At 37.9% G+C, this 144179-nt stretch overlaps 3 protein-coding genes across 9 annotated transcripts; 1 reads left to right on the top strand and 2 right to left on the bottom strand.

Annotated features, from left to right (window-relative positions):
• Positions 1–24735: 24735 nt before the first annotated feature.
• Positions 24736–57988, bottom strand: TUBD1 (tubulin delta 1). Of its 5 annotated transcripts, none has more exons than XM_027870584.1 (10): positions 57901–57986; positions 55155–55307; positions 52748–52936; positions 51692–51839; positions 49927–50143; positions 48303–48534; positions 41145–41309; positions 27620–27760; positions 26732–26915; positions 24736–25211 (listed from the first exon to the last, which is right to left on the bottom strand). In XM_027870584.1, exons 2-10 carry the CDS (start codon positions 55264–55266, stop codon positions 25109–25111), a joined length of 1491 nt encoding a protein of 496 aa, XP_027726385.1. In that variant the 5' UTR covers positions 55267–55307; positions 57901–57986; the 3' UTR covers positions 24736–25108. The 5 variants fall into 5 exon arrangements, with proteins under 5 accessions (XP_027726385.1, XP_027726383.1, XP_027726387.1 ...); XM_027870582.1 differs by having other exon boundaries at positions 55155–55279; positions 57901–57969; XM_027870586.1 differs by lacking the exon at positions 55155–55307 and having other exon boundaries at positions 57901–57988.
• Positions 57989–58813: 825 nt separating this feature from the next.
• RPS6KB1 (ribosomal protein S6 kinase B1) lies at positions 58814–90122 on the top strand. 3 transcript variants are annotated; one of them, XM_027870384.1, is made up of 15 exons: positions 58814–58975; positions 66524–66573; positions 68704–68824; positions 70296–70364; positions 72071–72110; positions 75784–75841; positions 77301–77401; positions 79823–79913; positions 80102–80192; positions 80765–80872; positions 81222–81284; positions 81459–81536; positions 83395–83502; positions 85591–85703; positions 86113–90122. In XM_027870384.1, the coding sequence occupies exons 1-15, from the start codon at positions 58835–58837 to the stop codon at positions 86348–86350; spliced, it is 1470 nt and encodes a 489-aa protein (XP_027726185.1). In that variant the 5' UTR covers positions 58814–58834; the 3' UTR covers positions 86351–90122. The 3 variants fall into 3 exon arrangements, with proteins under 3 accessions (XP_027726185.1, XP_027726184.1, XP_027726187.1); XM_027870383.1 differs by having other exon boundaries at positions 71963–72110; XM_027870386.1 differs by lacking the exon at positions 58814–58975 and adding an exon at positions 65356–65503 and having other exon boundaries at positions 71963–72110.
• A 4493-nt stretch (positions 90123–94615) lies between these two features.
• Positions 94616–106225, bottom strand: RNFT1 (ring finger protein, transmembrane 1). Its single transcript, XM_027870509.1, has 9 exons — positions 106157–106225; positions 103664–104124; positions 103331–103407; positions 101992–102092; positions 101333–101486; positions 98980–99141; positions 98202–98267; positions 95567–95668; positions 94616–94975 (listed from the first exon to the last, which is right to left on the bottom strand). The coding sequence occupies exons 2-9, from the start codon at positions 104067–104069 to the stop codon at positions 94841–94843; spliced, it is 1203 nt and encodes a 400-aa protein (XP_027726310.1). The 5' UTR covers positions 104070–104124; positions 106157–106225; the 3' UTR covers positions 94616–94840.
• Positions 106226–144179: the final 37954 nt, after the last annotated feature.

Raw genomic sequence — 144179 nt, 5'->3', positions numbered from 1 at the left:
GGTCCTTTCATATCAACTTTGAGAGAAATGATCATTCTTTTTTCCTTTAGGAAAAATAATCTGGGGTATTTGTTTAGAATAGAATTTGGATTTTAACCAAGCAGACAGATTACATTTTCCCTCAGGCTCATTTCAAGTGAATTTGGTTTATGTATGTTCCATCAAATCCTGCTTGAATATCCACTTTGTACCTATCTTCGTCCGTGACATCTCCATGGCTGTACCATCCTGTCGGATAGCTTATCAGACTGATGTTGACTGTTGGATCTCATGGCAACAGCAGTCGATGGGCTGTCTGACATTTTGGTATCTTTCATCAGACCATCCACATCAAACTTTGTTTCCATTCAAACATCAACCAGCATGATGATTTAAATCCAGAACTTGAGTACATGGCAACATTTTGGTGTCACAGTGGAGCAGCATAAAGGGGGACAGATTCGGAAGATTTTTGATATTATCTTCCATGACCCAAGTCAGTAAATCAGTTAAAAGGTTTGTAATGCAAGAAAATGGCTTCCTTTTTGAATATCCAAAGTCGTTTGTGGTTTTAGAAGGGCTATTGCTTTCTTATTGTGCATGTTTCCCTCCCCCTCTCCCCCCAAGGAATTTTTAAAAAGTGTAATTTTGCTTTGGGTCTTAAATATATCTAAAAGAGATCTTCTGGTGCACTAAAGAACTCCATCCAAAGGGATATCATGACTCCATATGGGAACCAGCAAGAGCAGTTGAGCAGAACTGTAATGTCTGATCACTGAGGGCCAGAGAGAGGTTAAAGACCTTTCCAAAGTCACACAATAATAGGGATTCAACTCTTATCTATAAAAGTGAAGTTTGGATTTTTGTTGTTACTTTCCAGGTGATGATCCATTGTTTAATTTACATTCAGAGTTTGGTCACTCTGTTAATAAGCCTGTTCTTCAGAGTGACTTGGGTTTTCTGGTGGTTTTTTTCTTTACTAAAACATTTTCTAGTCCTTGAAGGTCTCATTCATCTGAATTTTGAGTGTGCTTTCAGAAGGGAAGAAATCATGCCTTCTGCATTTATACACATCAGTGGGGGATTTGAAGTGAATTCTGTAGTGACAACTTTCTATTTTCCAGACCTGCATGGAAACCGTTAGATGATTCAGCTTATGGATAATCCAAATGAATCAATCTTGAATGCCGTAGCTGCTCCCTTCATAATCATCTGTAAATAATCAGATGTCCCAGCTCTAAATCACTTAATTTCCCTTGCTGGTTGTTATCAGAAGCTATGATGTCCCTGTGTCCACTAAAGTAGACAAATTAAAAGTGGTCCCTGGATTTTCTTTCTTAGCAAGCAGTGGAGGATATCTGTATATGAGTGGTGCCTAACTTAGCGGGAAGAAGGGGTTTACAAATGGATATCTTTATGTCTGTACAAATTAAAATAAGAACTTGTCAGTATCTGTGGGAATTTGTTTGTGGCTCATTCACATCAAGTCTGTTCCATTCCTGTTCTTTTCCATGCATTGAATTTCTCTTCATGCCCCAAGTGTCTGAGTCATGTCATGTTAAGACATGTTAAGTGTTAAGACGACACATCAGAGAAATATCCTCACAGAATAACATCCCATCTTCCAATGCAGCAAAAGTCACTTTTAAAAAATATTGTTAGTCAACAAGCATTTATTAAAAACACTGTGCTAAGCCCTTAAGGTTCATAGAAAGACAAAAACAGCTCACATTATAATGGGGGAGACACCATGTAAATAAATGGGGACAGACAAAAGGCATAGAGTAGATGAATAATGCAGGGAGCGTTGTAAGAAAGACTTCCTGAGGAATTGGAGTTTTGTGGGGATTCAGCTTTTTGGGTACATGTCAGTCACAAAAACTGCCATGAAGACACTTTTTGAGGTAAATTCCTATACTGTACTCTTACTGGTTCCCAATGTGAGAGTTGAACTCTCCTTTATTTTGCCTTCCACTGGACTGGTCCAAAGGGTGCCAAATGTAAACCAGGTCATTTGGATACATTCCTAAAACTTTGAAAGACAACAGAATAGCAACCTTTGTAGACTTTTGAACTCAGCACATAAAATGGTGTGATTTTTCAAGCATATCTCTGGAAGATGAGATTGGGCCAGAGGCTGTGTATTGTATACAAGGAAGTGATAGGCCAAGAAGAAAAGTGTTGATTCTTGAGGGACCAGGAACCCAAATTATGATATTTAAGAGCCAGTGGGTCCTGCTTATGCACATAGGCTAGAGACTTCCTAGGCAGCTAGGTGGATGCAGTGGATAGAGCACCAGGCCTAGAGTCAGGAAGACTTCCTGAGTTCAAATCTGGCCTCAGACGCTTACTAACTACGTAACCCTGGGCAAATCACTTAACCCTGTTGGCCAAAGTTTCTTCAACTATAAAATGAGCCTGAGAAGGAAATGGCAAATCATTCCGATATCTTTGCCAAGAAGATCCCACACGGGGTCACGAAGAGTTGGACATCACCGTACAACAACAGAGATTTAACATCCTCCTCCGCTCCCTAGGGCAGGTAGACCCAGTTCTTCTTCACGGCCTCCTTTTAGGATAGTTCTACTGAATTTCCAATGGTAAGTATTCCTTATTGAGCTCCCTAGAAGCAATTAAAGAGAAAACATTGTGAGATGGTCAGATAAGGTCCTTTCTCCTGCATCTCCACAAAAATAAATAAATAAAAATTCTAGTTAAGGTGGCTGGTTTGCCTTGTTTGGTAAAACGTTGGATTTAAACAAATAACCTGCGTGTATTTGCATATTCTTACAATGTTCCTAAGAGGGATTAGAGGAAAAAACCTTTCCTGGGCGGCTGCTTACTCATCTCTTTAGAAACGCTTTGTGCTTTGTGGCAGTTATGTGCCAACCATTTTCTCATTCCTTTTGACCCAGTAGCCTTGGACAGTTTGTTTTGTGGTTGTTGACACGTGATGAGTCAAAATTTTTTTAAATTGCCCCCACCCTCCAACCAGACATACTTGAATCCTTAAGAACTGTTGGATTGGAGGGATGACGAGGATGCTATCCTGAGCCTCAGCTCAGAGAAAGGGAAGTCGATAGGAATGGGAAGCAGCCGGATCCACAGGTTATCCACCACTTTTGAAATGTTGGACATCTGTTCCTCATAATTTAAAATGAACTTCAAAAGTCATGAGGTTGCTTGGTTCTGTGGTTATTATTGTGCAAGTCAGTGGTAGTACTTTTGCTTCTCTTAGGTTTAGGAAGCTTCAAGTCAGATTCGAGGAAGATGACTTTGGTGCGTGTTTGAGATAGAGTAGGAACAGTGCTGCTTTGATTGGCTTAAGGGTGGAGAACTAGAAGGGGAATAACTTTATACACTGTAAGGGTGTACAAGGAAATTCCCTTGATAAATAACCAGCCCAGGTGTTCCACTGAGCTACTTCCTGAGCAACCCATTTGTTAAAAACATTTTCCAAGTGAGTCAAAGGACAGGGAAAGACTGTCTGTGTGTGTGTGTGTGTGTGTGATGATGTTGGGAGTGAAAAAGTATTCCCAATTTCTTGGGAGTGGCTCTGGTTGAATCATGATTCCTTTAGTATTCTCTTCCCTTCTGAAATCACCTTGTGTTTTGCTATCTGTAAATGTGTTTGTTCCCTTAGTGGAGGGTAAGCTCTTTGAGGGTAGGGACTCAGGTTCACTGGATTCCCCTCCCCTAATCTTGCAAATGACCACACAAGAGTAGGCATCTAATAACTTGATGAATTGAATTGAGCTTTGAAAATTGAATGTTCAAAGTAGATGATGGACTCACTGGTCAGAAAGTGATGACTGATACTAGGAGGCTCCCAAGAAACTGAGGAGACTATGAATGAATGGCTCTTATGAATTTTGGGGTTACAGCCTGGCCAACTGAAAGAGTCCACACTGAGCAGCCTACCTGCCCTCTCCTTCAATGTGGCAGGGCACCTTCAGCCTTTCCCCTGAAGTGAGGGAAGCTTTCTCTTTCCTTGCTTCAAGCAGCTTTTGACCCAGCTGGACACCATTTCTTAATGCTGGGGGGGGGGGGAGCGGGGGACCACTTTGGCCTGTCCCAGATGGGCAGGTCTTTCCCTGGAGTTTCAGGAATGACTGGTTCAGACTCTTGTCAGCTTTACTTGGCTTCACTACCCCTTTGGAAACAAGCAGTTCAGGTTCGCAGCTCTTGGCTGAGCTCCTGGAGTTCAGCCCACATATCCCAGGGAGAATTGTGTTTTTCACAGCCCTGCCTCTTGTTATTTAAAACAAACAAAAAAGACCTTCTCCATGGAATTCTGAGGGGCCTTTCACCTCTCCTTTAGCTGCATTTTGCTGCCTTTTGACTACTCATCTGATGTTTATCAATATTTATTAGAATCTTTTTTTTAACAACCAATTAAACCTCTCCTTAAACTCATGATCCGACTCTCCTTTTATTCTCTACTCAAGCCACCTTGGCTCTGTTTTCCCTCAGTGCTGATCTTTATGCTATCCTAAACGCTGAAACTGTGGTCCCCTGCCATTACTAATAGGGGAGAAGAGGACTGACTGGCTTAGTGATAAGGTCATCTGAGGCTCTTCTTGTCAGATGGATGCCAGGATTTTGTGCTTTCCTTATTTAGAATCTCAGAGTTGGGAAAACCCTGCTACGATCTATGCCATTCCTACAGGATATCCCAAAAGTCTTATGGTACTAAAGCTTCATAGAAGAGCAGACAAGCGGATTCTCAGTACTGTTTGCAATAATTATGTTGTTCCCCTTCTCTTTCTCCTCCTCCCACCACATACAAACATACATCTGTTATTTTATCCTTTCAATAACCTAGTAAAATATTAAGGGAAGATTTATTTAAAAAATCAATCATTCTTACTGGAAAGACTGAAGTACACACTAAGGACTACTACAAAATGCCCTTTACAGAAATAAAAGATATTGGGTCATCCTGATTCCAATGAAAATACTACCTAAATTAATTTACAGACTTAGTACCATACTGATCAAACTACCAAGGGGTCACTTTATAGAACTAGACACAATAAATTAATCTAGAGAAGGGCAAGAATCTCAAGGGAGATAATGAAAAATGTAGGATTGAAGGGGTATAGCATTAGCAGAATGCAGACTCTACTATAAAGCAGTATATTCATCAAAACTATTTGGTGCCCATTTAAAACAAGAAAATTTGATCAATGTAACAATAGGTTAGATCCAGAAGCAACTGAATGTATTAGCTAAGGTTATTGACAACTGGTAATTGACAAAAAAAATACTGGAAAAACAGGAAAGCAATCTAGCAGAAATTAGGTCTAAACTAATATAAGATAGACCCTGTTTTTCAGTCATTTGGATCCTTTGTGACCCCATTTGGGGTTTTGTGGTAAAAATACTGGAGTGGCTTGCCATTTCCTTCTCCAGTGGATCCATTTCATCAGGCAATCAGAGATTAAGTGACTTCCCCAGGGTCATACAGCTAGGAAGTATCTGAGGCTGCCTTTGAACTCAGGTCATCCAGACTTCAGGCCCAGTGTTCTATCCACTGAACCACCAGCTACATCTATCTGGTATCTATTTGGAGCTTAACATATAATAAGCTCCAAATGAATAGATGACCTAAACCTAAAATATCACATCATAAAACAAATTAGAGGAGAATAGGGGAAAGCTTGTACAAAATGGCTAGGAAAATTTTTAAAGGATAGAAGCGATCACCAAACACCCTGGGAAGTGAAGATTAGTGCAGGAACCCAGGTGACCCGGGAGAGGCCAAGAAAGTCCAACCATTCTATCTACTGGCACTAGGACAAAGCCTCAATTTAGACACTACTACTAGAGAGATGAGTATGCCAACCCCTATAAGTATAAAAAATTATTATAGATCTAAAAGATCTCTAAAAAGCAGAGAAAGAGAGTAATAACTACAAAGACAGAATTCTCCACAAGGACTGCATGAATATCTAGAATAAATGAAGCAAGAGGTTAAAAAAAATTAAAATGACGAAAAAGAATAAGGAGAACAAATCACATCAAAAAGAAGGTGAAAAATCTAACAAAGGAATCTCTGAAAACTAGACAAAACAGAAATCTCTGATTCCATGAGAAAAGAAATATTAAGACATAATCAGAAGATTGAAAATTGGAAGAAAATAATATATCTGATATCAAAAGAAACTGACTTGTAAAATAGGTCAAGGAGAGCTAATTTTAAAATTATTAGACTCTTTGAAAACCATGACTTAAAACCTGGACGCTATATTTTTAAAAATCACAAATGAAAACTTTACAGATCCATTAGAACCAGGATGCAGAATAAAGATAGAATCTACCACTAATTACCTTCTGGAAAAAGAAAGAAAAATCTCAAGAATGACATAGCCAAAATTTAGAACTCCCATGTCAAAGAAAAAATACAACATCCAGAAAGAAACAATTCAAGTACCAAAGGACCACAGTCAGGATCACACAAAACCTGGCAGTTTCTGCTATAAATAAGAGGAAATCTTGTAATGAAATATTCCAAAAGGCAAAAGATACTGGTTTACTAGGTGTGACTTATCCTGCAAAATGGACTGAGTATAATACTACAGGGGGAAAACAATGAATCTTTAATGGAATAAAGGACTTTGAAGCTTTTCTGATGAAAAGACCAGAGCTGAGGAGGAATTTGGAAATAGAAATACATGAGTCTACAGAAACATAGATGAATTTACTCAAGCAGTTGGAAGAAGCTGTATCATGATGTAGTGCTATCATTTTAATAGGGAGAGAAGAAACAAGTATCCCTTCAAAACCTTAATGTGTTCAAAGGGTATTGAGGGAGTTAAATAAGGAAAACAGACAACCTGGGGGTCTACTGGTGATGTTCTACAGATCTGAAAAGGGGAAAGAGAAGGAAGAATAAAAAGAATACAATACTGTACAAAGGAGGAGAAGGGAATAAATACTGCTAATTCTCATAAATATGTAAGAGGAGAGGTATACAAATATGGAGAAAGAGGCAAGGGGGAGTTGGACATCCCATGTACTCCATCTGAAATGGACAAAGAAATGCTGAACGCACATGTGAACATAATTTGGTGCAGAAATGCATCAGACGCGATCGGGAAATAAGCAGGAAAAAAAGACCCCTGGGCATGGGTTAAGAAGGAGGGTGGTATTGAGGAGTGAATAAACAGTTGCTAGCAAAATGAACTTACTGATCCTGAAGGAGGATTAAAAAGGTATGTGGGGGTACCTTTGCCTCTTAGACAATTGAGGAATGGCTGTACAAATTATGGTATGTGAATATAATAGAGTATTACTATGTGATAAGAAATGGTAAGACATTTCAAAGTATCCTAGATGAACTGATGCAGAGTATGGTGAGCAGAACCAGCAGAACAATTTCTACAAGGACAGTAAAATAGTAAAGGAAAATAATTTTGAAAGACTTAAGAACTCTGACCAGCCTTGTCTCCAGAGGACCTATGATGAAGTATGTTACCCACCTCTGAGACAGAGGTAGTTTAAAAAAAAAAGGTAGAAAAAGAGGCATGCATTTTTGGCCATGGCCACTATGTGGTTTTGTTTTGCTAAACTTTGCTTATTTATTATAAGGAATTTTTTCTTCTTTCTTTCTCTAGATTTTTTATTTGTAGGAGGTGGGAGGTGGGGTAGGAGACAGAATTAGCAATAATGGGCCATTGAAACTTTTTTTTTAATTTGCATAAGAGAACAGAAGGAAATTGACAAGGAAGCACATTTAAGCAGGACAGTTTAAAAAGTAATGTATAGAATTTCATCATATACTTTTTTTTTTCAAACTTGCAGGTTGAAATGGAGATTCATGGTTTCATATAGAATCATCTTTTTGCATTTTTTCTATGTATAAGGTTTACTTCTTTTTTGTGTAACAAAAATAATTATTTTAGAGAAATATTTTCAGCAAATATCTCTGAAAAGTGTGATATCCAAGAGATAACAGGGAATTGCTATAAATATATAAAAACAAAAATTCCCTAATTGATAAATCAGTTTTCAAAATAAGAAACATAATCCATTGAACATAAGTAAGAATGCTCCAAATTACTAATAGGAAAAATTCAAATGTACTAATAAGAGAAATTGCAAGTAAGAGAAATTTAAAAATCAGAACAACTCTGAAGTTTCACCTCATGCATCAGATTGGCAAAAATGAAAAAAAAAAGTAAATGTCAGAAGGGCTAAAGGATAGACATGCTTTTGGAGCTGAGAATTGGTTCAAAAAACCATTAAACTCTAAGGACCCTTTGACCTAGCAATATCACAACTAGAGCCATAGCCTGAAGAAGTAAAATACAAAGACAAATTTCCCATATATACAAAGATATTTATAGCAGCCTTCTTCAGAATAGAGAAAAACAAAACAAAATACATACACACACTGGAAACAGTGAATAACCATAGATTGAGGGAATGACTGAAAAAATTGTGGTATAGGAATGTAATGGAATATGATTTCATTGTTTAAAAAAAAAGGTGAATTCAGAAAAAGTAATGGATAAGCATTGCTTTAATTGATATGGATATAAGCACAACCAGGAGAACAATTTATACAGTTGTCCACAACAGTCTAAAAGAAAACAAAGAAAGACTTCAGAATTCTCAACTGTGCAATGACTGATCATCACTTCAAAAGATTAATAAAGAAGCATGCCTCTCAGCAGAAAGGTGGTGTACCAGGGACAAAATAAGGCATTCATGTTCAAATGTATGATTTGGAAGAGTTCTACTGAGAGAGAGAAAGTCAATGAAAAGTTACAGTGATATTTTTGGAAAACATCAATAAAAACACAATGGGATGAAAAATGCTTAGTGCTCAGATAACACAATTAGGGAAAAACAATCTTTGCTCTCTGGGAGATTGTGACCTACTGGGTAGATAAAAATATCTTTCATACATACCTGCTATAGACATCTAGATAGGCCCAGAATGAAAAAGACTGGGCTAGCTCACCTTTGGAAAATTGTGTAGCATTTTCAAATAACCCATATTTGCTCATTTCTGCAGAAGCATTTATCATTTTAACACCAGAATTTTCCCAGTGATGCTACAAGGCTGTTAAATGACACCAAGCTCTTGAAATCATGATCCTAGTGCCTCAAATGACCATGGAAAAAAATGTGCAGTGGGTGTAAATGGGCCACAAAAGACATCAAAGGCAAATACACAACAAGAAAAAGAAATGGGTCAATCATATACTGAGATGGACAGCCTACATGCTGTTGTACTAGTAAAATTTTAACAAAACCACAGGAAGACCTCTAATGCTTTGGGTGTATTTCAGATGGCTGGGATTCTTAACTTTTTTAGTTTATCTGGTGAAATCTAGAGATCCCTTCTCAGAATGTTTTAAAATGCATAAAATAAAATACGAAGAATTACAAAAGAAACCAATTATATTGAAATGGAATTGTCAAAATATTTTTTAAAACAAATTAATGAACTCCCTGAAATCAGCTGTGAACCCCAAGTTAAGAACCCTGGCTCTGTAGCAAATCATAGAATCATAGTGTAAGAGTTGGAAGAGGGGCAGCTAGGTGGTGCAGTGGATAGAGCACCAGCCCTGGAGTCAGAAGGACCTGAGTTCAAATCCGGCCCAGACACAAAATACTCATTAGCTGTGTGACTCTGGGTAAGTCACTTAACTCCAATTGCCACACCAAAAAAAAAAAAAAAGAGAGAGTTGGAAGGAACCTTGAAGACCATCAAGTCAGTCAGTCAATAAGCATTTATTTATGTGCCAGGCACCATGCTGAATGCTGGAGACACAAAGAAAAGTGAAAACACCAGTCCCTGCTCTTGAGGTAACATTTTAATAATGACAATATACAAATGTCATACCAGAGGAGACAAACATGTACATATATAATACTTACAATGTGAATGAAAGGTGATTTTAGAGGAAAGGCAATGGATAACTGGAAAGGCCTCTAACAGAACATGTAAATTAAGCTGAGTCTTGAAGAAAGCCAGGAAAGCAAAGAGGCAGAGGTGAGGACAGAAAGCATTCCAGGCATGGGGGAGAAACCAGTCCAAATGCATGGAGTGGAGACATGGAGTTTGGTATGTGAGGGGAACAGCAAAAAGGCTGGTACAACTGGAACATGGTATTTACAGGATAGTAAAATGTAAGAAGAATAACAAGATAGGGAAGGGCTTCTAATGTCAAGCAGAATATTTTGTATTTGATCCTAAAGGGAATAGGGAGTCACCGGTGTTTATTTAGTAGTGAGGAAACAGAATAGGGTGACAAAGTCAGATCTACACTTTAGAAAAATTGCTTTGCCAGTTCAGCGGAGGATGGTTTGGAGTGGAGAGAGACTTGAGATAAGGACATCTAACTGGAGACTATGGTAGTCATCTAGGTGTGAGGTGATAAGGGCCTTTCTAAAGGAGGAGAGGAAGTGGCTATGTGAGTAGAGGTAAGAGTATATTTATTAGAGATGCTATGTAGGTAGAAGCTTCAAGATCTGGCAAGAGTGGGCTGATTGCATGTGAGGAGTCAAAGATGGCACTAAGGTTGTGGACCTTGGTGCCTGAAATATGGTGGTGTCCTTAAGAGTAATAACAAAGATAGAAAAAGAGAAGAAGGGCTGGGGGAGGTGAGTCATTTTTTGGAAATCATGAATTTGAGTTGATGACAGATCGAATTTGAGATATACAAGAGATGGTTGATGATGGATGAGTTCAGGCCTGGGAATCATCTGCATAGAGATGGTGATTGGACCCATGGAAGCTGATGAAATCACCACATGAAATAATGTAAAGGGAGAAGAGAAGAGGGCCCAGGGCAGAGCCTTAACAATTTTGGTTAGAGGAAGTGACTTGGCTAAATTAGATCCAGCAAAGGAGACTGATGAGGAACCATTAGACAAGCAGAAGAAGTAGAAGAGGACAATGTTATAAAAACTTGGAAAAGTTAGAGTATCCAAGAAAAGGTGATTGGTAGTCTCAAAGGCAAGACTGAGAAAAGGCCATTAGATTTGACAATTGAGAACATTGGCTATCTGACCATGTCCTTCCCCCCTATCCGATAAACTACACTGGTTCCCTATTACCACCACAATGAAATTCAAAACCCTCTGTTAAGCATTCAAAGGTCTTTATAACCTCACTCTCTACCCCTCACCCTGCCCTACACACACACACACACACACACACACAAACCCCAGTCTTCTTACACCTCATACTCCACCCATCCCTCCCTCATATCTTTCAGTCCAGTGACACTGACCTCCTGGCTATGTCAAGAAAAAAACACTCTTATCTCCAGGCATTTTCTTTGGCTGTCCTTCATACCTGGAATTCTCTTCCTCCTCATCTTTGATTCCTGGCTTCCCTGGCTTCCTTCAAATCCCAACTAAAATTCCATTCTCCATTAAGATGCTCAGATTCTTATAATCTAGCCAATAGCTTACTAATGTTCATACTCCTTAAAGAGTCTGCCCAATATGATGGATGTTCTGATAAACCTTGTCTTTGGCTGAAAAAAAAATTATTGGTCTACCTGAAAACCATGATGAAAAAAAAAAAAAGGCTGGACAGTCTTTCAGGAAATCATCAAGAAAAATTGCCCTGAGGTTCTAGAACCAGAGGGTAAATTAGTCATTGAAAGAATCCACCTCCTGAAAGAGATCCCAAAATTGAAAATGCCAAGAAATATTGTAGCCGAATTCCAAAATTACTAAGTCAAAGAGAAAATACTGCAAGCAGCCAGAAAGGAACAATTTAAGTATCATGGAACCACAGTCAGGATTATGCAGGACCTTACAGCTTCTACATTAAAAGATCAGAGGGCATGGAATACGATATTCCATAAGGCAAAGGAGCTTGGATTGCAACCAAGGATCAACTACCCAGTGAAAATGAGCATAATCTTTCAGGGGAGGAGATGGACATTCAACAAAATAGGGAACTTCCAAACCTTCCTGATGAAAAGACCAGAGCTCAACAGAAAAGTTGATCTTCAAATACAGGACTCAAGAGAGACATAAAAAGGTAAACAGCATAGAAAAAAACAGCAATATGTTATTAATAAGGGCATACTGTTTACCTCTCTACAAGGGAAGATGACACTTGTAACTCTTGAGAACTGTATTGTTGTTACACCATTTTAAAGGGGTATACATAGAGGTGGTGGGTATAAGTTGACTTTGATGTAATGATAAAAAAAATCTAATTAAGTGGGTTAAATGGATCCTTAAAAAAAGAGAAAGGGAGCAGAGGGTTTTTGTTTTTCGTTTTTTGTTTTTTAGGATAGTGGATACTTTACCATATTTGTAGACAGCAGAGAAGGAGCCAGTAGATAGGGAGTCATTTAAGATAAGAGAGGGTGGGGAGGATATTGGGAGCAATTTGCTTGGAGAAGTCAGGAGTCAGTGGGATAAAGGATAAATGTAGAAAGTTTTCATTGGCAAGTAGAAGGGCCACCTGTTTATCTGAAACTAAAGTGAAAGAGGACATGGAAGGCAATGGTGTGAGATGAGGAAGAGGGGAGAAGAGGGAACTCTTAGCAAATGGCCTCCTTTTCTCAGTAGCTGAGAAGCTATTGGGCAGGGCAGTTGCAGGAAGTTTAAGGAGGGATGAAAAGGTCTGGAATAGCAATTGTGGTATTAAATAGCCAATCAAATAGGGAAGTGTAAAAAGATTGCCTTGTTGCAGTGAGGGCCAAGTTGTGATTATATAACACATTTATAATGGACCCAACCCCCTCATTTTATAGATGAGGAAACTAAGGCACAGCCAGGATCATGCAGGTTTTCGAGCTGGGATTTGAACCTAGTTCTTCCTCACTCCAACTCCAGTGCCCTCTCCACATATGCCAATACATATTCCTTAATAGGAATTATAGGAAGCTATAAACAAAGATTTCAGGTTATGAAGACATGAGTTGAGACCTGCAACAGTGGAGGAAGCAAGCAAATTAATGTATCGATCATGGATTCATCAGACTATAGAAGGAATTACCTGCATTTTACACATGAAGCGTGGAGAAGTTAGATGAATTGGCCAGTGTACAAGTGACTGAGCTGGGACTAGAACACAGAATTGCTGACCCCTCATCCAGTGTGCCCTTAACATTAGACCTGATTGTAATCTCAACCTCATCACATGGACCTGAAACAAACAAAATATAGATAGATAAATGAATGGATAGAGAGATAAAAATAAATAAAGGCCTGACCTTTTCTAAGAACTTTTCTGTGATCCCTCGGTTCACAGCTGAGTGCTCTAGCCAAACCTTAGTCTAGCACCTCTCTGGAATCTGGGTGTGGTTTAGTAGGTGAGAATAGACTTTGCTGCGGCTGGGTGACAGGAGACTATTACTGAGATCATGAGCTGGAATAAACAGGTGCCTCTCCCCCCTTGAATAGGAAGAATAAATCGTTTGCCTTTGCAAGTAGAAGAGTTTGGCAGTGGTTTTTTTCCTGCTACCGCATCTGAAATCCCAGCTGGGCCAATTTAGTAATGGCAGCTAACTGGGACTTCAGTGTTAATAAGTCTTTTGAGGTAATATTATGACAACGCCACTAATGCTTTTTGCCAAACCAGAAGACAATGTCAAGGCTTTACTGTACCTTTCCTTGCCTGTAGAATAAGGTCTGCTACATCCAGGTCATGTGAGCAAAAGGATGATGGAGACATTTACTACAATTCTCCATGACCTCTCAAACTTCTCCAAAACAGAAACTGTGCTCCAAAAATAAAGCAATTTCAGCTCTTCCATGATTTGGACAATTAGAATCCAAAAGAAGGTTAAAAAAATCCAAAATGTGGGTTACTGGCTCACTGACCCTGAATCACTCAGCATACCTCTCCTACCTCCCATGCTACTGGCAGCAAGGTTGCACTAGCAGACCCAAGGACATGGCACAAGTTTACATCAAAACCCAGTCCTATACCTTGGTCCCCCTCCCTTTTTCCAGTGCCATGAAGACCCTGGCTCTAGGCTTGGAAGTTTGCTCAGGACTGAATAGCCAGCTTGGCCACAACCCTTTAGGAGCAAAAGCCTGCTGGGATGCCCAAGTCTGCAAACTCCAAGATACATAGTGGCTAAATTTAACCATTAAATTCAGAAAAAAGAAGTTCTGAAAACCATCAGGAGAACGACCTTCACACATAAAGGAAAAGACATTAAAATAATATAAAACTATACTGCACCCACTAGAAAAAGGAAGAGGGAATGGGATAATGTGTTCTGAAAAGCAATGGAGCTCAGTATGCAGCCCATGGTGACTTATCCTGCAAATTAGGGGGAAATATATCAATTTGAAAGAGAAACAATAGAAATAATAAATAAAACTAAAAGCTGATTCTTTGAAAAGATTAATAAAATTGATAAATCCTTGGTTAATCTGACTAAAAAGAATAAAGCAGAAAATCAAACCAATAAAATAGCAAGTAAGCAAGGTGAAATCATAGCAAAACCAAAGAAATAAAAAAATCAGAATATACCATGCACAATTATATTACAACAAAATTGAGAACACAAAAGAAATAGAGGAATACCTTCAAAAATGTAAAATACCCAAATAATCAAAAGACCAGATCGAGATCTTAAATAATACAATCTCAGAAAAGGAAATAGATCTATTTGAAAAGTAACTACCAAAGGGGGGAAAAACAACTCTTCATCCTGATGGATTCACAGGAGAATTCTCTCAAACTTTTATTTTTTAAAATTTTTAATTAATTAATTTTTAGTTTTCAACATTCACTTTTATAAGATTGTGAGTTCTAAATTTTCCCCCTTTCTTCCCTCCCACCTCCCCAAGATGGTATGCAAGCTGATATAGGCTATACATGTACAATCATATTAGACATATTTCCACATTAGTCATGTTGTGAAAGAAGAACCAGAACAAAAGGGAAAAACCACGAGAAAGAAGAAACAAAACAAAACAAACAAAAAAGAGAAAATAGTATGCTTCGATCTGCATTCAGACTCCGTAGTTCTTTCTCTGGATGTGGACAGCATTTTCCATTATGAGTCTTTTGGAATTGTCTTAGATCCTTGCATTGCTAAGAAGAGCTAAGTCTATCAAAGCTGGTCATCTCAAAATGTTGTTGTTACTGTGTGTTGCTGTTCTGCTTCTGCTCACTTCACTAAGCATCAGTCCATACAAGTCTTTCCAGGTTTTTCTGAAGTCTACCTGCTCATCATTTCTTGTAGCACAATAGTATTTCACTACATTCATATACCGCAACTTGTTCAGCCATTCCCCAATTGATGGGCATCTTCTCAATTTCCAATTCTTTACCACCACAAAAAGAGTTGCTATAAAATTTTTTATACATGTAGGTCCTTTCCCCCTTTTTTATGGTCTCTTTGGGATACAGACCTAGTAATGGTATTGTTTGATCAAAGGGTCTGCAGAGTTTGATTGCCCTTTGGGCATAGTTTCAAATTGCTCCCTGGAATGGTTGGATCAGTTCACAACTACACCAACAATGCTTTAGTGTTCCAATTTTCCCATATCTTCTCCAACATTTATCATTTTTCTTTTTTGTCTTATTAGCCAATCTATCAAACTTTTTTTATTAATTAATTTATTTTTAATTTTCAGCATTCACTTCCATAATATTTTGAGTTATAAATTTTCTCCCTCTCCCATTCCTCTCCTCCCCCACCAAGATGGCATGCAATCTGATACAGGCTCTACTTATACATTCATATTAAGCATATTTTCCCATTAGTCATGATGTAAAGAACAATTAGAACTAATGGGAGGAACCACAAGAATGAAGCAATAAAACAAAACAACAAAGGAAAAGGAGACCAAATAGTATGCTTCCCTCTGAATTCAGACTCCATAGTTCTTTCTCTGGATGTGGATAGCAATTTCCATCATGAGTCTTTTGGAGATGTTTTAGATTCTTGCATTGCTAAGAAAAGCTAAGTCTATCAAAGTCGGTCATCTCAAAATGTTGCTGTTACTGTGCACAATGTTCTCCTGATTCTGCTCACTTCACTCAGCATCAGTTCATATAAGTCTTTCCAGGTTTCTTTGAAGTCTGCCTGCTCATCATTTCTTATAGCACAATAATATTCTGTTACATTCTTATATGACAACTTGTTTAACCACTCCCCAATTGATAGGCATTCTCTCAATTTCCAATTCTTTGCCACCACAAAAAGAGCTGCTATAAATATTTTTGTACATGTGGGTTTTTTTCTCATTTTTATGATCTCTTTGGGATACAGACTTAGAAGTGGTATTGCTGGGTCAAAGGGTATGCAGAGTTTTATAGCCCTTTGGGCATAGCTCTAAACTCCTCTCCAAAATGGTTGGATCAGTTCACAACTCTACCAACAATGCATTAGTGTTCTAATTTTCCCACGTCTTCTCCAACATTTATCATTTTCCTGTTTTGTCATGTTAGCCAATCTAATAGGTGTGATGTGGTATCTCAGAGTTGTTTTGATTTGCATTTCTCTAATCAATAGTGATTTGGGGGGGGCAGCTAGGTGGCGCAGTGGATAGAGCACCAGCCCTGGAGTCAGGAGGACCTGAGTTCAAATGTGACCTCAGACACATAACCCTCACTAGTTACGTGACCCTAGGCAAGACACTTAACCCCAATTGCCTCACCAAAAAAAAAAAAAATAGTGATTTAGAACATTTTTTCATATGACTATAGATAGCTTTAGTTTCTTCCTCTGAAAACTGCCTGTTCATATCCTTTGATCATTTATCAATTGGGGAATGACTTGTATTCTTATAAATTTCACTCAGTTCTCTATATATTTTAGAAATGAAGCCTTTATCCCAAACACTAGTTGTAAAAATTCTTTCCCAGTTTTCTGCTTCCCTCCTAATCTTGGTTGTATTGGCTTTGTTTGTACAAAAACTTTTCAATTTAATGTAGTCAAATTATCCATTTTGCATTTTATAATGTTCTCTATCTCTTGTTTGGTCATAAATTCTCCTGTTTTCCATAAATCTGACAGGTAAACTATTCCTTGTTCTCCCAGTTTGCCTATAGTATCAGCCTTTATATCTAAATTGTGTACCCATTTTGATTTTATCTTGGTATATGGTGTAAGATTTTGGTCTATGCCTAGTTTCTGCCATACTCTTTTCCAGTTTTCCCCAGCAGTTTTTGTCAAATACTGAGTTCTTATCCCAGAAGCCGGGCCAATTCTACTTTTTAAGGACTTGTTTTCTAAAGTTAATCTTCGTCCTTCCTTTTCCAAGCTATTGACTCTCTCTTGCATGCCTCTCATTTCTTTTCCCAATTTTTCTTCTACCTCTCTTATTTGACCTTTAAAATCCTTCTTGAGCTCTTCCAAGAAGGCTTTTTGGGCTTGAGACAAGTTCATATTCACCTTTGAACTTTTGGATGTGGGTATATTGACAATGTTGTCCTCTTCTGAATTTGTGCCTTGATCTTCCCTGTTCCCATAATAAGAATCTATGGCTATTGTCAGTTTCTGCTTTTTGTTCATGGTGTTTGCCTATTTCTTGAATTTTAAAAGAAAAATGTTGAGTTCTCCTGCTTGAGTGAAGGGAGCACTTACCCAAACTTCTTTTCCTGCTCACCTGGGCCTTGCACTTGAATGATTGGCTCCTGCTCATCCAGGCCTTGCACAGGGATGTTTCACTGCTGGTGGATGTCTGTCAGCCTGGAGCTTTGCCTTCTGGAGTTGTGCTTCCCCGAGTTGTGTTGAGGCACTAGGTGATTTCACTTCTGGAGAATGCCATCGCCTGTAGTGGTTTTCCGAGTTGGTATCTATCGGTTCCCTTGCCTGTGTTGAGGCTGGTCCTGATGTTGGCACTTACCTGTTCCACCAACCTGGGTCTCAGGATCTCCCCCTGGTATGTTGAGGTGGGGCTTGCCGCTGGCTTGCTGGGACACCTCCAGTCCTACTGCTGCCCCTTCCCCAGAGTGAGAGGGGCCTTTCCCATTAATTCCTCAAGCTTCCTGGACTACAAGACTGCGGCACTCATCTTTCTGCTGGTTTAGCTGTTCCAGGATTTTTCCTGGGTTGATATTTTCTGGGTTTTCAGAGGTCAATGAGGGAGGGGGAGAGAGACTTACTTCTTACTCCACCATCTTGGTTCCTGGAAGTGGAAGTCTTCTATCAAACTTTTAAAGAACAGTTAGTACCCGTACTTCAGAAATTATTCTCAACAATTGAGAAAGGAAGAACCCTATCAAAATCCTTTTATGAGACAAATATAGTCCTAAAACCTAACCCAGGGAAAGATAAATCATGGAAAGAAAACTATAGACCAATATAATTAATGAACATTAACTCAAAAATTTTTAAACAAAATCATATCAAACAGACTACAGTAATTTATTCAATAAATCATTCATCATGATCAAGTGGGATTTATACCAGAGATGCGAGGATGGTTCAACATTAGAAAAATTATCAACATAATTAATCATATTAAAAACCAAAACATCCCAAACCACATGATCATCTCAATAGATGCAGAGAAATGAAAATCAAAACAACCCTAAAGATTCATCTCACACCTTGAAAACTGGCAAAAATGACCCCAAGATGGCAATTTTGAGGGATTGTGGGATGATAGGCACACTAATACATTGCAGTGGAGCTATGCAATAGTACAACCATTTTGGAATGCAATTTAAAATTATGAAAATAAAGTGAGTAAATGTCCATACCTTTTGAACCAGAGACCCCATCACTGGGCTTATACCCCAAGGAAGCCATCATTAAGAAAAAAGTCCCCATACACTCCAAAATATTTACAGCAGCACTTTTTTTTGTGATGGCTAAGAATTGAGGAATGACTAAACAAATTGTGGTAAATAAATATCATGGAATATTACCATACTGCAAGAAATAATGCATGATGAATACAAGAAGCATGGGAAGATGCACAGTAAAGTAAGCAAAGTCAGGAAAACAATATATACAGTAACCACAACAGTGTATATGGAAAGATCAATGACACACCAAAAAATCAAAAGTAAATGTAACAAAATTAAAGATCAGATGAAGCTTGAATGAAGAGAGATGAGAAGCCACCCCCAACCTACCTCTTTGTGGAGGTGGGAGGTCCTCAGGTGTTACACATGTTTTTGAACTTTTTCAATGTATTGATCAATTGTGCTTTTTTTTTTTAATCCTCTCAAAAAAAATACTGTTTGTCATATGGGATAGCTCTTGGGGAGGAGGAAGGAAGGGACACATGGGATACTATGGTGATATAAGAAACAGAAAATATCAATAAAACTTACTGGAAAAAAATAAGGGCTGCTATTTGGCTTCCTTTGGTGCTAGGTTCATTACTTCAGTAAATGATCTCTTGGTTTTTAAGGTTGGCTAGTCAGACACACTGATTAAATGATGCCATGTAACCACAATTACTCCATTTACCAGCAGTACCAGAGCTCAGAAGGGGAGGCTTACTTGTATGATAACCACACAGTAGAGATTTGAAAAATTTGAGTGTCCTACACTCAGGCAAATACATCTCTCCAGTTAAGTAAAAGTTTGTGTGCAGGTTTTCTTGACTCTGTCCTGGCATGATGATTTGCATTTGTGGTGGTACCTTGTCTTGCATGTTTTCAGAAGAAAGGCAGAAAGGAAGCTGAAAAATTCCCTGGGATAGAAGTGATGACATTAAGATCAAAGTTGATTTTCAATGCTGTTTCTTCCTCAATGCTATGACTTAAAATGTCAAGACTCAGTCTAGAGATGATCATAATAAAAGGCATCTGGTGTCTGCAGGTAGATGTAGCATAGTCCTTTAATACGTATTTCTCTTACTTTTCAGATATGTCATTTTAAGTTGTATTTTTCTTCCTAGTCCATTCAAACTCTTTGAAGACAATACTCCACAGTTAAGTCTCTGCTTTTCTATCTTCTGTGACTCTTGACTCTAGAGTGGGTGGGGTGTTCTTTGAGGTTTTATCCAGAACCTTTTGGTTCTACTGGACCAAAATGAAACTCTTTGCCCTTCTTACCTTCTTCCTGCTTACTTACCCTATTTCTTTGCACCTTGAACTGAGCACAGCTCCAGGTACTAATGGTAGTGCCTGAGGCTCTAAGGTCCTGGGGGTTCTTGGGCAGAGGTGGCCTCAAGGGAGTTTATCAGAGGTTCATGCTGCCCCTCCCCCTTTTTAAAAATGTGGACTGATTATCCTTCAGGCCTGTTTTGGAGGATAGGGGTACTTAGTGGTGTTTTTTTTTACTACAAATTTTGTTATTTACATTTGAGATCAAGCCTTGTGTAATTTCATTTCTGTATTTTCAGATCCCTAGGTTTCAGAGCTAGATATTGTAAAGAAAAAAATGTATGTCCAGAAAAGGAGGTGGGCTAACTATATGGTAGAAATGAGGGGGTAACAAATGGTTAGCCAAAGGTGCTGCACTGGGACCTACTCAATGTCCAGCACATTGGGTAAAATTTCTTTGGAAGGCTTATGGAAAATACATACAGGAACAGCACAAGATGAGGTGGTGTGATTGAGTTACAGTCACACCAGAAAACGGACACAATGAAATCATGGATCCAATGTTGTCTTCTCAGACTTTAACTAAATACATAAGGGTATTCTGCTTTGCCCACGTGGGATCTTTGGTTGGTTTCATTGTGCTCCTAACACTCATGCTTTGTCATTTGCTTCTATCATTTCAAACAGCTCATTAGTTATTCATTCTTTGGAACTTACATCCTGTCTCATTCTCACTGACCACATAAATCTGACTTATCCCTTCATGAAGGAAATACCCATATTTTGCTTTATGGCATGTCTTCTAATATTATGTTGCTATGACCTGTCTTCTAGTAGAGACAGACTGCTTTGTCTGGTCACAGACTCAATAATTCCCAAAACCTTGCCCCCAAACACTTAGAATCTTTGTTTACTTGCCATAGAACTTTAGATAAATTAAAATAGGGAAAGGTCATTTGGTATCGTTTGCTCCACCACAGGCAAGAGTCCATTTGATTCAGTTCAATTCAACAAACATTTATTAATTATCTACAGTGTGTTTGGTGTAGCAGATATGAAGACAAAATAGTCGCCCAAAGAGTTTAGATTTTACTGGAGGTATTACTTTGACATAATAGGGATCAGTGGATAACTTACTAGTTGCTGAAAGCAATCCAGCTCACAGTTTCCTTCTTGAGAAAACAACATTTGAAGAAAAAAAAACAACCTAATAAGTGTCCTAAATTCCTGGTATGATTAAAAAAACTAGCAGTCTGTTCCCGGAATCCTCTTTAGTCATGAGCAGTTCTGTTGTTATCTTATTGCCTCACTGGCTCTCTGAAAGAATCAGGCTTTCCCCTCTTTATTCTGTCTCTTTTCCATATCTTGGAGGCCATACTGTCTTCTGTACTGAGTTCCCTAGAAACTAGAAACATTTGCATTGTTTGTTTTAACCTCTTGTGCAATCCTTCCTGCTGTTGGAAAAGTTCTGATTCAGTCTGTAATAGCCATAATAAATAAGGTTACTATTGCATCATCTAAGAAATTACAGAATTGAAGAGCACTTAAAAATAATAAATCTTTTATCCCACATCCTTGTAATTTCAAATATATTTTGGGGAATTGAACACTAACTACCCTGTAAGTGAAATTCTTTCCTAAAACAGACCTGTGTATGACTGAAATCCCAATTTCATCGGTAAGCCAGATAGGATCCCTTGTGCCAGAAGAAAGACAATGGCTGGGGCAGCTAGGTGGTGCAGTGGATAGAGCACTAGGGAGGACCTGAGTTCAAATATGGCCTCAGACCAAACACTTAACATTTACTAGCTGAATGACCCTGGGCAAGTTAATAAACCCCAACTGCCAAAAAAAAAAAAAAAAAAAAAAGACAATGGCTGCTTAAGCTTGGATTAACAGAGGAAAAAGTAGACATGAATACGTGGAGAAAGTCTAAAGGCAGATTTTTACAGAAGTTCAAGTGTGATAAATATGGTGGTCAGGACTGAGTTTAAACAGGAGATGAAACAGAAATGGTCTATAGTCCAGATGTAAATTGAAAACAAAATCAGCCACCTTCTCATTTGTGATCTTACCGGAAATAATTCAAATCAATCCCTTAATTTTGATTATTCATAGTCATCTTTATATGGAAAAAAGGTTCTTAGTAAATTTTAGATTTGGGAAGAAAAAAGTTATCATAATTCAGCTCTTAAGATGCATGTGATGTATGATGCATAGATGAGACCCACAGCATGGAATCATACAGCTGGAAGGGGTCTTACTTGAGGAAAAATTGAGTATACTTTGGGCAAGTTGAATAATTACAAAACATGGACTGGGGTGCCATACATTATAAGTAAACTTGATACTTACTATTGTCAGAAGTCATAATGGGGCAGATTATTCCTGGCAGGCAGGATAGTGTAAAAAATGCATAAAAGTGGGATTGATTTAGGTAGAAACACTGTGCATTTCAATTAGAGGTATTAGGAACACTAGAAATCAGAACCAGTCAGGCTGGGGCAGAATGGTGAAAATCTTTAGATAAATAAGTTTGAGGCAGTAACTTGGGAAAGAGTATTTTAGAATTTACCTCATATTTGAGTTTTTCTATGACAATGTTAAAGCTGAATAGGGATTTAAACAATATCATTTCCATATTTCTTTAGAATCCCCTGATTCATAACAGATTTATTATTTTATGTACAAAGATCAAATTGAATTGCTTGAGGGAGATCAATTCTTTGTGCTCTAGCCCTGATTTCCTTAAGTTTTTTTTTTTTTTTTTGGTGAGGCAATCGGGGTTAAGTGACTTGCCCAGGGTCACACAGCTATTATGTGTTACGTGTCTGAGGCCGAATTTGAACTCAGGTCCTCCTGACTCCAGAGCCGGTGCTCTGTCCACTGTGCTACCTAGCTGCCCCAAGTTTTTTTTTTTTTTTAAATTAACAATTATAGCTCTACAATAACATTCTAAAGGTAGAAGATGACATTTCACCTTATTTCCTAATTGAGTATATCAGAGACCAGCAAATCTCTCGGCTATTATACATAAAGAATAAAGCAGTTCTGGAATATAGAAGATGGTAAATTTAATACTCTCCAAGTCATCTTTATATAAGTAGAGAACTTTGCCTAAAGTTAAATTCTAAAACTTAACTTGGCCTCTCCCTAAGACACACAAGTTCAAATCACCAAACTACAGTTAAGTCTTTTGTTAAAGTTGGAATTAATGTATTAATGATGGAAAAGAAAATGTACATATTAATACCAGCCCTATTTTCCAAGTATAACTGTAAGATCCATTTTCTGTATGTGAAAGTGTGTGTATCAAGTCCCTAGCTATACCTTACATAAACACCAAATAATGTCAATGTCACCTAAAGTTTTTTTTTGAGTTTGCCTTTTGTCAGAGATCAGTTAATTCCAGGCTGAAGAAGATAAGTGTAGACATTCATTAACATTGATTTAGTTTGGGAAGTTATTTTGTGTTTTTGAGCCTCTTCACTGCTTAACTGTCATTTTAAAAAAAATTAGATTTTAAGTCTTGCAAAACGAAGCTTAAAATACACCGACGTTAACTCAATGCAGCCGTGGGGTGTGTCTTTTAAAAATTAGCAGTTGTACAGACCACTCTTTGCATTCTTTAGAAATAAGATATAGTTCAATATTTTTAATCATAGCAACAGTTGATAAGAAAAACAGCAAAAAAGGTAATTGTTTCCATATGGAAAGAAAAGAAAGAAACTAGTCAAACAGTATACTGTCATTTAGTCAAATAAAAAGTGGCTACTGGTAGATTTGGCAGAAAGGGTGAATTTTCCTATGTGGGTTTCACTGTACATTTCTCAATGTACCATATATAATGTGCTTTTTAGATGTATCATTCCCTTTCCAAGACAGCTGCTAGTTTTCAAGTCTGCTTTATCTTCTTCAACTATTTAATACTGATCTGTTCTGTTTTTTCCATTACCTTATGTTTACTCAGATACAATATTTCCCCCAATTAAATGGCAAATGGTTATTTTACTGACACTTTGGTAGAGAGGGAAAAAAAGTCAGTTCCTGACTTCTATTTAAATGCAAAGTCTGTTTCTATCTACAGCAATCTGACATTTGACTGAAGTATCTACTGTATTCATAAAAACATAGGCCACTCCCCTAAAACAATATCTCTTTGAAAGGAAAATAAGGTTTTATACGAGGCATTGGGGGGGTGTGTGTGTGTGTGTGTGCGCGCGTGTGCATGTGTGTACATGTGTGTGTGTGTATGTGTGTGTGTGTAGAGAGAGTATAAACAATATTTTAGTCTAATATGTCAATATAAATTTCAAAGCACTGACTAGACTAAATTAAAATTGTTTTGGACCCTCTCCCCCCCACTCAAATACTCTTACAATGGTTATCAAAGGGGGATTTTATAATGAAAACTGAAAAGACTCAATCAGATTCTGCAATAACTAGTAAGCTTTTAAGAAAAAATAAAGCCCTGTGAAAATAAAGGAAGCAGTCACCCATTGCCTTTTGATATTTTAGGTTAATATTCAGTTGCTATAATTCTAAAATTTATTTTGAAACACAAGTTTTAATCTGATCCACTTAACGTGAAAAATTTAAGTAAGCCTGCAGATATTTGATTAAGGCGTTGGACAACAGTGCCCTCCTGTGGCATAGAGTATTTATTAACTCAAGAGATTACCTCTCCATTCTAGAATTCCAGTTTAAGCATAATTAAATAGCCAGTATTGTCATTAGGCAGGTTCAGGTTTAGTAAATGTTTTTGACTAAATAGTAAAGGTTTCAGGACAAGATAGTAGTTGAAAGAGATTACTTTAATTGTGAACAAAGATAGAATATACTTTTTCCAAGTAATTTTTAGAATCAAAGTACTATTTATAATAGCACCCACTGTGACAATTCTTCACCAAGGTATTTTATAAAAGCACCAATTTTCCATTTAAAGTAATAAGTAATTCATCAAAAAGGAGATGTTTTTATTGGAAAAAAAGTTTTTCTTTGGTAAAAAGGTTCCTACTTTCCCCTACTTACAGAATACAATCTGAATTCTAATCTGATTCTTCAGAAAAATAGGATTTTGAAACATGATAGAGAACATGGTTTATAAATATTTCAATCCAGAGGTCTTCAGAGATACTTTCTTCCACTGAAAGTCCATTTACTTTGAGATCAAAGGTTACAGTAACTGGCAACAACCTGTTCCAATACTGTGAAGCTGTCTAAAAAATCCTCCTCTTCAATTCCAAACTTTGTATACTGGTGAACATAGGCTCTGGTAGAAAAATGGGAAAAAATATGTTAAATATAGAATTTGAGCACATTATAATTCAAAATTGGGTTATAATGTGTGCTTTTTTTTCCTTCTGAACATTAGGAATTGCAAAGTTGTAGGCCAAAGTCTTAGCACTCCAGAAGAATGTGACAATGCCAACTAGAAGGAAGGAAAGGAAGTAAGCATATAATCCCGTTTTACAGGTAAGGAAACTGAGGCAGAAAAAGGTTAAGTGTCTTGTCCAAAGTCACACAGCTAGTTAGTATTTGAAACTGGATTTGAACTCAGGTCTTCCTGACTCAAAGCTCAGCATTCTATCTATTTTACCAACAGTCGCTTCTTCCCCTAAAGAGGAGGCAGGTATGGAAGGGGCAGCCAGGCATGTGCCACAGGCTATCAATGACTGTTAAATGAATTTAGATAAGAAAAGGAAATTAGAGATTAGCATTATTAATGTTAAAGAGACACCTTTCAATAGCAAGCTTTCCAAGTATTTTGAAAATAAATATTCAATTCACATATAGTTTTTCAGGAACAGAGTTATGACATGAAAACAAGGTATACTTATACTAAACAGATATAATAAGTGCTTAAGAAAAGCTAGTTGTATTTTATATTTGCCAATCATTTTGGAACTTGGGAGGTTGATGGGTTGGGGAAGGTGGAAAAGTCACTAAGTTTCTTTTCACATTTGGATGATATCCTTGAAAGAAAAAGAAAAACATGGTGTAGAAGAAATCAAATACTATCTGATTTAAATGAAAGACCAACAATCTGTTTATCCAGTCTTCCTACCTATACAATTTCAACCACAGTTACAAATAAAAAGAGGGACTTGTTTTTCTCTGGTTTCATTTTTAAGTAGAGCCTTCATACAATTTTCATTATTTTTCTTTTTACTGACACAAACACCCTGAACACACACACACACACACATATATCCATGAAATTGATGGCTATAACTTAAAGTCTACATAGTGTTTATGAGTCTCCAAATGCCTGAAGGATAGCATTTTGGACTATGGATATAACCTACAAACACCCACATCCACCCTCCTTACTGGTAAAAATTGAGAACTCCAACTACTGAGGTATGGGGGCCAGGACAAGAAAAAACAAAACCCCCAAACATGCTCCATAATCTAGGACCTTTTTTTGACTTGGGTGACATTAGGCTAAAATGATACAGGGTAACTGTAAAGAAGTCACAGAAATGGCAACATGCGAAAAGGAATGGTGTATGGCCTTTCCACGGCAGGATGAAGAGAGGATTTAGGGGTTAACTTTAGCTCTATGAGTCTCCATGTTTTAGTGTACTAGTCCTGCCATTCACTACCTAAAGATGTTCTTCCGCCACCAGGTAGTGGTGACACAGCTAACCTTCAGAAATCCTTGGGTGTACGTGGGTATGACTAGTGACCTTCAAAAACACATAGACTACACATTGTGATTACTAGTGACAAAGAATCGCAGGCTGTAATTAAGTTGCCAATATGTTACTTTAAGTTTATTTTACTTACTTTGAAGCAAACATGTTCCAGGCTTTGCCTATGACGGTATCAAGTGGTTTTAGTAAAAATTGACTATTGCTGACCAAAGCGGCCGATTTCTCATATTTGTTAAAGGCTCGATGTGTTCTCCATTCGCTGAAGGCATCACTAGGCTGGAGCCACGAGGTATATAAGGCTGGATCTTTAAAACCCCCTTTGGAGGAAATAGCACAAGTTATTCTCTCAGGCATTATTTCTTAAAAAATTCTCTTTCTTTCCTTTTTTAAGGCATTCAGGGTTAAGTGACTTGCCCAGGGTCACACAGCTAGGAAGTGTCTGAGGCCAAATTTGAACTTGGGTCCTCCTGACAACAGGGCCAGTCCTCTATCCACTGCACCACCTAGCTGCCCAATGAGTATTTCTTAATTTTCAAGATCATTTAATAATCTTCTCTTTTCTAATCAGTTTTATATGTACCAAAAATTCTCTCATTTATTCTTAAGTCAATATGAAGAGTAATAGGAAAGTACACAACTGTGTTGTACTTAAGTGACCTCCCCACCCCCTCCTTTTTTTTTTTTTATAGAAGGCTTATTACTGAGCTTGCTTGGCTCTTTTATATAAGTGCATGGACTGGCCAATTTACTACTGCTGAACTCATCAAATCAGAACTGAAACAAGAAACCTGCCAGGGAGCTGACAGCCAACAGCAGTAGCCGCACTATAAGGCCAAATCTTCAGAAAACTTTGAGCTAAATGCACTAAGTCCACTGTGCCACAGAAACAAACACTGGTTACTTTCCTGTTCCTCCATCCCTCCAGCCTGGTTACCACCCCCACCCCAAAAAAAGCTTTGGGTTGGTTTATATTCATCGTCTTTACCAGAAGTACTTCATTTTCACCATGATTTTTGCTTACCTAAGTCTGCACTGTGCACATCTTTACCACGCAGGATGACCAAGTTGGCTATAGAAGTGTTAAAATGGGACTCCTTGTTGTGAGGGACCTTTTCAAGGGCAGGAAGTCCTAACAAAGGTGGTCGGACCTGCCAATCAATACCTTAACAGAGAGTAAGTATGTTAATTTCCATTTGCCTTAGGACAAAAATACTGGACAGCATTTGTAGGTGTTTTTTGCAAACTTGCTTATTTAGTAAAAGTGTGCTTTCAGAAATATAAGGTGGCTGTTTTTTAATCTTTGTCCTGTGAACCTAGAGTGATTTTTAAAATTTAACCCAATGCCCAAAATGGATGAAATGAACATCAAAATATTAAGGAATGTAGAAAAGACATGACTGAAAACTGCTTATTCTTTAATAATCTGTGATTTCACCAGCATATGTATGCATTCCCTCACTTCAGACTGCAGTGCCTCTCCATGAGTTGCTGTTGATAAAGAGACCCAAGCCCTCACTGGTCTCTCTGGTGATGATAAATATATAGTCTTTAACTAGTTCCTCACTTAAAACCTTTCCAGCTTGGAAGAACATGGCAAAGACCTCATGAACCCAGGGTCCTTCCATGCCACAATGAGGCATTTGAATAGAAGTGGGAAAGTTCTACTTTCCCTCTACCACTTGGGTTAAAAATAAGAATCTTTTAAAAATGAAAATAAAGCTGGACTGTGTGAAAATTTGGTTGAAAACATTAGATTTATTCTTATAGTCTTTTGTCTTTTATTTTTACTAAGACATAAGAGAAATATAGAAGATGGAGAAATAATACAACTGATAAATCAGGTCACTTAAATATAAAATCAAGAAAGAAGGAGATAATAAAAATGTCCTGCCTCTGATACTGCTGCCTGTGTGACCCTGGGCAAGTTACTTAACCTCTTAATGACTTACACAACTCACATAAGAGTGTCTCTAAGAGTATACACTGAAGAGCAGATGCCAATCTGCATTGTTCGAATAAGTTCCCCACGTCAATGCACTTATGGGCCAGATCAAAAACAAACAGAATAATCAAGAAAAAACAGGTATCTACAAAACCATAAAATACCCAAACTGTCTCAACAGGGAGAAATAAGAAAACTCTTTGAAGAATTATATGGTTGGTGGAGTGGGGTGGGGATAGGGATGAGAAAGGTACCTGGGCTCACTGTATTCACTGAAGAATGTTTCCAAAACTTTTTTTTTTTTTTTTGGTAAGGCAATGGGGTTAAGTGACTTGCCCCAGGTCACACAGCTAGTACGGGTCAAGTGTTTGGTCTGAGGCCGGATTTGAACTCAGGTCGTACTGACTTCAGGGCTGGTGTTCTATCCACTGCGCCACCTAGCTGCCCCCCAAAACTTTCAAAGAAATGATCCTTATCCTATATTAACTGTTCTAAAATATAGAAAAAATTCCTCTTAACAGGCAAATATAGTTTTAATTCCAAAATGTGATGAGGACTACAACAAATAAGCAATGTGTTATAGAACATTTATGAGAACAGATACAGAATTTTTTTTTTGTTTTTGCTTTTCAGTGAGGCAACTGGGGTTAAGTGACTCACCCAGGGTCACACAGCTAGTAAGTGTCAAGTGTCTGAAGCCGGATTTGAACTCAGGTCCTCCTGATCCCGAGGCCAGAGCTCTATCCACCACACCACCTAGCTGCGCCATCTAGCTGCCCTAGATATAGAACTTTTAAAGAAGATCTTGACAAATATAATCTATTACCTGAAACAAATCTCTATAGAGACTAAGTTGGGTTTATTTCTCCTTGGAAATATGTAAAGCTAGAAGGAATGAAGAGTATCAACATAATTCATCACATTAATGAGAAAAATAGTAAGAATCATGATTTTAATATATGAGAAAGCATCTAGCAAAAAAAAATCCCACATCAATATGGACATTTTTCTAAGCAGACATATTTTAAACCATAAGCTATCATAACTAGTGGAGCACTAGTCATTCATTCCCTGTAAACAAAAACAGAGACAAATCCCAGAATGACAATAGCTATCAGTATTTTGTAACCAAAGTTAAAATAAAGTCACAAAAATCAATTGCATGCCTAAATATTAGGAGCATACAACTAGAAAATAAAATTATAAAAAATGATTAAATGATTCCATGTGAAACTCAGAAAATCAAAAGAAACCTAATGGGAAAAATAAAGGAAAGACTTAAGGAAAGACAGCAATGATAATACTTCAACGGATTTATGATCTCAACAACATAGATATTCCTAATGGGAAATATCACAATTATCCACATCTTATCCTCCTGTCCTCCAACTAAATGCTCTATAGAGGAACTATGCAATATATTGGAGGCCTTCCTCTAGGGCCTTTAACATTCTTTGTGTTACAGTATGGCACTCAGGCTGTTAACCTTCACTCTCACTACAAGACTAGCCTGCCTTTCCTGATTATACATATCCTGGATAGTTCTTCTTGTGTGCAAGTTATCATTTGCAATAGGCTGTTCAATTACCTATTCCCAAGGTACATCTTTCTACTGCCCTTGGGTCACCTCCAATTCGGATTTTCTGGAGAATGTAGCATTCCATGATACACTGATAAAACATTGGTGTTGAAAAGATATTCTTCTCTATCAGTGAACAATTTGGGATCAATGAAAGTGCTGTGTAGTTTCCCTAATGCAATCCAGTCCACTATCTTCCCTTCAATTCTGGACCTAGGTCCATCTGGAGTACTTATTCAGGCTATAGTTACTTATGGACAAATCCAAGGGACTTTCCAACCAACTATCTACATGTCTTAGTCTGGACATTATGCATACTTTAGTCATTTTTTTTCCTGTTAAAAGAATTAGCCCAAATTCTTTTGCATGATCATGGAGAGCACTCTAAAGGCTATGTTAGTATCATAGGGCTTTGTGCAATCAGTACAATGTCATTTGCACATAGCAACACCTGGAAAATGTTGCTATAAGTCATACATACTTATAGTAACTGATGAAGATGCCAACATTAACCTTTGTACATGTATGCTTGATCCCATCAACTGTTTTTCCACCTCTCTCTCTAATCCTCACTCTTACCCTATCACCTGGTTCTTTTCCTGCTACCTACAAACATGCTTAATTCTCCCCAACCTTGAAAAAAACCCTACTTGGCCCTCCCATCCCCTCAAATTATCTATCATTTTATCTTTCTCCTTCTTTTCACAGCCAAACTTCTAGAAAAAAAAGGTGTTTACTCTTATTGCCTCTACTTTTCTCTACCCCATTTATCAACTTCCTGTAATCTGGCTTCCAAACTTATCATTCAACTGAAACTGCTCTCTCTAAAGTTACCAATGATCTCTTAATTTCCAAATCCAACGGCCTCCTCCCAATCATCATCTTTGTTGGCCTCTTGGCAACACTGGGACATTGTTCATTTTAAGTTTTCCTTCTACCTGTCTGAACATCATTCTCAGTCTCCTTTGCTGACTCTTCATCTATGCTATTTCCACTCACAGTGAGTATCCCCCAAAGTTTATTCTTGGTCCTCTTCATTCTCTAAATCTCTCCTTTGGTGACCTAATCAGTTTCCCCATCTCCATGTATATGATACCCATATCTACATATCCAGTCCTTGTCTCTCTCTTGCGCTCTAGTCTTGCATCACCAACCGCACAGTGGACATTTCAAACAAGATGTCTTGTAAACATCTCAAACTCAGTATTTCCAAAACAGAACTCGTTATCTTTTCCCCCAAACACAACCCTCTTCCAGTGTATTTCTGTCAAGGGGAATCACTATCCTTGCAGTTATCAAAGTTCACAATACTGGCATCATCCTCCATTCTTCAGTCTCTCCTCACTTTCCAAATCCAATGAGCTGCCAAGTCTTACTGATTCAACCTTCAACATTTCCAGAATCTGTCCCTTTTGATTCACATGGCTACTACCCTAGTTCAAGTCCTCATCAACTCTCTCCTGGGTTACAATAATAGCCTCCTAATTGGTCTACCTGCTTTGAGTCTCTTTCTTTTCTAATCCATTTTCCTCAAATCTGCCAAAGTGATTTTTCTGAATTTTAAGCCTGATCACATCACTCCTTTGCTCAATAGATTCTAATGGCTCCTTGCTACTTTGAGCACTAAATAGAAACTCCTTTTTTTATTTTTGGCATTTAAAATCCTTCAAAATCTGGCTGCAATCTATTTTTCCTGCTTTGTTATACATTACTCTCCTACATGCACCCTACATCCCAGCAAACTGGATTCCTTTACTGTTCATCAGACAACTCCCATCTCTGTGCCTTTGCCTTAACTGTCTGTCATACCTATAACTCCATCTCTCCTCACCTCCCCCTCTTGGAACCTTTCAAGTAGTACCTTTCAAGATTCAGTTTAAGTTCTACCTTCTATAGGAAGCTTTTCTTACTTCCTCCAGCTGCTAGTGCCTTCCCCCTAAAAATTACATTGTATTCATTTTGTATAAACATATATACATGCAAGTTGTTTCTTCAGCTAGAGTGTGAATTTTTTGAGAGAGAACCATTTCACTTCAAGAACCATTTTACTTCTGTATTTATATTCCCAAAGTCTAGCAATGAGCCTGGCACACAGCAAGTGTTTAAAAAATGCTTAATGATTGATTTATCAGGAATCCCTCCTCCATTTGGACTCTTCAAGGGGCTTCTGCCATGATAGTGGAAAAGATAATGATAGCCACATTTATGCCTGGTTTATAGTCAGCTGACATTGATAATCAGATAAGAAGTTATCTGAGTGGTTGTACATGTATAATTTTACATATACAGAGGCAACTAGTGAATAGAGTGCTGAGCCTGGAGGCAGGAAGACCTAAGTTTAAATCTGGCCTCAGACACTTACTAGCTATGTGACCCTGACAAGTCACTCAACCTCTAAGTTTCCTCATCTACAAAACAGACATAGTAATAGCACCTACTTCCTGGGGTTGCTGTGAGAATCAAAGGAAATAATATTTTTAAGTGCTTTTCAAACCTTAAAGTACTATATAAATGATAGCTATTATTATATTCAAAAGAGGCAACCCGGGGAAGAGCCTTTAAGGTTGCACCTATAATCAAATGCCTTTTTTTTTTTTTTAGGCAGTTGGGGTTAAGTGACTTGCCCAGGTTCACACAGCCAGTAAGTGTCAAGTGTTTGGTCTGAGACCGAATTTGAACTCAGGTCCTCCTGACTTCAGGGCTGGTGCTCTATCCACTGCGCCACCTAGCTGCCCCAATCAAATACTTTTTTAAAAAACGAAATCAAATACCACGAGCTCCTGTGTACCTTTCAGTCAACTGTACAACTCTGTTGTAGTGTACTATAGAAAATTACTGATGAAGCTGGCATGGAACATTATGTGTAACAGATTTTTTTTCTCATGTGTTGATTGGTTTTGCTAAATATTTTCCTCTTTAAAAAAAAATCCTTTAGGGGCAGCTAGGTGGCACAGTAGATAAGGCTCCAGCCTTGGAGTCAGGAGGACCTGAGTTCAAATCCAAACTCAGACACATGATACTCACTAGCTGTGTGACCCTGGGCAAGTCACTTAACCCCAATTTGCCTGGGCCGGGGCGGGGGGGGGGGGAACAAGTCCTAAAAAAATAAAATTAAAATAAAAATAAAAAAATCCTTTTATTATAAGAGCTCTCTGAGCAGAGAGAAAGATACAAGGGAAAATTAAGGCAATGTGAAAACAAGAGATATCAATATCCATTATTTTTTAAAAACAATTAATGGTAAAAACCTGGCTTTTCTCTATTCTCACCATAGAGAAAACAGACATGGTTCAACAATCATTGACACCTTCTCTATCCCTTTTTGTGCTAATGATAACACATAATTTTTTCTAATCATTTGGTATCTTTACTTCTTTCAACTACCTTAATAATTAATGCCCCAGCAGTTTCAAAATTATGTCATCTCCAACACAGATTTCTACTGAGTATGCATAGTTTGGTCTAGTCGCTTTTCCTGTTTGTCCTCCTTATACAGCACATCAGAGAAACAGATATAAATAATAACTAACACTTATATGGTGCTTTAAAGTGTTCAAAGTGCTTTACATATACTACCTCATTTGCTCTTCAAACACCAACCCTGTGAGATGGGTGTTATTATAATAACCATTTTACAAATGAGCAGAGTAGTACAGACGTACTTAGTAGATCCACTGTCATGGCTGTGCGAACAGTTTGTTATAGAAACACAAACAGACCTGTTCTATTTGTTATATGGTGTTATCCTCCTATTATTTTCATCTAACAATGCCACTAGGGTGATCTGCCCTAGTTAGATTTCACACGAAACTTTCTGCATACTCATTTTTCACCACTGTTCACTGTTTTATAAAGCAATGCTGCTAACAATCTTCTATGGCTGCCATGTTACTCAACTTGGCAAGATCAAGTTTTTGTTGGTGAGGGTGATTTCTGAGTTCTTCAGGCTTCTTTGTGACAGTCATTGGATCACAGATCCAGAGCCAAATGGGACCTTAAAGGTCATCTGGTACACCTCCTTCATTTGAGAGATGATATGATTCTTCACATTAGTTAACTCTAGTTGGAAATGGTGATAGTCCTTGTAGATGACCATTTTCCATATGAAGGATCAGCTGATTAAGGAGGACTCTGGTAAGAATCTTGCCAGCAATGACTAAGAGAGAGAGTCCCCCTTGTGACTGTCCTAGGACAATCTGTTTCCTTTTCCTTTCTAGAGACGGACAATGGAGGAATCCTTGATCTTCTGGGGGATAACTTCCTCTTGCCATATAATCCAGAAAATTTCAGTCAGCACTGGGGGAGAAGGCAGGAGATCACTCTTCACCCTTCTCTTTTCACAGCTAGTTCGAGGGGATTTGTACATTTTCAGTGCTTCCAAGGTGGTGTGCTCACTGCTCTCCTGGTCTGCATTCTGGTCCTTACCCAAGCATGACCTCTACTCCCTTGCAACTGCAAGAACTCCTCTCCACCTTGGAACTGTGACTTGAAACTGGGTCATGGATAATGGAATTACCAAGCAGCATCCAGTCTTGCACCAGTACCTGCCCAAGGGTCCTCTGTAATCTCTTTCTGACCAGTTACCACCTCTAAGTAGTTAAAGGTCCTGGAACTGCTGCGGCTGCTGCTGCTACACCACCATATCCAAGGCTCACAGCTGGTATTGCTGACAGGCTGTGCTCCAGGCCAATACACACCTTAATGTCATAAACCTTTCCTTCCAATCTCCAGTCAGGGGTGGGGAACCTGGCGCCTCAAGGCCACATGTGGCCCTCTAGGTCCTCAAGTATGACCCTTTGACTGAATCCAAACTTCACAGAACAAATCCCCTCAAATCCTTTTATTAAGGATTTGTTCTGTAAAACTCGGACTCAGTCCAAAGACCCAGAAGGCCACATGTGGCCTTGAGGCTGCAGGTTCCCCACCTCTGTGTAGGTTGTCTTGGGCTGGAAAAATGTCTCACCTCAACCTTTTGATGGCTATTCCACTCCAGAATTCAATTTGATGCATTAAAGTTGATTTGAGAGGAATACTGGGAGAGTTCGGCTAGAATGCTCCCTCTAATCTGCCCTCCTAGGCATATCAAAAGAGGGAAAATAAATGTCAAAGGCTAGATACTCTAGAAGTTGATTCAAATGATCATAAAACTTCACACAGAAACACATTTAGAGCTGGAAGGGGCTTTAGAAGTCTAATACCCTTATTTTATTTTTTTTTATTTAAAATGCTTTTAATAATGCCCTTTTCTGGGGCAGCTAGGTGGCACAGTGAATAGAGCTCTGGCCTGAGAGTCAGGAGGACCTGAGTTCAAATCCAGCCTCAGACACTTAACACTTACTAGCTGTGTGACCCTGGGCAAGTCACTTAACCCCAATCGCCTCACACACAAAAAAAAGAATAATACCCTTTTCTCATATCTACCACTACTACAGACGAACTTCCTTTGAGTAGAAGCCTTTCCTTTAAAAAAAGTATATATAGTCAAGCAAAACAGATCAAGATATTGACCACATCCTGAGACTGTATGTCTGTTTCTGTACATCTAAAGGTATAAGATGTACCTTTACTTCATCTTCAGTATTTTGAAGTCTGACGAATGCTACTTCAGTTAAAGTTCTGATGTCTTTCAGTTGTTTCCCCACACATTAATGTAGTTATTATGTAAATTGTTCTCATGGTTCTGCTCACTTCACTCTGCATCAATTCATAGAAGTTTTTCCATATTTCTCTGAATGTCATGTTCTTCATTTGTTATAGCATAATAAAATTGCACTGCATTCATATACCATAATTTGCTCAGCCATTTTCCAGTTGACGGGCAGCTATTTTGTTTCCAAGTCTTTGCCACAACAAAAAGTGATGCTATAAATATTCTTGTGTATAAGAGATCCTTTTGGAGGGACTCTCACTGGGCCAAAAGAAATGTAGTTCACTGACCTTTTGGGTATAGTTTCAAATTACTTTCTAGAACGGCTGGACCAATTCACAGCTCTACCACAATGCCTGTCTTCCCACAACCCCTTGAACAACTGTTTTTCTCTTTTATAATCTTTGCCAATCTTATGTGTGAAATGGGAACTTAGAATTGTTTTATTAGCATTTCTCTTAATTATTAGTGACTTGAAGCATTTTTTCATATGGTTGTTGATAGCTCATATATCTTCATTTGAAAATTGCCTATTCAAGGGGCAGCTAGGTGGCACAGTGGACAGAGCACTGGCCCTGAAATCAGGAGGACCTGAGTTCAAATTCAGCCAAACACTTGACACATACTAGCTGTGTGACTTTGGGCAAGTCACTTAACCCCGATTGCCTCACTAAAAAAAAAAAAAAGAAAGAAAATTGCCTATTCATATCCTTTAACACTTACCTACTGGAGAATGACTCTTATTCTTAAATATCTGTATCAATTCTTTATGTATCTTAGGTATTTGACCTTTAGCAGTGGAATTTTCTGTGAAGATTTTTTCCAAATTAATTATTTCCCTTGTGATTCTAGTTGCATCTATTTTGCTTTTGCAAAAACTTTTAATGTTATGTAATTAAAATTGTTCATTTTATCTTTAATGATCATCTCTATCCCTTGTTTAGGTAAGAATTCTTACCCTCGCAATAGTCAGTCAGTCAACTAGTATTTATTAATCACCTACTGTCTGCCAAGTACCGTGTTAAATGCTAAATTATAGCTGTGAAAGAGATCTTCCTCTTTTGTCTCCAATATTTTTTATGTGACTGTTCATATTTAGGGCATGTACCCAAATGTAGTCTATTCTGACATATGGTATAAGTTATTGATCTTAAAATTTCTGCCTAACTGCCTTCCAGTTTTCCTAGCAATTTTTATCAAATAGAGACTCTTTACTTTTTCCACCAGTTATTATCCCTGGGTTTACTCAATGCTATGCTACCATGTACAATCACTTCTAATTTTTGCTTATATAATCTGTGTCACTGATTGACTTTTGTATATTTTAACCATTACCAAACTGTTTTAATTATTTCTTTATAATATTATTTGAGAACTGGTACAGCTAACTCCCCTTTATTGCTACTTTTTAAATTGTTTCCCTTGAGATTCCTGACTTTTTGTTCCTATAGAAAAATTCTACTATTCTTTTGTCGAGAACTCTAAAATAACCCCTTTGTAGTTCAGTATGGCACTAAACCTTAAGATTAATTTATTACAAATAAAAATAGCAGGTAACATTCATAAAGTACTTTTGCATCTGGTTTTTTTTTTTTGGCTTTTTGGTGAGGCAATCGGGGTTAAGTGACTTGCCCAGGGTCACACAGCTAGTTAAGTGTTATGTGTCTGAGGCCAGATTTGAATTCAGGTCCTCCTGATTCCAAGGCCGGAGTGCTATCCACTGTGCCACCAAGCTGCCCCTATACATCTGTTATTTCTGCTTTGCAATTTAGCACAAAATTTCACACCACCCTGATTAATTGTAATTCTGTGACCTTTTTGGGTTTCTAAAGCTTATGAATGATTTCATTCTAATATTCTTTGGTGACTTTGCTTCTAATTTACCTAAACAATTAATTCTGGTATATTTCCAGATTTGAAAGTTCTACTTCATCTTTCCCAAAAGACATTCCCAGTTCTTGTGTACCTCCCCTCTGCTGTCATTGTGAATATCTATCCCCATTATTTAAAACAGGGTCTAGACCCAGGTGACGGTGGAGGTGGAGAAGGGTGTCCCTCCTCACAGACCCCTCTACGGTTTAAATCGCCTTTTCCATTCCTTAACTAAATTTTATTCTTTTTTTGGGGGGGAGGCTATTGGGGTTAAGTGACTTGACTAGGGTCATACAGCTAGTAAGTGCCTGAAGCCAGATTTGAACTCAGGTCCTCTTGACTCCGAGGCTGATGCTCTATCAACTGCATCCTTAGCTGCCTCCTAAATTTTATTCATTTTAAAGCTATTGCTTGATTTAAACAATCTTTTCTCTTTTCATAATCAAGAAAGGGTTAACAAGAGGCAGCTATTTAAATTTCAGATATATTTAAAATGCAAACTGCATACCTATTTTTTTTTCTTCACTCTGGGATTACTTTCAAATTAGCTATCTTCCTTCACTATAATAAAATAATAGGTCTATCAATCTTAAGGAAAAAAAAAAGTGATCTACGTGTTACTTAACCCCTGAAACTTTTACAATTCAATTCTTATTTTTACTTAAAATAAATTTTATAGACTGGTATCCCCAAACTCATTAAGATATTTCAGCATATGTTAAGCTTCTGCTAAGTACCTTATCAGATAGTACAAAGAGAAGAGGGTAAGTTCCTGGAATTATACAAAGTCCCAGAAATTCTCCCCTGAAATCTTAAAATGATTAAGCTCCAAACTCCTAAATGATTAATTTCTAATTTCTTTACTCTCCAAAGCTCCAAAATCAACCAAGATGTTGTTTTTTTAGCAGTTTTACAAACCAGAAAAAAGTTTTCCTTTCTTCGATTATCTGACTTTATCTTTGTAATCCCAACATAGCCAGGGCTGAAATGACAAAGTATCTAGCTGTTTTTTTTTTTTCTTTTTAATCTAATCTCCCACTGAAAGACTAAAGTGGGAGTTAGTCCTGCTTATTGGGACAGAGTTTGGCATCACTGCTTCAAGTATGAAACTATCAAACTTCATTAATCTTCCTCAGCATTCTAAACTCTTTGGCTTCAGCTTTTTAGCAGTCTTTCTGGCTGGCTGCATTTTCCCCTTATAAATCTTTCAAGGTAGCAAAATCTACAAACAACAATGAACATGACACAAAGACAAAAGACTTTTCTCCATTTTACAAAGAAACAAAAACACAGACAAAACAATAAAGCAAACACATACTTGCTAGCCTCCTTAGCTCCTACTGAAAGTCTAATCTCCAAGCTTTTAATTTGTCTCAAATTTGGGACCTGTTTGGATTTTGATATATTTAAGAATAATTTGAGAGTTCTATCTTTTAGTCACACCCTCTACTCCTGTACAGGAAATTCCAGGCCAATAAGAATTTCCTAAAGGGGTGTCAATTTAACACTTCACTCTTCCCCTGGTTTCATGCAAAAAGAAATTTTATCTTAGGGGGGGAATCCTGAGGGAGTCCTGAACTGTCAGGGTTGGGGTAAACCATCTCCAGCAGTGTGGAGGTAGATCTTTCCTTAGCTTGGAAGAATTTGAACTTGAGGGGAGCTCGACCTCTGCGGGTCGGTCTTCCACAAAAAAGTCCCTCAGTGAAAGATCAACCAGAATACTCTAGGGATTTTTTTCTGAAAGGCTGTCCTGGGTGTCAGAGTTCTGACTCAACCCAGCTTGGCTCGCCAAAAACTGTGGCAGGTGGAATCTGAAATGACTGAGGAAACAAAAGTTCAAACTTCTGAGCATACCGATTTGTTAAAGCAATGGATATTAATTATGTAACAAATTGGGACCAGGCCTTCCTCAGCTTGGCACTGGACCCTGAATACAGGGGGAGACAGATTTTTATGCATTAAAAGTAAACCATTAACAGGATATAAACTAGGAAACAAGATTAGGTAATCTGATTTCTAATTGAGGGAAAGATTAGGGGTTTTTCGAATTGGGGTATGTGTGGAAAGGGTTTTGAAAATTGAGTGCAGGGAAAGTGAACAGGTACAGTTCCCTGAAATCAGAAAAAAAGGAGTCCTACTCCTCCCAAGCGTCTGTATTCAATCAAAGGAACATGGAAACAGTAACTGATTGACCAGGACGGGGACAGTTTTCAGATAAAACATATGGATTGCATGAAATGTATAATTGTAAGAAAACTCCTTCCATCAATCTTTGGATCTGACTGGGTTTCTGGTCAGCATAACCTAGATAGTTAATTAAAGGTCTCTAAGCTACAGGTAGAGGTGGTCCAGCTTCCTAGCCACTCAGATCCAGGTTCAAACAATGTAATAAAGTTTTCTCACAAAATAGAAATTAGACTGGACCCATATTTGAACAGAAAGGGAACTGAGCTAGATCTTGGAATGAATCACAAGATGAAGCCAGTTTGGTTCACACAATTCTCACAATTCCCTCATACATAATAAAAGTTTGCTTTTATTAAACCCCTCATCTACTCTGAGCCAATAACTCTACTTTTTAGAAGATATCTCAAGGAAATAACCAAGAAGAAAAAAATGACATCCACAGAGATATTTGCAACAGCGATATTTGTAATAGCAAAAAACTGGAAACAACTCAAATGCCCAGTAAAAGTGGGAAACTATGTTATATTAATATAATGGAATCCTATATTGCTATGAAAAATCACCTGTAGCCTAGCAGGTTTAAAAAAAATACACATACACACGTATATACATACACACACACACACACACATACACACACACACACAAAGAGCATGTATATTCTGACAATAATGATATACAAACATGCAGCAACAAAGAACGAGAGAATTTACAGGGATGTAAATAAAACACATTGCTAATTCAATTTCCTCCTTATTCCCTGGCTCCATAAAATTGTTTCAGTTCTTGACTTGGAAAGAAATGAATTAGGGAGTATATTACAAGACACATCCACAAAACTCTAGCATAATAATAACAAAGTACTATAGTAAGAAAATCCAAGAAGTAGCAAAGTAAAACATGCAGGCAATGTACTTTTTCAGTTTTGAAACTTATGATATTTTCACTTTGGTTAAGAATTATCACAGATGTAGAACAGAGCTATTACGTACTATTTAATAAATTGAGGCCATCAGAGACAAATTAACCAAAATATATAGGATCAAAACCCAAAGTCATATTACTAAATAGTCACGGAAGTTGTTAATTTAAGGAATAATAACAGGGCTGGAATAGATGATTGTCCAACAGCATTGTCTAAAGCTGATTTACAATTTTGTTTAGGGGGTATGGAGGAAAAAAAGCAACTTAAACCACTGGGACTTTTGGGAAGCAGTCCTATGTTTGGGAGTCCTACCCTAGTAGGACCAAATCTATTAATATTAGAGGTTCTCAAAGCCCAGATTGTGGGAATATTTTTTTAAAAAAACATTTTTTACCTTCTTCCATTTTAGCATTAGAAATGAGCATCTGTCTTAAATGCTTGAGCAATCCAGTCCAAGCAAAGGTGGTGTATGACAACGAGTTTTCGGACATTTGAGGAATGTTACGGAGACCTAGCATCTTGAATTCAGGGTGCGGAACTAAGCTTGCCATCAAGTCTCCTAGAAAGAGAGAGAAATATCTTTAATTAATTACTCCAGATCATTGCTATTGAATTACACACACACATGTATGTAGGGACATATATATCCTAGTGCACATATGTATATGTATATATATGTGCATGTTTTATACACACATATGTGTGTGTATTTTGAACTGATCAATTTGATGCCAAAATATGTATTTTATTTTCTAAGACCAGGATCATTCAAAATGAATGACATTAAAAGACAATTGCAGGAGAAATACGTCTAATGCAAAGAACATATCTGACAAATTAATATCTAGTAAAAGTATTAATCAACACATTTGTACCCAGAGCCATGACTGGCATGAGGCCATTAGGACTTTGCCCTACTGTGTCAGCATAGGGTAGGGGTGCAGAAGGTAGGCTTCTACCTGTCTCCCACCCCACCTACAACTGTACTTGCCTTAGAGACCAAATGAGAGTTTAGAAGATGAATAACTGAGAACTTAAAGAAAAAAAATTAAAGTAAGTCAAGTCAATAACGTTTTATTAAGTACATACTATGTGCCAGGTACATTTTCTATGCACTGTGATAAATAAATTATCAAAAGAAGCACAAATGCTAACCTGCATTTCTATCATGCTAACTTTTATAAAACATTCTCTTGGGGACATTCTTAGAAGAAAGGATTTTTATTTGCTTACAGATATAACTGAAAGAAAAATAACCAAGTATCAATATGTGATAGAGATGGAGGTGGATTAGAAATACCTCCAGGATAGAATGTGCACATATATGTAAGTTTTCGTTTGCTCTGAGAAGAGGGGCAGGAATCATAGAATCATAGATTTCAAGCCCGAATGCTCAGCTAATGAGTCTGGATTTTATCCAGCAAGTAACGAGGAGCTGAAAGAACACATTAATCATGTCACTGAACATTCAAAATCCATTGATGACTTTCTATTGCTTATAAATTCTAAGCTCTCTTGTTTGACATTTAAGATCCTCTACAATCTGGCTTCAACCTAATTTTTCAGGTTTATTTCCCATTATTCCTTTTCATATACTAAGTGCCTTAGCTAAGAAGACTTCTTTCTATTTCCTAATCATACTATGTACTTTCCCATCTCCATGCCTTTGCTCACACTGTAACCCCTCTACTTGGCATATCTTTTCTCTTGCCCTCATCTTTGTTTGTCAAAATTTTATAATCCAATACCACTCCCTCCAAAAAGCCTTATTTGAGCTCTCAAACTAGAAGTAATTTCTCTCTCTCTCACCTATGCTCCTATAGCACTTGGCTTATATCTTTATCATAGCACTTCCAAATCAGAAAAGTACAAAGCAGGAAGTATCAAGTTCATCATGGGCAGTCATTTGTTATTCACTTCTGTACACCCCACAGCATCTAGCACAGTACCTTGCACATAGTGAGCATTAAGAAATGATGAACTCAATCTGACAAGCATGTATTGAAGGTTCTGATCAGGAGAATGATGCAATCTATTATACTTTATGATTAACCTGACAGTGTTATGCAGGAAGACTTGGAAGGGGAAGAGGCCAGAAGCAATAAGGCCACTGAAGTAGTGTTGGTGAAAAATAATGAGGGCCTGAACTATGATGATGGCAGCCAAAATAGAATGGATGGAATCCAGAAACAAAGAGGAAGTGAATTTGAGAGAACCTAAAGATCAGACATGGCGACAGAGACAAAATAGTCGGAGTTAAAAATGATATTGAATTCTCAACTCCATGTAGCTAGGAGAACGGAGGTGCCATCAACAGAACAGAAAAGGTCAGGAGGAAGACCTACTTTGGAGAATAAAGATGAATTTAGTTTTAGGTTGAATTTGTGGTTTGGTGCAATATAAAAAGATTAAGATGTTTAATAGAATTGAAAATGTGTAACAGGAGCTCAGGTTGGGGCTAGGCTAGACAGGTAAATTGGAAGTTATCTGAATAAATATCATAGCTGAAGCCTAAGAGTTTATGAGAAAACCCAGGGAGGGTACAGGAAGAGAAGATGGTTGAGGACAGAACCTTAAAAATTGGGTACATTTAATGTGCAGAAAAACAAAACTAAGCAAAAAAGACAAAAATCAATGTGGTATTATGGAAACCAAGGAAAGTAGGTTTTGAAGAATTAGGGGATACTCAAGAGTGTTTACTATATTGCAGAGAGGTCAAAGGAGGTGAGGATTGAAAAAAAGTCACTTAAGTAAAACATAACATGTTGGTTATTAAATTGTTATTAATAGTAATAAAGCATAAACTACTTCATGTTAACAAATGATAAAAATACAAAAATGCAAAGTAATGTATATTGCCAGTTACAATCACTTTATCAGGTGATTTTGCTTAACTTTTTTATGGGAAGATACCATAGGAAGAGACTGATGTGTTAAAACAAGATGTATCAATAAAAATGTTTTTAATAAGATAGAAGAAAAAAAGACAACTGAATGTATCAATCAAGATGGCACTTGTAATCTCCTAGAGAATGGTCTTAGTAGAATGAAGAGATATCTAAGCCAAATTGCTAAGGACTCATGAGTAAGCAAATGAAGGTATAAACTGCTTGTCACAAGAAGTTTAATAGGTAAAGCATACAGGGAAAGGTGGTTTATCTTTTATTTTATTTTTATTTTTTATAGAAAGAGCTGAAGAGGTTTGCATGTAGACAGGAAACAGCCAACAGAAAAAGAGATGATGGAGATACAAGGGTAAAACAAGGAATAACTGATAGAACAAGTCTTAAAGTAAAGAATTTATTCTTTATAAGAAGAGGAGCTATGTATTTTCAGTCAGGAAGAATTGGTGATAGTGAGAAATTCTGAGCTTTGAGTGGGGTTGAGGGAGCTCAGTTTTATGTAAACTAAGAATGTAGGTCATTTGCTGATTGTAAAGTAAGGATGGTAAGTCTGAGTAGAATTTAAAATTTGAAAAAGCTGCTGTGGAAAATGGAAAAGGGAGTTAGTAAAGAGATGAACACAAATCTTGAGTATCAGTGATGGCCCAGCTGAGGTTTAAATAGCACAAATTTATAGCAGAACAAGTCAGCAAAGTGAGGATTATTTAGAATTGAGTGCTGGCAAGGAAGGAGGTCAAATGGGCAAGCAATTTTAGGGAGCTAGTGAGGGCATGCTGCAGTTGGTGACAGACTGAGATAATGGGAAGGGGTTAAGAAATCATGTATGTCGCGCCAAGATGGTGGAGTAAGAAGTAAGTTATTCTCATGCTCCCTTATTGATCTCTGAAAGCCCAGAAAATATCACCCCAGGAAAAACCCTGGAACAGCTGAGCCAGCAGGAAGATAGGGTACAGCAGTCTTGTAACCCAGGGAGCTTGGGGGATTAATGGGAAAAGCCCCTCTCACTCTGGAGGAGAGGGAGCAGTACAGGACGGAAAGCATCCCAACAAGCCCTACCTCAGCAAACCAGGGGGAGATCCTGAGCCCCATGGTGGTGGAGCAGGCAAGCACCAACACCAGGACACTTCCCTTCCCCTCCCTCCCAAGTGCCTCAGCCCAGGCAGGGGAACTAGTAAACACCAGCTCAGAAAACCACCATGTGCACCAGTGTTCTCCAGCAGCCAAATCTCCTGGTGCTTCAACACAACTCCAGGCTGGCAGACATCCTCCAGCAGCCAAACATTTGAGTGCTTTAAAGAAGCCCAGGTGAGCAGGCATCCCCCAGGGCCAGACTCCCCACCCGTACCCCAAGAGCTCTAGTGTTGCTGAGTCCAGCCCAACACCAGGTAAAGTGCCAGACACCTACAGCCTCCAGCTGCAAGCACCTGAGTCCCCAGCACACAAAGCCTGTGACCAGGTCCCAGGCTCCCAGCACAAGAAGCTTGAGTCAGTGCTCCCTATGCTCCAGTAGGAGAGCTCAACTTTAAAAGCCAGGAAATAGGCAAACACCATGAGCAGAAAGCAGAAACAGACAATGACCACAGATTCTTATTATGGGAACAGGGAAGATCAAGGCACAAATTCAGAAGAAGACAACATTGTCAATATACCCACATCTGAAACCTTAAAGGGGAATATGAACCGGTCTCAAGCCCAAAAAGCCTTCTTGGAAGAGCTCAAGAAGGATTTTAAAAGTCAAGTAAGAGAGGTAGAAGAAAAATTGGGAAAGGAAATGAGAGGTATGCAAGAGAGAGTCAATAGCTTGGAAAAAGAAGGACATAAATTGACTATAGAAAATAAGCCCTTAAAAAATACAATTGGTCAAATGGGGGGAAAGTACACTGGAGGAATCAACTCCTTAAAAAGTAGAATTGGCCAAATGGAAAAGGAAGTACAAGAACTTACTGAAAAGAAGAACTCTTTAAAAAGTGAAATGGGCCAAATGGAAAAGGAGGTACAAAATCTAATAGAAGGAAACAATTCGTTAAAAATTAGAATTGGGCAAATGGAAGCTAATGACTCTATGAGATATCAAGAATCAGTCAAATAGAAACAAAAGAATGAAAAAATAGAAGTAAACATAAAATACCTCATTGGTAAAACAACTGACCTGGAAAATAGATCCAGGAGAGACAATTTAAAAATTATTGGTCTACTTGAAAACTATGATGAAAAAAAGAGACAGGACAGCATCTTTCGGGAAATCATCAAGGAAAATTGCCCTGAGGTCCTAGAACCAGAGGTTAAATTAATCATTGAAAGAATTCACTGATCACCTCCTGAAAGAGATCCCAAATTGAAAATGCCAAGAAATATTGTAGCCAAATTCCAAAATTACCGGGTCAAAGAGAAAATACTGCAAGTAGCCAGAAAGAAGCAATTGAAATATCATGGAACCACAGTCAGGATTACGCAGGATCTTGTAGTTTCTACATTAAAAGATCAGAGGGTGTGGAATACAACATTCCATAAGGCAAAGGAGCATGGATTACAACCAAGCATCAACTACCCAGTGAAACTGAGCATAATCTTTTAGAGGAGGAGATGGACATTCAATGAAATAGAGGACTTTTAAATGTTCCTGATGAAAAGACCAGAGCTCAACAGAAAATCTGATCTTCAAATATGAGACTCAAGAGGGGCACAAAAAGGTAAATAGGAAAGACATTTAAAAGGGGTATACATAGACAGAGGGCACGGGTATAAGTTGACTTTGATAAAAAATCTAATTAAATGGTGAGAAGGGATTGTTCTGGGAGGAGAGGAAAAGGAGAAGGCAGACAAAGGTAAATCACACCACATGAAAAGGCACAAAAACCTATTATAGTAGAAAGAAAGAAGGGAAGGAGATGAGCATTGTTTGAACCTTACTCTCATCAGATTCGGCTCAAAGAGGGAATAACATAATCAGTTAAGTATAGAAATCTAACTTACCCTATGGAAAGTAGGAGGGGAAAGGGGAAAGAAAATGGAGGAGGTGGATAGAAGGGAAGGAAGAAATAGCAAGGGTAAGAGGGAAGAAATAGCAAGGGTAAAGGAGGAGAAAAGGGAGGGGGCTGATAGAAGGGAGGGCAGACTGAGGGAGGCAGTGGTCGAAAGCAAAACTCTAGTGAGGAAGGAAAGGGAGAAAAGAGAGAGAAAAGCATAAATGGGGGGAAAATAGGATGCAGAGAAAGACACTGATAGTAATCATAACTGTAATGTGAATGGGATGAACTCTCCCATAAAACTGAACCATAATCCTACAATATGTCGTTTAAAAACCTGGAAAGATTTATATGAACTGATGCTGAGTGAAATGAGCAGAACCAGGAGAACACTGTACTTAGTAATGGCCACATTGTACAATGACTGCCTTTAATAGACAGTTTTTCTCAGCAACGCAAAGATCTTAGACAACTCCAAAAGACTCATGATAGAAAACGCTATCCACGTCCAGAGAAAGAACTTTGGAGTCTGAATGCAGGTTGAAGCACAGTATTTGCTCTCCTTTTCTTTGGTTGTTTTGTTTTGTTTTGTTTCTTCTTTCTCATGATTCCTCCCATTAGTTCTAATTCTTCTTCTTTACATCATGACTAATGTTGGGGCAGCTAGGTGATGCAGTAGATACAGCACTGGCCCTGGAGTCAGGAGGACCTGAGTTCAAATCCAACATCACACACTTGACACTTATTAGCTGTGTGACCCTAGACAAATCACTTAACCCTGACTGTCTCACCAAAAACAAAAATCCATCATGACTAATGTGAAAATATGTTTAATAAAAATGTATAAGTAGAACCTGTATCAGATTGCGCACCACTTTATAGAGCAGGGAGGAGAAGGAGGGGGAGAAAATTTAAAACTCAAAATCTTATGGAAGTGAATGTTGAAACAAATTATTTAAAAAAAGAAAGAAAGAAAATGCTATCCACATCCAGAGAAAGAACTATGGATTCTGAATGCAGATCAAGGCATACTATTTGACCTCTTTTTTTCTTTTTTTGTTTTGTTTTGTTTCTTCTTTCTCATGGTTCCTCTGATTGGTTCTAATACTTCTTTACAATATGACTAATGTGAAAATATGTTTAATATGAATGTATATATAGATCCTGTATCAGATTGCATGCTGTCTTGGGGAGAGGGGAGGGAAGGAAAGGGAGAAAATTGAAAACTCAAAATCTAATGGAAGTGAATATTGAAAACTAAAAATAAATAAATTTTTTAAATGTTTAAAAAAGAAAAAAACGGTATGAACATAAATCTTAGACTACAAAACATAACTCCATGACAGACTACTGTATAATGGGGGAACAAAAAGTACAAAGTGGCAACAGGGAGCAAAGGGATCCTCTCAGCCCCATTAATTAAAGGCAGCAAGAAAGCACACTGAAAGTTCTGAGACAGCAGTATTGTCAGGAAAAACCAGAAGATTTAGAAAAGTTTAGTTATAGTAGAAGAGAGACTCAATGAAATTCAAATAAAATATTGCCAAAGGGGATGAAACTGAAATTTATGTTTGTCCTAATTTTATGCCTTATAATAGATGAAAAAGTACATAATATTTGATACTCTCAAGAAAAATAAAAGACCTTTCATTGAAAAACAAGCATTTAAGATGATCAGCTTACCTAATGGGTTTCTTCGGTACTGACAGGAGCCTTCTGAAGAATAAGTAGGTTGGAATACACTTCCCAATTGATGGGCAATAACTTGATTTACATCTCTGAAGGAGATCTGTTTGATATTCATCAGTTTAGCACATATCTTATGTACCACATCATTTTCATGAACAAGAAGTGCATCTGAAGATCGATACAGATGAGAAAGAGTCAAAATTGAGTTGTAGTTCTGTACAATAACCTATGAGAAAAACAGATCAGAAATGATTTGCTCATTTCATTGTATATTTCCTTCCTTCCTATATCACTCCTTATATTGACTTGTCTCAATATAGAGACATAATGCTTCTTCTGGTATAATCAGTAAGGAATTGATATACAGAATCCCTTTCCCAAAGAAAAGAAACATTTTTGTTTAAAGGTTGGAAAAGGGAACTATGAGAAAAGGCTCAAGGAAATTAAATTATTCCGTTGGATAAATTTATCTTAATTAATTCTTAATTAAGAATAGATCCTTCAATAAGAGTTCACATGAAGTGTTCCCATATAGAAGATGATTTATATTTTATCTCCAGTGAAGAAATTATGAACTGTGAATTTTATAGGGATATATATCAGATTAAAAGAACTGAGTAAATATCTTAGTGATGTTTACTAAGACAAGAATGGGTTTCTGGGGAAAGCCAGAGAATCTCTGTTTTAACAGAGCTTTAAAAAATAAAGACAACCCATTTATTTGAAATAGTTTATGTATAATTCTTTCTTGATGCAGGGGAATGGACTGAGTGATCTTTGTAAAACACCTGGTTAACCTAAGGATTCCTAAACTGTGTTACACACAAATTATGCAAGGGAGCTGTTAAATGTCTGCTTAGATTAAATGTATAGGTTGGGCTCAATGATTTTTCTTTTTTTTTTTTTTTAGGCAATTGGGGTTAAGTGACTTGCCCAGGGTCACACAACTACTAAGTGTGTCAAGTGTTTGGTCTGAGGCCGGATTTGACCTCAGGTCCTCCTGACTTCAGGGCCAGTGCTCTATCCACTGCGCCACCTAGCTGCCCCCAGGCTCAATGATTTCTAAGGCTCCTTTTACCTCTAAAGTTCTAAGATTGTATAAAGTTATCAGATGATTCTATGGCATAAGATAGAATTACAGATATTTCATAGTCTTTATAAAGGTTTCACTGACTAAAATTTGAAATAGGCACAGCTAGGTTGAGTCTTGCTCATGAACACATCATGCTATACAATCATTCTAGAAGAGATGTTGTTGTTTCAGTTGTGTTCGACTCTCCATGACCCCATTTGGGGTTTTCTTGGCAAAATACTGAAGTGGTTTGCCAGTTCCTTCTCCAGCTCATTTCACAGATGAGGAAACTGAGGCAGGCAGGGTTAAGTGACTTGCCTAGGGTCACAGAGCTAGAAAGTACCTGAGGCTGGATTTGAACTTTTTTTTGAGTTTTCCTGACTTCAGAGTCAGAGCTCTATCCACTGAGCCACCTAGCTTCCCCCAAAAGAGACGAATTACTTTCTAAAGAAGACTGAGAATGAACAGACCCAGATTTTTTAACCTCTTCTTTAAAAAAATTAAATCTAAAATTTTCAATGAAAACATTTTGTAATATGTTCTTACCTCACCAGTTCCATAGGGCCATATAATCTGATTTATTATAAAAGAATTTGGATAAGCATCTCTTAAGTTCTGTGTGAGGAAGGCTCCCAAACCAGATCCTGTACCTCCTGCCATACTCATGATAGTAGAAAATCCTCTTAGAGAATCATATTTCTCTACTTCCTTCTGAATTAGATTCATGATAGATTCTTCATGCTTGGGCCCATGAACACTATAACTACATAAAGAAAAAGGAACAGACAAATCTAAGTAAATTTTAACTTAACTGGGGAATTACAATACAAAAGTTAATACAGTAACAGTACAAGACAGAACATTCCAAAGCTCTCTATATGCTATTCAGGTTGGCAATGTCTAGCCTCTTTATTAAAAAGTGTTTAAAAGATAAAACTTCTAGGGAAGGAGATTTTGTAGTTGATTAGTACTTAGTATTCTAGTAACACTGTATTAATAGATACAGCTATACAAACTCTAAAGCAACCTGTAAGTGCTATCTTTATTATTATTAAATTCTCATCTCTCCTTACTGGCTGAGGTTTCTCCCTGTCTGTGATAGTCTAGTTCAGTGACATCCTCAGCCTTTGACTTCACCACCTTCCGACCCATCTTGTTTTTTACCCTAGAACCCCTACCTTACCCTATCGAGAAAATCCCTAGCTCAAGTCTTTTCCACTGAAATGTAGATTTTATTTCAGATTTTTGTATACCCCAAAATGCCACAAGAATCCACATGTAGCTAAGAAACAATATGGTCAAGAGTCAAAGCAATGCTACTTGCTGGCTTTGATACCTGGTTCAAACCACAACCTCACTGGGCTTCAGGATCCTTCAGTTTTTCTCTAACAGGAAGATATTAGACCAGATAATCTCTCTAATGATTTTGAAAATCATTAAAGACCTATTACTTTACAATTCTCTACAGTGTTTAAATGAGAAAACAAACAAACAAACAAAAAAGGGTTAGAGATACAGGCTATAAAGGGGTTTTTTAGCTTCATTTAAGTTATTAGAAGCAAAAACTATTACAAAAAATTTCCATAGGCCTATATATTCCAAAGGGCTCAGGAACAAAATAAGAAGCACTTTACATGCTATTTTGCACACATCAAAAATCTCACTTGAATACCATGGCTACTTTGAAAAGTATAATCCTCATTTTTACTAGTATGGAAACTGAGACTCAGAAGTAATCTGCCCAAGAGCATGTAAACTTTGATAAACTGTGTGTTATTCTGTTCTAGAATGGTCTGGAATGTCTGTTGATTTGAGAGACAGAAAGAGTCAGAGAGAGAGAAAGAGATGACAGAAGGGGAAATGGATGCAGGTGACCTAAGCCCTGTAGCTGGTAGAAAAGAGTTGGGAACCAAAAAAAAAAAAAAGTTTCAGGAGGCTCTGAACAAGCAGGAAGCACCAAATCCATTGTTCCCAACCATGTTTCCTCTATACCTGACAGTCCCTTTCTATCTCCCCAGACCTATTTCTCTCTCTTACCCAAAGTCTACACATAAACTATCCCTATTCCCTAGCCTGCCACCAGAAGCTTGTAGCTGAGGAAACTACCAGTCTCTCATACTACCCGATATCCTTAACTGAGACACAAACACAAAAGTAGGATTGTCACCATCTACTGTCTAACATCAAGCTTTGATTTAAGTCATTTAATGTTTGTTGAATGATTGAATCCACAATTTCAAGTTTATGGTTTCTTTAGATTCTTCAACTATATACCAGTAACTTAAGAGAAATTTGAGTAAATCACTCTTACCCATATGCCCAATTATTTCCAGAACCTTGTTTTTGACAGAAATGTGAGTGTTGACCATACTTCCATCTGCCAGAACGGGCAGCCTTTAATAGTGTTTGACTGATCACTTTGGGCTCCATGTCAATAAGCAATGCTCGGGCAACTGGAACTAGAATGTAAAGAGGAAAACAAAATGTGGAAAAAGTTATCCTGACAAAGGATCATAAATTGAGAGTTGGGAGGGCCCTTACATGCTAATTGAGAGTATAAATTTACTTGACCAGAAAGAAAAGAGAGTATCTATTACTCTGGTATGAAATCCAGGCAAGCAGCAAGGATACCAACATTATTCCTTTTGTTTAGCATTCCTACTGCTGATTTTTAGTATTTTTAATAATACATATGTTGATACTTGCTTTTCTGCTTAATAATCTCTTTGAAAGTACGTTGGACTGTTCCATTCTTTGTATTTGCACACAAATACAGGCCCTCTCCTCCAAAGAAAGTAAGTAAGCAGTAGGTTTCCTGGTTTAAACAAATGTATATAAGTAATTTAATGCAATTAGTTTACAAGTCCAGGTGTCACTGCCAATCAAACACAAGAGTGAAAATTTATAGAACCCACTCTGGACCTCAGTTAGGAAACAGTAACTCAACTACTATTACATATTCAGGATAAGTATCTGAGAAGTGGATAATCATCCCCTACCTTTCTACATTAGGAAGGACTACACCATTTCAAGACAGTATCAATATAGGTCCATAGCTCTATCATATCAAAACACAGCAACATTCATAACGAAAAGTACATTTAATAGTTTGACTTTAAAATGGAATTTCCCAATTTTAAATTAATTTTTCTTTGCAACATTTATTGAGTATCCATTGTATACAAAGCAATGGGTGTTTAAAGGATACACAAAGATTTTTGGACATTTCCTAGGGTGCTTCCTGCTAAAACAGGCAATACTTTTATTTTCCATAACTGGTATTCTAGGGTCAACATCTAGTAACAGGAAAAAAAAAAAGAAACAGAATGAGTTGTTCTCAATGTTTATCACCAGCTTAATTACATACCTCCACTTCTTTCCTCATTAAAGAAATGTTCTTTGCAAGATGCCTGATATACCTCATTCTCCCTCTTACAGCAGAATCCCTGGGAATTATGTAAGTCTCTACATATGGTATCAAATACTTCATAACCAATCTGATTGCCACACTGACCAAGTTGAACTGTGACTACTGACATGGCGACCAAGCCTTTTCCTACAAAGAAAGTGAATAAAGCAGAATAGGAAACAATCAGGTCTTTTAAAATAACTACAGATTATCATCAAGGGCAAATAAAAACACATGCATACATCACAAAGTAATCACATGTTAAACAACATTATATAACAGTAATAACATTCAGGCTCAGCTGAAGAGAAAAACAACTTCAAAGTTCTTAGATATCTTTGAGAGGGTACTAAAAACAGCATCAAAAATAAAATTCTGTACAAAACACTTTCCATGCAAATAAAGTCAGATCTAAATAACTGGAAAAACATCAGTTGCTCATGAGTAGGCATAAAATAAAAATGACAATTCTACCTAAACTAATTTACTTATTCAGTGCCATACCAATCAAACTACCAAAAATTATTTTATAGAGCTAGAAAAATAATAACAAGATTCATTTGGAATAACAAAAGGTCCAGAATATCAAGGGAACTAATGAAAAGAAATGCACGGGAAGGTGGCCTAGCTGTTCCAGATCTTAAATTGTATTATAAAGCAGCAATCATCCAAACTACTTGGTACTGGCTAAGAAACAGAGTGGTGGATCAGTGGAATAGGTTAAGTATGCAAGAAACAGCAGTTAATAACTATAGTAATTTAGTACTTGATAAATCCAAAGACTCCAGCTTCTGGGATAAGAACTCACTATTTGACAAAAACTGCTGGGAAAAGGAAGAGTATGGCAGAAACTAGGCATAGACCAAAAGCTCACACCACATACCAAAATAAAGTAAAAATGGGTTCATGATTTAGATATAAAGGCTGATACTATAACCAAACTGGGAGAGCAAGGAACAGTTCACGTATCAGATTTATGGAAAACAGAAGAATTCATGACCAAACAGGAGATAGAGAACATTACGAAATGCAAAATGGATAATTTTGATTACATTAAATTGAAAAGTTTTTGCATAAAGTCAATGCAACCAAGATTAGAAGGAGAGTGGAAAACTGGGAAAGAATTTTTATAACCAGTGTCTCTGATAAGGGCCTCTTTTCTAAAATATATAGAGAATTAAGTCAAATTTATAAGAATACAAGTCATTTCCCAATTGATAAGTGGTCAAAAGATATGAACAGGCAGTTCTCAGATGAAGAAATTAAAGCCTTCTATAGTCATGTGAAAAAATGCTCTAAATCACTATTGATTAGAGAAATACAAATCAAAACAACTCTGAGGTACCACATCACACCTATCATATTGGCTAACATGACAAAACAGGAAAATGATAAATGTTGGAGAAGATGTGGGAAAATTGGAACACTAATGCATTGCTGCTGGTGGAGTTGTGAAATGATCCAACTATCCCGGAGAGCAATTTGGAACTATGCCCAAAGGGCTATAAAAATGTGCACACCCTTTGACCCAGCAATAGCACTTCTAGGGCTGTATCCCAAAGAGATCATAAAAATGGGAAAAGGACCCACATGTACAAAAATATTTACAGCAGCTCTTTTTGTGGTGGCAAAGAATTGGAAATTGAGGGAATGCCTATCAATTGGGGTATGATTGAACAAGTTGTGGTATATGAATGTAACAGAATACTATTATGTTATAAGAAATGATGAGTAGGTGGACTTCAGAAAAACCTGGAAAGACTTGTATGGACTGATGCTGAGTGAAGTGAGCAGAACCAGGAGAAAGTTGTACATAGTAACAGCCACGACGTGCAATGACTAATGTTGATAGACTTAGCCTTTCTCAGCAATGCAAGGATCTAAGACATACCCAGAGGTCTCATGATGGAAAATGCTATCCATGTCCAAAGAAAAAACTATGGAGTTTGAATGCAGATCAAAGCATACTATTTGCTACTTTTTCTTCTGTTTTCTCTTTCTTGTGGTTCCTCCTATTGGTTCTAATTCTTCCTTACAATAACACTAATGTGAAAATATGTTTAATAGGAATGTATATGTATAGCCTATATCAGATTGTGCACTGTCTTGGGGAGGTAGGGAGAGAAAAATTTAAAATTCAAAAGCTTATGGAAGTAATTGATAAATAAAAATAAATCAATAAAAAATGAATTTCTATACCTAATAATTTCTTCTGTTTAAAAAAAGTTATCTTCTCTTCATGAGATGAGATGGTACTGTATTACAAATGTGCTTTCTTTGCCATAGGGAACTCCCGAGAAGGAAATTTCCTATAGCAATACAAATGACACCTGTTCTTCAACTTAAGAGTCTTTCAGAGTGTTACCTGGGGCAGTGAAAGGTTCAGTGACTTGCTCAGGTTCACAAATAGGACTTAAACTGAAGTCTTCCTGATGCCAGAGCCGGATCTCTAACCATGACACCATGCTGTTTCTCATCTTCCTTCCATAACTGAGATAAATACACTGGTAGTTAATATCTGTAATGACGGAAGAGGAGTACGAGAATTACTGGGAAATGAGTGCAAGCAGAGTACAGGTAGAAGGAAAGAAGTTCGTTGGTGAAAGTGGTAGAAGAATCAGGGTTGGCCCTCAACTTTTTGGTATGATCCTTAACTCTAAGGCCTCATGACAGGTGGTATTACTGTATCTTTGGTAGTATGGAAGCCTATCTCACAGCAAGAGAAGGAAGTGGTATGTTATGGTCTGGGGGTTGAGGCCTTCAGCCAACCACAAGCAGGCCCACTTAATTATTGGGCAGTAACTATTGCTGTTGTTTTTGTGGCAGTTCCCTGTGTACTATGGATAGCAAACTTGAGTGTGTGTGTGTGTGTGTGTGTGTGTGTGTGTATGAGAGAGGGAGATTGAGGTTTTTTAAAATTGCTTTTCCAATTAAGCATTTTATTTTCTCCCTTTCCTATCTCCTCCCTACAAAAAGAAAAACAAAACCCTTGTAAGAAATTTCAGTGATATTTGATGCAGATATTTTTCCTACTCTACTGCTTCTCTTCTGATTCTGTCTTCATTGATTTTATTTGTGCCACTGTTTTTGTTTTTTGCCAGTTTGATAAATGTGAACTGGTAACTCAAAGTTCTTTTAATTTGCATCTGTCTGATTATTAATGAGATTGAACAATTTTCAAGTGATTTTTTTTTTGCAGGTGACATGATAGCGTATCTGGAAAATACAACTGTTTCACCCAGAAAATTTATGAAGACATCAAACTAGTTTAGCAAAGTTGCAAGGTATCTACATCAAAGATCAAGAAAACATCACAAAAAGAAATTTTATTTACAGTAACAACAAAAATTGTCAAACATTTGACAATCAAGCTACCTAGAAATACACACAATCTATAAGAGGCCAGCTACATTTCAATCATTCTAGTTTTATAGGAAGATGTAAATAATTAAACATCAGTGATAATCATTACAGTTTAGAAGGGGCAGTTTAGATGATTGCTTGGATTAGGAACTGATGTCTAATGGTTGCCCTTGCTTTTTTGAAGTACTGAAGAAAATCAAGAGATCAGATGTGTCTTCATCAGTATGAGTACTATGGATGAGACTGAAACCTCTTCACACCTTAGAATGTAACTTTATTGTTTTGTTTCTGAGACCCAACCAGTCAGACCACTACTTTTCAGTCTCCTTCAATGGCTCTTCTTCCATGCCATGCCCACTTAAATGGGGGTCCCCAAGACTCTGTTCTCTTTCTCTCTATACTCTCTTATTTGGTGATCTTATCAGCTTGCAATGGTTCCAGATTCCAAGCAGATGATTCCCATATCTATATATCTTGCCCTAGTCTCTGTCTTGAACTCCAGTCCCATATCACCAATTGCTTACTGGACATATCATACTCAATGTCCCACAGGTATTGCAAACTCAACATGTTCAAAACAGATATCACCAATTGCTTATTGGACATATCATACTCAATGTCCCACAGGTATTGCAAACTCAACATGTTCAAAACAGAACTCATTATCTTTCCCTATAAACCCACACTTCTTTCAAACTTTCCTATTACTATCAAGGGCACCCTTCCTGCCGCTTAGTATTACAAGCTTGGTGTCATCCTTGACTCCTCACTCTAGCCTACTACACATCAAACTAGTTGCCAAATTTTGACATTTCCTTCCTCATAAAAGCTCTCAGAATACAGTCTTTTAAGCATGCTGATATATATAGAAAGTAAAAAACAAAAAGTGAGTATCAGTAAGAATTGATGCACCAAAAAAATTTTTGACAAGCTTTCCTTCCTTTATCTGGAACATCAGATTCTCTGTTAACTTTTCCTCAAAGCAATGATTTTGTTTTTGCCAGCAGCAAAATACCATAAAGTTAGAGTGAGAATATATGGGGACTTCACCATCTTTCCAAGCTTAGGAGCCCAGCACCTACATTAACCCTTATAAGAAAAGTTTAGTCAGTCAACTAGCATTTACCAAATGCCTGCTTTGAGTCAGGCACTGTGCAAAGGTGGGGATACAAAAAAGGACCAAAGCAAGCAAACAAACAGAAACCCAGAGTCTGTTCTCAAGGCGCTGGGGGGTGGGGGGCTGGGGTGCTCTGATGGGGGAGACAACATGCAAATAACTATGTACAAACTCTCTCTCTCTTTCTATGTGTATATATATACATATATACACACAAAAAATATATATATGTAAAATTGGGGTAGTCTCAGAGGAAAGGAAGGCACTGACAAAAGCATGGGAAAAGAGAATAACTGTGTCAGTCGGTCAGTTTGCATTTAAGTGCTTACCGTGTACTAGGCACAACACTGAAATCATCTAAATCATTTTGACCTAAAGAAGCAGGGTCTTGCTTTTCTCTGTATCCCCAGCGCGTAGCACAGTGCCTTAATAAATGCTCCTTGATTTGACCAGAAAAAAAAACAAAAACAAAAACAAGACGGCGGGCACATTACACGACAACAGCCTCTAGGGCTCTCCATGGGGATGCTGCTGGCAATGGGGATGCCAGGTTTATTAATGTATCAGTCAAAGGATGCAGATGGGAATCACGCAAGGATGGGCAGGAATGAATGAGTGGGAATCTGCATACCAGGAGGAAGAAAATCCCATCGACGAGATCACGGGATTTGGAGTCCGGAATCTTCCAGTCGCGGCTCTTCCTGCCCTTCCGAGGTCCCTTCCAGCTCCCAGTCCTACTATCCCAGGTTACGTGAATACAGTCCTGAAAAACAACAGCAACCAGGTTTCTTTGCACTCGTCTCCAAGGGGAAGGGTCGCAGGGGCTTGTTTCACTGCCGAGGAGTTCAAAACCAGAGAAAGGCAAAAGCCGTGAGGCCCGGAGGGGAGGGCGGGGACCTGGGAGGCCCCTGGACCTCCCAGCGAGGCCACCGCGGCCAAGGCCCCGGGGTCTGGCGGATGAGAAAGAAAGGCTCTCTCATCTCGGGCCTGGCTGCCCTGGCCTAGGCCCATAACTCACCGACAACAGCTCGTAGGCGGGCTAAGCCATAGGCCACTACCCCCAGAATAACGGCTCTCAAGTCACGCATGCTCACTTTTACCAATTAATCCCTCCCGAAATATTACTCCTGCGCATATTCGCTGTACGGAATCAAGGTTTTAGAAGAATGAGTGCGCATGTTCCGTTCTGCGAACCCTTTTCTTGATAGTTCTCCCACCCCTTCCTGAGCTGGCCCAAAGTTATGCGCAAGTTCTGATTTCAATTCATCAATTTCAGAAACGTTACGCATGCCCGCCGTTTTATCAAACGCTTTAGTGGCAAGATGCACACTTCAGTTTATACCTTCGGCTTCAGGGGACGTTATGCGCATGTCTAAACCTCTACTTCGGTTCCCTGGGCAAGAGCTAAATTTGCCCATTGCCTATACTTCGGCTTCATGGAAAGTACTGCGCATGTGCAATGGCCGAAGTTGCTGTGTGAGCTTGGTGCCTGAGCGCAGTCGCACTGAGACCAGGCGGCTGGTGATGGCGGCGGCGGCAGCGGTGGCTGCGGCGGGTCCGGGCCCATGAGGCGGCGGCGGCGGCGGGACGGATTTTACCCAGCGCCAGACTTCAGAGACGGGGAAGCTGAGGCCATGGCAGGAGTTTTTGACATCGACCTGGATCAGCCAGAGGACGCAGGCTCTGAGGATGAGCTGGAGGAAGGGGTGAGGCCCGGGGTCGGGGGGCTGAGCCGGGCGGAGGTGACAAGGCCGGGGCGTAGGCTCGGGCTTAGGGAGCCGGGCCAGTTCCAGGGCCCTGGCCTGCGGCGAGAGCCAGAAGCTGGGGTGAGGGCGAGGGCGAGCGGAGCGGGAGGGCGGCCGGGTGGCTGAGCAGTGGGCGCAGCTGCGGAGTCGGGCGGCGCGGCAGGACCAATCCCGAGGTGGCGGCGGCTGCTGACGGGCGCAGGTGCACGGAGCTCTCGGCCACCCCCTCCCCCCTCCCGACCCCGAGTCTTTAGCGGAGGGGGCCGAAGGGTGGCGCGAGATTCAGGGTGACCCTGGAGCTGCGGGTTGGGAGCAGCCGCAGAGAAACGGGCAGGGGGTGCTTCTTGTGGAAAGCTCAAGCTGCTCCCCAGCCTGGGGTCCCCGCTCCTTGCGCTCTCCCAGGCGACTTGGCGCCTGCCGAGCGCTCGCTCAGCTGTTGGGATGACAGCTGAAAAGTTCTGCGGGCTGTGCTTTGCAGCAGCAGCCGCCCTGGGAGGGTGACCTGCATCTTGCAGAGTTTGGGGGTGAGGGTTAAGGTATGATTGTTTAAAAGCTGTTTACAATGTGAACTGTGATTCCCCTCTTCCCCATCCTTTCCTTCCCGCCCGCCTCCCCCAAGAAGAGAGGTTTGTGCAGTTTTCTGATGAGATTTGGGAGTGGAGAAAACAATGCCGACAGCTGTGATTTGGCTTTCTCAAAATAAGTTGCTTTATCTGGGATTTATTAAGTGATGGTTCCAGGGCCACCTTGCTATATGGTAGGAATACTTTCTAGCTTACTTTAAATAGATAGATTAAAAATACTTTTTATCTTTTATGGTTCTTTTTGCAATATTTCTTTTTCCAGGTCAGATTGGACTTAAGGGTTATTTATTAATTTTTAAGGTACTTTTTAGAGTTGTCACATCTAAAATCATTTATTTCTGCTATTTTATATATTTTAGTACTTAAAAGATCTGTGACTTCACCTTTGTGAGTAACAACACCGCTCCCCCTGCCGTGGTAATCCCTTCACAGGCTTCATATCTTAATACATACACTTTTTTCCCCTCCTGGCCTGTGATTTCACCATCTGTGTAGGGAACACCTGAGAGGAAACTGAATAGGTTGCATTCCCTTCAGGTCTTACTATGTGGTGTTTTTGTTTGTTTTTGTTCTTATCTATAATCTCATCAACCTGAGGGGGATGTCATGTGAGGCAAATGCCTACTGACACCGCAGATATGAAATGTATAGTTTGAGTTTCTTGGGACTCAGAGGTTAATCTAGTATGTGTCAGAAACAGGAGTGGAACCCAGAGCTTGGGAAGATTCCTAGGCCAATTCTAGCATATGGTTTTGTAAGTTGATATGGCCAAAATAATTCATTATGGTCAGCATTTTGGTGATGAATTTTTCCAAGCTTAGACTGTTCCCATAAGAACATTTGTTAAAAATAGTAATTAATAGTTTATGTGTTACATATGTGTGTGTGTTTGAATATATATATATATTATATATATATACACACACATACATACACATACACACACATAGACACATACACACATTACTTTCAGGTTTGGTGAACACTTTACATATATTACCTCATTTTTTACTGGTCCTGTACTCAGTCCTTTTCAGCTCGGTAAGACTTGCCACTTCTAGAACCTAGTATCACCACCACATCCTGATTAGGCATCATCATGGGTCTTTATATTAATGAACTGGATATTGAAAGTTTTGTTTTGTTTCCCATTTTCCTTTTACATTTAAAAAAGAAAATTCAAATAGAATAATAATCTGGGAACTGAGTAATTTAGCTACACTTTGCTTGTGTTATTAGGATGTTATTTAACTGCCTAATGCTTTCCTCACTCCCTCAAACAATAGTAACATCTGCATGTTACCAAACTGACTAATATCAGGATTAAAAGATGCCATATATATACATATACACATATATCATAGATAATGTTTACACACACATACATATGTATATATATAAAAGACACATAAAAGATTCATATGAATGTACATACCATCTGTATTTATAGGCAGATGTTTTCTGTATGAAGAACTTTGAGTACCCTAAAGAAGGGAAGTTAAAACAGGAGCGAATAATGCTTTTCTTATCTTTACCCTCTAAATCTACCACTTCTCCCAACTTCATTTCTCTTGATAGCACCATGCTCCTAGTTTTGTAACTTGAAAAGTAGTCTTTGATTCTTTCCTCCCCCAAATCCAATTAGTTTACCTTCATAACATCTCTCCCTCCCATCAGTTCCCTTCTCTTTGCTCACAGACTGTACCCTGGATCAATCCTGAATCATTCCTTTCTTGGATTTTTATAATGGTCTCTTAATTGGTCAGTGCTTTTAATTTCCACCCTCTGCAGTCTGTCTTCCACTGAGTTGTTAAAATACTCTTCTTGAGGCACAGATCTGATCATGTTAATTCCTCTGCCTAAAAAGCTAGTGTTTCCCTGTTGCCTCTAGAAGAGAACACAGCCCTTCGCCCAGAGCTTTTAAAGCCCTTTAGCTCCAAATTGCCTTTTCATACTTATTTCAGCAACTGCTTCCCTTCAGACTGTTCCCTGAGCTCTCCTGCTTCTGTGAATTTGCAAAAGTCTGCCTTGGTGCTAGGAAGGCCCTTCACTCCTTAATAGTTCAGCTCTGATGAAGTTCCTCTCCCTACTTTCTCCTACCCCCCAGCTATTCTTTATCCTTCCTTGACTTTATAGGCTTCTTGAGGGTAGAGACTGTTTCATTTTAATTTGTACCCTAGCCTGTTTTACTCATAGGCACTAAATAAATGTAATGGATTAAACATAGGAACTGGGCCTATGATTTCCTTGGTATAGGTGAGGAAACACTCTCCTAATAATGCAGGTCAGTACCTTCTCTGCCAATTAAGTCTTAGCAGACGTGCCCAGAGCATTGTTGATTTGCCCAGAGTCACATAGCCAGTATAGTCAGAAGCAGAACTTGAACTTGGGTCTCGTTGATTTCAAGGCCAGCTCTGTATTTGTAACATAATATAGCCTCTCTGAAATAAATGAAATTTCTTCTTGTGAAAAATAAATGTCTATTGAATTGTCAAGTTGAATTAAACCTGAGAGGTATTTTAGAAAAGTAAGTAGTCTGGTAGGGAGGGTAGCTTGTTGCAAGATTTTTCAACTCTTAATTCTGTGTTCACGTTAGCCTAGTGCTTGGATTTTAATATTATTGAAATTATATGGCATATTAAATACTATTTGAAACAAAAAAGGGACTTTGACTTTGCATTCTCAGTGCTTATGTATTCTTTGATATGACATACTTTTATTAGTTGAATCAACAATTTTAGAATTGTAAGTTCATCCTCTTTTTTAAATGCTAGACTTTGACACTGGGGATAGTTTGGTGGTGCAGTAGACAGAGTACCAGCCTTGAAGTCACATCAGTTCTGACCTCAGATACTCACGAGCTGTGTCACCCTGGGCCAGTCACTTAACCCTGTTTACCTTCGTTCCTCAATTGTAAAATGAGCAGGAGAAGGAAATGGTAAACCATTCCAGTAGCTTCGCCAAGAAAACCTCAAATGGGGTCATGAAGAGTCGGTTACAACTGAAAAACGTATCTGAAGAGTCAGATATAACTGAACAGCAGACTTTTACACTTGGAAAGATTTGAAAAAGTTCAAATGCTAGGAAATTATTCTTTAATATCTATGAAATAGGCTTTTTAAAAATTTTATTGTTTAAACCAATATATTGCTCTTGTTTTGGAGAAATGCTCAATCAGAAAACTTACTTTGGAATTGTTTGTTGGTATTGTTGAACTATGTTGTGAACTACATCACTTATTGCCAGTTAGCCAGCAGTTAGTTTGCCCTCAGCATGATGTAGTGGAAAGAACATTAGATCTAAATCAAGAGATTTCGGTTTCAAGTGTACATGCTCTGCCACTTCAGCCATCTGACTTTAGGCAACTCACTTTACCTTTCTGGTCCTTGATTTCCTCATCTAAAAACTGAGGGAGTTGGACTCTGGGATCTCTAAGGAACATTTTCCATTCTACATTTTACTGAAGTGTGATTTATTGGCAAATGTAGTTATTTTGGCAGTGCTGTATATTTTGAGATGTCAGATAACCAGTAGGGTTATGGGATGCCAATATAACCCCATTTAGAATGGGGCAAGCCTTTCTGAGTGTGTGGGCACAAAGACTTCAACAAGTACTTGTTAATTAGTTTTTCAATACCTAGAAGATTAAATGAATCTTTCAAAGAGGAACAAATAAAATAGACTATACATTCATAAATAATAATAGCTAACATGTACTTTGAAATTTAAGATATAAAGGGCTTTATATATGTTATCTCATTGGATCCTCACAACAACTCTATGAGATAGGTGTTCTCCTCATTTTACACATAAGGAAACTGAAGCTGAGAGCTTAAATGACTTTGTCTTGGGTCACACAGTGTCTTAAGTCTGGATTCAAATTTGGGTCTTGCTGAACTCAAGTCCAGCACTACCCCCTATGCTATCTTGCTGCCTAAAATTAAATAAAATTCAGTACCTATAAAAAGGGAACCTGGACTTTTAATAAATGAGAGGCCCAGTGTTGTGGCAGATAAAAAGCCTTAGTCAGGATCACCTGAGTTCCAGTCCTTCCTCAGACAAGACCCTGGTCACTTTAGCTTTCAGTGCTTCAGAATAGTAATTCTGCATTGGCCAAAGGAATTTCTTCTTTGGGAATCACCCTACACAGATGATGAACACATGGTTCCAGACAAAAAAGAAGTCCAATGGACTTTTTGGTCAGTAACTGTAATGTGGGACAGTAAGTTGAAACTAAGGGAAAGTTCTCTGTCAGAAGATTCTAAGTTTCTGAAAGTATTGGACTTTTCTGTTTACTATAGGAAGATAAAACTAGAAAAGACACTAGAAATCAATATGGGTTACAGTTAATATGGGTACATACTGATTTGCAGTTTGTAATATGTTCAAAGTACTGGCTTTGGACTGTTGTGTAAGATTCTTTTTGGATAAAAAATTGAAAATTTCTTTCTCTGAAACTTGAGAGTTCCACAAGTAATCTAGTTAATCTAGTTTTAAGATCACTAATTAATTTCCTGAACCTTTGATTTGAAAATGTAAGAGATTTCTTCAAAGGAGATTTAATTTTTTTAATTACTACTGTGATCAAGGAATTTCATGTTTGATGCCTTTCGGTGCACTTTGAAAAGTGGTTGGTGCTCAATAATTGTTTGGTAATGGGGTTATTATGTTGGAAATTGTTTTCTCATTAATTTATTTTCTTTTACTACAAATTTGTAATATCCTGGTTTATAAATGTGGACTGAACTTTAAAATTATACAACTACATTTGTTTAAAAACACTTTCTCAGGTTTCAGATTAAGTTAAACTGACTTTCTTCCTCATTGTCTGGGTAATTCTGACTACATTATTAAATGTAGTTCCATTTAATAAGGGAACTACAATAAACATCTGAGTGGAAAAAATGATTTAGTGGGTGTTCTTTTTTATGACAATTTTTGCCATTCCAGAATTGTTTAACTTTTTAATGATTATGTTCAATTTCATCAGTCCTTGTAGAGCGTGTATATGTCTGTGTTTATTTTTATACATGACAACTTTTGCAAACAGAAGTCATTCAGCTAAGCCAGCTTGAAACAGTGTATTTTGTATGGTGCTTGGGAGATAAATTTAGGTTTTGTCAGACAGGAAAAGGGAATTCCAACAATACAGCTTTTTTTGTAAAACACAGGGAAAAGTAAGAGATAGTAAGTATAATGATGAGGATCACAGCAATAACACATTTTCATAGTACTTCAGAGTTTACAGGTGCTCTCCTTACAACACCCATGTGAGATTTATAATACAAGTATTATTGTTTCTATTAGTATTGCAGCCAGGATTTAAAATTAGGTCTCCTAATTTAAGGTGCATAGATTGTGCCACTTCCTGATAGCATGCTTTTTTTTTTAAATGGGAAAGAAGAAAGAAAAACCTTACAACACGGAAGTATGGATAAATAAGTTCATGTGAAAGAAAATTGCCTATGTAGGCTATAATGCTGATTTAGAAAGTCTTCCTCTGATTTTGAAGCTTCCAGTGTGCTGGGTTACTGATGGGTAGTAGGAATGGATGACTTGTTTTAAATGTTTCTGTCTCTATATAAAGGTAGGAAGCTTTAAGCCCATATGCAGCTGCAGGTGGTAATACAGACCCATCTAGCTCAGGAAATGAAACACAGCCATAGGGCATATCTTGAGTGGAGAGTTGGCTTCAAAGCTATGGTTCTTTGTTAACTACTTTGTGGTCTTCAATTTAGAACTGAATAAAAGTAACATCAGAGAAGAGCAGAATTATGTAATACCAGCTGCATTACTTCTGAAAGATGGTCAGAGTCTTTTGTCTTAAAAGCAACTACGTCACAATAGGTGATTTACTCATAGTTGTGGAGATTAAAAAGTCTTCAAACCAAGGAAGAAAAAATGTGTAAGTAGAAAGTGTGAGTTTCTTATATTGCCCCCACTGATATGCCTTTGCTTTACTCAGAAGAGGCGACCCTGAGGAAGGCCATAATTCTGGCCTGTTCACACTAGTTTCTTGGCCAAAGTAAGTAGTTGTATAGCATTTGTTTTCCTGGTATTTGATCTTTCAGAAAGATCTGTGACTATTTTTTTTGCCTAAATTGGCTGTTCTGCTTTGAAAGCAAGATAAGTATGGTCAATTGACTTGTAATACTCCTGATACTCCTGATTGTTTAAGAACTATCATTGATTATAGTTAGTATTATACCCTTCAAACATGATTTCAGGTTTATAATCAAGTGGAGTATATTAAAAATCTATCAAATTCCTAACTGTCTTTAGTCAATTTTGCCTTTCCTGATAGCACTAATTCTGCTAACACCTATCACCAAGTAATTTTGTAACCCATTATTATCAGGTTTGAAATGGAATATTTAGCCCCAGAACCTTCAGCCATTTGGTCTTCTTGCAACAATTTTTAAATTTTGCCTTAACCAGAATAAAAAACAGTGCTAATTACCATATCTCAAAATGATTGTGCTTATTTTAGCTTGTTATAGGAGAGTCAGTTTCACAGAGGAAAAATACACACATTATATCAATTCAGTATTTTGTGTTTGGAATATAGTGGCTTCAGTTTCAAAAATGCAAAGAATAGGTGTTTTTTTAGACAGATGGGAAACACAATTTCATACAATTTCTGAAAAAATTTGTGACCAGTTACTGATGAACAATCTCAACAGCTACCAACTGTTTAAAAAAAAAAAATGGAATCTCCACAGCAGTACTTGTGGAATTCTGATTGTTTAGTTAGTTTTCTGTGAAAAGCATTTTGATGTCCTACAAATTATTTCCTGAATATTTTCACAAATTACCATGTTCAACTACTAAAAAACTACAGAGAATTTCAGTTCTTTTAAATGCTTGGCCAGAAATTATTTTACAGCCCTGGTGTTTTTTAAAAAATTTAATAATTTTTTTTCAGGGTCAATTAAGTGAAAGCATGGACCATGGGGGAGTTGGACCATATGAAATGTAAGTTTGTTCTAAAAAATTCTACTAATAGAGTACCAAATTTTATAGGCAGTTAACTCTTTACAAGCATTAGTGACATGATTCCAATCAGTCTCAGATGTCTTAATGACATTTGTAGACTGCTTATTCAATTTAAAAGCTAAATCTGATGATGGTATTGATACAACTTTTGTATTGTATTGTATTACATTATACTATATCGTAATATTGACTGCTCTGAGTCTGTTAAATATTGTGTCCTTCAAGAATTTTATTGTTTTAAGTGAACAGTTTTGAATATCCTGTGTGTCAGCATATCAAGTATCAATTTAATTGTTGTGGGTATTACTCCCTTAACACTGTGACCACAGCCTCTACAGCTTAGTGGATGGTCTTTGAAAGTTCCTGTGGCTGAAAATTGTGTCAACCAGGAATCAACCTGATAAGTCTCTCTGACTTAACTATACTCAGATAATAGACATAGAGTCTATCACCAGACCACAATGCTTAAGTTTTTACAAGCCTAATAGGGAAAAGCTTGAAATTTATTGGCATACCCCTTGTAAAGTAGGGCTGCTCCACGTAGCTCCATGGCACAGTACCATATTAGATGACTTTAGGAGGCGTTCATCCATAATTTAATTTTTTAAAGCCATGTAAGTTACACAGAAAAGTCAAGTACTTTTTGTTGTACATTATGAGCATTATCCTTATACTAAAATGTATATAGTCATGTTACTATTTAGTTAAACTAGGGTGAACACGTTAATAGTTGGGTCGTTGATTTCCCCTTGATACTAAGAAGATACACAGTAGTACAAGTATAATAGTTGTGAAGAATTAATTTAAATCACTAGGCAAAATTGATACCTATTTTGGTGCTTATTTCAGACTAAAAGCAAATGTGGAAAGATGAATAAATAGATTTAACTGTTTAAAAAAAAAGCTGCTACCTACAACAGTAGAAGTGATTGGAGGGTTTTCATTTATTTTTATTCTGAACCTAAACCAAATAAAAATGAGCATTTCCATATACATTGCAGAACAGAAAGAGGAGTATTCTGTGTGAAGCTGTGGATCTCCAGCATGTAGAGCTTCCTTTTCTTTTTAAGTATATGATAAATTCAGCGTGTACCTTTCAAAGCTGTGCTGTTCATCTGTGATTATTTCTGTGTTCTTTTTTTGGGGGGAGGGGGATAGGAACCCACCCCTTTAAAAAGAAAAAAAGAAAAACCAGACCCTTGATACAATATGTATAGATGAGTAAAACATGTTGGTTGTGTCCACAGATGTACATCTTATTTATCACCACTCTGTCAGGAAGTAAAGAACATGCCTTTTCATCAGTCCTTTGGAGTTAGAGTTGTTCATTTCATTGATCAGCTTTTTTTAAAGTCTTTCAGAGTTGTTTTTCTTTACAGTGTTATTGTTATATTATTGTATAAATTGTTCTGGTTCTGTTTACTTCACTCACTTCAGTTCATATAGTTTTTTCTGAAACTGTCCCCTTCATCATTTTTTTATAGCACTGTAATATTCTACTGCATTCATATGCCTTAATTTGTTCAGTTGTTCTCCAGCTGATAGGCACCCCCTTAGTTTCTAGTTCATTACTATTACCAAAAGAGCTGCCATAAATATTTTCATACATATGGATCTTTTCCTTCTTTCTTTGATTTTTTAGGTTATAGCCTTGGCAGTCGTATTGCTAGGCCAAAGGGGTATGCACAGTTGAGTCATTTTGGGGGCATAGTTCCAAATTGTTTTTGGTTGGATATTTTTAGACAACTCCCAGGATATTTCCAGATGAGCATAAAGTCCAAACTTTGTCTTACATAATATTCAAATTATGAAAGTAAATTTTTCTTTTTTATATCAGATAGTTGATAAATCTTTTTCTGCTTGCTTGCTTACATTTTTAAGGTATATGATGCTTATAAAAGAAAATGCAATTCAGATTGTCAGTGTCAGAGCACTTTAGCTGCCATATATTTGCCCCTATGGCTTTCCTCAGATCAAGGATACTAAATTGTGTAATATGCATTTTTTTTTTTACTTAACGGGATTACATTTCTCTTTTTCTTTCTGAGAACATGATGAAGAAAATATAAATTTTTGCCAGTTGACTTTTGGTTTTGCTTTTCTCCCCAGTGGCATGGAACATTGTGAAAAATTTGAAATCTCAGAAACTAGTGTGAACAAAGGGCCAGAAAAAATAAGACCAGAATGTTTTGAGCTACTTCGAGTACTTGGTAAAGGGGGCTATGGAAAGGTAGGAAATACTTTTTCAAAGTTACCATATCCCAAATAAGAACTAAGAACTGTCTTCTCTCTGAAGTGGATAGCTTGGTCTAAACTGTTGGTCCAAGGGCTAGCCTTTAATAGTAGGTAGCCCCTACTATTTGAGGAGTGACAGGAGGATTCTCTTCTAGCTACCATCACCTTGCTGGTGTTAACCATATGGGAAATTCTTAGATGTGTATTCTTGGGTTAAGTAGGTCATCTTCTTTTAAAATGCATATATATCCTTGGGAAAGGGTATTATTCTAAATGGCTATCAGATACTAATTGAGGTGGGGCTTTAGAACAACAAAAGACAACAAGTGCCTGGGACAGTAGGAAAGTGTGTAGAGGGGTGGTACTGGAGATAAATTTTGCCTATTTCAGATAGCCAGGATTGTCCCTTTTATGAGATCTTTGAAAATTTGGTTGGAGTAAACATGTTCTCTGTATGTCAGAAGGCAAGATCTGGACAGTAACGTACCTTGGAAGTGTGTCACTTTTTTCAATATGGTATTGTATGGTAGTATGTAATTAATTTTTACGAAACATAATATTTATATATTATTCTGAGAATTGAGGTCAATAAGTGAACACTAAAACTAAAATATCTTGAACACTCAAACTTTGAATATCTGATTACTTTAGCTATTGCTTGAAAATTATTTAACCGTGGTTTTTATAGAGGGCCAGCCTCAGAGTCAGGAAGACTCAAGTCCTGAGTCTTTCTAGGGAAGTCACTTTACCTCTCAGTGTTCTAGGCTTTTCTCTATGAGTTGCAAAGGTGCTGACCTGCATTGGTAAAAAGGAATTTCCTCACCAGGGAGTTCCCTATGTCAATGAAATTACAGGTCCTGTTCCCTATCACTATCCATGTCTGCTGTAATAGGGTGTAAATTAACAATAGTGAAATCTTATTGACTCCCGCATTGCTGAACTATGAAGCAAAAACAGTGAAACACTTTTCTAATCATTCCTGGAAGAAATTTGTGAAACATTAGCAGACTTTTTAGTTTTGTGTAAATTTCTCTTTGAGCTTTGCCTATAATTTGTTCTAAGCAAATTTTTGGATTTTGTATAGTAAAGGAATACTCTGTATATTTGAAACCCCACTGGACAGTTTTTCCCACCAGATGGCAACAGATCAAAATAGGAAAACTGCCAAGTGCTATGTACAAAACTGTTACTCAGTCCTGAACTTGGGCAGTGTTTTTAGGTGATCAGCAGCACCTAGTGTTTTCCTGCCTCTTATTATCCAAGATATCCCAAACCTCTTAGTGCATTTTTAAGCTATTAAAGCTTATGGCTTTGGGGACACTCTGTATTTACAGTATATTTATACCCCTGAATCATTCTTTTTTTATGATTGGGAAGTATGAAGGTTTGACTTGAAGCTCTACCTATCGTCAGTACAACTTTTCGTTTTTCATGATCATCTGTTATGTTTAACTTTTGATACGCAGGTTTTCCAAGTACGAAAAGTAACAGGAGCAAATACTGGGAAAATATTTGCCATGAAGGTGCTTAAAAAGGTGACTACTCCTTATTTTCCATATTACCTTTTTTCCTACCTTTATCAACTTCTTTGGTTGAGCGTGCTTTGGGAGGATGTGGTGATGGTAGGGGTTCCCCCAAAGAAGCAAACTGATTATTTGGTTTATTAAGATGTTTGTGACAGTTTGGCCTTTAGCCTCTTCAGCAATTCAACATTGAGTGCCTACTAGGCAGTGCTTGGACATGAAAATGCAAAGATAAAAATGACATAGGACTTATTTTCAAGGAGCTTAAAATTGTCTTGTATATGTCATTCAGTTTTTCCATTTCTCTGTTCGCAGTGGAGTAAGGAATAAAACATATACAGGAATAAGTAGAATGCAAGGTATCGAGTGAGGTGGGCAAAGGAGGGGTCCAAAGTATTTTAGGATTATGTGAGGAAGGAAAGATCACTTGAATATTTTCAGCAGGGTTGAAAGGAAGGGAGTGGAAAGGGGACAAACAGAGAAGGCTCTGTAGAAGAAGGAAAACTTATTTAATCTTTGAAGGAAAATGAGGATTTTGGAGAGGGAGTACATCCCAGCCATAGGAGACAGTCCATATGAAAGTGGAATCAATGGACATTTCAAATTTGAGAAGCAACAAGTAGTTCCAGTTTGGCTGTAATACAGAGCATATGAAGACGAATCATGTTAAATAAGATTGGAAAGGTAGGGACTACCTCATGTATAGAGATGGGGGCCCTGTGTGGGTCCCCAACAAGGCTATAAGCAATCACTGAGATAGAACATGTCAGAAAGTACCTTTGTCTCTTCTCACATTGAATGAACAGATGTGGACTTTTCTGTTGGCTAGCTGGGGCTTGCCAATCCTTTCTTTAAGGCAGTATATGAGTAGCTCACTGGGCTGAAAGTTGAAAAAACATAAATTCTAAGCTTACTGTTGATTTTAGATCTTATCTAAGGTTTCCGAACCTTAATTACTGTAGATAAAATAGGGCTAATATTTTCCATCTGACCTTTGTAACCATTTGAGAACTAACAAACTTATCAAACATATTGAATTTTGAAATAGAACAGAAAAAAAAAAAGAAATAGAACAGGAAATTTAATACTTGTCCAGGAAATGTCTCAGGAAGAGTTCAGGCTTTGGTACTTGAATCACTGTTTTAGAATTAGAGGCTTTTAAACAAATATTGGTCAAAATTATACCCTGAGCTAGATGTGTTTTTGTCATTTCTGAGGGCCATTCTGAGAAATTTTGGAGGTAGGGTAGGCTATAGACTCAATAACCATTTGCAATCACAGAGCCAGGTTTGGGGATGACAAAAAAATGCACTTGGTGGAAATAAGATGTCAGTAGCAGTGGCAAGTCATCCTCATAATGCCACTTTGGGCAGCCTAGGCAACATCATGGGTCACCAACCCCAAAGTATATCCCTGGTAACAAATTAACTAACCGTCCTGGCCATACTATGTGTGGAGAGTGGTGAAAAATTGTTCACTCCATCAGTATTTGCTGATTTGGATAATATTAAAAAACAGTACAGAATGGATTTTTCATTAAGTGTGTAGAAGACAATTATGTCTGCTGTAAATGCCCAGACCATTCTGTCATGTCATCTTTCTTCTTTTAGGCTATGATAGTAAGAAATGCAAAAGATACAGCTCATACAAAAGCAGAACGAAATATCCTCGAGGAAGTAAAGCATCCCTTCATTGTGGACTTAATTTATGCCTTTCAGACTGGTGGAAAACTCTACCTCATCCTGGAGTATCTCAGTGGTCAGTATGCACTGCTGTATTCCCTTATTCCTAATTGTTCTAGAAACTGGGTCAAAAATGTTATACAAAAGGTAATATTATTGTCCTAGTAGTACAGTTAAGCAAAAGTTATAATTTGTATAAAATATGCTTTTCCAGCTCAGCCAATACTTATTAGGTACCTGTTGTGTATAAGCCACTGTGATAAGGGTTGGGAGTAGAGGTTCCCAAACTTATTTGGCCTACTGCCCCCTTTAAAAAAAAAATTACTCAGCACCCCCTGAAAATCTGCTTTCTTTAACCCTTTAACGGTTTTTTAAAAATGTGTCATTTCAAAAAAATAATAAATTTTTTAAAAAAATGATGCATCTTAAATTTAATAATTTATTGTAAATTTGTGGGTTTTTTCCTGCATTGAAATTCTGAAGATTGCATCATGTAACTGTGTAGTGTCGTATTGTAAACAAGTCGTTACATGCACACATTCCTGTCGATGCATGCTGGACTTCCACACACTCACCTCCCAACACTTATATGTTAAGATCTGTTGGTGGACTTGACCACTGATTCGTTGTAACTTGCATTTTGTATTTATTTGGAAAATAATGTAATCACTACAACTTTAACTGTTACACAGCAGATGAAACATGTACGAACTGTTTTAAAAATTTTCTTCTCTTCTTATGCTTCCAGTGCCCCCTCATTTTTATTCAGTTGATGCCCCCAGTTGCACCTGAGGCTACTACCAACGCCTTGGATCATTCTAGCTGGGCCGAGGGGAGGTTGGGAGTGTAAAAATGACACAGTTGCTGGCCTTGAATTTAGTCTACCAGAAATAATATGGCAAATACACAGTTATGTATAATATAAGAGTCTGTTAGGGGCAGGAGAGATCTAGACACAGTGCTTTGGGAAGTATGAAAGAGAAAAAATCAGTTTCAGCTTGGAGATTCACCAAGGAGGTGGCGCCTAACCTCAGCTTTAAAGCAAGAGAGAGATTGACAGGTAGAGGGAAAAAGAAAATGCATCATATGCATGTGAGACAATCTGTATCAGGATACAAAGGAAGGAAATGGTATGTCAAGTTTGGGTAGCAGCCACTAGTCCATTCTTTGCAACATAGGAGAAAAGGTCATCCACTAAAAGTGGGGGTTAAGTTTAAAGAAAAGCCAGTGTGAGGAATGGGATAGAGATGTTATGAAAGGCAAATAGAAGGGCTTGTCATTTTGCAGTGAGGGCCCAGTTCAGATTAGATAGAGTGAAAGTAGTATAGCCAGTCACCCCAATTTGTGGATTCCTCCAGCAGCTTGGCTTTTGAGTCAGAGCAGAGAAGATAGGCAGTAGGGGTGACCCAGAGTTGAGGATTACCAGGATAAGGGAAGAGAAGGGTAGAGGAGAGTACCTTGTTGAACTTTACATTTAGTGTAAATCTTGTCCATAACTAGCACTTAAAATTGTGAATGAAATGACACATTGACAAAAGTAGTTAGAATTGATTAAGAGTTGTTATTTTTAGCTGTGTGACCCTGGGCAAGTCTCTTAACCCCAATTGCCTAAAAAATAAAAATAAAAAATAAATTGTTACTTTGAGTCATATTCAAAGGAAAATTTAAAAGCTAAATAAATCTCAACTTCAACCTTTTTATCTTATATGTTTTTCTTATCTCATAGTAGTCACTTACACAGTGGGGTAATAATAAAAAATTAACCTTATGTATTGAGAGTTGAGATACTTTGATACAAATAAAATAGTTAATCCTTTATAATCCTGGATTTTTAGAGAGCATTGAAGTATTGGTGGGAGTGAGTATGACAATCAATGTATTTGTAATTGGTTCTGTCAGCAAACGTTTATGCAGCACCTGTGATGTGCCAAGCATACATAGTGAGGCTGCAAGATGTTGTAGTGGATAGAGAGCTGGCTTTGGAGTCTTGTCCAGGGCTTGTTACCTCTCAGTGCCCTGGTCCAGTCTCAGAGTCTTGCCATTTGTATTGGTTGCTGGAGTTTCCTCATCAGAAGTGCTTCATACCAGTGAAAACACAAATCCATTTGGAAAAAAAAAAAAAAGGAAAATGTGCAGGTTCTGGAGATACCGATACCAAAATGAAACAGCCCTTTCCTTCAGGAGCTTACATTGTATCAGGAAAGATAACATAGGCACACATATAAATATATATCAGAGAGATAGAAGGTGATTTGTTGAGTAAGCTCTGGCAGCTGGAGGAATCAGGAAGGGCCTAAAGTAGATGGTGTTTGAGATGAGCTTTGAAAGGGACTAGGCTAGGGATTCCAAGAAAAATCAGGTGAGGAAGTAGATCATTCAGGCATGAGGGATGACCTGGGCAGAGACCCAGAGACAGCTGATGGAATGCCTTGTATTGAGGTACAGCAAGAAGGTCAGTTTGGCTGGAATGTGGAGTGTGTGAAGGGGAGCAATGTAACGTCAAAAAGGTAAAGTATTGATAAGGCAGAAAAGAACCAGGTGGTGAAGGGCTTTAAATACTAAATAGAGGAATTTATATTTGCTTCTAGAGGTAATAGAGAGCTTCTAGAGTTTGAGTGACATAGTCATATTTGTGCTTAGGAACATCATTTTGGCAGCTCTGGAGCATGGATCGTAAAGGGGGGAGACTGGGGACAAATTAGGGAACAGTTGGAATAGTTTAGGCAAGAAGTGATGAGGCCTGAACTGGGGTGGTGACCATAGGAGGAGAAAGAATGGAGGTTGAATTGTTAAGACTTGGTTACTGATTGGACATGTAGGGTCAGGGAGGGTAAGGAGTTAAAGATGGAATCCAAGGTTATGAACTTGGATGTCCAGAAGGAAGCAGAAATCAAAAAGCTCAGAGAAGAAGTGGGTTTGGAGAAGGAAAAAGAGGCAAAAAGATAATGGATTCAATTTTGGATATGTCCAGAACAGACCCTTGGAGTATACTCTCAGTCAAATGGTGGACTATGAATAATGATCTAGCAAAGGAGATAGAGGAGTGGTAAGAAGAAAAGAGAGAGACTAGTGTCACTAAAACCCAGAGAGGATAAAGTGTCTAGGAGGTAGAGCATGGATGACAGTGACATAGGCTTCAGAGAAGCCCAGAAGGCTGAGGGTGTTGAAAAGGCCAGCAGATATTTGACAGTTGAGAGATAATTGCTAACTTTGGAGAGAGCAGTTTCAGTGGAGTGCTGAGGTTGGAAGCCAGATTGTAAGGGGTTGAGAAGTGAGATAAAATGAGTGATTTGAGTATGACAACCTTATACCTGCAGTTTGCTGTGGGACATTTACTTTAAGTACCATTTTTCCCTAGGCAAAAATTTGTTTGCCTTTTCCCATACATTTCTTTGTTTACTTCTGGAGGGTCCCTATCAGGTTTCCTTTAGGCCTAGCCTGTGGGTTGGTTTTTGTGGGGGATTTTTTTATATGGGCAAGGTATAGGCATTTAGTAGTCGGTATGACTGGTTTAATTAGCACATCTCCTCATATGGATAAATTTTACTGAGGCTTAAATATAAGGTTTTATTTTATCTGAAATCTTCACAAATATGTAGTTTGTAAATATAAAAACTAGGATTTCAAGTCAGATCTTCATTATAGTTTTTAAACCAATATCTTTATTATCATATAAATAAGAATAGTGAGTTTAAAAAGAGAGGCCAGAAATGGAAATTATTTCTAATGTCCTTTTCATCCTTCCACAGGAGGAGAATTATTTATGCAGTTAGAAAGAGAGGGAATATTTATGGAAGATACAGCTTGGTAAGTTCCATTTTGGTGGCTTCGTAGTTTTAGATAATTCATAAAATTAAAAAATAGGATCTCATTCTCCCTATGGACTGTCAAATGTTCAAAGGTTCTTCACATGTGAATTCTTTACTAGCAACTTTGAAGCTACATTGCTTTTGAAGATCTCACTATTTCTTTACCTGTATCCCACCCCCTGGGTAGGGGTCTTCTCATGCCTGTACTTCATTCTTGCTGGGGCTTTCTTTATCTGAGCTGGTGAGCCACCAGCCTCATTCCTGGGTCAGTATAGGTGCTCATGTGTGTGTTTGGTGGGGGGGTGGGGGGGGTGGAGTTCATCTGTCTTGGTACTACCTCCAGCCACACAGACTTTAGCAAACTGTACACATGAGTTGCTATGGCTGAAAAGAGCATTACCTAGTGACCGACTTTCTGAAAGTGAGCCTCTGAATTTAGCTGACTGGTCCTCAGATGAAAGACACACAGTCTATCATTACAGCCATATTTGAAGCCTTTCCAGCACCTTGTGCCTTTGAGAGCCTATGGTCCCCTCCACACCAGGAGGAGGTATCAAACTGCTACTTGGATAAAGTAGGTCTTAATACTATATTGCACATTGAAAAGTTGCACATCCTGTAACGAAGTTACCATTTTAGGTAGTAGTAATTGTTTATCCTATGTATTAATTGAACAAGAGACAAAACTTAAATGTATAAACCTAATTACCAAACTGCATTCCATTATTTAATTTCAAGCTTTTTCAAATAGCTGCACTTAAGAGCCTTAGGGATGAAATTCCATACAGGAACTTTCCAAGTTAGAATCTGTTGGTGGTCTTGGGGGCTGTTAAATTGCCTCAGTCTTCTAAGACCTACCCTGCAGGATTAACAGCATTATGCTGCAGCCAGTCAAGTGTCTTGTGTTTTTCCAATCCAGAGAGGGTTTACTTAGCCCTTTATTCTATGGAGGTGGATGAATTTGAGTATTATCCAGTGTACAGGTTGTGGGCTGGCTTCAAATGGAGTTTGACTTAGTAAAAGGATGAGCAGGAGAGAGCAGGGAAAAAGGGCTTCTTTAAAGTAGGACATTTGATTTGTGAGATAAACAAAACTCTTTATGAGATTTTTTTTTTTTTAAGGTATAAATGGGTACGGGGAAATTTGCTTTCAATTGAATGTTTATTACAAGCAAAACAAATCTTGACCAGTGAGAGACAGGTTGGACTGCTGGAGGCTTTTTTGAAATTGAAGTGGTAACCTAAAGCAAGTTAACACTTGATAGTTTTACTTTGTTACACCCTTTAGCAAAAACATCCCAAAAAAACTAGGCTATTTTTGTATTTTCCCTAATAATTTACTCTCCTATGTCTCATGTTTCTTTTAAGGAATTGTTGTTCCATACCTAACTTTTCAGTATATGAGTTGATTTTGGACTGTCTAGTATTTTTAATTATGTCAAATCACTTTTGTTCCAGCTTTTACTTGGCAGAAATCTCCATGGCTTTGGGGCATTTACATCAAAAAGGGATCATCTACAGAGACCTGAAGCCGGAAAATATCATGCTTAATCACCAAGGTGGAGATAACAGTAAACAATTCTATAGTAAATAATCATCTTAAAATCCTCTCTGTAGGCCACAACCATTTTTAAAGTCCCCACATATATTGCACTAAAATTTTTCTCTCCAAATTTCAAAGCACCAAGATACTTGCTGGTAGTTAACTATTTAGTTACCTTTTAGTTGATGAGAATGAGAGAGTTCAACATTCCTAGTCAGGGCAGTGATTTCCTTTAATAACACTTAAAGAAATATCATTTCACTTGCCTTTATTTCGTCTCTCCATCAGAGGAAGATTCTTAATACATAGCAGTACTGTGAGTAGGGAACCAAAAATCAAACCCAAAGGTTAATTTTTAAAAAAATTTTTTTTTTGAGGCAGTTGGGGTTAAGTGACTTGCCCAACATCACACAGCTAGTAAGTATTATAGGCCGAATTTGAACTCAGGTCCTTCTGACTCCAGGGCTGGTGCTCTATCCACTGCATCACCTAGCTGCCCCCTTTTTTCTTTTAAACTAGAACAGAGTTCTAGTTTAAAAGAAAAGTCCTATATAAATCGGGACCTTATTTGATGAGTTGAAATGAACTTTTAATAAGTACTGATAGTTTTGCTTTCTACCATGAATTGTTCGAACCATCATTGCTTGGAACAGAAATTTGAATCAAACAGAAAATTTATTACAGCTCTGGAAAAAAAAATTTTTAGTGGCACTCGTCAGGTTTCCCACTCTTTTGCTTGCCAAAGTCAAGATAAGGGCATCCATGTGCTATTGTAGACAGATGACTCCCAGAATGACCTCAGAGGGGACCAGTCCAACCTTTACCTGAACAAGAATCCTCCATCCACAACATACCTAACCTAATGAGGCTTTCTTATATATTACGTTTTCCTGTATGTTCATTAAATTCATACTGGCTGACCCTTGTATTTTGGACTATATTTGATTTTTTAAAAAATCACTTCAGAAACCTAACATTTGAAAATCAGAATCCAATTCCTAATCATTAGTCATGAGCACCTTTGTTCATATCTAAAACTTCATATCTGTTGTCACCCCAATTTCTGGCAATATCTGTATTCTTGCAAGGATCCTTCCTTTCCTTTTGCATTTCATGTGCAAGATTGTTGTTGTTTTTAAGTTTCAGCTTTATGAATAGTCCCTCCAGAACTATGTTACTGAAGAGAAACTCTAGGATGAATATGCTTGATTGACTTTTCACACAGGATTGGGGGGTGGAGAGGGAGGGATGGGATACCAAATATATAGTTGCTATTATCAGCTACCTATGGAAACTGGGTATCCTCATGTTAGTTAGCTGAACAGGAAATGCAGTAAAATTACTCCTTGGATACTGAGGCCAGTATCATAATTAAAGTAAAGGATGAACCATGTGCCTTTCTATAATGACATTTGCTTTTCAAATACTTGAAATGTTCTGTGGATTTCTTCACTACATCTGTTGGGCATGGGATCTATTGCCTATTTGTATTTCGGTTCCTGTTTACTTTTGTGTGTGTATATCTGTATTTAAGCCATGGTTCTGAATTCTGAGGCAGACGACAACGTTAGAATAACCAGTTAGGTTAATCTCCTTTTGATGTTAATCCCCACGTCATATTGATAAGATATGTCATTTCTCTTACTTTGAGTGTATGGTGAATTCACACACAGAGATCAGGAGGCCTAGTGCCTTATTCCTGTTTTTTGCCCAGTCATGTCTGAGGAGTAGGAAGGCAGCTAGAATAGCTTACATCTGATGGTGTAAGTAAAGGAAAGCCTGAGATGAAAGTGTCATTTAGTGTGAGATATGTTTTTCTGGTTCTGAGAGTCTTAGCACTCCACAGCAGTTTCATTTATCTCCACTGATGAGCAGATGACAAGATAAGCTAAATCTATTTGTTGCCATAAGTAATGCCTTTATAAGCTTTTAAGTCACAATTCTTTGTCATTCAACTATACATTATTTGTAAATTACTGCATTTCTGTATAAAAAAGGCTGGAAATCTGCATCAATCTTTATATGTAAACTAGATCCCTAGACTCTTAACCAATTAACAAGAAGTATCTTCAACCTAGGATGGTACCTTCAATGGATGATAATGTACTCTAGGTGAGTTCATAATGGGAGTCATGCATGGACATCTACTCCTTCCTGACCTATTGTTCCTGACCTGTTATTCCCTGATTCCACCTTAGTAGCAGAAAATGGCTGCTTGCCTATCTCATATTTTGACATTCCAGTTTTATGAGTATATGTAAGATTGAGTTAAATTCATAATACCTACTTTTTACTGGATGCTTAGAAATGGTTTGGATAAGAAAAAGTTAAACATAGGGGCCATCTAAACAGATTGTTTCTGTGTGATATGTTTGTTTTCTCTTTTACACATACTTAACAGTTCTCAGAATAACCCTGCTATCATCTTTCATTTCAGGTCATGTGAAATTGACGGACTTTGGACTATGCAAAGAATCCATTCATGATGGAACAGTCACACACACGTTCTGTGGAACAATAGAATACATGTGAGCTGCATGTTGAAAGCAATATAACTCTGGTCTGGGGGTAATAGCTAAATTTTTCCTGTTTTAAGTAATAGTTCACAATATTTAGTGGAATTATTTATTTCAAATACAGTTTTTTTTAAAAATGCTAATTAACTTGAAGAATGTCCTATCAAGTGTTTTTAGGTGGATTCTTCTTTTCATTGTAGGGCTCCTGAAATCTTGATGAGAAGTGGCCATAATCGTGCTGTGGACTGGTGGAGTTTGGGGGCATTAATGTATGACATGCTGACTGGAGCAGTAGGTGCACAGTTAAAGACTGCATGCTTTTCAACTCATGGCGGGTAGTTGTTGAATCACAGTGATGGACCTTCTGTGGAGAGCAAGCGTACTGTGTAGATAGAAGTTACTAATATAGTGTGGTTTTAAGCGGTTTTCAAAGCAAGTTCCCAGAGATATATTAGAAGTAGACTTTGTACTTGTAGAGCCCTTTATACTTTTTAAAGTTCTTTTATCTGTTTCTTCATTTGATTCTTAGAACAACCCTGTGAAATTTACAGGGACAGATGAAGAAACAGGCTGAGAGCTCAAGTGACTTGTCCAACTGCCTAGCAAATTAATGACAAGCCTGAGCTCAGAATCTAGATCTGTTTAATCTAGTGACCTTTATGCTATATCATAGCATCTTTAAAATCTGCATATATTTAGCACTCAGCTTATTTCTCAGCATGAAAACTGTTGTTTTCATGCGTCATATAGTATAATTAACTAAATTAGAAACATAACAGTTTGTGAAACTATTTTTTAAAAAATCCCTTATAAGGACTTTCTTGTTTTTTTTGTTTTTTGTCCTGCTGTCTTCCTCCTTTCAGCCCCCATTTACTGGGGAGAACAGAAAGAAGACAATTGACAAAATCCTCAAATGTAAACTTAATTTGCCTCCCTACCTCACACAAGAAGCCAGAGATCTGCTTAAAAAGGTAGGTTTTCTTCAAATATACACATACATAATACATTCTTACACAAGCATGAACACAAAACATCTGTCGTTAGCTTGAGACAGACAGGTAGGATTAAACTTTAATCCATTTTAACTGGTGTGTAATAGATATTTTGAGAATTGAAATGGTCATGGACATTGGATTAATAGCTATGCTTTTCTTGAAGGTAAAATCCAGATGTATTTGATCAAAAACTTATTCTTTTTTTCCCAATAATATACAGGAGAAATTACTGAAAAATAGATACTACAACTTTAATAAATAACTTTGAACAAGTGTTCCTAAGAATTATCTATTTTAAATCATTCATCTTTTTTTTCCCTCCAAGCTGCTAAAAAGAAATGCTGCTTCGCGTCTTGGAGCTGGTCCTGGGGATGCTGGAGAAGTTCAGGTAAGAATGGCACGTTGGATTCTCAGTGGCTCTTTTATGGAAGATGCTTTTTTATTTTAAGATGAGGGATGTAGAAATGTTGAGCATACTTGGAAAGCTAAATCATGTAGAGAGCTGTAAGTCTTGCTTGACCTGTGTAGGCTGTTCCTGGTCAGTTTCTCTGTTTTTTCTTAGGCTCATCCTTTCTTCAGACATATTAACTGGGAAGAACTTCTGGCTCGGAAAGTGGAGCCCCCCTTTAAACCTCTTTTGGTATGTCATGTATTAAAAAACATTTCTGAGAATCCAGCCCCTATTTTTGTTGAGAAGAATGATACATTTCCCCAGTCTAAGAACTGTGGTCAGTTCCTATTATTATCATGTTATTAACTCTAGACAAACTTATTTTATTCTTCTCTTGGGAAATGTCATTTTGTAAAGTCTTTTAAAGAAACTAGTTCCAGTAGTGAATGCTTTCTGGATGTATGACGAATATTGCTTAGAAATTTTTAGTGTCCAATTCAAGATATTGAAAATTCTTACCTTGTTTTTCAAAACCTTTTTCAGTCTTAATCACTTGGAGCCTTTTCCTCCCAAATAAGTGATAGGCAGGTGAATTAGCATGCATTGGGGCTTTTACACTAAAACATGTTTTTTTCCTTTAATCTAGAAACTGGGTGGAATTCAAAGGTAGAGTACAGCTTGCCCTATTTTAAATGAATTATCTTGGATTTTCCTTCTACCCACAAGGAAATTTTGTAAAGCTAGTGCTATATAACCTGTTTTTTAAAAAAATTAGTAATTTTTGCATTAGCCAACTCTTAGTAAGAATTTAGTCAGGGCTGTTGGATATACTTGAGAGTGATTAGGTGGTAGGGATAAAGGTACTTTAAAGGCAGATGAAGATGGATAGGAAGTCAAAAGAATAATGTTCTAGTCCTTGTTATGCCACAGATTTCTTGTATGACCTTGACAAGTCACTTTGAATCTTGGCTTCCTCATTTGTCAGATGACAGATTTGGACTGGATTACCTAAAATGACTGCTAACCCTACTAGGTTTATCATCAGTTTATGCCAATAATTAAGTTATGATTCCCAGAACTAATCGTAATTATATCTAGCCTGATCTCTCTCATGAGCTCCAGCCCACAAGCTGGACATCTAAAATTGGGTGTCATGTGGACCTCTCAAACTCAACATATCCAAAACTCATTGTTTTGTTCCCCCAAACCCTTAGTATTACTGTTGAGGGACACCACCATGGTCTCAGTTATCCAAGCTCACCACCTTGACGTCGTCTTCTGCTCCTCTCTCACATTCACTTCACATATCCAGTCTGTTGCCTTGCTCTACTCAGATAACCACCACCCCAATTCAGCCCTCATCAGCTGTTACATAGACTACTGCAATAGCTTCTTTATTAGTCACCCTTCCATAAATCTTCCCCCACACTAATCTGTCCTCTACTCAGCCATGAAAATGATGTTCCTAAAGAACGGGTTAGCCATGTTAACTCTTTACTTAATAAACTCCAGTGGCTCCCTTCTATCTCCAGGATCCAAGATAAAATCCTCTGTTTGGTTTTCTAAAGCCCTTCACTCCCTAGCCCCTTCCTAACTTCCCTGTTATCTTTCACTGTAATTCCCTCTATATACTGTGATCTAGCAACATTAGTCTTAGAGACAGAGACAGAGACAGACAGTCTTATTAGTAATTGTTTAACAAGTGTCTTGGTACTCGAGAAATGATTTAATGAATACTTGTTGACTGACTTTTTAGATAACGCTTGTATCTGTTTTTAAGCAAAACATTCCTTAGTCTTCAAGAAGCATACATTCTATTGGAATATGATATACAAGGTTCTAAGAAGTGTCAACCATATAGTAGATCTGTTACTAATTTGCAGTTTTTTGAAGCATGTTTAAAATTTTAAAAGCATATTTAAAATAGTGTGTGGGTTTTTATTCTTGTTAGTCAGCCTCTGCCTTCATTGTCAATGTCTGTTAATTGAGTTCTAGGATTTTATTAAAGTCAAAAGGTGTGGGATGAGCCTCATTTAGAAGCTTCACAGATGGATATAAAATCTTTTGATGTATCATATAGCCTATTTGCCATTTTGTTTTTGCAAAGCAATCTGAAGAGGATGTGAGCCAGTTTGATTCAAAGTTTACACGTCAGACACCTGTTGACAGCCCAGATGACTCAACTCTCAGTGAAAGTGCCAACCAGGTCTTTCTGGTAAGATAGGATTTTCATGCATCTCTGGGAAATGCAAAGATAAGAGAGTGCCCCTCAACAAGAAAAGTCAGTTTGGAATGGTTTTCTTGCTTTACAAGCTCACGTAAAGCATTTGAGAGATTCTCTTTAGAAATTTTCCCCATAATAGTGCATTTGAACCCAGAAAATTGGTCCTTAATCCAATACCATACATAGCAAATGTGAGAATTTAGAAACCACTGTGCCAGCAGCATATTTTTCATGGCTAGCCTATCAACTTGCTTCTACCTGGAGAGTGAAGATGATATACTACTTGGGGAATAGAGAATGCTATTCAGCTTCCCATCTGTGGGTAGAGGGAGGGGATAGTGATCTTTAGAGAAAGCAATCCATTAAAACCTCAAAAACATAACTCTTTAATACCAGAAACAGACTGCAGTTGTATCCTTTGTTTGCTAAAGAATTTTGACATTTTTGAAGATCTATCTCAAATAACATTTCTTAACCATATTTTAATTATTTCTCCACTATGGGGGAGGGGGAAGTAAAAACCATGAGATTAGGAAGAGTTTTTAAAAATTAATTCTAGGTCTGGTGTGGTACTGAGCTCTCTGAATTTTACCAAAAAGTGTAGTTGAATAAAAGGGTACCTTTCAGGGAATGAATATTACTTAGGCACTACTTTTTTCTTTTGTTTGCTACCAAAAAATGAAAGTGAATTTGCTTCTCAGAAATTGGCTTAGCCAAAGAACCTTTCCCCTTAGTAGTGCAGTGTTTCAGCTAAGGTAGTAATTCCCATCAGTAGACAGCATCTGGAAATATTTTATTCAAGGATGGGAAAAATCAAAAGTGGTAAAAGTGAATTTCACACAGATTACATTAGTCTCTGGCTGAGATCTTTATTTCCTCTCCAATAGTAAAATTTTAAATTACTGAATTCAACCCATTTCAATGGAAATTTATTATTGTATTGCCTAACTCTTTATCATTACACTTAACTTTTTTTCTTGTACTTGATATTAATGGACCAAATCTTTTAAAGTTTGTTATATTGCCCTTGGACCTTTGTGCCTAAAGTGTTCCTCTTACTTATCCAGAGGTCAGCCTTCGAGCAATCTCAAGCCTCTGGGACACAGCCCCAAACCTGGAAGTATGAGGAAAAAGGCCTTTGAGCTCCAGAAGTAGTGGTCGCAAAGCACTTCCACTAAAAATGTCATGTACTTTGTCTTACTATTAGTAAGGCCTTATGATATTTAACACATAATTCTCAACCAGCTTGATTATCTGGTTTCCCAGCCTACAGCAGATTAGAAGCAGCAATTTAGAAGTGGGATGGAGGTGGGGCTGTTAACTGCTGTCTCAGTGTGCCTGCCTGAGAAGTGACAGTCTGACAGTGAGGTAAGAGACAGAAAAACTAAAAAGATGACACAGAACTCTGTATTATTATGTACTACAACAATAACTGTTCATAGTGATGACCTGAAGTCATCAAGAAAAAGCTAAATTGTGTTTGTCCTTGGTTTAAGAAGGCAGGCAAGTGTACAACCAATAAATTTTAGAAAGATTTCCATTTAAATTATTTAAGTTTTGGCACTTGAATGGGTAAGTTTCACTTAAATCTAGCAAACTTCATTTATGTGAAACTTCATTCTATGATGCCAGATGATGCAGATGCATGTGTTGTGATCCAGGGCTTACAAGTCAGAACATTGTTGATGTCTTTCACTTGCCCATAAGAAATTGTTCAGTGTATTGGTTTAAATTCCTATAAAAAAACAACTTTTGAGTGGAAACATGAATATTGTTTGCATCTTTCTCAATGCTTAACTATACTGTAGAATACATATTTTCTTTGCTTTTCTGCCCCTTGAGGTGCAACAGGGTTTTTGTTTTCTCGTATATAAGAAACCTGATTAGGTTTCTACTGAGGCATGTGTTTAGGGAGAGGTCTGGGAGGAGGTTGGCAAGTATGAAAATAGGATCTGGAAAGGGTGGGAGAACATGTATATAGACTGGTGATTTTGATACACTTATGTTTGGTATGTCAGATTAAATAATTAAGTTTTCTTAATGTGCATGTTGTCACAGGACTACTGTTGTGTTTTTCAGGGTTTTACATATGTGGCTCCATCTGTACTTGAAAGCGTGAAAGAAAAATTTTCATTTGAACCAAAAATCCGATCACCTCGAAGATTCATCGGCAGCCCTCGGACACCTGTCAGGTATTTGCCAGCATAGTACAGTACAGTATTCTGGCTTGTTTCTCCATAGAAGAGGTGGATGGGTTATCACATTCTCATTTTAATATTAGTTGACAATTGTAGTGCTTTAAGATTTGCAAGCTTCTCATTTTCTGCTCTTTCCTTTCACTTGGTTGATTTAGTGCAGCATTTTCGGTTCCTCATATTGCAAGTGATTGGTACATTTGCTCTTGCTGCATAAAAAGCCAGTTTTGCTATATAGTGTATCAAAAGGAATGGCCTTAGTCTTATTTTCTACATGTGGTGCTAATGCATAGAACAATAAAACGAAGGTCCTTGCGTATGATCTCATTTATTTTAATGTAAATTATTTAGGATTGCTGTTACCCTTGAGACAGTTACTGAGTCCTATTTCTACCTTGTCTTAAAGCCCAGTCAAATTTTCTCCTGGGGATTTCTGGGGAAGAGGTGCTTCAGCCAGTGCAGCAACTACTCAGACACCTGTGGATTATCCCATGGAAACGAGTGGAATAGAACAGATGGATGTGACGGTGAGTGGAGAGGCATCAGCACCACTTCCAATCCGACAGCCTAACTCTGGGCCATACAAAAAACAAGCTTTTCCTATGATTTCCAAACGGCCAGAACACTTACGTATGAATCTATGACAGCAACATTTTCAACAAATTTCAGGCAAAAAACAATGGGACGTGAACATCCTACAAGCTGAAATATATGAGGGCTCAAAGGGTGACAGCTTCAGAGGGCCAGTGTCATATTGCACAGGACAGTTTGGAAAGAGGAAAAACAAACATGGGTGTTTCTTTTTTTTTTCTTTTTTTTTTTTTAAATCAATCAATGGTGCAAAAAGACTTAAGAAAAATAGTATTGCCGAACTTTAGGCACATCAGTTAACTGATTCCCAGTGACATCTTCTCACCTTATCAAGGATTTTCATGTTGATGGCTTCAAACTGACAGTATTAAGGATAGGATGTTGCCTCAGAATCACTGTTGTCATGATTGTGTCAAGAAAGGTTTAACTGTCATTGGGCAAAGTATGAAATGCCTATACTTGCAAATGAAGACAAATTAGCATGCAAGCTTGGTCAAACTTTTTCCGGCAGCGTGGAATCAAAGATAAGAGATACAATTTAACAATTGATGTTTTACGTGCAAAAACTTAATGAATCTTTTTTTTATATAAATATATATTTTTCAAATAGATTTTTGATTCAGCTCATTATGGAAAAGCATCCCAAAATTTAAAATGCAAAATGATTGGTTGGTGTGAAGAAAGCCAGACTACTTCTGTTTCTTCTTTTGGTGAAATAATAAAATGGTAAATGAATCATTGTTAACTACAGCTTTGGCTCGTTGGAGGGATTGGGGGTGAGCTTAAGGTTTTCTTAGGGCACTACTCGTAATCCTAGGAGAAACGAATCCATGCAGTCATTTCCACTGGCGGTGTTGCTGTGTTCTAAGCTTAACTGGAAGCCATGGGATAGACATAAACTCAATGTCCTGTATCTCATCCTTATCCTGGGCCTGCATTTCACTGGAAAAAAAAATCACCACCTAGTCTTATACCAATATTTGGTTCAAAATGCTATATGTAGTCAGTCTGTGGTGCCCTAACGAGAGTCTGGATAAAAATATGGGCAGGCAGAGTCAGGGAAGATGAGACTGGGGATACTTCGGGGAACGAGTTTGCTCTCCAGGTTTTAGGTAATCTCATTACAGCTAACTGGTAAGATCTTAAAATTTTTATTTCTTTTACTGTGTACGGTGTTTACCCTCCATTTCCATTTTTCCTCAACAGTTTAAAAAGGGTGGAAAAAAGTATGCTTTTTTCCTGTGTTGGGGCTTAAGCATTTTCTGATTGTAAAAGTATTAGATGGCCTTTTGATGAATGTCTTCCACAGTAAAAAGACCTTAGTGGCTTAATTTAGGAAACATGTTACAAAGATGCTGGTTTTTTAAATTGTCATAAATTCTGTACTTATAGGTACAAAGGATAAAAATAAAGGTAACTTTACCTTACTTAAATATGTCCTGCCTTAAAGAAAGCATTTCCATGATTTTAGTTGGTTTCATGAAAGGGTTAATATCAGCAAAGCTTTATAAGAGTGTGTGCTCAGGTGCATACTGGTGGAACGGATGATCCATGCAACTGCAGTTTTGTCTTGTCAGTCTTGTCATGTCTCGTCGTTAGTCCGTGACTGTGCAAAGTCAACTTACGATATTTCACAACCATAAGAATTTTTTTAAAAAAATAGACACTGCTCATGCCAAACCTTTTTGAGCCATAGGATCCAAGCCATAAGATTCTTTATGCATATTGAATCCAGTCGGTAAAAGGCAAGATTTGCTTTTTCAGTAACTCAAAGTGAAATCCTGCCACTGTATCCAAAAGTGGATTTAGAAGTAATTTTTTTCCAATTGTGGCAGTAACTGAAATGATTGCTAGTTCCACTTTGAAGATGCTTTTTGGATCTGGAAAAAAAATGTTTTTTCTTTAAATTTTTTGTATTGCAGCAGGTATTTTTAAGAACTTCCAGTACTGCTCTTGAAGGACAGTATTAGTTCAGGACAGAAATTCAACTTCAGTGACACCACCTTTGTTCTTTGGTTAATTTGTGGCATTTGGCAAAAATGTAGAACTCAGTGCTGGTCATGTGTATTGGCAGATGGGTTTTATTTTGAACTTTTGACATTCTGTAGCTTGTACGCAAGCATATGAACATACTGTCATGTACTTGACCAAATTCCAGTAATGTTTTTCCACCAAAAGTCTCCTTCAGTCCTACTTACTACAAATATTTGCACTGTGATTGGCTAGCTATCATACATCCTATTCATAATTTATCTTTTTTAAATTAGTGCTGGTGACACTAATGGCAACCTATTTTTCCTGGTCACACAAGTAGTGTTAACTATATACCCACATATACTTGTGTGTGTGTATGTGTGTGTGTGTTTGCGCGCGCGTGCGTGTGAAGTGTGATGTGTGTTTATCTCCAGCTTAATAGCCATTAAAAGTGAACTTGACTTCTTCCATGCTGTCACATGCTAAGAAATCATACTTCATGATGGATATCCCTGACATGACTGTGAAAACATGGTGTCACAGACAGCAAACACACCTATGCAATATGGCTTATCCTATTCAATTCAACAAACATTCATTTAAAAAGCATTTGTGGAATTGAATACTATATTTATTTGTAAAAATCCAAATGTAGTTTAAAAGTCTAGTGTCACTACTAGTCTTAAATTTTCTAGGAGGAGCTTCAATCTAGTTTATGATTATTTCAGGTAAGTGCTAATATGTAGAAGAGCTTATCAGTGCTTTCTTTTGGTCACTTAAACTTTTATTTTAAAAAGGCAACTATAGAATTTGTTTTCATATAAGTTTTTTTTAATCACAGTGTAATCATTGAGCTTCATGTGCTGATTTGATTTTATAGGATTTAGAGCTTTACTAATCTCAGCAGTTTACAAACCCTACTTTAACTAAAGTATTAAATCTTTAACTTGTACCAGAATTTTTTAGAAAAAAATTACTAAGATTTTTAGAAAGTATCCATTCCCTTCCCTTTCTAACTCCTTGTAGTTAAGCTAATTTAATCCTTATAAGTTGTTGGTGTCTTTCCCCCTTATCCCCAATTCTATTTTTTTGATGTAGACATAACTGGGGTAAGGTGCATGTTTGGTATGCCACAATGTCAACTTTTATTAAATTCTAGGTCATATACGGTTATATCATGAAAGGAATTCATGTACAGAGAGATGGTGAAGCTACAAACTTCAAATTTAACACAGGACACGGTATTTAGGGGAATTTGTAGTTATGTGGTCACTAGTTAAGATTTATTTGTATAGCCCTAAGGGTTATTTATATAAGAAACACTGAGTTTATGAAGGATTGGCTCTTTGATGCCATATTTAAAATAGTGAATTTTTTACTTAAACTTAAGGAGTGGGGGGGATGTGGGAAAAAGGGTGATGGTGAAGAATAACCATTGAAGTCCAAACCTCCTTTTCCATTAGTAGTAGTCACTAGCAGTCTGGAAAATGACAAAAATATACTAAAGTATTTGGATCCATATATCTGTTGGGAAAGAATATGTAGAACTGTTCATTTGTCTTAATTCGTAACATAACAGCACAAGATTTGTCTTAAAGCGATACAGTTGTTATATCTAAGGGGGATGGTTTACCTATGTTGTGTTTGCTCTTTACAATGGTTCTTTTTTCTGCTATCCCAAGTTGGCTTTGCATCCATCTATCAGAATAAATTATTCAGCTGCCTTACTAGGAGTGGTGTGAGGGTAACACCTTTTCTGCTTTTCATCTTGTATTTAGTTTACTGTAATAAAATATACTTTATTTCAGAATGAATGGATGTAAATAGCAATTAAATGCAAATTTGAATGAACATGAACTAGAAGTCATTTTATTTATTGTTCTGAGTCTAGTTAGAAATAATTAGAATGTATTCAGGTTGGACAAATATGGATAATATATAAGCCAGTCTTATTATGCATGTATGGATTGTTCAAATTAGACAACTGGCTTTTCTGCCAAGAAAAGGCAACTACTTATTAAAATTCTGGTTCTGATTGCCACCCAATCCACATAAACAGTGCTACTTGAAAGTTAATTGTGCTCTGGCTGGTAGATTTGAATTGTTTGCTTGCTGTCACGCTAAGAAAGCTAATTCTAAGTCCAGTAGTATTCAGAAGGCTTTGGATTAGGCTTATACATCTAGAGCTAGAACCAGCCTCAGAGGAGCAGTAGTCTAATTTCCTCATTTTCATCCAACCCAGTTCTGACTGCCTAAAGTCACACAAGTAGTAAACATTAAGAGATGGGATTTAAAACCAGGTCCCCTAAGGCTAGTGCTTTTTCTACTCTTCTGTCAATCTCCCCAGTAAGAACAGCCATTGACAAGTACGAACAAACTATTGATAGAAGGTAAGCAAATCTCTAGTTAGAAGTCTCACTACATGACTAATCTCATTGTTTGTAACTCAGGATTCATTTTCACAAAGAAATGTCATACTTTGTATAGTTAGGTCAGGCACAAGGATCTACTTAACATCACATATACTAATATGCATTAAACTGTTTATATGGGGAAACATTAAGGGTTCCAACTTGGAAAGCCAAGGAATAGATTTCCACTTTTAGGCAGTGTTCCCAGCAATTAGCACACTGTCCTGTTCTTGGAACAAGGACTATAGTAGGGTAGGAAACAGACAAATGAATGAAAATCAGTTAAGGAACTACAGGGCGTTGGCCTTTACACAGGTTCTCAAGTCCTTTGGTTCCCCTTTTATCACTATTTTCTCTTTTCCTTTCTTAACCCACTTTGGAGACTAGAATGAAGCCTCAGCTTTGAAGCTTTAGAGTGTTTGTTGTTGTTGATGATGATGATGGTGGTGGTGGTGGTGGTTTTTTGTTGGGGATTTGGGGAGAAATAAGTGAAAAGAGAGGGGAGAGATTTAAACTACTTGCAGCCAAAGAGCAAAATGACTTTAAAAACAAAAGCTCTCACTCCCATTCCACTCACCCCTCCTTTTTATTTAGACCTTGTGAAAATACCCAAGAGCTAAATCATTGAGACAGTACAAAATGGCTCATGTAAAATACACTTAAAATGCCTACCATGGGCAACACCCTGGGAATAAATACAAAGATGAAATAAGTCTTTACCTTTAAGGAGTTTACAATTTAATGAGGATGGAGATACATTTATACAACTAACAGAAGACAGAACAAGGTATGTGAAAGTCCAAAGTGGTAAGAAAAGTTCTGAGGAAGACGAGATTATTTTTAGCTAGGAAGAGAAGTGTGGCACCTTGAACATCTAATCTCTAAAAAGTGACCTGGAAATCCACTGCAGAAGGACCATTCAAAGTTAAAAATAAGATGGGTAGGGAATGAGACCCTGAGGAGACAAACCATAGCTACAGAGGAAGGGAAGTTCTATGTTCATATAGGGGATGATTGTATATGAGGAGCAAACCTCTGGTAGTCTTAGTATTCAAATTTCCAAGATATGACAGGTTTACACACAAGACATCCTGCTGAGGGAGACTGCTGATTATGAAAATGGTTTTTAATACCTTGCTTTTAATAGTTCTCAGAATGATAAAACTTTTTCTGAAATAATGGAGCCCCTTTATAATGCTTGTGTTGAGAGAAAGACATAACCTGAACAAGTTAAACAAAGCCTGCTTTGTTCTTCTCTAACCTTCTCCTAAGGGAAGGCTAGCATAAGAGTGCCTTTACTTCACCAGTGTGTTTATGGCCCCATGTCCCATCCCTTCTCTTTTGACAATTGTTTTTACAAGACAGGTATAGGTATATGGATTCTAATTGTTGGGAGTTTATCTTACAGAACTGAAGTGACTTGGAGTTTAGCTGCATTATGGTTGCTGTAGTAATGTTTTCTAAACCAGGAAAAGTTAAGACAACATTAAATCATGTGCTGTTCAAGATTTTTTTTTTTTACTCTCAAACTGGCTTCAGATTCAGAATTTATTAGTCACCTGTGTAATAGCACTGAGCTACTACATTCCAAGCAGTTTAGATAAGGCACAGTCCCTGCCCTCAAAGAGCTTACAGTCTAGGAATGGGTTGAGACACAAATAACTATAACATAAAACGATATGCAAGTGAAAAGATAGCACAAAGTGTGAATTCCAGTGGGGAGAAAAATCATTGCTGAAGGAAGAGGGCAGTATTGGTGCTCAGGTAAGGCATTATTTGAGGTGTAAGTAGTAATCTTACAAGGAAGGAGGGCCTTCCAGAAAGAAATTGAGAATTAGAATAACAATGATACGTGTTCCACTATCAACCCTCCAACTGTTGATGCATAGCTCCCTGCTTATAAGCAATCCATCATATAATCCATCCCAGGGGTTCTTAACCTTTTTAGTGTCATAGGCCCTTCTGGACTCCTCATAACAATGTTTTTAAATGTATAAGATACATAGGATTACAAAGGAAACTGATTATATTGAAAGACAGTTATCAAAATATTTTTTAAAACATTCATGGACCCCAGCGTAACAGCCTGTGATTTAGGGAGCAGCTAAGTAGTACAGTAGATAGAACACCAGCCCTGAGTTCAAATCAGGCCTCAGACATTTACTGTGTGACCCTGGGCAAGTCACTTAACCCCAACTGCCTGCCCCCCCCAAGAAGAACTATGATCTAGTTCTATGATGTACCTTCATTAGCCCAATCTAATCTTAATTATCAATTTTATCTACATTCCTTTCTTCATTAGGGCCACCCACACCCATCAGTGGGGCAGACAGGGGAGTATGTAAAGGAATATTGGCTCTTAAACAGTGGCAGCTCTAAAGCTTTAGCTGGTAGGGCAGAGACATCCTCCCCAACCACCACCCAGCTTGTAGCAAACTTTTAGGGGAAACTGTTGAGACGAAGGAAGCTCCTCTGCCTGGTAAGGCATACTGCAATTGAAGAGACACCATGGGTGCAAACTCTAATTAAATAATAATTAGAACACAATTTCAGATTTTCAGGGGAAGATTTAATCCCATACCCTAACAAGCTTTTAAACTAAAGAATTTACAGAAAACTGACTTAATAAAAGCCAACATTGGAAAAATACATTAAGTACAAATATCCCTTGAAATAGTTATACAATATTATGTGCTGCTTTTATAGAAATCATAAAACAACTTATGAATCTGTAGCAGCAAAAATGGAAAATTCTTATGATTTGTATAAAACTTAAACCAAAGGGAAAATAATTTGATACAAAATTTGAACTGTCAGACAAGTCTGTTCTCTACTAGGTTCTTTAATTGAGTTTTCTTCCAAGAATAATAAAAATATAACCAACTCTAAGAATTAGCCCACTAATTCAATATAAGGTGACAATTTTTCCATTTATGTAGATCTCTCTCATTTGATAACACTTCAGTGCCATTTCCTCAGGGAAAAGAGAGAGGCCAAATATGCTTTCCTTTGATATACTAAGTTAAGTCAAAGGAAATATCGGCTTCTGTGTAAACAAAAAATAAGTAACAAAGTAATACCCTAAAGCTGTATAGTAACTTCCTAAGGTAAGAATGCCTGATTTTTCAAGGACACAGTAGCCCCACAGTGAACTACAGAGGTAGTGCTTTTAAAAAAAATTGGATAGAAAGAAGATTAAAATAAGCTATATCATTTTGTGGCTTAAAGTAAGTATGTAGTGAAGAATCCTTTCAGATTCAGGTTAAATTTACAGAGTTTGCTCTTGGTGTAAAACCCCTTCATAATCAACAAATTACTGTGTAAGATGGTCAGTAGCACTAGATAAAAGCAAAATAATAAAACACTTAAGTTGACAGCAGTGTATATATGTATGCATATATAAGATTCAGCAAAAATTTTTAAATTTCATTTATTCTTACTGATTGCTAATCAAAGCGACAGTTAACAATACAGATTAAAATATATCTTCCCTAGTCAGTTCCTTTGACTTGGAAAATCTGATTTAGACAAAATATAGTATTTAGAATTTTACATTTTAAAAAATACAAGTTTTATAAAATATAGGAATTAATCCTATTATTCTTAAACGCCAACACAGGAAAAATACATTGAAATGCCTTACAGTGGCTTAAGAATTCTAGGAATAATTCAGAATTGGATTTATAAAAATCAATGCTCTCTAAAAAGCTAGAACCGTTTTTATATATACGTACCTTAAAACCATGAAAAAATAAGATTTTGATTCCAGCAGGAAACGATGCCTGAGTTCCTCAAAACAAACTACTACTAACTGTCCAACTACATACTGAGAATGTCTAAACAATTTATCATTATACAGATCTTTAAATACACACAGATGAAAATGCTGTTTGAACAACACTGAATTAGAAGAAAAGTCAAAATAACACAGGGTTGCTTTTTACCCATTTAATTCTTAAAATTTCATGTCTGTAGACAGAATTTTCTTTAACTTGTTTCTAATAGTCTAAAATGTCTGATTTGGATGCTCAAGGTTAGTTTTGAACTAAAAACATTGAAAGTCCATTTAAAATTCAATTATAGCAGTACCCACATTACTTAGTCAAACATTAAATGAAAACCAGCATCCTATAAACACCAAATAGCAGTTGACAGGATTTAATAAATCTGAAGATGTGATGAAGTGGCTCCATCTTTCCATTTGTTTACATGGTCTGAAATAACAGTTCTGCAAAGTGGACATGTTTTCTCTCTATTAAACCATAACGTGATACACTCTTCACAAAATATATGCTGTAATGGAAGCAAGAACTGGCTTTTACACTTGGTAAACATTCTACCTAACATTTTACTATCTAAAATGCCTATTAAATTTACATTTTATAGAATTTTCAGACTGACTTAGATGATATCCTAAATTTGGATACAAATTTGAGACCCTCAGAAATTCTAACTATATAGTGGTAGATCCAGGAAATAAGTTTCCTGACTCTGAATATGTGTTCTACAGTATCAGCCACATGATAGTTTAATAATTCAAATTACAACGATCTTAATGGTGGTGATATATATGCTTTTAAAATTATACTTTAGCCCAAGTACTGGTACCTTTCAGGACTGTCAAAGGGACAATTTAAGTCAAATCAATTTCAAAATCTAAAAACAGAATTTGGATTTTCTCCCCAGAATTTTCCAAATTGCTTTCATTTACAGCTCCAAAAATTTAATGTGCCCCTTCCAATGGCTTCCTATGCTATTCCTGATATTATCTTCATAGATTAACTAAGCACTGGTGGGAGTTGTGGGTGGGGAGGGGAATAGGGAATGGGGTTGTGCAGTGGGGAGGATTTGTATGGTTTTAAGAGGACACTTATTTATAATTACCTGGCAGATGAGAAGAATAGGCTTCTGGAATTCAGCCTGACAGATAGAACAAAGATCATCAGCTTCTGAACACTGTCTTTTGGAGGCTGTCACACCATAACTCTACAAAAATAAGAAATCTTATTTTTTTTTTCTGTCATTCATATTCCTTAATTTCCAAGGTTTTTGCTCCTTCATTCCTTTCCCCCTAAAATATGCGATGTTCAAATCTTCAGCAGTCTTCCTAGAATCAGATTGGTTTTCAAACCTCCAAAGGATTTATGTAAAGGACAGAAAGTAGTGAAATCATACAGCAGCAGGGGCAGGGAATCACTACCTCAGTAAGGGAGATTTTGCAAGGAGATTTTTCACATATAAAATTCGAGTCAGGAAGACCTGAGTTTGAATTTTATTTCAGACAGGGTCAGACTAGCTCTGTGACCATGGGCAAGTCACTTAACCTCTATGTGCCTCAGTTTCCTCATCTGTAAAATAGGGATTGTTGATGATATCTACCTGACAACACTATTGTGAGGATAAACACACACAAAGTGTTTTGCAAACCTTAAAGTGCTATGTAGTACAGCTAGCTATTATAAAGTGAAAGAATGTTTAATCTTATATTAGTGGGAGCTAACTGGGAATAGGGTTGCATGAAGCTAACAGCAGAACTAGAAAGGGAAGGGAAACAAAAGCTCATAAAATTTTTAGTGCGTATTTAATAAACCCTTGGAAAACATTAACTGAGTTTTCAGGGTAAATACCTCATCTAAAGGGAGAAATTCAGCAAAACTAAACACATTAACCAAATCTGATGGGATATGCAATGCTCCACACCCATAGAGTCTTCCACCTCTGCAAAGAAGGGTGAGGCATGCAGTTTTCATCTCTTCTTTGGGCACTATTTCCTAAGATGTCAGCTTCAGTATCTCATAAGGTTCTACTGTAGCTCTTTTACCTGGGTGTATATATAAGTTTTATCCTTGAGATCCATTTTAAAAATGTATACAGCTTGGAGCACCCTTGTTAAACTTTTATTTTTGAATACAAGCCTATCTGAAATGCACATGCATTGTAACAATTAGCATCTAGTTGTCAAAAGTGTTAATCAAAACACTTCACTTGAATCTAAATCTTCTTCAGTTTGGCTTTCACTCATCTCACTGAAACTGCTCTCTCCAAAATTACCAAAGGTTTCTTATCTGCTAGATACAGGGTCTTTCAAAAGTGCAGCTTAAAACTCCACTTAAACTTTGGAACCCCTATAATAATGGCCTTTTTTTATCTTTGTTCTTCTTGATCTCTCTGCCTTCAACATTTCTACTTTTTTCCCCTAGATAAGACTCTTCTGCCTAGGTTTGGTGACACTGCTGTCTCTCCTGGTACTCCTCCCAGTATGACAACTCTTAAGCCTTCTTTGGCTGGATCTTCCTCTAAGTTATGCCCACTGGATTATCTCCCATGGCTCTGTCCTGGGCCTTCATCTCTTTCTTATAGTACCTTGCTTGGTGGTCTGTCTCATCAGCTTCCATGGGTTTAATGATCGTTTCTATGGAAATTATTCCCCAGATCTACATATCCAGTCTTAACTTCTCAGCTTCTTATCACCACTTACTATTGGACATTTCAAAGTTCTGGAGACATCTCAAACGCAGTATTTCCAAAATGGGACTACTGCTTCCAAATCCTCCCCTCTTCCAAACCTCTCTATTACCACTGAGGGCACCATCACCCTCTTAGTCACCCGGGCCCACAACCTCAGTGTCATCTTCTCCAATCTGATGCTAAGTCTTATCATTTCTGTCTTTATCACATCTCTGGTATATATATCCTTTTCTCTCCACTCACACAGCTACCTGGTGCACTTCTTGCCTGGACAATGGAAACGGCCTTCACATTAAGTCTCCTTGCCTCAAATCCTTTCCCCACTCCAATCCATCCTCCACTCAGCTGCCAAACTGATTTTCCTAAAACACTGATTTCACAATGTAACTCTTTGTTCAACAAATTCCAGTGGCTCCCTATTACCTTTGGGATCAATATAAGGTCCTTTGTTTAGCATTTAAAGCCCTTCAGGACCTGGTCCCTTCAGACCCATCTTCTTGTACTTTATTCCCTTCCATATACTCTGCAATCCAGTAGTACTGGCCTTCTTGCTGTTCTTGGCAACACAACACATCTCCCAATTCCAGGCCTTTTCACTGGCTGTATTCTTCACCTGGAATCTCCATCCTTACCTGTCTCCTGGCTTCCGGCAAGACTCAGCTTATCTTAATACACTAAGAGGCCTTTTCTGCTCCTGCCCAACCCCTGTTAACTGTATATATCTTGTACATACAGTTACTTGCATGTTGTCTCCCTCGTTAGAAAGAAAGCTCCTTGAAGACAGGAACCATATTTTTGCCTTTCTATTCCTAGTGCTTAAGTGCTTAATAAATTCTTGCTGACTGCTTAAAGAGAGAAAACCAGTGTCTATCATGGTTCCAGTGGCAAACAAAAAAGGGGGAAATGCAAGCAGTGTGAAATAGGAAACCATTCAACAACTTAACATAAGAAATTATTCCTCAGCACTTCTTGGAATAAGCTTACCAAGATAGCATTTTCTAAGACAAAATGCAAGTAGTATTTTTCTGTAGCTAGAAAATGGATTACTTACTGGGCGTGTTAAAAATATCCGTACAGCCTGCCTGAAAGTTCTCAGATGCCCAAAAAAGTCTAGAAGCTGAAATAGAGAATAAGTATGTTTAGTGCAAAGAGCTTTTTCCAAGCTTTAATGCAAGTCGCAGTGATATGATGACCTCACCCCCAAAATCATCTAGTTCAAAATCTAACTGTTGAATTTGCTGAAAATATACCAGATTCCTTTAATTCCATATTAAGGTTGTCCCTCAAATTTGACTTCAATTTCATTCATTGAATATTTACTAAATTTGGAGTTAAAACAACTCTTTGCTGGTAAGATCCAACTTAAGGTCAACTGAAATCTGAAATGACAAATCAAATATATATACAAATTTCCCACCTGCAGCTTCTTACTTCACTTTATACTCTATTCATCATACTTCTGCAATCTTGTAGTAGGTAAAAATTAACATGATGATGTCAAAAACCAAAAACAGAAAAATGCAGTTTGGCTTTGTGCATGTCTTGATATATTTATTATTATTTCACCATAGTGGTAGGACAGATTAAAGTATGGACCCCTCAAGTAAACACTAAATAGTAATATTAACAGGTGTAATTTCTAACTTTTTACACTAATTCAATTGTTAAAACCAACTGCCTTATATTTATATCCCCTTTTTACAGATGAGAAAACAGGTTCAGTAAGGTTAAGTGCCTGTGGTTATTTAGACAGTAACAGGGTCTAAACTCCAAAAATATTTCTGTAAGATTTTGGTAAACTTATCAAAAGCAAGTTAAATATTACATACTTTTAGAATGAGGTAGAGCAGACCCAGCAGAATCCCAAGACTCCATCCTGTTACACTGCCTCCCAACTCCCCATAGCTAACAAGGTAACGAAACCAAACTGGAATAGGAACAAAAGTTCGATAATACTGGCATGATTCTTCTATGAGCATATACCAATAGCCCTAAAGAAGAAAGGGGAAACACACATAAATCTACAATGAGCTTTAAGCACATAGCTTTATATATAGCTCTATACATCATAAGGTCCTAATTCCCCCCATTTCTCAGATCACTAAATGAGGAGACCCAGAGAGATGAAGAGGTTTGCCCACGGTCACATGGGCAGTTAAGGAACAGAACTGGGACTTGAACCATGGATCCAGATCCCCTTCAGTATTCTTCCTGCTGCCTCCTGTAAATAGTACTGAAGTCTACAGAGTGATAGTTTACCTAGGAAATTAACAGATACTGATTCCTATACTTCGCTTACAATCACAACCTGATTCCCATGTTATGTAAGGAATTTATTTATTTCAAAACACTACCCAAAAAATAAGATATGGGGTATAGAAATCTATCTTGCCCTACAGGAAAATTGAAGGGGAAGGGGATAAGAGAAGGGGGGGTAGAGATAGAAGGGAGGGCAGATTAGGGGAAGGGGTATTCAGAATGCATGCCATCTTGGGGTGGGGGGAGAGACAAGATGGGGAGAAAATTTAGAACTCAAAATCTTGTGGAAGTGAATGTTGAAAACTAAAAATAAATAAATTATTCAAAACAGTACCCAGAGTAATTTTAGGGAAGTGGTATTATATATAGTAAAAAATATGTTAACCAGTCTTCAATGAAGACTAAACAGCTCTACAATATTGTTTTAATATGGCTTAAAATATAACAATTTTAAATATAATGTAATCAAGACAATTATTAGACAGGAAGACAAATTAATCATCACTGTCAAATCCTAAATCTCATCATCACAAGATTTCACAGGATCATATTATCTACGGCTAGAATAGATCACACTTTCAAACCTCTCCACTCCCACTCTGACCTTTCAAATGAGAAATCGGGCCCAGAAGCTGTCTGCTTTACACATGGTTCCAGAACCAGGATGGGAACCCAGGAACCCAGCAATTCAGCTTTCTCTATTCTGCTACTTAGAACAGCCAGAAACCCTTGTATGATTGTGTAGATCATCTAACTCTACGTTAAATTTTGGCATGAATATCTCTCTTCAACAAGTATCTAAAACTGGAATTACCAATAAATTGATCAGATAGGAAAGAAATGAAGAACCTCAGAAAAGTTTCAATTACTTCTTTTTCTGACTTAAGATTTTACTGAAGAATCATACTCAAACATCAAATGACAACTCTATAGAGGGAAGACACTTAAACTCCCCTAAAGTTCAACCTGAATTTGAATTTAGTCCTACTTTTCTTTGTAGTAGATGTATTATTCCTCTATGACTGACTCCCTTGGTTATTCAGTTTGCATTTTCCAAACAAATCCCAGCTAATAGTAAAAAGTGGCCAGTCGGAGATGAAAACTGCTGCAAGATAATCTACAAAATTGAGACTTCACATATAGAAGAAGGTGAATGCATTAGGTTTTTCATATCTGATCCTTTTAATTAAAGAAATTATTGCAGGAAGGAGGCCTTTAAATCCAATCCTTTCAACATCCTTTCAACAACATTAAATGAAATACAACAGTAATTATTACATATCATTAAAACAACAGCACAAAGTACTTTAAGAACAGTGAACCAAAACCAAAATAATGGTCATTGGTACTGTTATAACAGAAAGGAAATTAAATGCCACTTTATCATGTAAACCAAAACAAAATAAAATCCTGTTGCTAGAAAGATACATACACAGAGGTGAAATATGTAACAAATACATTTAAATAATCTGATCCACAGCCACATCAATCTCCTTATAACTTAAAGTATTTAGTATTCTACATCTATAAAGTTTCAGAATCCTGTAAAAATTAAAGTCATCTTAGATCCAGTTCTTTAACTTCACTAGAAATTTAAGGCAAACTTGGAACTTTTTGCTTAGTGTTTTAAACAATGAATGGAGCTTACAAATGTTAACCTGACAAAAGTTACAATAAATTACCTACAGTTAAATGTTACATGTAATAAAAAAGACATGTTTAACATGATTTTTCTCTCTCTAGAGATGTAAACTGGATTTTAATTTGTTTCTAAAATCATACCAGTCAGGAAATTTGTAAACCTATTGAATCTCTCACTTAATATAAAGATACTGTATCTTAATAATGAATCAATGTTTTAAATGAAAATCCAATGCATCACTTTCAACATTTTCCCCATATGAACAGAAGTTACTTTCTTACCTTGGATTTAAAAGACATCACAAAAGAAGGCACCAACAAAATAAGGCATTTGAAGCCCATGAAGAGGAATTTAAGGATGAAGTCTGTGATTCCCACAATCCAGAGTACCTCCCAGAAGCTCGAAAAATCCAAAGTAGGATTTAAAAAGATTAAGCTACCAAGAGAAATACATTAAGTTATTATTGAAGGTAAAATGTTACTATATTAAATAAATTTGCTAAAAATATTTTGTTTATATAGAATAAAAATAATCTAAAAATAAAAAAAAATCTCAAATTTTGATTCAGATGGATCGTAATTAAAAATTTAGATTTCTTAACAGGAATTTTAAAAATGAATGTCTGGCTTCACTTTTTGACATAATCTAGTTCAATATACCACCTCACAAGCCAACCTGCTGAACTATCTTATACTACTTCAAAATGCAACCTGGATTCCATCTTATTTAAGCCTAGGATATGACTAAAAACAATTCTGTCTTCTACCTCCATTCTATGTTGTAACATCTCACAAACCACCCTCTTGGTATGAAGTCTCTAAGTGCTCTAAATCCCATATGACACCTGGAAGGCAGCCTATAAGTCTCTGTTGACACCTAAAAGACTAAAGTTTCCAGTAGATACTGACATGCATAAAAATGGTACATGTGCTCCAATTACCTGTAATAAAGTGATTGAGACTGAAAGGTGTAATATAAGAGAACGGAAGATCCTGCTAAGAATACCAGTAAACAAGCGCACTGTACCTTTGAGCACCTTTCCTGTAAAATAAAACAATTTTATAATTTACAACTGAATTTTTCCAAAATTTAAATGCATAAGAATAGTATTAAATGTAATGGTCAATTCCAGATGTTTGAAGTTATTTTTATGGAGTGACTTGCTTTAAGTATAGAGAACATCTGGTTCCATTTGTATCACTCTAGTCACTATTATTTGTAATTTTGGTTTTTAGTGAAGCAACAAAATTGATTTTAAGACGAATTTTGCAAATACAGGTTTTCCTCAAGATAAAAAAGGAAAAAACATGACTTAAAGCCTATTTTCAAGTAGGTCAGACCACATGTAAACTGGTATCAAGCACTTCTGGCCAAGTACAAAAAACAAACAAGTTGTACTTGGGCTAGGTTTTCAAAAAGGAACCTGATTTTTAAACTATTTATTTGAATTTTAAAAATGTTAATATTTTAATTGAGCAGTAAAGTCAATAAAGTGGTTTTCTAATGGTCATTTAAAAAATTCAATGTTAACTCAAAAATATTTACAAACTGAATGAACTGGCTCATCTTAAATTCTGAAAAAATTAGCTTTATTGGGTTAGTCTTATATGGGCTATTTTTTTTTTTTTGCACCTGCAATTCTCTTTGCCAAACTGTAAAACGGCTGATTTCTGTCTGTGAGCCATAAATGAAATGCATATTTGTAAAGTTGCCTTAAAATGAAACTCAGTAAACTAATTCTATTCTCCCATAGATTAATATGGGGACATACTTTCTAAGCAATTATCTACTTCACCAATTATCTTATGATACACTTATTAGATTGGCTTAAATTGGAAAGAACAATTCAACACATTATTCCAAAACCCAATTCCACCCTAAAACAACAAGTAGTATATCTGGCAAAGTGTTTATGGGTAATTCTTATTATAAATATGGTCAAAGTGGCTCACAGAACAGGTGCAGTTACCTAGTTAACCCATTCTAGGATGTTAGAAGGTTTTTTCTAAAATCTAAAGAACTTCATTCAATGAGCATGCCTCCACTATCAGGATTCCAGTCACATACTCTCTTCTCAGATCAGATGAGGAATTGCAACATAAGAATAGGCAAATTATCCATGTAATGTGGTTGAGAACGAAACCTTATGTCACAGTGCATACATTTATGTCTGCCAAATTAACATGATCTAGTCTTCCCATTTCTCTCGAAAGTTAGCATGAAAATCTAGAGAAATTTGGTGTTTCAAAAAATGTTTAATTGCTGAATATTGTACTTACTCTTAGAAAAACCTGATTTACAATGCTTTTGTTTGCATACATAAAAGTTGTTAGCAGCCCAATTCCAAGAGAAATGCCTGTTAGAAAATAAGTGCCAGTTATTTGGAAGAAAAAAAAATCAAACAGGAGTTTCAAGATAGTAAAATGAAATGTTCAACCTCCAAAAGTATTCAAGCTAGCAATGGACTATGGAAAGCTAAGACAAATTAAAACAAAATATACAACATTGTAAAAGCTAACAAAAAAACTGAAATGAATGTTAAATTATCCAGTAAATAAATATAATAAATGAAATTAATTCAGCAACAAAAGTTATTTAATAATCAGTTATACCTGTTATATGCTGCATTACAAGTTTGACACACAAAATCAAAATATATGGAAGACTTTTCTGCAACCAATGGAAGAGATAGCGAAACTCAGAGATAGAGCTGCTGCCGTTTTCTCCTGGCTCCATGGTAGCATCATCAGGTTGCCTTGCTTCATTGTGTGAATGACTTCTTAATCGACTGTGTATGCAGCCCTGAGTATTGCTTTGGGAACCAGACCTTAAGTTTCTAGGGCTTGGACTTTCACCACACTCTCCAGGTACAGAGCTTATCTGGATGTGAATGTCTCCAGGATGATGGCAAGAACCTTCACCAGTCATTCTTACAGTATGGGCACAATGAGAAGCTGGGGCAGTCTCACTGCCTCCTGTTCCTGGAAGATTGTGAAGGTGACTACAGCTGGCTTGCATGGCCTTGGACTGCTTTTCCTTTGATCCAGATGTGTTTGTTTGAGGGTTATGTCTCCTAAGTAAATAGCAAAAAAAGACTTTTTTAAAATACATTTGGTAAGACAACTGTTAAACAGAGAAAATAACATGCTGTCCATTAGCGATTTTTATTTGCCAGAACCAACTACCACAGCAGATATACCCGTCTCAGTACATCACTTGTTACTAGATCCTATTCCTTCATTAGTAACAAAGATCTACTACCACAACATTCTCTTATGTGAACTTCCTACAGCAAAAATTCTTATGCAAACATGAAGTTTAGAATACTTCTAATGGAGGGCAGTTAGGTGGAGCAGTGGATAAAGCACTGGAATCAGGAAGACCTGGATTCAACTCTAGCCTTATACTTACTACCTGTGTGACTTTGTGCAAGTCAGTTAACCTTGTTTGCCTCAGTTCCTCATCTGTGAAATGAGTTGCAGAGGGAAAGGGCAAACCACTTGAGTATCTTTGCCAAGAAAATCCCAAATGGGGATGATTGTACAACAACAAATGAGTCCTACTAGGAGGAGGAGGAGGCGGTAGGTTAATCTCTTAAGATGAATGGCTAACACATTCACAGAAAAGAGAGTTGAATTCTAGCAACAACTCTGATTCTTACTATATTAGTTTTCAATAGTTTGCTAATGTGTAATTTTGGAACGGTATCATCTAGATTATCCATACACTAGACCATTAGGAGGGCAAATGATAAATAAAGGACCTGCAAAAACACCCGAGTTTCTAGGAAAAATATAGGAAATAATGCTTTTAATTAGCATCATAGTGGTAAATAAATATAACTCATAAAAAGGTGGACTTGTTGCTCAGTTTAGTTATAGTTCTACTCCATGCAGCCTTCTGGAAGACTGGAGCCAAATAATGACTCATGATTACCCATAATTAATGCCGCAGTGAGCAGCAAAGCACATTTCTTTTTTAAGAGAACGCAGCTAAATGACTACTAACAGCTCATAAAAAAGCCACTTGTTGACAGCCACAGGATTACCTCTGCCAGGTCAACCTTCAGTATGAAGAGGGTAAAATGACAAACTGTAGCCTTAAAAAAAATGCCGTGGGCACAAGAGTGGATCCATCAGAAAAAGGGAAGAAGCCCCGGAGGTGGGGGTAGGGGTGGAGGTGGAGGGGCACCAAATCTTCCCCTGAGGTTCATAAAAAGCCACCTGGGACCCAAAGGCCTCGACTGGACAGCTCTACCTCCTCCATGGCAAGGAAGGTGGGGGTGGTGGAATGAAATCTCCCTGGCTCCAGCCCCTAAACAGACCCCACCCCAAGTGAAAGGGCAGTCCAGGGGTCCCCTACAGGAGTTGCCAGCTTCAGTCAGTCAACGATGATTCATTAAACTCCTACTTTGTACCAAAAACTGTGCTAAATGCTAAGAATAAAAACAAATACTAAATACAAAGAAGGGCAAAAACAGCGAGCTCACTGTCCGTCAATAAGCATTTATTAAACTACTATGGGCTAGGCACGTGCTAAAAGCTTAGAATACAAAAAGAAAAGCAAAAAACAGCCCTCGTCCTTGAGGAGTTCACAATCTAAAAGGGGAGACAACATGCAAACAACTATGTACGAACAGGCTTATTACATGACAGACTGGAAATGATCAACAGAAGAACGGCACCAGAATCAAGGAAATGCCCGGGAAAGGTGGGATTTAGCTGAGACTTGAAGTCAGGCAAGCCAAGAGACAGAAACTGGGTGAACGAACATTCCAGGGCACGGAAGACAGCCAATGCAAAGGCACGGAGTCGGGAGATGAAGAGTGGCGCTCGGAGCCTTGAGGTCAGTATCAGAATGGAGGTGGGGGCGGGGGAAGGAGGCGTAAGGAGCGAAGCCTGGAAAGGTGGGGGGGGCGGGCAGGTTGTGAAGGGCTCCGAAAGCCAAGCTGAGGATTTTATATCTGATTCTGGACGTTAACAGGAAGCCGCCGGAATCTACTGCGGAGGGGAGGGTGACGGGGGAAGCCCTCCCCCGTGAGATCCAGCCCGAGGGAAGCCCCGGGTACCCCAGCCCCCGGCTCCGCCCGCCTGCCCGGAACTCACCTCTCATGATGAGTCTGACGAGGCCTCGGCGTCGGCGTCGGCGGCGGCGGCGGCGGCAGCGGGAGGAGAGGGAGGAGGTGCTACCGCGGCGCGGCCGTCACGCCCGGCCGTCATCACCACCGCCCTCCCGTAGCCAACAACTGACACTGGCTGCGCCAGACCTGAGGAGGCGGTGGCGGCGGCGCGCGCGCGCTCCCGGAACGTGAGGGCCGCGCGCGCGTCTACGATAGTCACGCAGCGAGACGTCCCAAGAAGGGGAGGGGGAGAGAGGGAGTCAAGGTGGCGGGGCGGGGACGAGTGCCTTACTTCCTAAACTGCCCCTCCCCCTCCCAAGCTATTTAAATCAATCAAACAATAAATAACCGCCCCCTCGCGGTAAAAACAGATGCTCTGAGATGCGAGTACCAAAGTGGGTCAGGAGGAGCGAGGGCGGCCGCCTCGCTGACTCGGATGCTGCGGCAGAGGGAGGGGCTTGTTGCTATGAGCGACGCTGCTCCGCGGCTTCCGCGCTCTGGGCGGCGGGTCTATGGCGGCGATGCGGAGAAGGTGAGGCCCTAACCCCGGTAGGCCCTTGACGAGTCTCCTGGATCCGCCGCTCTCGCTCGGACCGGAGCCCTGGGGGACAGCTCGCAACTTCTTCGGCTCCGAAGCTTCCGGACTGAGGCGGGCTAGGGAGTGCGAGGCCTAGCCGACCCCGGGTTCGGCTGAGGCAGAGCAGCCTTCGGGCGGCCCCGGCTCTTGCTCTGGCCGCGGTCCCCGGGGGCTCCACGAAGCTCGTGCACCCAGGATCGCAAACGAGAGGATTAGATAGAGTTAGGGACTGGACCTGAGGTTTGACTCCCATGGGAGGCAATTCTTTTCACCAAGGCGGGTTGGCACCTCTTCTGCAACGAGTTAGTCGGAGCACTGAGGGATTTAGTGATTTTTCCAGGCGCACACAGCCAGTTATGTGTCTTCCTGGCTCTGAGGCCAACCCTCCCCCATCCCACGTTAGAAATATAAATGAATCTAACAAATGGCTCCTCCCCAGTTTTTTTGAGTAAACAAATTTTTTTTTTCTTCACGTAATGCAAAATGTGTTTTCCATTATGCCCAGAAAGAGGGTTTCCGTCTCTAACCCGCAAGCATCTCTCGCAGCTTTTTAGTCTCAAGAATGTTTTTCATTGATGAGAAGTTGTAGTTAAGAAAATAAAATCATAATTCATCCTATACCAGGAAATAGCCACCAGTTGTTGGAATTGTGTTAAATATTTTTGTGGACTGATTTAAAAAAAAAAACAGCTCGAAAACTTGTATGGGTCAGGTGGTTAATTTGCTGTCATCGTATTAAAGAAAGGGAAAAATGTACAGCTTTATGTTTTGTGAGTCTTACGTCTAGAAGTAAGTTCTGGATTTATAGTTGAGAGGTAAAAATTGCTTGCATTTCCTGATGCAAAGGGAGTTATGGGGAGTAGTGCTGGAAAAGTACGTTGGGTATATTTGATCGTCTAAGTGGTGGGAAGCCAAGAGTAGAGGAACGAGTTGGTCAGACCTGTGCTTTAGGAAAAAACCTACCTGCATGAGTTCCTGGAAAAGAAATCCTAAACAAACAGCTTCCACCATGCAGTCCTGGAGAGGAACTAATACTTGGCCATCCCTAATGATAACCAAGCTCCCAGTCCCTTTTTCCACTTCAGAATTGACATTCTGTCCTTACCTCTTCACCTTGAGTTCTTGGTCAAGGCTTTGAAGTGCCGTTAGTCATTAACTACATTTGTAAAACTGAGTCAGCTAAATGTTGTGTACTTGTCTAGCCCAAAAGCTGACTCTGTCCACTTCCCTTGGTTTAGATGCATAGCTTAACTCTGTTTTCCCCCAAAGTATTTTTAGAATACTCCACCTACACATACATTACACCCACCTTACACATACATTACACCCACCTACAATAATAACCACATGCTATTTCTTCCAGTGGTAAGGCTAGGGCCACTTCATCATACCTTAATGTACTAAAGATAAAAATGGTAGCTACGTGTGATGGATGGCAAAAAGGGATCTAGTTTTTCCACTTGTATATTGATAACCTAATGACTTGTCTTGGTTCATTTGCTTTTTTAAAAAAGATTTGTGATAGGGAAAGTGATGAAACTCACTTTCAAGTCCCAAAAAGAATTTATTAATGAATGCTTCCTATGTAGACATTTATGTATATGTGTCTTTATATATACATAGACGTATGTGTTTATAGGTATATATATGTATATTAGAAGTGTATAGTATAGGACCAGGCCTGTGGTTTCATTGTTACAGGGAAAATTGCCCAGGGTCGAATAGCCTAATCTATCCATTATATCATGCTTCTGCTGCCACTGCTCTTCTATGTGTATGTGTGTAAAACTTAGAAGGTGGCTCCCCACATGTGTGACAAGATATTAGGAGACACTCTGTTTTCCAGAGCTAAGGCCCAGCAAGCGAGCTTGTGTCCTTAGCTTGGCATAACAATAATCCTTTGTGCTCAGCCACAGCGAAATCCCAGAATTATTTCATGTAATTATTGTATTGCTTTGACCAGCAACAGGTGTTCTCTGAGCTCAGACAAGCTTGGACAAGTACCCATATTTTGGTCATAAAACCCTGCTATGAAGCAAACTTATCTCTTATCCCTCATGTTGGGTATAACTCACTGAGTAGCTATTGGCATAAGTATTGAGATCTCCCCCACTGCCTTGGGTCCCCCCCAGTAGGGGCAGGTCCTCAGCAGGTGTCTAATTCCATTCCTTGCTTGCAAGCCATTTCCTTCACTTTGAAATTAAACTTCTATTTGATTCCTGACTCTCCTGTCTCTAGCTTGCTTTGTTCATCTCCAGCCATCCACAGATTAGAGGCTAGTTCAATCCAGTTGACATATGGTAGTTTTCTCCCATGTGTTAGAAGAATTTACTGTGGTACAGTACCATAGATGAGGAACCATACTACGGGGAAGGGGTGGACAAGAAGCCAGGAGTGGTTGGGCCTCTTTAAAGTTCACAACTTCCAGATTTCAACAATAGTCTAGGGGAAATTTATGGTTTGGATTACAAATCACTTTACCTGATCTTTATTTCCCAGTTACCCACCCACCCCATTTATAACCTTGGACCAGTTTGGAAAGCAATTGTAGCCAGTTCCTTGGGGTTGCTAAGTTCCCAGGGGTGTCTTTGTCCAAGGCTGGCTTCTACACTAAGCATTGGATGCATATATTGCTTTTATTCCTAACCAGCATTCTCTGCCTCCCCAACTGCATCCTTCCCCAAATAATCACATAACCAAGGTTAGCTCATTAAATTAATTTTATGTATCATAAGGAAACAGTAAGAACAGAAAGGGAAGAATGAACAGAATATTTAATTGATCGGCACAGACAGTGGAAATACAATAGCCAGTGATTGACTTTAGAGAGCAGGAATAAGCTTCCTGATTAGATACTGGAAGTGAATGTAGTTAATCAGAACCTTCCCTTTTTGCTTAGAGCCACAGAAGGGAAAGGGGAACCCAGTGATGGGGTGGGGCCTGCCTCACATAAATTGGATCAGTCCACAATAGGAGCCACAGATCCCATGAAATCATTTCTGCAATCTACCCTTCTCACAGTGGGGCAAGGAGGTATCCCCTACCATTCTCTCATCTTCTACTTCTACTTTTTTTAATTAATTTATTTTAAATTATCAGCAATCACTTCCATAAGCTTTTGAATTTTAAATTTTTCTCCCCCTTCTTCCCCACCTCCCTCCCCAAGATGACATTCAATTTCTACTTATATTTTTGAGGACTGTCTAAGAACCAATCCCAGTCGAATGCACACAGCCTCCTGGAGACTTTCTCCAAAATATCAGGTTTTCTATGCATTGTGGAAATGGTATATCTTGCAAGGCCAGATTACTTATATTATTTGTGTTGATGTCTAACCATCTCCACATGAGTAGTACCAATATAGAAATAATAGCCGTCATAAGACAAAAAGAACAACACCCACTTCATTGGAAAACCAAGATTATTCATTCAATGTTGAAAAACTCAGGTGTCACTGATTGTCTGATGTGCTCTGCCCATCTGGGTTAGTGTTGCCTTGATTATTCCTCTGAAGTGGAATGCTCAAAATAAGGGAAACATACCACTTACATTTGTAGAAACGCATTTACACATAAACCAGCCTGTTTTCAGAGCCAGGTTCAAATTGGAATAAATAAGAAAGTTATGCCAATCTATAGGAAGGAAAGACATCTGGTTATTTTTGCTTCAAGAATTAGATTTTATATTTAATAGTGATAGGAAATAGAACTGAGATTTAATTTGTATACAGAACTCCCAGATGAGTGAATTCCCTCTACCAGTGTAGGTTGGTACCTTCTCTATAATCTACAGTCTTAGATAGTTGCCTGGAGCACTCAGAGGTTAAGTGGCTTCTCCAGGATCACACAGTAAATAGTCTAAGTCAAAGACTGAAATTGAGCTCAGCTTTTTATCACTCCAAGGCTAGTTCTCCATTATGTCATACTGCCTCTCCCTCATAAAATCTATATTCAACGAAAAAGGCACAACAAATTGTCATTTGTTTGGTTCTATCAAAAGATGAATTTCACTAACAGTGAAGTCATAATTAACAGTAATCCAACTTAATATTAAAAAATTTTTGAAGTACTTTACTACTGGCTAATAACTTTTGAGTGAATTTCAATCAGCATTACAGTTTTAAATTATGCATGAAATATATATATATAGTTATTAAAAAGAAAACTGATATAAGTAAATCGTAGGCACTAAATACATGTTTTTTAGACACTTCATTGTATATATTGTATTGTATGTAATTGTAATGTATTTATGTAATTCTATGGTAAATTACTCAAAATTCAAACAATTTGACACCTCAAACAATTGGAAGCTTGCCTCCCGTGTTTTGCCATCTATGGCTATGTAAAATAATAAAAGAAAAAATTGCCATTCAGGGGCTGTTAAACAATATGACAGCCTTATACCTCTTTCTAACAGACTCAGTCTGAACTCCTAAACCTTGTTTTGGCAGGAAATTGTGATTTTATCCCTGCAGGGTAGGCTAACTCCAGGGGATGCAAACTCTTTCCACCAATGCCAATGAACAACTTTTTTTTTTTTTTTTGTAATTTATAGTGTGAGAGAGTTCCTTGGGGCATTAAGAGATGAAATGCCTTGCAAATAACTAATTTGTGTCAGAAGCTAATTTGTGTCATAAGTAGAACTTGACAGTAAGACTTTTATTGACTTGTTTTTAAATTAACTAGTCCTCAACTCAGCTAAGTTCTTAGGGATTTTTTAATTAACTTCATTATTTCTTTAATCCTAAATCAAGCTTTTCTCTACATAGGGTTAGGTATAGTCTGTCAATTTTCTCCAAGCTAAATTCCTGCATATGTTTAACCTTAAACACATTTATACATATGTACATATGTTCACACATCTATACATGTATATGCACTTGCATTATATGTATATATATATGTGTGTGTGTGTATACACACACACACATACACACACACTACCTCTTGCATTTTATTTGGTTGGGCCACAGTAAATAATAATAACAATATATCACCCAATGACTGTAATGTAGATTCTATCAAGTAGAATCATGGAATTATGGAATGTCAGAACAGGGAGAGAATTTGAAGCTAGTCTAGGAAGGGTACTTCATGGTTTTTTGCATGTATTACACCCCTTTGGCAGCCTGGCTATGGCTATGACTGCCTTCTCAGAAAAATGTTTCTAAATGCACGAAATAAAATACATAGGTCTGTAAAGGAAAAAAAAAAGAAGTAGAACTTGAACCCAGGTATCCCACACACCAAGATCAATCCTCTGTCTACTATACTGACTTTGCCTCCTAAATCTTGAGTAGCAGTGGTGATGTGGGAGTGGGAAAGTGAGTAAGTTTGTTGAACCACTTCTGTTTGTCCCTCCTCCAGCCTCCTGACTCATTGTCTAGATGAGTTTCCCAGTGTAGTGTTCCTTCTCTCTTCTGGGAAGTCATTTAAAAAGATCTGTAATTCTCTCTCTCTCACTGTCTCTGTCTCTCTCTTCCTCCCTACCTCTCTTCCTTCCTCTCGCCCTCTCCCTCCTTCCTTTTCTCTTCCTCCTCCTCCCTCTCCTCCTTCCATTAGTCCCCCTCCTTCTCTCCCCCCCTCGCCCTCTTTCTTTCCCCTTTCTCTCTCCCCCTCTTCTTTCTCTGTCTGTCTCTCTTTCTCTCTGTCTCTCTCTTCCTCCCTCCCTCTCTTCCTCCTTCCCTTTCTCCTCCTCCCCTTCCCTCTCCCTCTCTCCCCCCCTCGCCATCTGGTGCCATCCTGATTTGTGCATGAATAGGATTTGTGAGGCAGAGTTGCACAAAATCTTCAGCCTCACTCTCTCTTCCAGTTATCGAAGTCCAGTGACAAGACAACTGGCGATGGCCTAGGATGCAGTGGATGGCATCTTGGCATCTTAATGTCTGACCAAGCTGTAAGTGCTCCACAGCTCCTGCTTCAGCCACCTTCATGGCTGTTGGAACAAATTGTTCTCATTTGCCCATTCCACCAAGGGAAGCCTTCATATGCTTGGGATGGACATCCCCCTAACTCACCAGTGAATTGGAGTCCCATTGGTTACCTTCAACCTGGGTTAGCACATCTGCTGAGGCAGTTTTATGGAGTGTGGCCTCTGCACATGCTACAGCTTGCACATATACTAAAATTGGAAAGATACAGAGATTAGCATGGGCAGAGATAGTCATCTTGCAAAGTATCTCAGTATAAAAATCTTTTTTACTTCTCCTGAAATGTTCCTCCCTCTATTTCCTCCTCCTATTTCCTCCTTCTATTCCCAGTAAGTACACTCAGACTAGCTAAGGCCTGGTGGTTAACACTTTATAAAGATAAAGTAGACCTCTAAAACAAAACAAAACAAAACAAAAAAAAGGTAAAAGATTTCCATGCCCAGGGGAAAAGGTTTCATACTCCTTCAAAAGAGGCACAGGAGATAAGAGTTACAATTTTGGGGTCTGTAGCCTGAGGGGGTTTTAGCAACACAGCTTTTGTCTTGACATTCCTCATGGTTAATTGACCCATACAAGCTTGCTGTCAGAACCCTGGCCCTGCCCCTTGTGGCAGCCGCCTTCCCAGCTCCATATACCTCATTGTAGACCTTGTCTTCTCCAGCTCATAAAATAAAGGGGTGTTGATGAGAAAGGGTTTTTATCACTACCACCACCCTTCCCTACCCATCTCAAACTCATGGGTTAAAGAAACATAGGGGAGGGGGCAGCTAGGTGGTGCAGTAAATAAAGCTCTATCCTTGCAGTAGCGAGGACCTGAGTTAAAATCTGGCTTCAGACACTTGACACTTATTAGCAGTGTGACCCTGGGCAAGTTACTTAACCCCAACTGCCTCACCAAAAAGCAAAAAAAAAAAAAAAAAGAAGAAGAAAGAAACATAGAGGAGGAGGAAATTTGCCATGTCTCACCAACTATAGGAATTCTATTAGTCATAGCTCTCACTGATTTTGGATGACACTGATCACTTGTGTGGTGTCTGTTCCTTGTTCAAAAATGGTCTGCAATAGGAGATTGAAAAGCTTTTGTATAAACAAATGTAACTATACAAGAATGGAAACTGTAACTGGGGAAAAATCTTTGTATAAAATATTTGTAATAAAGCTTTGACATGCAAGATATATAGAGAACTAATACAAATACACAAGATCATGTAGGCAGCTAGCAAATTTGTTGTTCAGTCGTTTTTCAGTCACGTCTCACTTTTCATGACTCCATTTGGGGTTTTCTTGGCACGGATAGTAGAATGATTTGCCATTTCCTATCCTAGCTCATTTTACAGATGAGGAAACTGAGACAAGAAGGGTTAATTGAGTTGTCCAGGGTCCCACAGCTATTAAGTGTCTGAGGCCAGATTTGAACTCGGAAAGAACAGCCTTCCTGACTTCAGGCCCAGTGCTCTATCTACTGTGCCACCTAGCTGCAACAAATACATGAGACTAAGAGCTATTCACCAGTGGTCAGAGGATATGAACAAACTTTGTTTACAAAGTCGATGCCTATCTATTGGGAAATGACTAAACAAATTATGGAACATGAATGTAATTGAATATTACTGTGTTGTAAGAAATAATGAATATGATGAGTACAGGGAAGCATAGCAAGTCATGTGAATTGATGCGAAATGAAGTAAAAAGAAGAAATAGGAAAACAACATGTACAATGACTATAATAATATACATTAAAAGAACTATAACAAAACATTGAACTTAAACACTATGCATTCACTTGGGGAGCATGTTAATTATAATAATCAAACATCCCCAAAGAAGAGAATAAGAATTTACCTCCCTCCCTTCTTTGCAGAGGTGGGGAATTATACATATGGAATATTGCTGTTGAACTTGATGTATCCATTAATTTTATTGAGCTGCTTTTTTCCTCTGTTTTCTGTTCTTTATTATGAGTTGGCTCTCTGGGTAGGAGGAGAGATTTATTGGCAAATGAAGATGATGTAAAACAAATAGTATCATATGAAAATTTTACATATGTATTATCTATAAAAGCTTAAAGAAAAAAATGGCTCCTGATTAGATCAGCGTCTCTTCTGGTCACCTTGAAGCTTTTATGACCATAGCTTCTGTCTCTACCTTCTGTGCCACCATAGTAGAGGAAGTCCCAGTCACATGGTTAGAGGCAGGAAGATAAGTGAAAGAGGGAGGGCACACAATGCAAAGGAGGTTCTTTAATCCTTCAGTGTAACAAAAGCAGGAAGATCATCACAATTTCACACGGTAGAAGAAGCTCAACCAATTTCCCATCACTGGATGATGAGAAATTGTTCTGCTGCTGTCTCTATAAATCATCTCTTAGGCTCAAAGGAAAATAATTTAAAGAGATAAAAGAACTGGGAGAATTCTCCCAGGCTACTTTACTTTCTGCTTTTCTCTTGACAATTTCCTTTTTTCATGCTTTCTTTTGGTGTATTTATTATTTTCTATCTTTCTTAAATTGTTGATTGAATTTTTCTTTTTTCTTTCTTATTGGTTGATACAGTCATTCAACCCTTCCAAGTTTGCCTCTAATTACTGATTTAGTTGTGTTCCATAAAGTTTAATGTTGTATTCATGTTGTCATAATCTTTGAAGAAACCTGTATTGTTCTTATAATTTATTCTTTAATCGAGACACTATTCAGTACCATTTTTATTTCAAAGGAAACCTGCAGCTTTTGATCATATTATCATTGTTTACATCTAGTTTTATTGCTTTATGACATTCCTAAGTTTACCTATGACTTTGAACATGACCTCTTTTGTGAATCTTCTATGTATATTAAAAAAAATAAATCATGCCATAGACCTCAGGGTAATCACATGGAAAGTGATATGTGACAAGGATAGTAGCAGAATGAGCCATCCTCTCTCTAGTAGTCTCCTTGATAACCTGGTCAAAGCTGGATGGAACATCTTTCTATGCAAGTCCATGGTTTAACTTCAGCTTTGTCACATTCCTGACGTCATGGCAAAGCTTGACTGTGGATCAGAGTACCGATGATTCTGGAACACAGTCAAAGAATTAAACTTTGAACAATCCACACTTTACATTGATATTCATATGTTGAGATAATAAAAGAGGCCAGAGAGTTGACAGACATGATGTTCCACAGTTGGAGGAAGAGACTCATATCTCACCTATGTAAGTACCCTTTGTGTAATGAGGGATAGAGAGGATTGTGAGGCCTAAACCCAGCATCATCTGACTCTCCTGCTCCACCGTGTTAGCACCCTGGGGTGAATAATTATGGACTGATGCCAATCCATACCAGGTCCACAAACCACAGGTCCTGTGTCCTGTGCTAGGGCCTGAGATTTCATTCTTGCTACATTTTCAGATCTACTCGAAAGTTGTTTTTCTCTATCATAAGTTCTTTAAAATCTTCTTAATTTTCTATTGATTTATTGATTTCTATTGATTATTGGTTTGCTTGATTTGCTATTTTCTTTTCAAAAGAATACTTAGATTTATTCAGAAAATTATTCTGGGGTTGAGGCCCGTTTTTTAATGGTATATTTTTATTTAGCATTTTCTATTTAGCTTCTGTCATTTTTGATTCTTAGAGAAAAGAAAAATATTGTGAGTTCGGAACTGAAGTTTTCTGGTAGGTGATCTCTTTTTCCTGCTGGAAATTTGATGGATAGTTTCTTTCTTCTTGTCATTTTCAAATTTGATGATAATGTGCCTGGATGAATTGAATTCAAAGTTTCTTTTTGTTGGGATTTTATGAATTCTTCCCATTTCCAGTTGTTACCTGTTCTTCATACTTCTGAAAATTTTGTCGTATAATTCCCTAAAATCTGATAGTGGTCCAATTTTTTTCTTTTCCAATATTTTCTGGACACCAAATAACTCTGAGGTTTCCTCTTCGTCATCTGTCTTTCATCTGTATTACTTCCCAATATTTTTCTAGTTGAATTATTTTCTGATGATTTTTTTTTATCTTGCTCTGCCTTCTGCTTTTTTGTCCTTTCCTGTTAATTCTGCCCTTAAACTGTTTCCATTAATACTTTCATATTCTTTGTGCTGATTTTCATACTGCTCAGTTTCATCTTCATCCGTCTCTGAGATTCCTTAGCTATATAAAATTCATCTCTTAATTCCTCTTGCAATTTTTTTGGCTGATTCAGCCTGTCCTTTTAGTTCCTTGTACATATCTATTATTCGTGTAATTGTATTTTCTTTTTATTTTTCAATTAAATTTATTCATTTAATTGTATTTTCAAGAATTTCTTATGTTGTTTCTGATACAATTATTGCTGGTTTTGCATATCTTTCCTTTAATGTTTTTGTCTGTCTTCTTCTTCCTTAGTATTCAATGTATTGGGGATTCTTCCTGAGCTTGCTGATTGTGTGTGTGTGTGTGTGTGTGTGTGTGTGTGTGTGTGTGTGTGTGTGAGAGAGAGAGAGAGAGAGAGAGAGAGAGATTTTCCATTTCCTTATGACAATTTCATTTATTTTTGGTGCATTTTTTTAAAGGGGAATCATGGGAAATCATGCTTCCTTGAGAACCCTTACTCCTTCACTTCACAGAAATTAAGGGCTTGCCTTTTGTAAAAAGCCTTTTTTCAGTTGTTTCCAACTACTCTCTTTGCGTTTAGGTTGTAAGCTCTTTGAACACAAAGACTGTTCTATATCCTGTTGCCACATAAGGAGTTGCATCAGCCAGATAGACAAGTACTCCAATGAGAGTACTTGTAAAGACAAGTCAAGACCCGTGGTCCAAATCTCTCAGTCATCTAGTAGTATGAACTGAAAATGAGATGTTTTCTTAACTGTAAAGCTGTAATTGAGTAAATCAATCAAATTACTCCTCCCTCTATGCATACTCCACTTAAAGTAAATGATAAGATGTCCAAATCCCTTAATAAGGTGAAAGAACATGTCTCATTCAATCAATCATTCACTCATAGACTTTAGACTAATTTCTTAAAGTCTTTGAACTTCAGTGATATTACACAGGAATCTGGTTTGAGTAGACTGGGGAAACTTGGTCATGTCATAGGGAGGTCAAATACAAAATATCAAGTTAGTTGAGAACTGGAATTATTCCTGAGGTTAGAGCAAGTAATTACTTGAGGGAGAAGGTTAGGCCTTGGCTTAGATGCCTTCCCCTAATCCTTCCTTCCCCCTACCCCAGCTCCTTTTGAGTGGGAGGAGAATCTTGTGTCTGGAGCATTTTAGAGTTCCCATTTTCCTCTCAATGTCCCCTATTCATCTGACAGCAGTACCTGTATCAGGAGCTAAGGAGAGCTGGAATAGATGGACATTCAGAGCTCTACTAAGTGCCCAGGCTTAAGCATCAGGTCTCAGGGAAATTTCTTGGGTAGGAAAGGGAGGAAAAGGGCTTCTAGCAACCAGACACTGTGTTATCCCTTAGCCACATGTGCTTTCTGAGCTTGAGTCCACTTGTCCCTAGAGTCTGTATGTACTGGCAGGAGAGTGTGTCACAGACTTTTGGAGGGAGGGAAGAGGTTTTATATAAAATCTTACTGTACCACCTTAGTAAAACTATCCCTTTCTAAACATAAATTGAGCCTGGATGACTAGATTTGTTCCCAGTTCATAACCCTGAGAGGGAACACACTAGAATGGAGAGCTTGTGAAAAGATACCATTAGTAGCTAAGCTTTGGGGATCTGACTCATCAGTGGAATTGGTAGTTGGGACAGGTGACTGAGAGATTGTGATAAATAAGAAAATGAATTTTGCTCCTTAGGGCATTGGTGCTGTTAGTAACTTGTACCAAAATCCTAGAGTTTCTACTCGAGGATTGTTAATCCTGAGCGCCAAGGCTCCTCCTATGTATAATACAACAGGAGAGCTTCTCAGAGCTCCTAGCAACATACATACAAGCTCATGGAGTGCTGAATTATCCTTTGAATATTGTTTTCCCCACTCGCCATAAATTGACTAACATTGGCAATGATACTAAGGGCTGTGGGAAAGGAAAGGAAGGGAAAGTAATGAAAGGGAAGTGAATAACAGGGATGGGAAAGGAAAGGAATAAGCATTTATTATGCACCTACTATGTGCCAGGCACTGTGTTAAGCAATTTGCAATGGTGATTTCATTTGATCCTCTCTACAACCCTGGGAGGTAGGTGCTATTATGACCCCTATTTTATATTTGAGGAAATCGAGGCAGATAGAAGTTATATGATTTGACCAGGGTCACACAGCTAGTAAATATATGAAGCAGGATTTAAATGTAGGTCTTCTTAACTCCAAGCCTAGTGATCTGTCTACAAGAGTTAAGGAGAGAATGAAATTATGGTCAGCGAATGGGTTGGAAAGATGAATAGGAGAAGAAGATAATTAAATTCTTAATTAAAGTCTTAAATTCTTTGAGGACAAGGACCAAGCCTTATCCTTCTATATGTCTTGAGAGAACTTAGCATAGTACTAGGCACAGAGGAGATCAGTAGCTATTTGTTGATTAATCGACATTATAGCATACGTAACTACTTATAAAAATAGAGCATATAAGGCACCCACTTCTCATATTCAAGATACAAAAATATAGCACATAGTCCACCCCCAGTTTAAGGCATTCTGTGAGCCCATATAGACTAAAGTAACATAGCTCATGAGCTCCCACCAATAATGTTTACTTTTGCTAGCCAATCAAAGGACACAATTAGTTGAAATCAAAGTCATTTAATAAAGTTAGCCTGGTAAGAAAAGCAGTAATAAAACATTTTTTCCATAAAACTTAGGGCACAAATACACCATTCCTGGGAAGAATGTCACAAATCAGCATCCCTGAGAAGAACAGAAACACCTAAAGGATGTATGTGACATATATACATGTAAGGGAACATCGTGGCCAGGACACATATGGGAAATATATTTAGCTAGGGATTTTCTTTTTTGGGTTCCAGATCCCAAAGACATGGTCCTTTCCTTTTAGGGGTTCAGATACCATCCCCATCAGAGTGATTTGCCATTTCTTTCTCCAGTTTATTTTACAGTTGAGGTAACTGAGGCAAACAGGATTAAGTGACTTGCCCAGGGTCATGAAGCTAGTAATGTCTGAGGCCAGATTTGAATGCAGTCTTTCTGACTCCAAGCCTGGCATTTTATCCACTGCACCACCTAATTGCCCCAGCAAAACTGAGGTAGACAACAATTAAGTGACTTGCCCAGGGTCACACAGCTAGGAAGTTTCTGAGGCTTGAGATCAGGTTTTCCTTAGTCCTCTAACCTCCGTGCCACTTCTGCCTCAATTACAGTCTGCAGAAACCTCAGTGGGGCTGGAGTTCTCTAGTTTGTGTCTTGCTTTGAGTTTGTAAATCAGGAGGCAGTACTCCATTTTTTCTTTATATTTTTCCTTTATTTTCAGGAAGGATCTCTTCTGTGATGTGTGTCAATGATTTTTTTATTTTTTTAATTATTTATCCATTTTTCTCATTTCCTAGGGGTCCTAGGTGTTACATTTGAAAATTAAAGTAAGGGCAGCTAGGTGGCTCAATGGATAGAGCACCAGCCCTGGATTCAGGAGGACCTGAGTTCAAATCTGGCCTCTGACACAATAACACTTACTAGCCATGTAAGTCAGTGGGCAAGTCACTTAATCCCATTGCCTCATCAAAAAAAAAAAAATTAAAATAAACTGAGAGACAAGGTTCCAGGCATGATGGATTTATTAATTAGGCTAGTAGTAACCAATAAATTGGGTCAGTAACCTCTCTCAATGACCAAAGACCCCAAGTGAGGAATGACAAGGTATTTTATAGTAATTAAGAAAAAAACAAAAAACAAAAAACAAAAAAAACAACAGAGCAAAATTTCAAGCAACATAGATGTGTCTTTTTCTGATTGGCTATCAATGACATAGTCAGAATTGAGATTACATCATTTGGATCTCATGTTCTAAAACCCCCTTAAGCCACAGCCAAGACCTATGATTCAAGTCACAGAACAAAAGTTCTCAGACATGAGAGTTGCTACAACAGTTTAAATTTATGAGATTTTGCATTTTAGGCTAATCAAGTTTCTTTTTTCAAAAGTGGGTGATTGTCCAATAAAATGGATTCACTGGAGAAGGAAATGGCAAACCACTCCAGTATCTTTGCCAAGAATACCCCAAATGGGGTCAAAAAGGGTCAGACACGACTGAACTACAACAACAACAAAAGCACTGGGTGTAGAGAGACACAAAACAGTCCCTACCCTCAAGGAGCTCACATTCAAAGGGGAGGAGAAAACACATTTAGGAGCTTTCAGATGCAAGTGAGATGAAGAGATTGTATGGTCTTTATGGCATAGTGGCATAAGAGATGGAATACATCTTCTTTAATGTTATTTCCACTGATAAAGCCATGTCCATTTCTGATGTTGAACCATTTTAGAGTGCCAAGGATTTTGGTAGCAAGAATGTTTTTCCTGTGTCTTCAGTAGCTACACCTAATGAAGGGGACTGCAGGACCTTAAAAAGCATTTGTCACAAACAGGAGATAGAGAACATTACGAAATGCAAAATGGATAATTTTGATTACATTAAATTGAAATGTTTTTGCACAAACAAAACCAATGCATCCAAAATTAGGAGGGAAGCAGAAAACTGGGAAATAATTTTTACAACCCATGTCTCTGATAAGGGCCTCATTTCTAAAATATATAGAGAATTAAGTCAAATTTATAAGAATACAAGTCATTTCCCAATTGATAAATGGTCAAAGGATTTGAACAGGCAGTTCTCAGATGAAGAAATTAAAGCCATCTATAGTCATGTGAAAAAACGCTCTAAATCACTATTGATTAAAGAAATGCCAATCAAAACAACTCTGAGGTACCACATCACACCTATCAGATTGGCCAACATGACAAAACAGGAAAATGATAAATGTTGGAGAAGAAGTGGGAAGATGGGAACACTGATGTTTTGTTGGTGGAGTTGTAAAATGATCCATTTTGGAGAGCAATTTGGAATTATGCCCAAAGGGCTATAAAAATGTGCATACCCTTTGACCCAGCAATATCACTTCTAGGGCTGTATCCCAAAGAGATCATAAAAATGGGAAAAGGACTCACATGTACAAAAATATTTATAGCATCTCTTTTTGTGGTGGCAAAGAATTGGAAATTGAGAGAATGCCCATCAACTGGGGAGTGGCTGAACAAGTTATGGTATATGAATGTAATGGACTACTATTGTGCTATAAGAAATGATGAGAAGGTGGACTTCAGAAAAACCTTGAAAGATTTGTATGGACTGATGCTGAGTGAAGTGAGCAGAACCAGAAGAACATTGTACACAGTAACAGCCACATTGTGTGATGACTAACATTGATAGACTTAACCCTTCTCAGCAATGCAAGGATCTAAAAGATCTCCAAAGGTCTCATGATGGAAAATGCTATCCACATCCAAAGAAAGAACTATGAAGTTTGAATGCATATCAAAGCATACTACTTGCTATTTTTTTTTCTTCTGTTGAGTTTTGTTTCCTCTTTCTGGTGGTTCCTCCTATTGGTTCTAATTCTTCCTTACATGACTAATGTGAAAATATGTTTAATAGGAATGTATATGTATAACCTATATCAGATTGCATGCTGTTTTAGGGAGGGAGGAGGAAGGGAGAGGGAGAAAAATTTAAAACTCAAAAGCTTATGGAAGTGATTGTTGATAAATCAAAATAATTAATAAAAAATTTTTAAAAAAGCATTTGCCAGGTTGCATATCAAGAGTTGATTGCCTTCATGACTGCAGGGGCTGGGCTGGTAGTAGAGCTGGTGGTCTGGGTGATGTTGTTATTCCTGGGGTTCCTTGGCTGCTGGGTCCGGGATGAAAGCTGCGGGAGTTGGGAACAGGGGTCTAGGGGTTGCTGCTATTCTCAGAGTTGTTGGGCTTAACTGCCCGTACTGAGTCCCTATATTCTCCAACTCAAGGAGGCTGAGGCCATTCAGCTCCAGGGGTCTAGATGAGTGAAAATGTGGGCTATGGTAATAGAAGGGAAAGGGCCAAACAATGAGGAGACCTGATACAATCTACTGGGAGTAGCAAGAAAGGTTAAAAGAATAAAAGACCAAGAGAGAAGGCAGACCTCAAGCAAATAAATTAACAGTTTTTGTTCATTTGTTTCAGTCATTTCTGGCTCTTTGTGATCTCATTTGGGGTTTTCTTGGCAAAGATACTGGAGTGGTTTGCTATTTCCTTCTCCAGCTCATTTTACAGAGAAGGAAACTAAGGTAGACAGGGTTAAGTGACTTGCCCAGGGTCACACAGCTAGTAAGTGTCTAAGGCTAGATTTGAGCTCAGGTCCTCCTGACTCCAGACTCAGCGCTTTATCTACTGCGCCACTTAACTGCCCCCAAAACTAACAAACTCATAAATAATAAAAAATGATCAAGCATTTCAGAAAAGCATTCCACAGCACAATGAATGAATGAATGAATGAATTTTATACTTTAAAGGAAAGCCAAAAACTGTCAATGAAAAATTGAGTAACATGGTATCTTTTGCTGTCTCACCAAAGATAATGAAAAAAAATAACAGTAAAAAAAAACTCAAGAGGGAGAGAGATGGAGAGAGACAGAGAAACAGAGAGAGAGAGACAGAGAGACAGGAAGAGAAAGACAGAGAGAACTTAAAGGAAGAAACTGGAATGGAAATTACATTAGAAACCAAAGCTTTCAAAGAAGTAATAAATAAGACAAGTAAAAGACAACATAGAACGTATTATGATTAATCCCTCTAAAACAACAAAGGCTCTGAAAAAATAATCATTTTAGAACTCAAAAATGCAAAAATGAAAGAAAATTTAATGGAATGGAAGCAAAAAATATATAACTGTGAAAGTATATTTATTCTATATATGCCAAATTGATAAACCTTGAAGACAAGCTATACAGAGATATTTTAAGGACCAGAGTTGTCCCAGAAAAATATGATGAATTGAAAGGTTTAAATACCATGTTACAAGAAATAATACAAGAAAATTGCTCAGAAGAATTAAAAAAAAAAAACCACCGGAAAAGTTTAAATACATTCTCACCAACAGAGAGATATGCCAAGTTTAAAATATTAAGGAATTTAGTATTTTTAGTGGCATATTTAGTAGCGGTCAAAATTCAGAATTTCAATGCAAGCAACAAATATTGCTACTAACTAAAAGAAGGACTTTTAGCCAGAAAGTCAGTTCAAATAGCCCACTTGCCAAATCTTGTCACCTTTCCCTTGAATACAAGAATACAAGAAATCAGGAAAGGGATCAGAATATGAAATTCAAAAAAACAAAGGACATCAGAACAACCCTAAAATAACATCTCCCCAACACTAAGCGTAATCACCGAGAAAAAGATGAGTGGTTTTTCCAAAAGAAGATCTGAGCAAAGGTGAGCAAAATATTGAATTTATAAAACACTCAAGAGAAATGTAAAAGTTAACTAGTACAGTTGACAAGAAGAAGCTCTGCTAGTGATAGCAATAAGACAAGAGATGTAAATTAAGGCCATAAATATCAGCAAAGAGACAAACTTACCCCTATTGACAGGCAGCATGATAATACACTTAGAAAATTCCATAAATTCAGTGAAAAAAGTCCATCAAAATAATTACTACCTCCAGTAAAGCAGCAGGATATGTAAGTATGAAACTTCTGAGCAGCCTATAAGCCTTTGGCTTCTTTCATTTCTTAATCTTCAGTGATATTTTCCAACATTTTCACTGTCCTTCCTATGCCTACACACACACACACACACACACACACACACGCGCGCGCGCGCGCGTGTATGTCTATATACATATATTTATATGTACATGCATGTATATATACAGGATATCTCAAAAGTCTTAGTACAGCTATAAGGGTTTTAATAGTGTAAAGACTTTTAGAATACCCTGAGTGTCAATGTTTCTTTTCCTACTCACCTCCCACCTCCTCCATGTATCTTTCTCTCTTACACATACACATATTTTATCTGTTTAGAAGATCTTATCATGTTCTTCATTGAATTTCTCTACTTCTTTATCCTCTACGACTTGCCAAATCTTGTCCACTTTCCTTTGTCTATAACAAATCAGAAAAGAGATTAGAACATGAAATTCCAAAAAACAAAGGATATCAGAAACAACCATAAAATAATGTATCCCACAAAGTTGAACTATAAGTGGTAGAAAGGACGCTGTCATCATGTTCATGATGGTGTTCTGACTATGTTTATCACAGGTACTTCAAGGTGAGATGACTCAGTGTCTCAAGCAATACTATTTCTCGTTGCCTTTGGGCACACCACAAAACCAACTCTTCCAACTTTTTTTTATTTGCTTCTCCAGTGAGAAACAGTGAATCCATCACTTCCATTTAACTATAACTTCCTTATGTCTTCTGGTTTCTTTTATTGTGAGAATGTCAATATTGATATGGTTCAGTTCCTTTCATAGTTTTTCAGCTTGTAGGTTATAGAACAAGGATGTGACATTTAGAAGAGGACAGGAATGGGGACAGTATGATTTTATTGGTATGGGGACCCTCCCCCCCACCCCCCCCGAATGAGGAAACGCCTTCTACCAGGCAGGTCTGAGCCTTTTCTCTGACTTTTCTGTCTCTTGTCTGTTCTTAGAGAGTCCCCAGAGCACTGAGGGATTAAGTTATTTGTCTAAGATTACCCAGCCAGTATCCATCAGAGGTTGGGCTTGAAATCTGGCTCTTCGTGACTCCCAGGTCAGTCTTCTATCTACTACATCAGGTTGCCTCTCTAAAATGTGACTCTAAATATTTCTCTCCCCACCGTCCCTGCCATATTATCTGTTATTTAACAAATATTTGTTGAGTTGAAAACCACTTTTTTTTTTACATTTTAAGTGGTATTTTATTTTTTCCAATTACATGTAAAGACAATTTTTAACATTCATTTTTTAAACAAGATTTTGAGTTCCAGATTTTTCTCCCTCTCTTCATCTCCTCCCTCCTCCCTAAGACAATAAGCAATTTGGTATAGATTATACATGTGCAATTATGTAAAGCATATTTCCATATTAGTCATGTTATGAAAAAAAGAAACAGAACAAAAGGAAAAAACTACGGAAAAAAAAGAAAGTAAAAATAGTATGTTTCGATCTGCATTCAGACTCCATCAATTCTTTTTCTGATGTGATAGCAGTTTTCATTATGAGTCTTTTGGAATTATCTTGGATCATTGTATTGCTGAGAAAAGCTAAATCAATCATAGTTGATCATCACACAATGTTGCTGTTATTATATACAATGTTCTCCTGGAATATCACTGTTATTGCATATTGTTTAAAGATAGTGTAAATTCAAGCATTAAAATTTCCTTGAGAGGCAGCGTGTTGTAATGGATAAAGGGCCAGTTTGGAAGTCAGGAAGATCTGGGTTCAGGTTCTGACATATACTATGTGACCCTGGGCAAATCATTTAACTTACCAGTGCTCCAAGCAACTTTCTAAGACTATAGGAAGCAATGTTTGCATGGGTAGGGAGCTTTTTCTAATGGATGCTTCCCCAGAATGCAAATTCTCTAGTACTATAAGCTTTGTATTTCTTTATGCAAGTAGGATTTCTCAGAAGAGCTATTTGCTTATGAAAAGGAAGAAAACTCCAATTTGTTCAGAAATCCAGAAAGATAAAACCAATTTAAGCATCAATGATTTACTGCCAATATCTACAATATTCCTCATAAAGTGGCCAAAAGAAGAGACACTAAGGAATGTGAATTTGTGGACCTAGATGTTTGCTTTCTCTTTTAACATATATTCTTTTAAATTGAATAATTTCTCAAAATAAAATATGATTTGCAACAAAAAGATGAATTAGGAGTAATGAGGGAATTGGAAAAAGCCATTATTTTTCCTTACTATTCAGGTTGTTACCCTCTATTTAAAATGGTGGTTGACCAAGTAATACAAATGGAGCAAAAATGCTTTTTAAAATAATCCAACACTTCAAGTTAATGTTTATTACCAAATTTTCTCTCCCCTGCGACCACGTGCATGCCTCTTATTGCATACAGGCTCTATTTAGAGCCCTTCTCACAGCTATGTTGTTCTTAGCTCATTTCCTGCTTTAAAAAGAAACCTGGTAAGTTGTTTCATTCTCCCAGTTCAGCTGTTAGGAGAAAATGTAAACTCCATTTGTTTTGGCCTCTAGTAAAATACTGTTGAAAGCCACAGATGAGCCAGTGGACTGCACAGCCAAATGTAGGCCAGCTTAAATTTAGAAACTGCTGGTGCAGATGTATTTTTCAACAGCCTTGACTTCACTGAGAGCTTATCTTCCCCCTTTACAACCAGAACAGATCTAGGATTCACCTCCCTATGCCAGAAACGGAGAACTAAGCCCAATGTATTTGGTTTTTAAAGTCTCATTCTGCAAACTAGAAACATTTCAACTTGTTATTTTCATTCATTGGAGCTTCCCTAATTTTCTCAAGGGTTTTGTGAGTGGCCAGGAGTGTCTTGCAATCAGTTACTTCTGCAGGTTTAGAATGGAAAAGTGATGGAGAATTTCTTTCAGTCAATTTCCAGTGCTATTCAAAGGATCACTGATGAAGGTTCCTGATTATTGAACTTCAGTGGACCCACTCGTGATATTCTTTTTCTGTAGAGCAATGTAAATTCATGATTGTACTCACTAATGTGTATTTTGTATTGAATTCTATTTTTCAGCTTTTGTTTATCATAGTCATTGTACTGAGATATTTGACTTCCCGGTGCCCTGGAATACATCCCACTCTGCTTTGTATATTTATTGCATTAAACAGTAAAACTTAATTAATAATTTTGCTTTTTAATTCTTGCTTATCAGACATTTTACTAATTTTTGGTAGGACATAATGAAATAGAGAAATACTTTGAAAAGAAAAGATATTTTTCAAGCTTTTAAGGATTCCTGAAACAAAAAACTATTTTTAATAAAAAATTATATCAATCTCTTCTGTTTTTACATCACTTTCACTTATGAATATATACTTCTCCCCTTCCCTATCCAGTGAGCCATCTCTCTCTCTCTCTCTCTCTCTCTCTCTCTCTCTCTCTCTCTCTCTCTTTTTTGGCGAGGCAGTTAGGGTTAAGTGACTTGCTCCCAGGATCACACAGCTAGTAAGTGTCAAGTATCTGGTCTGGGACTGGATTTGAATTCAGGTTCTCCTGACTCCAGGGCCCGTGCTCTATCCACTGCACCACCTAGCTGCCCCAGAGCCATCTCTTGTAACAAAGAAAAAAACGATAAGGGGGGAGGGAGACAGTACATGGAATATTCCATACCAGTAGTCCCCCCACCTCTTCAAAGAAGAGAAGGAGGTATATTTTCTTCTTTCTTTTCCAGGATCATGTTTCTTCATCATAATAATTACCGTTGTTTCATTTTTTGTTCGATTTATATTGTTGAATTCTTTGTGTATGCACCCCTATTACATTATTTTCCTGATTCTCCTTACTTCACTCTGCATCAGGTAACATCTTTCCTTATTTCTTGGAATCTATTATATTCATCGTCTCTCGTGGTCTTCTTACCACACCATGTACCATAATTTGCTCAGTCATTTCTTCAGCCTCCCTTTTTAACAACAATATTGATTCTGTGTGACAGTGAATACCATAATACCTGAAGAATTAAAATTGAAGGCTACCCAAAGGCTTCTTTCAAGTCCCAATTAAAAATCTCACTTACTAGGAGCCTTTCCCAGTCATCCTTAATGTTAGTGCCTCCCCGCTGTTTACTATCTCCAGTTTATCCTGTGTCTTTCTTATTTGTACATAATTGTTTGTATGTTATCTCCCCATTAGACTAGGAGCTTCTTGAGAGCTGGAACTGTCTTTTGCCATTTTCTGTATCACCAATACTTAGCTGAGTGCCTGGACATATTGGTTACTTAGTAAATGCATGTTAACTGACTGACTTGCAGCGGAGGCAGGAGATGGTAAACAATTCTTGGTTGCCCACCAAGAATTGCAGAACTGGAGTGGAGTAAAGGATGTCATTAGAGAAATATATGATCAGAAAAGAAGGGAGTGTGGGTGTCAGTTATGGGAGGAGAACAAGGTATAATCACTGCTCAGCCTACATTCTCATTGGTATCCATTCAGTGCTAAGAGAAATAGAAGAAGATTCCCAGCACACTGAGTAGTTTCCTTATGGAGAAATGTCCTTCCATTTAGAGGAGGACATGGATAAGAGTTGTGTGGGATGAGGAGGCCTAGATGAGCATTTACAGGATTGGAAGGAATTCTTACAGTCCTTCAGCCCAAATTCATTCAAGTACCAACTTACCTACATACTTTTTGTTGTTGAGTCATTTTTAGTTGTGTTCAACTCTTTGTGACCCCATTTGAAGTTTTCTTGGCTGAGATACTGGAATGGTTTGCCAGTTCCTCCTCCAGCTTATTTTATAGACGAGGAAACTGAGGCAAGCAGGGTTAAGTAACTTTTCCAGGATCACACAGCCAGTAAGTGTCTGAGGCCAGACTTGAAGTCAGGAAGATGAGTCTTCCTGACTCCAAGCCTGGCGTTCTTTCCAGTGTGCCAGCTTGCTGCCCTACATACTCCCTACATACTAATGTTATTTTATAAAACTTATCCACTTGTTTTAAGCCTACCACTTACTAAGTACTCCAGACTAAATCATGGCTCAATTTGAGTGTTTCAGAGGTTGTCAGCTAAGTATTATAATTTTTAAATTGACCTCTTGAGATACACATATAGCAATGATACTCATCATTAACATGACTCTGGAGCTACATTTATAAATGCAATTAACCCAAAGGGCTACATGAGTACTGTATGCCCTGTAGAATCTACTGTCATGTTGTATTCTATTATAAAAATTAGGTCTTTAAGAGCCTTAGGTTACATACAAAAGCATCATCTGTGGTTTGAGAGTCATGGTCTAATTATCAGTAATTTATAGTATTTTGCTAAGGAAAAAACGGTTTTTTTTAAGAGGCTAAAATTATATAGAATGCTGCTTTCTCCTGGGGTTCTTCCTACTTGTCTCACTCTTCTCCGTCTCCTTTGCTGATTCATCACCCATGTCATGCCCACTAATTGTGAATGTGCCTTGGATCTTCTGCTCTTTTCTCCTTCTACTCTCTCCCTTGATCTCATCAGCTGTCATGCATTCAATTACCATCTCTATTCAGATGACACCCAAATCTATCCATTCAGCCCGAATTTCCCTACTGAGTTCTAGTCCAACATTATGAACTGTCTATTGGACATTCAGTTCTAAATGTCCAGTAGGATCAAGCTCAACTCATCCAAAACAGAATTCCTTCCCTTCCCCACCTCCCACTTCTCTCTTCCAAAGTTCCCTATTAATGTGGAGGAAACTTCTGCCCCTCTAGTCACCAGATTCACAACCTTGGTGTCATCATTGACCTACCCAACATATCCAATCACGTGCTAGCTCTCGCCAATTCTACCTTCACAATCTCTCTCTATCTCTCTAAGCATCTGAGGCCACATTTGAACTCAGGTCATCCTGATCACAGGGCTGGTGCTTTATCTGCTGTGCCACCTAACTGCCCCTACAATATACTTTCTTATGTGTTGTTGTTCCGTCGTTTCAGTTGTGTACTCCTATTTGGGATTTTCTTGGCAAAGACATTGGAGTGGTTAGCCATTTCCTTCTCTAGCTCATTTTACAGATGAGGCAAACAGGGTTAAGTGACTTGCCCAGGGTCACAAAGCTAGTAAGTGTCTGAGGACAGATTTGAACTTAGGTTCTTCTGATTTCAGGGCTGGTGCTCTATCCACAGCACCACAATACCTTTTACTTTTACCCGCTCTTCTCCTTTCACACAATCGCCTAATTCAGGTCCTCCTTACTATTTCATCTGGACTTCTCCTGTTTGGTTTACTAGAGGGGGAAAGGAATCATCATTTATTAAGTGCCTACTACATGTTAAGCACTGTGCTAAGGGCTTTACATATTTTTTCATTTGAACCACACGACAACTCTGGGAGGTTGTACTATTATTTCCCTTTTTTTGGAGGCAATAATTGAGTTTAAGTACCTTGCCCAGGGTCACACAGCTAGTAAGTGTCTGAGGCTGAGTTAAACTCAATTCTTCTTGACTCCAGCCTCAGCTATTTAACCATAAAGTCATCTAGCTGCCTCTTCCTACTTCTTACTTTCTATATCATGCCTCTTTCTACTCCAAGTCATCCACCTTGGGCCACCAAAGTGCTTTTTTAGGTCTAATCATGTCATCCCTTCTATTTAATAAACCTTGGTAGTACCCCATTACCTTTAGGATCAGATATAAACTCCTCTGTTTGGTATTTTGGTATACCTCTTCGCAACCCGGCCCTTTCCTACCTTTCTCATCTTTTTACATCTTTCTCTTTTCCATATATTCTGTAATTTGGCCGTAATGTCCTACATGCTATTTCTCATATACTCTAACCCCCATCTTGGCACCTTTATACTGGCTGACATACCTCAAATGCATTCCTTTTACACCTACACCTCTCAGAATCCCTGATTTCCCTCCAGAGTCTGCTCAAGCATCACCCTCTGTGTGAAGCCTTTCCCAATGCCCTCCATCCCCAAGTCATTCTTTCAAAACTACCTCTCCATCTGGGACTCTCCTTCTTGGGAGAGATAAGAATAATATCTTAGTATTACAGAGATCCACTAGAGAAAAATCTTATTTCTTTTTTCCTTTTCCAGTCTGTTCCAGTTTGTTTCCTGGTGTCATAACAGCCTCTGTGAAATAACTTTTGCATGGTAGAATGATTATGTACTGAGATCTGTTGTATGACTGTGTCCATTACAAGTATAACAGATGATATGAGCAGTATGGATATGATATCCCTAGAGTTACTAGTGCCTAGCATGCTTTGTGAGTTCAAACGTATTCATTAAAAAAATAAATTTCTGGGGCAGCTAGGTGGCACAGTGGATAGAGCACCAGCCCTGGAGTCAGGAGGACCTGAGTTCAAATGTGACCTCAGATACTTGACACTTATTAGCTGTGTGACCCTGGGCAAGTCACTTAACCCTATTGCCTAGCAAAAACAAAAAACAAACAAAAAAATAAATTTCTAAGCAGACCTAGACCGCTTACCTTACAGACTCCAGACAGTTCAACTGAGATCTTTATGGATTTTGAGTCCATAGGATAAAGTTTGCCTAATAAAGATAAACCCCAACTAATTAGTCCCAAGTTGCTGTTGTTCAGTTGTTCCAGTTGTGCCCAACACTTCGTGACCCCATTTGGGGTTTTCTTGGCAAAGATACTGGAGTGTTTTGCCATTTCCTTCTCAAGCTCATTTTACAGATGAGGAAACTGAGGCAAACATGGTTAAATGACTTGCCCAGGGTCACAGAGCTAGTAAGTGTCTGAGGCCAGATTTGAACTCAGGAAGATGAGTCTTTCTGACTTCAGGCCTAGCACTTTATCCACTTTGGGGGAACCTCATACCTCTTTGGAACATTTCTGAATTTATTATTATTTTTTTTTAGTTAGCCTGCTTGCCCTAGTGAAGGATGAGGTCGAGCCTACATGTGGCTGGCCATATGTATTGTAGGAGCCCATTAGGGAAATTTTGGGTACCCTCTGTGTTGCAAGAACCAAGAGGAATTTTTACCCGTCGCTATGTCTGGGTCTAAGACAGAGGCCCTTAGAGACACGAACTCTGGCCCCCAGAGGGCCCAAGCACCAAGAAAAGCACTTTGGTTTCTCACCTGAAGGTGAAGGGTGACTCCAAGTAGACCCCAGATCACTAATCTCTGGAAAAGAACACAACATATTCCACAAGCTCTTTCCTTTGGAGTAGAGAAGCAAGATTTGCTTTTCATTTCTTCTTGTTTTTGTGTTGGGGAAGGTGATTGCAAGCACCGAGACAAACAGTAACTTCTGAGAGTTTGGGAAAATAATAATAATAATAATAATAATAATGATAGCTAGCATTTACAAAGTGCCTATTATGTGCGAGACACTGGGCTAAGCATGTTACAAATATTAAAAAAACAAACAGAAGTTGTGACTTACCTAGGGTTACACATCTAATAAGTGTCTGAGGTCACATTTGAACTCAGGTCTTCCTAACTCCAGGTCTAGCACCTTATCTAGTGGGCCACCTGGCTGCTTTCCAATATGATACTATTAAATATTTGTTGTTAAATATTGTATAATTATGATTTTGGGAGTGTAATCCCAAGGCCTGCTAGCTGTGGTAGTCACGCATCCTCATAAATGTTAGTAATTGTTCTTGAAAGGTACTCCATGGAATTCACCAAAAAGTACCCCAGTTGGTTTGTGGGAGATAGTGTAGGTTTAATTAAGAGAAAGAATACAAGGTAGGGGAAATTTGGTTGCCTTTTCCTTCTCAGTAGATTAGTCATGGGATTTAATCACTGGATGATAAGGTGTTAATGTAATTACAAGGTGTTAATACCTTGTTATTCCTTGAGGAAGTAGAAACACCTGTTTCTTGATTGAGTCAATGGATGAACAATGATTGGCGATAGCCATGTGACTCTTAAAAGATGCAGTCTGGTCAGTCGGTCCAAGCTGGAGCTAATAGTCAGGATAAGAGCCTCTTGTAGGAGATGAGATTTTTTTTTTCTTATTCTTACCCCTTCCTCCTGTTGTTTGGTGAAGTTTCCTTCCTGCTCTTTGTATAGCTGACCATAACCACCCTCACACAGCCCTTCTGCAAATGAAATATATACAGATCCATCACATATTTGGGTTAACTGCGGTTTTAATTTTAGTATCAGTCTGTAGAGAGACTGTGTGAACAGCAGCATAAAATATAAACTTTAAAGAAACAGAGACAACCTTTGGTACAGCCACTAACTCTCTGGAGAGGAGAGGGAAGAAGGGAAAGTGTCACCATTCCCATTTTCGGTAAACATTTTTTTTTCTCTAAAAGTGGGCTCTGTGGGGCTGCCCAAAATTCAGCTCTGCCCTGAGTCATGGCATTGATGCATGTAGGTACAAATCTCCACTAATTTTTCCCATGCTTCTCTTTTAGGCTCTGTGCAGGAACTCTCATCCTACCAGGTAAATCACTCACTTCTTGTCTCTCCTGACATTCTAGTCTCCCTTCCTTCTCAGATGAAGGAATGAGATCCTCTGCCTTTTTCAGGAATGGACACAGAGTTCCCAGGAGTCATGTAGGGGAGAAGCTGACTAGTCTGTCCCCTGATAGTCATTGTTTCTAGTGACTCAATATATATATAATATCAGCCAATTCATATTTTTCAATATGGAAATTATATTCTTCAAAGAGCTGCTTTCTTTCAGGCTTGAACTGTCACTCCCGTAGGGAGTTAATTATTATTGTTCAGTCATTTCAGTAGTGTCCAACTCTTTGTGACCCCATATGGGGTTTTCTTGGCAAAAATACTAGAGTGGTTTGTCATTTCCTTCTCCAGCTCATTTGACAGATGAGGAAACTGAGGCAAACATGGTTAAATGACTTGCCCAGGGTCACAGAGCTAGTAAGTGTCTGAGGCCAGATTTGAACTCAGGAAGATGTGTTTTTCTGACGCCAGGTCTGGCACTCTATCCACTGCACCACCAATGGGTATATAAATGTGCTCTCAGTAGGTTGTAAATTCCTTGATGGAAGGGACTATTTCATATCTTTGAATTTTGTATGCCCAGCACCTAGCATAGGTGTGCTGAACAAAATTAGTAGGCATTGAATAAATTCGGTTGAATTCTCTAAATACCAATTCCTTGAATACACACTATGCCACTCACAACTACACATGCTTTCTGCTATTTTTCCATGAGTTAGTTTTAATGTAAATATATATGTATATGTATATATACATATACATACACGCATCTATGGAGTGTGTTCACACACATAGTATATGTATATATATATATATATATATGTATAAACACTGAATTTTCTCTGGGTAGATTTAAGAGTATTTTAAAGTCCTTTTTCAATGTATCTACCGGAGAAAAAAATGAGGAATTATTATAATATACAAAAGAGGTAAATGAAAAAGGTTAATATAGTTGATATTCTAGGAGTTCCTATTAGAGTTCAAGACTGTTGGTGAAATGACTTTTAAATATTTTTGATAGCTCTTGTTTTTATATCACCTACATTTTCTAGTGTATCCCTCCACCTACTCCCAGAGATCCAAACTTTATAATAAAGAATAAAAAAGAGAAAAAAAACTCTGTTCAGCAAAACTAATGCATTAACCAAGTCTGACATTATATGTAGTGTTCCATACCTGTAGATCTCTACCCCTTCCAAAAAAGGGAAGGAAGTACATTCCTCTATCTTTTCTTTGGGGCCAACTTTGGATATTAATCTCATAGCATTTTATTTTGAATGTTTTGTTGTTGTTTGTCCCATTTACATGGTTATAATCATTGTGAGTGTCACTTTCTCGGATAAACTTATTTCACTATAGATCAGAGGAATGATTTTTATAATACTTTTTTCTGGACTGCGTCAGGATTCCTTTGATTTCTAATTTAGGTAGGGCAAATGCAGAGCTTGAATTTTCAATGAATATTTTATGGCACAAATGATAACATGTTATCTGTCTCCTAAGGCACTTTAAATATAAATGCTTATGTGGATTTAAATTTTGTTTCTTCTCTTTCACAAAAGGCTACTAAATACTTTAATGAGCAGAGGCAATTAAAATATGAATTTATCTTGTACTATTGCTTGTTGGCACATGCATTAAAATAGTCAAGTAAATTATAAAAACATACTATTGGTGTGTGTGTAGGATATTCTCTGAACTGTCCAAGGCATAGCTTGCTGCAAGGTTTCTATAATTATGTCAAGCTGTGTCAGATAACTGTCTTGTCACCTGGGCCAACACTGGGCCATCAATATACAGTGCCTCTATTTTTTGCCTTTTCATTTTTGTTCCCTCCTACTCTTAGGTAAATGAGTTTTGGAGATGGAACCGACTAGGCTAAGACCTTGTAAGATCTCCAAATGTCCAAGAACTGCAATTTATACCAGAACTTTCTGGCAGCTGAGACAGGTCAGCTGCCAACTAACTCTTTTTTTTTTTTTTTTTTTTTTTTAGGTAATTGGGGTTAAGTGACTTGCTGAAGGTCACACAGCTAGTAAGTGTCAAGTGTTTGGTCTGAGGCCGGATTTGAGCTCAGGTCCTCCTGATTTTCGGGCCAGTGCTCTATCCACTGCACCATCTGGCTGCCCCATGCCATCTGGCTGCCCCCCAACTAACTCTTGAGGAGTGCTACCTGCTTGATCCAGCAAAAGAATGGATTTACTTTTAAATGTGATGTCTTTCTAAATCAAGAGATCCATTGGCTATGCCACATTTGGAAGTGAACATGGGGGGGCAAATATCCCTTTGTAAGAGCTAATTGATGTTAATTGATTAAATTATATTGCAGGTGCTAATCACTGGGTCAGGGGTAGCTTGGTGGCCCAGTGGATAGAGTGCCAGGCCTAGAGTCAGGAAGACTCATCTTTTGAGTTCAAATCTGGCCTCAGACACTTATTAGCTGTGTGACCTGTGGCAAGTCACTTAACCTTGTTGGCCTCAGTTTTCTGATCTGTAAAATAAGCTGGAGAAGGAAATGGTAAACCACTCTAGTATCTTTTCCAAGAAAACCCCAAATGGGGTCATGAAGAGCTGAACATGACTGAAACGACTCAACAACAACAAACAAATAACATTATCAAGTCGATTAAAGATATAGGAGAGATACTAACTGTAAGTGGTTATTGAAAATGGAGACAGCACACTGGAATGGGGGCTTGAGCTGATAGCATTGGAAAAACACCCCAGTGCCCTTCAGAAAGAAAGACACTTTACGCTGCCCCTAGAAGTCTGAGAAAGAGATATAATTAGCATTGCTCTAGAGGACCTGAATCATCACTTCGAGAGGAAGTTGGGGTAAGGATCCCAATTGTCTTTATACTCATTACATTTATATTTAGTATCATTTAAAATCATAGCATCATAGCTTTTCAGTAGGAATTTTTTGTGGATCCTGTAATTTTCCAAAGCTTCACAAAAGAGTCTACTTTCTAGAATTTTGAGTGTGGAACTGTATTTTGATATGTTCTTATCATGGGATTATAGAATCATAGGACCATAGGCTGGAAGAAACCCCAGAGGCCAACCAATCTAATTCACCTCGTTTTATAGAAAAGGAAATTGAGGTCTAGAGAGACCGAGTGACTTAATACTAGATGAACTCCTGGGGGGGGGGCAGTGATACTTCAGGGACATTTATGTTGTTTCAGCTTATCAAGTGGGCCATAGCATTGCTGTGTGTAGTACAATGCAGTGACCTGGAATTCATCCTAGAAGGAGACTGACCAGTAAGACTTTCTCAGTTTTCTCTTTGCTCAAAGCACTCCATGGTTACCAATAGTAATCAATCTTGCTGAATCACTTAGGGAGCCCTGTCTCAAGATATATTTCCCCTCAGACTTAGGTAAAAGACTTAAAAGACAAGGTTAGACTGTGTATGCAGGTATTTACTCTTTGATTACTTTTTTTGCCACAAGAGTTAGCCTATTTTTTTTTTTAAACAAACCATGGAACTAGACCAAAATGGGCTCCCGTCACTGAGAGGGCATGTGTCAAACAAGGTGCAGGGAGTGTGTGTGCTGGTGTGCGCTGCCAAGCTGATCACCTGCAAAAGCATTCCTCCTTAGATTACGTGACAACAACAGACACATTGAAAGCATCTCCTATGTAGCCATCCTGCACTGATTTTTTTTTGGCTACATCTCCTGAGGACTCAATAGAGTCACTTAGTAAAGTGGGCAATAATTCTTTTCTGCCTGCTACAGCTGGTGAAATGGAATCACCTGCCATCTCTGTACACGCTGTTATAATACCAAGGTATCTGATCATAGTTAGATTCCTCGCTAGTCAAAGCATTCTTAAATATGGAATCAGGGACATTATGTATTTCAGAGAGCTCTGCGGTTCAAACAAAATTGATTATCATGTCCCCTAAAGCTATTTCCTCTTCAAATTTCTCTATTTCTATTGAGGGCAGCACCATCCTTCCATTTACCCCATTCATAACTGGAGATATCCTTGACTTTTCTGTGTTCTGAAGCTCAAATTTCCCATCAGTCTTATCCATTCTTTCTCTACACCTTCTGCATCTATCGCTTTCTCTACATTTACATAGAAATGCCTAGGATATATTGGCTCTCCTTTGGATTAGTGCAATATGTTTCTAATTAGTTTCATGCTTTTACCCGCCTCGCCAATCTATTGCTCACACAGGGCAAGAATAATCTTCCTAAAGCATAATTAAAGTATCTTAATCTTCCTAAGGTATAATAATTTAACCATATAATTTATTGTTATTGAGTTGTTTCATTCATGTCTGATTCTTCGTGACCCCATTTGGGGTTTTCTTGGCAAGGGTACTGGAGTGATTTGCCATTTCCTTCTCCAGCTCATTTTACAGATGAGGAAACTGAGGCAAACAAGGTTAAGTGACACGTCCAGGGTCACACAGCTAATATGTGTTTGAGGCCTGATTTGAACTCGGATACATCTTCCTGACTCCAGGCCTGGCGCTCTGTGCACTATGGCGCCACCTAGCTGCCCTGTTATGCTCCAGCTTAACTTTTTTCTAATGGCTCCCTCTTGCATGGGGGTGGGGAACCTGGGGCCTCCAGGCCATATGTGGCCCTCTAGGTCTTCAAGTGCAGCTTTAATTCAGTCAAACGGCTGCACTTGAGGACCATGTGGTCTCAAGGCCGCAGGTTACCCACCCCTGCTCTAGGATGAAATACAAACTCTTGAATCTGGCATTTAAGGCTCTCCACAACCTGAATTTAGCCTATCTTTCCAATCTTATTTCATACACTCTCCATTACAGCTAAACGGGGCTGTTCCCTGAACCCAATGTTTCATCTCCTACCTCCCTACACTTGTACAATCCGCTTGACTTGGAGTGCCCTCTCTCTTCTTTGCCTCTTAGGATACTTGGCTTCCTTCAAAGTTCGGCTTAGATGCCACCTGCTATGTGAAGCCCTCTTAAAAATGCTCTCTTTTCTCAAGTTATTGTGAATCTTCATATCTGTGTACGTGTTTGTATCTTATAGTAGCCAAGTCCAACAAGCATTCATTAAACACCTACTGTGTGCCAGGTACTGGGTACTGAGCAGAATGTAAATTCATCGAGGGCTAAGAGTCATCTGTCTTTGACTTTCTATTCACAGTATCTGAAATAATGCTTTGCACTTAGCCAGTGCTCAATAATTGTTTGATGAATTTAATTGAATTAGTATTTTTAAAAAATATCTTTTTAGTTTCTATACTACACACTGGAGAGATTTATGGGTGGCTTTAGCTCAAGATGGATACCAATAAAGAGTTCTTTCTTTCCACTAAGCCAGTGGTTCTCAAAGTGTGAGGATCTTTGAAAAACTCTCAAGGGATCCACAAGGTCAAAACTATTTTCATAATGATATGAAGAATTTTTTTTAAGGCAAGTGGGGTTAAGTGACTTGCCCAGGGTCACACAGCTAGTAAGCATCAAGTGTTTGGTCTGAGGCCGGATTTGAACTCAGGTCCTCCTGACTTCAGGGCTGGTGCTCTATCCACTGCACCTCCTAGGTGCCCCTAATACCAAGAATTTTAAATTGTAATAGGGGAAGTAGCAATCAATGTAACCCAAATAAACAAAAGCTCTTTTTGTTGAGGGTACTCAATAATTTTAATGGGTCCTAAAACTAAAAAGTTTGAGAAGTCCTAAACCACTATTGCCTCTCAGAGTTGAGAAGGACTAGATTTAAATCTGGCCTCTGAAACCCATTGCTGTGTGACATTGGCCAAGTCACATCTCTCAATGCCCTAGTCAACTAAACCTATAAAATGTGAATGAACCAAGCGCCGACCTGCTTTGATAGAGTTCCTCTTCACCAGGAGCAACCTCCTGATGGAATCACAGGTCTAGTCCCAAAAAAGAGGGAGATGGCTGTTATGTTGAGGGTTTGCCCAGTTTATCCAGATTTTTATTGATCTTCACCACACCTCTAGGGGCAGCTAGCCAGGTCTGGAAGTCAGGAAGACTCATCTTCCTGATTTCAAATCTGACCTCACATACTTACTAGCTGTGTGACCCTGGACAAGTCACTTAACTCTGTTTATCTCAGTTTTTTCATCTGTAAAATGAGCTGGAGAAGGAAACTGCAAACCACTCCAGTGTCTCTGCCAAGAAAACCCCAGATGGGGTCACAAAGAATTGGACATGGGGCAGCTAGATGGCGCAGTGGATAGAGCACTGGCCCTGGAGTCAGGAGGACCTGAGTTCAAATCCGGCCTCAGACAGATGATACTCACTAGCTGTGTGACCCTGGGCAAGTCACTTAATCCCGATTGCCTCCCAAAAAAAAACAAAACCAAACTAAAACCCAAAAACAAAACAAAAAAAAGAATAGGACATGACTGAAACAACTGAACAATAACACTACACTAGATGACATAACTGAGGTCATAGAAAGAGATTAACAGAGCCAGGATTAGAACCCAGGTCTTCTGACTCCCAAACTCGGGCTTTTTCTACAATACCAATTCAATTAAATTTAATAAACATTTATTAAGCACCTATATGTGCTGGCTGCTCTGGATACAAAGACAAAAATAAAAATAACACTTGCCCTTAGGGAGCTTACATTTTCCTGCTATGAAATACAACATACTAACTATATCATGTGGTCTTTACTTCAAGTTTATAGGATCTTAGCTCAGAGGCCATTCAATCCAAGCTCCTCATTTTTGCAAATTTGCCCAGAGAGGTTAAATGACTTGTTCATTGTCACATGAATAAGCAAGCTGAAATATCAGTGTAAGTTGCAACTTAATTTGCCCAATTATTTTATGAATGTATTTTATTTCTATTTAGAGTTTTTAATTTTATTTTTTCAAAAATTTTTTCAAGATTTTACTTTTAAAAAACAGCCCCCCTCCACAAGCCTTAAGTACATTGCATTCTGATGCTAAGAAACAGCGGCAGAGAAGGACCATCTTTTTTTGGGGGGGGGCAATTTTTTTCCATTTCAATTAACAAACATTTAGTATATTTTGTTTCCATATCCCTATTTTATTTTAGATTTAATATAATAAAATGGATTAAAAATGCTTATCTACAAGACTTTTTTTTTTTTTAAGTATATAACCTCAAATAGAAACTTGAAATTAGACAAAATGAATTTAGGATTCTAGAACTGCAGAATTTTCAGATTTCTACCTGGGATGGAGGGGTCAATTAGATGACCTCTGAAGTCCCCTCTTACCATCACCTACATCCCCTGTGGCAATTGATCATTTACCATTGGCTTGCATTCTTCTAGAGGGTTAAGCCTAGGCCAAAGATGGCTCATTTTACAGCAAAACTTGGCTTACAACTATTTGAGGTTTTACTCCATCAGTGGCCAAATCATATCCCAAGGCCAGTAGTCCTGACTAGCCTTTGTAAAAGTTAAAAAAAAAAAGTTGGCTTTTTGAATTGTATGGCTATGGTGATTAAAAGACTTGAGGTGTAATTACAACATAGAAACACAAGAGGGTGCTTTAACCAACCGGCAATATTTAATCTAAATGTCATAAAAAGGATCATAGGGGCATGGATTTAGAGCTAGAAGGCGCTCCAAAGGTCAAAGAGTTCAACACCTTCATTTTAAAGATGAGGAAACTGTGGTATGGGTAGGTTAAGTTACTTGTTTGTCCGTGGTCACAGAGCTAGAACATGTCGGAGGTGATATTTGAACCCAGCCTTTCCCAAGACAGATCTAGTACTCCTTCCACTACGGCACAGTATTTCAAAGCTCGAATGGCGTTTATAGATCATTCAGAATCATAGAATCATAAATTTCAAACTAGTGGGGATGCAAGCATGGCTCAGAAGGAGAGATGAGAAGATCCCTCCACCCTCCCCCCCTTGGCAGAGGTGGGAGGACCACAAGTATTGTACAGGCCACGTATTTTCAGATGTTTTCCTCCATGTATTGATCAGCATGCTGATTTCTTTTCTTTTTTTTTCCTTAATTTTTTTTTTTGTTTTGTTTTGACTGTTATATGGGAGGAGAAGGAGAGATCCTGGGGGAAATTATGGTCATGTTAAAAAAAATAAATCAATTATACTTATTTTTAAAAATTGGGGTGCAGCTAGGTGGCACTATAGTGCACAGAGTTCTGGACCTGGAGCCAGGAAGACTCATCCTCCTGAGTTCAAATCTGACCCCGGACATTTACTAACTGTGTGACCCTGGGCAAGTCACTTAACCCTATTTGCCTCAGTTTCCTCATCTGTAAAAAGAGCTGGAGAAGAAAATGTCAAACCACTCCAATATTTCTGCCAAGAAAACCCCAGATGAGGTCATGAAGAGTCTGACATGACTGAAATGACTGAACAGCAAGAAAATTGGACAGAACTTTAGAGATCATTTAGTCTAAGTCTCTCATTTTACAATTGAGGAAACTGAGGTTGAGGAGGGGTTAAGTGACTTTCCATAGGTCACAGAACCAAGTTCCAACTCTTTCCATTGTACCTTTCTACCTATCTAGTATTTTCCATTCTAGAACTATAGAGTGAGCTGTTAAAAACATATAGATTCTACCACATTTTACAAAAATTATTTAGGAATAATTTTTCCTAAGAAAGCAAAACATTTTATTTCAATCTTCTTTTACTTCATCACTGGAAAAAAAACCCCAAAGTGTACTTAATAATAATAAAAATAGCTAGCATTTGCATATTGTTTTAAAGTTTGCAAAGTATTTTACAAATTTTGTTCAGCCATTTTGCAATTGTGTTTGACTCACAACCCCATTTGGAGTTTTCTTGGCAAAGATACTGGAGTGGTGTATCATTTCCTTTTCTAGCTCATTTTACAGATGAAAAAACTGAGGCAAACAGGGTTAAGTGACATGCCCAGTGTTGCATAGCTAGTAAGTGTCTGAGGCCAGATTTGTAGTCAGGAAGATGAGTCTTTCTGATTCCAGGCCCAGCACCCTACCCACTGTGACACCTAGCTGCTCTGTTTTACAGATACGATCTCATTTTATCCTCAAAACAACCCTGGGAGGTGGTACTATTATTATCCCTTTTTACAGATGGGGAAACCAAGGCAAATAGAGGTTAAGTGACTTGCTCAGCGTTGCATAGCTAGTAAATGTCTGAGGCTGCATTTGAACCTAGGTTTTCCTGATTCCAGGGCCAGCGTATATGAAAATAGATGCACAACCATCATGCAAAAATATGTATGATAATAAGAAATTGTTGCTTCTTAACTCAGTAAACTTTTTTTTTGTCCTTAGAGTAAAATATGGAGTAGAATATAGATTAGAGCCAGATGCCAAAAGATTTCTTTGTTTTAAATTTAATTCAAAATTTGTGATTGGGGCAGTCCCTTAACCAATGGATTTTTCATGGCCTTTGAAGACAGTCTTTATGAGATCATAGGGTCATAGATTTAGAGCCGAAGGGATATTAGCGGTCATTGAATCCAATCCCTAAATGTTGTGGTCCATAAAAGCTATTACCTCGTTGCTGACCTTCTGATGATATTGCAATGGGGCAGGGAAGGAAAGGGGAGGAGAGGTAACAGGAGAAGAGGCAGAAGGAATGTGGTGCAATAGAAAGAATGTTATATTTGGAATCAGAGGACCTGGGTTCAAGTCCCATTTTTTCTACCTGTTCCCTTTGCGACCTTATCAGGACCTCTCTCTGGGCCTCAGTTGTCTCATCTACAAAACAAAGGGGTTGGCTTAGATGACCTCTAAGCCTCCTTCCAGATCTAAATCTATGATCCTGATTCTCCAAACTTCAGTAGTCAGGTGCTTGGAAGACAGGTACATAATCCATTATTGCTCCCAGTCTCCAAATCTTTCCCACTTAGCAGGACCTGCCACAAACCATTGTGTTCTCCTGATACAGCCTTTGGAAAACCAGGGTCACCTTCATGAAATATTGAGGTGTTGGAGTAGGGCTGTAGTGGGGTACTTTGATTTTTTAATCATCACAACGGTTTTTTGCTGGGAGCAAGTAAAAAATCAATTAAATAAGTGATTTTTCATTTAATGAGTACTTTTAAAAAAGAACTCCATTGGCATTTCATTTCTAGAGATTTTTGCTCATAGAGCAATTGATTTATTTTCTATTTCTCAAGGTTTCATCCTCGAATGTCAAGAAAGCTTTGCTAGCTGCATGCTTTTGCTAAACAAAACAGCTCTACCAATGATGTGCTACTACTTGGAAAGGAAAGGAAATAAAACATTTATATAGTGCCTACTACATGCTTTTATAAATATTATCTTGTTTGAACTTTGTGAATTCTGCTATGTTCCACACAAATTTTAATATAAATCAGTGTTATATTTTCAGACAAAACTGAATGTTTTCTTCTTTTGAAGTGGTCAGTTGAGTTCTGGGGCAGCTAGCTGATGCTATGGATAGAGTGCTTGGCCTGAAGTTATGAAGATCTGAGTTCAAATCCAACCTCTAACACTTATTAGCTGTGTGACCCCAGG

The sequence above is a fragment of the Vombatus ursinus genome, unplaced genomic scaffold (genome assembly GCF_900497805.2).
Source record: "Vombatus ursinus unplaced genomic scaffold, bare-nosed wombat genome assembly UNPS02014797.1, whole genome shotgun sequence".
Taxonomy (NCBI): Eukaryota; Metazoa; Chordata; class Mammalia; order Diprotodontia; family Vombatidae; genus Vombatus; species Vombatus ursinus.
This window is presented reverse-complemented; position numbering and strand designations above follow the sequence as displayed.

Bases quoted from the DNA above. Each gene is read 5' to 3' on its own strand.
- RPS6KB1 (XM_027870383.1), top strand. From the start codon at position 58,835: ATGAGGCGGCGGCGGCGGCGGGACGGATTTTACCCAGCGCCAGACTTC. The intron at 68,825-70,295 runs GTAGGAAATACT...TTTGATACGCAG, and splicing joins GTAAAGGGGGCTATGGAAAG to GTTTTCCAAGTACGAAAAGT. The intron at 79,914-80,101 runs GTGAGCTGCATG...TTTTCATTGTAG, and splicing joins TGTGGAACAATAGAATACAT to GGCTCCTGAAATCTTGATGA.
- TUBD1 (XM_027870582.1), bottom strand. From the start codon at position 57,920: ATGGGATTTTCTTCCTCCTG. The intron at 55,280-57,900 runs GTATGCAGATTC...TATTTATCTCAG, and splicing joins ATGGGATTTTCTTCCTCCTG to TTATGGAAGGAAGATGAGAA. The intron at 41,310-48,302 runs GTAAGCTGATCA...CTCTCTTTCTAG, and splicing joins GTACCGAAGAAACCCATTAG to GAGACTTGATGGCAAGCTTA.
- RNFT1 (XM_027870509.1), bottom strand. From the start codon at position 104,069: ATGCAAGCCAGCTGTAGTCACCTTCACAATCTTCCAGGAACAGGAGGC. The intron at 95,669-98,201 runs GTAAGTAATCCA...TTATTTTTGTAG, and splicing joins GGATATTTTTAACACGCCCA to AGTTATGGTGTGACAGCCTC. The intron at 94,976-95,566 runs GTAATTATAAAT...CTTCCATTACAG, and splicing joins CTATTCTTCTCATCTGCCAG to CATATATTTTGTGAAGAGTG.